Here is a 144,179-nt window from a genome sequence, read left to right as displayed (position 1 = left end):
ATGATTTACATAAATCATAATACATCACACGAAGCTAGTCATACCCGAGAACTGACAAGCAAAGTGCAAGTGCTCAAAATAACCGATCGGGTCACTACATGGAGGTATGGTTAAGATGAAGGAAATGAATCTGAATAAGTGAATTATACTCTTGTGCGTTGTTGTCGGATTCTTGGCAGCTTGAGGTGATGAAATGAGAAGGAATATTGATTTGTTGGTAGGAATAATTTAATAATTCTCAGTTTTCTTTATTGGCAGTATTTTAGATCATGTAATGTTCTACTAAAAGAAGGATATTAAATAGTCTATGTAGTAATATGATATTTGATGAAGTTGTTAGATGCAAATTTGAGTCTATTACGCAACAAAATAACTAGTTTAAAAATGGACCCAATATCTATTACCTAACCATGTAGCTAAATTATTACTATATACTTTATCTATTACGTAATTTGTAGCTTGTTGTAATATAAAAAGAAAGTACATAGAAATGAAAATTATAGAAACAATAGTTAACAGACAAACAAGTAGTTTCATTACATAAAGTTAGATCCAAATATCACAAATTACAACTAGTTCACCAAAATATTTTATATCATGATCAATTTGAACACAGAAATTGATGTCACATCCTGGTCACCTTCACTACTCCATTTGTTTCACTTTCCAACTCATTTTTACCATCTTCAACTTGTTCATCATCATCTTAGCAACTGATTTCTTCTTCATGTTACCTACATGCAAATATGCAGTATCATATTTAATAATTTAAAACTTCGATCGCAATAAGAAAAATAACCTCCAGTTCCAGCAAACAACTATGACTAGACGATAACCGATCACATATTTATTAACAAATATTAGGTCTCTAGACTGACAAAAATTTAAAAACAGAGTCCAAAAGTAGTCAAATAAGGAAATATAACCACCCACGCTATATAAGATATGGTTATACACAGCTAAATCGAATTTGCAAATATGCATGTACGAAATCCCTCTACAAACCCCACACTGCAATTGTAAGAAATGTAAAAAAATAAGAATGTAGGATTTGATCAAAATTTAAAAAGTTATGAGTAAATATACAGTGCTTGTTGTGTCTATATAGAAAGATTCAACCCAAAATCAAAGCTTGATTCTTGTCGGAGGCCACCGGAAACCATCATAGTCAAGTGGGTGAGTGAGCGAGAAGAAAGAGAAATTGGCGGAAAATATGAAGGAAATAAAGGTTTTCAATATTTAATAGTTGACCCATAAGTTTTGAAAATATTAAAAAGGCCCAACTACCTTAATCCACTCATTTAACCATTTTTCAAACCAAAAGAAATTGAGAAAGAAAATAGGAGGTCATATGGCGAATTCAAGTTCGGAGGAGGTCTTTATGACTATTTCTCTCGTCAAACTTGATATGAAGATAATATATTAAAAGCTGTATATATTATATTAAAAGGATGGTAGTCAAGCTTGATATGAATCCATTGGTGTATTGAGAAAAAGTAAAAAAAAAATATAGAATGATGAGACTTATTTAAATTTGAGATGAGAAAGTGATTTTTTAACTATGATGAAAAAAATACAATAAATAATACACCGTAATTAAAATCTTACTAAATCAAAATCAAATAATATTAAACAATGAAAGAATTTCACGTACTGAATAAATAAACTTACTCACAAGAAAAATAAAATTTTTATTATAAAATTATAGAGATAAAGTTTATTTGAATTTGAGATGAGAAAGTACATTCTGCATTATTAGGAGAAAATTCATACAAATAATAAAATTAAACTAAAACCATATAAGATAAAGTAAAAAATAAAACATATAGAACAAAGAATGAATTTCAAGTAAAAAAGTAATAAATTAATAATCAACTTTCTCAAGAGTAAGAAATCTATGTTATCACTATTATATCAAATGAGGTAATAAGCAAGGACATTAAATCTAAAGGCAAACTAATAATTTTTTCTAATTTCATAAGATTTTCTCATTGGACATGTTTCATTGGATAAAAAAAGACGTTAAAATTTAATTAAAGCAATATGATATAATTTAGATAAAGGAGAAGCAAAACTTAATTTCTAGGCATATAATGCAAAAATATCAATTATAAAAATAATTGGCAGATTAACTGATAAAGAAAAAATTAATTTATGTTTTGGACGAATTCAAATGAAGATGTAGAATGAAAAAAAAATCTTTCAAGAAAAAGTTAGAAGAGTAAGAAAAATATATATCTATATCTATATTATATTAAAAAGAAAAAATTAATAAAAATATTAAGTCAAGTAATAAGTTAATAAAACGTCATAATAGCAAATGAAATAATACAAATATAGTAGATTATGTAATAAAGAAAAGTTAGGAACGGAAAAATTATTCAATGACCATATGAATTTTTTCTAATTTCATAAGATTTTCTTATTGGACATGTTTCACTGGATTAAAAAAAATGAGAATTTAATTTAATTCAAGCAATATAATATAATGTGGTCACACACCATGATTTATATTGCATCATGAATTGTGTCCATCCTCTACTATATCTATCCTCATTGTCATGGCCCGAAATTCCTACCATCGGGATCGTGATGGCGCCTAATATTTCACTTGCTAGGCAAGCCAACGTTAGAACAATTTACTTCTTTTAACAGTTTAAGTGATAGCATTAATAACGAACTAAAATAACAGATATGTTCTAAGTATAAATGCGGACGTTAAACAACCAAACGTCTATTACAATTCCCTGAATCCGGTGTCCGTTACATCCCACAATATTACGTCGATATTACGTCCCGTAGTATTATATTACGATGATTTTACGGTTCACAGTATTAAATTACAATGATGTTGCACCTTATAGTATTGTATGTTGGATTTGTCGTAAAGTAATTGACATCAGTCCAAGGAAAAAGATTATTTGGAGATTATAAGGATTATGCTATTTTAAAAAAATGATGAGTAAATTCGTGAAGGTGAGAGGGGAAGCAAGTCAAAGAAAATAAATTTTCCGTCCAAGTTTGGCATACTGGGATAAAATACGGGCCGAGCGTTAATACCCGATATTTATGGACTAGTACCATACAAAATACCATACGACCATAATAGTATGATGTATAAGGGTGTATTAAAAATAAGTAGTATTTTAAGTAATTTGGGATATTTCTTAATTACGTGGGTAATTGGTTAATTATTGGTTAGTGAGAGGTTAATAAATTATTAATTAATTAAAAAAATGGATAAATTTGAGGATCCTTACCTTTAACATGGCAGCAAGTAGTGCTGGGAATAATTTGGTAAATACCGAATTACCATACCGAAATCGAAAATTTTGGTATTTGGTATATGACATTTTGGTATTTGGTATGGTATTTGGTTTAAGTTTTTAAAAAAATGGTATTAGGTATGGTATTTGGTATTTTAAGATGAAATACCGATACCGTACCGAAATATATATTATATTATACAAAACACATATTATCAATTATAACATAAATATAAAAAAAATATAAAATTTTACTTTCCTTTATTCTCAAAGTTCATCAATTAACTCTAAACAAGTAACAAGACATTTCTAATGATCAAATATTCTTTTATGTACAATTTTCTCTATTTGGGTCGATATTTGCTAGTTTTAGACTAAATTTTTATTAACAAACATTTTCAGTTTTGTATTTTTGAGTACTTTAATTAAGAATATTAGAGCGTATGGTTCTATGAACTAGTTAATATTCAAACCGAATAAACCGAAGTTACCGAACCGAATAAATCGAAACTGAAAAGAGAAAAACCGAACCATACCGAATTTAATTAGGTACGGTAGTGGTATAGGATTTTAAGAAACCGAATACCGAAAATACCGAACCGAAATATCTAAATACCGTACCGTACCGACCGACGAACACCCCTAGCAGCAAGCCAATTCCTAACCAAATGACTCTTAATCATTTTGGTTAGGTGGAAAAATGACTACAAAATAGTCAACCAAATGTTGACTTTTGTGTTAGGGGGCTTGAAGAGCAAGAATCGCAGAAGCGGTGAGGAGGACCATATCTGCGATGTCGCAAATGCGGGTATGGGATCGCAGATACGGATAATGGGAAGCTTAAGTGATTTCCGCAGAAGCGGATCAAGAACCGTAGAAGCGGTAAATAGGGCTGCAGATGCAAAAATGCCTGGGTAGAAGGTATAAATTGTGTCCTCACGATTGTTGAGCTATTTTCACCATTTCTAATTCGGCTTGGGAGCTTTTTGGATGATTTTGAAGAGGGATTTTAACGGAACTTCATTGAGGTAAGAATTTGGACCTAAAAACTCGTTGCTATGGTATTATTTCACGTATTAGGCTTGTAATTTATGGAACTTAAGGATCAAAGTTTGGGGAAACTAGGGCTTGAAAAGTTAGACCTTTGCTTGAGGATTTAAGGAAGCTTAAGTTGGAAAAGTCAACCGGATGTTGACTTATGTGTTAAGGGGCATGAAGAGCAGGAACCGCAGAAGCAGTGAGGAAGACCACATTTGTGATGTCGCAGATGCGGGTATGGGGCCGCAAATGCGGATAATGGGAAACTTAAGTGATTTCCGCAGAAGCGGATCAAGAACCGCAGAAGCGGTAAATAGGGTCGCAGATACGAAAATGCGTGGGCAGAAGGTATAAATTGTGTCCTTCGCAATTGTTGAGCTATTTTCACCATTTCTCATTCGGCTTGGGAGCTTTTTGGACGATTTTGAGGAGGGATTTCAAGGGAACTTCATTGAGGTAAGGAATTTGGACCTAAAAACTTGTTTCTATGGTATTATTTTACGGATTAGGCTTGTAATTTATGGAACTTAAGGATCAAAGTTTGGGGAAACTAGGGCTTGAAAACTTAGACCTTTGTTTGAGGATTTGAGGAAGCTTAAGTTGGAAAAGTCAACCGGATGTTGACTTATGTGTTAGGGGGCTTGAAGAGCAGGAACCACAGAAGCGGTGAGGAGGACCGCATCTGCGATGTCGCAAAAGCGGGTATGGGACCGTAGATGCGGATAATGGGAAGCTTAAGCGATTTCTGCAGAAGTGGATCAAGAACTGCAGAAACAGTAAATAGGGCCGCAGATGCAAAAATGCTTGGGCAGAAGGTATAAATTGTGTCCTTCGCGATTGTTGAGCTATTTTCACCATTTCTAATTTGGCTTGGGAGCTTTTTGGACGATTTTGAAGAGGGATTTCAAGGGAACTTCATTGAGGTAAGGAATTGGGACCTAAAAACTCATTTCTATGGTATTATTTCACGGGTTAGGCTTGTAATTTATGGAACTTAAGGATAAAAGTTCGGGGAAACTAGGGCTTGAAAACTTAGACCTTTGCTTGAAGATTTGAAGGACCATTTGAGGTTGGATTTGAGATCTTTTGATATGTATGAACTCGTGGGGAGATAAGGAATCTATTGATATAAAAATTATCGAATTCCAAGACGTGGGCCCGAGGGTCGGGTTTTGGTAATTTCGAGATTTTTGTCGTATATTGATTATTTTTGCTTGGGCTTCATTCCCTTAGCATATTTTGATGCCGTGATTCTGATTTTTGATAGATTCAATGCGAGTGGAGGCCGATTCTAGGGGCAAAGGCGTCGCGAGCTAGAGATTTGACCGGTTTAAGGTGAGTAATGATTGTAAATGATGTTCTGAGGGTATAAAACCCCAGATTTGCACATCGTTGTGCTATATTAAGGTGACGTAAACGCTTGATGGCGAGTGTGGGGTCGTGCACTGTTGGGGATTGTGACTTAGTCCGTCCCGAATGACTATTTTACCGCGTATTTGACTGAAATCTATTTGCTATCATCATTATTTGGGCTGAATGCCAACTATTTGAACCCTTCGGGGACTTTTATTGATATTTCCTCATTGTTTTGACTTTATACTTGAACTCAGTCCTGATATATTTCACTATTTTCGTGCTCAGCCATGTTTACTCTGTTTAACACTTAAATGATCTTTTAAATGATATTTTGGGCTAAGAATCATGTTTTACTATTGCCCGAGTGGCTTGTGAGGATTTTGACTGAGTAAGGCCGAGGGCCTATATTGTGAGGAAACATTTGATATTGATTATGAAGTCGAGGGCCTGAGATATGTACGCCATGAGGTGGCTTGATTGATATGAGGCCGAGAGCGTAGTGATGATGCCACGAGATGGCTTGATATTGTGCTTGGGCCGTAAGGGGCCCCTCCAGGAGTCTGCACACCCCCAGTGAGTGGGGGTACCCATTGTGATGTGAGATTGAGCCTGAGGGGCTGGTATTGTTCTAAGATGTTGCCCGAGGGGCGTATTGTTGATATTGTGCCCGAGGGGCGAATCTTTATGTGTTTATCTTCCTTAATTGCCCGTCAATTACCTGCTTAATGTTGAGAAAGGCTTTTCATGAAGTTTAATTTGAGTTAAAGGATTTTTACCTATCTTTCACTGATTTACTGTTTTTACTGGTTTTACTGCTTCATTATAGCATACAATGTGCCTTACATGATTTCCTGCTTTCAGTCTTTATTTATGATTATTACTCACTGAGTTGGAGTACTCACTTTACTCCCTGCACCCTGTGTGCAGATTCAAGCATATCTGGTCCCGCTCCCGAGTTCTGATCCTTCTAGCTTAGGCGGATCCGAGGAGTCTCTACGAGTTGTTGGTGTCCACAGCCCAGAGTTTCCTCCCTATCTTATTTTTTTCATGTTCTTAGCTTCTATATTAAACTCTGTAGTTTTCTCTAAGTATTCCGGATTGTTTAGATGCTCATGACTAGTGACACCCCAGTATCGGGCTGTGTTGGATTGTATTCCGCACATTATGCTATTATCTGCTTAAACTTTGGATTATTTTATCATGTGTTAGACTGTTTCTTACTGTTTAATTGTTAAATATTGAAATGGGAAGTGTCGGCTGGCCTTGTCTTCATGAGAGGCGTCATCACAACCCGGTCTGGGTTAAGGGTCGTGACAAATCAGAAGTGAATTCTTATAAGTTTTCAACAAAGATCGTTCTAAAAAACGCTACAATCTTAGCAATTTTCATAAGTTTCAACAAAAACTTCTTGCCACCAATTCCTAAAAAAATCCAACGAGAATTATTAGAATCCTAACAACGTAAAAATTTTGTTGTTCTAAAGGAGTACGGTACAACCTTTTCCAAGAATATCATACGGACTTTTCCTTACTCCAGGTATGTTAAGGCTACCCCTTCTTTCTTTTTGGCATGATCACAATAATACAAATAAAACGAGCAAAACACGCAACTTCCATAAATGACTCTATTCCTAGAAATACTAGGGGTGTTTATATTCTTGATTCCCCATGTGAATTATTATTATATCTTCTATTCATGGGTCTCAAAAAAATACGTATTTGATCAAGTTTATCCGAAAGGCATATTGATTTTTATGGCATTCTGAGAAAATCTTATTAACATATTTCTTATGCATTTCACGCATTTATACATGTACATTCACCTATGACCAGATGGCATTATATACGCGTATATATGTATATTGTATGGATATGGGATATGAGAAAAAGATTACGGCGTTATATACGCACCACCACCTGATCAGCTGGTATACGTTGATGATTTTGCTCACAGTGGCCGAGATGATATGATGGGATGCCATCATAGGCTTGATGATGTTATGAACACATGTACCTATGCCCGACATGACATTCATATGTATATGCATGACACTAAAAGTATTTCATGATTTACAGAGTTATCTACACTTACAGGTTGAGTCATTTACTCTATATTTCTTCCATGTCTTTTACGTACATACTTATGTGCCTTACATACTCGGTACAATATTCATACTGACGTCCCTTTTGCCTGGGGAAGCTACATTCATGCCTGAAGGTCTCGATATACAGGTCGAGAGTCCTCTAAGTAGGCAATCAGCTCAGCGGAAGATATTGGTGCACTCCATTTGCTCCGGAGTTGCTCGTTTGGTCAGTATGATTTAGATGTGTATTGTTTGGTAAGGGGCTCTGTCCCGACCTTTATGGCAATTATGTATCCTTAGAGGCTTGTAGATAGATGGCATATATGTAAAAGATTATATGGCCTTGTCGGCCTATGTTCAGTATACGCGTGGTTATTTTGGTCTTAGAGACCCATATGCCTTATGTATAAGTTGGTATTACATGTTGTATTCTACCAATTTCACGACAGCCTCTCCGGCTCAGTTATCTATGATAGAATGATACGAAAAGATACGTTATGATTGGTGCTCGGTTGAGTAAGGTACCGGGTACCCATCGCGGTTTATCGTTTGGGTCATGACAAAACTGGTATTAGAGTAGTTCTGTCCTAGGGAGTCTACAAGTCGTGTCTAGTAAAGTCTTATTTATGGGTGTGTTGTGCACCACACTTATAAATATGAGGCTACAGGGCATTTATGTCACGACCCGAATTTTTCACCCTCGGGAGTCGTGATGGCGCCTATTAGTGAAAGCTAGGCAAGCCAACCATTTGAGTTATTTACCTTTTTTCCATTTTAGTCCATTGACAATTAATAACCAACAATTGATAAACAGCGGAAATCTAATAAGCGAAAGACTGAAATGTAATAATTTAAGAAAGATGCCATTAGCAATCCATATAAAAACTACCCAAGACTGGTGTCACAATTCCACAGACTGTCTAGAAATACTACAAATAAAAGTTTGAAAGATTTATTACAACACTGTCTCGGAAATATGTAAAAGAAATAGACTAAAAGGATAGGAGAAGATGCCAAGTCCTGCAGATGCCTACAAGACTACTTCGGAATCTCCAACTGGACTGAACGCAGCCACCCAAGCTAAGGTCCGAATGGTGCTGCTCTAGGATCTACACACAGTGCAGAGTGTAGTCTCAGCACAACCGACCCCATGTGCTGGTAAGTGCCCAGCCTAACCTCGGCGAAGTAGTGACGAGGCTAGGACCAGACTACCAAATAAACCTGTGCAGTTAATTCATATACAACGAAAAATAGAAGCAAGAATGTATAGTGAAGGATGGGAGGGGGAAACATGCTGTGGGGAAACATCAATTAAAAGTAGAAAGACAGCAAGCAAATACGAGGAACACCATATCTCAATTATCATCAAGAATCAGAAATCAAACAAGTGCATGGCATCACCCTTAGTGCTTTTACTCTCTTTATCACCATAAAAATCAATATAAACTACACGGCATCACCCTTCGTGCTTTTACTCTCATCCTCACCATAAAATCAATATAATCGGCACAGAATTGTACATCGTGCGGCACGACATCACCCTTCGTGCTTTACACTCTTCCTCACAAAATCATACACGGCATCACTCTTCGTATTTCAACACTCTCTCACCAAAACAATACACGGCATCACCCTTCGTGCTTTAACACTCTTCCTCACCCAAACAACAATCACAAGCAATAAGGGCAAGGAAATAAATAAAATCATAATAAAATCCCGGCAAGGGAACAATAAATCAACAATCAAATTCCGGCAAGGGAACAATATCAAAAGCATCAACATCCCGACAAGGGAGATAACATTAAAAGCAACAACACCCCTGCAAAGGAGACAATATAATTCTCTTCTCTTTTTCACTTTTACTTCACGACTCACTTCACAACTTGAGCCAATGCTCTATAAGGTTCAATTGCCAATTATACCTCCACAATTCATTATACAACTTGAGCCAACGCTCCTTAATGTTCAAATATCACTATTAATTCCACAAGCTTTGCTCAACAATAGAAATCATCACATAAGGCATGAACAATACAAAAGGAGTCACATTGGTCAAAGAATAAGACTCACGGGCATGCTTGACACCAATGTATAGATACTCGTCACCATGCATATACATCGTACTCAACAAATAACACATAGCAAATAGGACACAACTCCTAATCCCTCAAGCTAAGGTTAGACCAAACACTTACCTCGATGCCACGAACACAATTCAAGTCTTAACTATCGCTTTACCTCTTGATTCCACCACCAATTCGCTCGTATCTAGCCACAAGTTGCTCAACTATATCAATAAATGCTAAATGAATCAATTCCAATGCATGAAAATAGGTTTTCTAAAGTTTTTCCCAAAAAGTCAAAAATTTTCCTCGAGCCCACTCGGTCAAAACCCAAGGTTCGAACCAAAACCTGATTACCCCCCCACAAACCCAAATATATAATTTGTTTTGAAATCGGACCTCAAATCGAGGTCCAAATCCCCAAAATTTGAAAAACCTAGGTTCTACCCAAAACACCCAATTTCCCCCAAGAAAACCTTTGATTTTGAGTTGAAATCATGAGAAAAGATGTTAAAAATTGATGAAACCAAGTTAGAAATGACTTACAATCGATTTGGAAGAGTACTTGTCTTTGAAAAATCGCCCAAGAGTGTTTTGGTTTTGAAAGGGTTTGAAAAATGAAAGATTTTCGGCTAAGTTATGAATTTGCAGGTCACAGATGTCGCAATAGCGACCTGGGTTCGCAATTGCGAACCCTTCAGAAGTCTGCTATTCTTGTATTTGCAACAAAAGTTCGCATTTTGCGAACTCACAATTGCGATGAAGGAGTCGCATTTGCGACAATGGGAATTGTTGGGACACTTCGCATTTGCGAAGGAAGGATCACATTTGCGATCAGCCCTGCCCAGGTCTTATCTCGCATTTGCGATGGGTTTGTCGCATTTGCAAGCCAGGCTTCGCATTGCAACATACCAGTTAAAAATCTGCAACATCCTAAGTTAAATTCCACCCCGTGGCCTACCCAAAACTCACCCGAGCCCTCGGGGCTCCAAACCAAACATGCACACCAACCTAAAAACATTATACGGATTTGTTCGTGCAATCAAATCATAAAAATAACATGCAAAACCATGAATTAAACCTCAAAACTCATCATTTTTATCAAGAACGCTTAAAGTTCATAACTCTTCAACCGGAAGTCCAAATCACGTCAAATAGACTCCATTTTTCACCAAATTTCACAGTTATCCTTTAAATACTATAACAAGTTTGTACCGGGCTCCGAAACCAAAATACGGGCCCGATACCAATGGTTTCAACCATTAATTCTTTTCTTTATTTCATAGATAATTCAGCAAAACAATTTCTTTCAAAAATTGATTTCTAAGGTTGGGACCTCGGAATTCATTTTCGGGCATACGCAAGTCCCATATTTTGCTGCGGACCTCCCGGGATTATCGGAACACGGATACGGGTCCATTTGCTCAAATTGTTGACCAAAGTCAACCATAATCAAATTTTTAACTCTAGAAATTTCTATTTCTCATATTTTCACATAAAAGGCTTTCCGGATATAGGTCCGGACCACGCATGCAAATCGAGGTGAGGTAAAAAGGAGGTTTTAAAGCCTCGGAACACACAATTTGTTTCTAAAACAAGTGATAACCTTTCGGGTCATCACATCTTCCACCTCTAAAACAACTGTTCGTCCTCGAACGGACATAAGAAGGAAGTACCTAAGTTGGGGAAAAGATAGGGATAACGGCTCCGCATATTAGACTCGAACTCCTAGGTCGATGCCTTAGTAGGCTGACCTCTCCACTGAACACGAACAGAAGGGAAACTCTTCGATCTCAACTGACGAACTTGCCAGTCTAGAATAGCTACCGACTCCTCCTCATAGGACAAGTCCTTGTCCAACTGGACAGTGCTGAAATCTAACACGTGGGATGGATCGTCGTGATACTTCCGAAGCATGGACACATGAAACACTGGATGCATAACTGATAAGCTCGGCGACAATGCAAGTCTGTAAGCCACCTCTCCAACTCGATCAAGAATCTCAAACGGGCCAATGAACCTAGGGCTAAGCTTGCCCTTCTTCCCAAATCTCATCATGCCCTTCATAGGCGATACCCGAAGCAATACCCGTTCACCGACCATGAAAGCCAAATCACGAACCTTATGGTCGGCATAACTCTTTTTCCTGGACTGAGCTGTACGAAGGCTATCCTGATTAATCTTGACCTTGTCCAAGACATCTTGCACTAGATCCGTACCCAACAACCAAGCCTCTCCCGGCTCGAACCATCCAACCGGCGACCGACACCGCCTACCATATAAAGCCTCATAAGGGGCCATCTGGATACTCGACTGGTAGCACTTGTTGTAGGCAAACTCTGCTAAAGACAAAAACTGATCCTATGAGCCTCCAAAGTCAATGACACAAGCTTAGAGCATATCCTACAAAATCTTAATAGTCCGCTCGGACTGCCTGTCCGTCTGAGGATAAAACATTGTGCTCAACTCAACCCATGTGCCCAACTCTCGCTGAACTGCTCTCCAGAAATGTGAGGTAAATTGTGTACCTAGGTCCGAAATAATAGACACAGGCACACCATGAAGACAAACAATCTCCCTGATATAGATCTCAGCTAACCTCTCAGAAGAATAGAAGACTTCCACATTAATGAAATGTGCTGACTTGGTCAGCCTATCAACAATAACCCACACCGCATCGAACTTCCTCTGAGTCCGTGGGAGTCCAACAACGAAGTCCATAGTGATACACTCCCACTTCCACTCAGGAATCTCAATTTTATTGAACAAACCACCAAGCTTCTGATGCTCGTACTTAACCTGCTGACAGTTCAAACACCAAGCCACATATACAACAATGTCCTTCTTCATTCTCCTCCACCAATAATGTTGTCGCAAATCCTGATACATCTTAGCAGCATCCGAATGAATAGAGTACCGGGAACTATGGGCCTCCTCTAAAATCAACTCTTAGAGCCCATCCGCATTAGGCACACAAACTCGACCCTACAGCCTCAAAACTCCATCATCTCCTAAGGTAACCTGCTTGGCACCTTCGTGCTGCACCGTGTCCCTAAGGATACACAAATGAGGATCATCATACTGACTATCTCGGGTACGCTCCAATAATGAAGAACGAGCGACTGTGCAAGCTAACACACGGCTGGGCTCAGAAACATCCAACCTCATGAATTGATTGGCCAAAGCCTGAACATCCAAAGCAAGCGGTCTCTCACCGATCAGAATATATGCTAGACTGCCCATACTGGCTGACTTCCTACTCAAAGCATCAGCCACCACATTGGCCTTTCCCAGATGATATAAAATGGTGATATCATAGTCCTTTAACAGCTCCAACCACCTTCTCTGCCTCAAATTTAGCTCCTTCTCCTTGAACAAATACAACAGACTCTTGTGATCCGTGAACACCTCATATGACAGGCCATATAGATAATGCCTCCAAATCTTCAACGCATAGACAATGGTTGCTAACTCCAAATCATGAACCGGATAGTTCTTCTCACGAATCTTCAACTGCCGCGAAGCATAGGCAATGACCTTGCCATCCTACATCAACACCGCACCAAGTCCAATACGAGACGCATCACAATAAACCATATAAGGCCCTAAACTTGTGGGCAAAACCAACACTGGCGCCATAGTCAAAGCTATCTTGAGCTTCTGAAAGCTCGCCTCATACTCGTCCGACCACCTGAACTGGGCACCCTTCTGGGTCAAACTGGTCATAGGGGATGCAATAGATGAAACCCCTCCATAAACTGACAATAATAGTTTGCCAATCCCAAGAAACTCCGGATCTCTGTAGTTGATGCTGGTCTAGGCCAGTTCTTGACTACCTCTATCTTTTTCAGATCTACCTGAATACCCTTTGCATACAACATGACCCAAGAATGCAATTGAACTCAACCAGAACTCACACTTCGAAAACTTCGCATACAACTGACTATCTCTCAAAGTCTGGAGGACCACTCTCAGATGCTGCTCATGCTTCTCCCGGCTGCGAAAATAGATCAAAATATCATCAATGAAGACTATCACGAACGAATCCAAGTAAGGCCTGAACACTCGGTTCATCAAATCCATAAAAGTTGTTGGGGCATTTGTCAACCCAAATGACATCACCAAGAACTCATAATGCCTGTACGGAGTGCAGAAAGTTGTCTTAGGGACATCGGATGCCCTAATCCTCAACTGATGGTAGCCAGACCTCAAGTCAATCTTCGAAAATACTTTGGCACCCTAAAGATGATCAAACAAATCATCAATCCTCGGCAATGGATACTTATTATTGATTGTAACCTTGTTCAATTGCCGATAATCTATACACATTCTCATCGATCTGTCCTTCTTCTTAACAAACAACACCGGCGCACCCCAAGGCGAGACACTAGGTCTAATGGAGCCTTTTTCAAGCAAGTCTTGCAACTGTTCCTTCAACTTTTTCAACTCAGGTGGGGCAATATAATACGGCAGAATAGAAATGGGCTGAGTGCCTAGAGCCAAATAAATGCAGAAGTCAATATCCATGTCGGGTGGCATACTCGGCAGGTCTGAAGGAAATACCTCAGGAAACTCACGAACAACAGGCACATAATCAATAGAAGGAACCTCGGCACTAGAATCACGAACATATGCCAAATAGGCCAAACACCCCTTCTCGACCAGACGTCGAGCCTTCATATATGAGATAACACTATGGGTAGAATGACTAGGAGTCCCTCTCCACTCTAAACAAGGTACACCTAGCAAGGCTAAGGTCATAGTCTTGGCATGACAATCCAAGATAGCATGGTAAGGTGATAACCAATCCATCCCCAATATGACATCGAAATAAACCATGTCCAGAAGTAACAAATCTACAAGAGTCTCAAGACCCCCAGTCACAACTATACATGAATGGTGGACACGATCTACCATAATAGAATCACCCACCGGTGTAGACACATATACAGGAGCACTTAAAGAATCACTAGGCATGACCAGATACGATGCAAAATAAGATGACACATAGGAGTACATAGATCCTGGATCAAATAGAATTGAAGCATCTTTACTACAAACCAGAACTGTACCTGTGATAACTGTATCGGAAGCCTCAGCCTCGGGCCTGGCTTGAAGAGCATAACATTGGGGTTGTGCCCCATCGTCCTGAACTACATCTTTGGGACGGCCTACTACTGGCTGGCCTCCATCTTTAGCACCCTGACCTCCACCTCTAATACCTCTACCTCCACCTTTAGCACCTCTACCTCCACCTCCAGCTGGCTGAGCGGGCTGTGGAACACTCGGTGCCTGAACCATGGCACGGGAACCCTGATGTTGAGAGCTGCTCGATGCTCGAGGGCAAAACCTAGCAATGTGACCCATATCATCACAAGTATAACAAGCCCTCGGCTGCTGACCTTGACGACCTGAATGACCACCCCGAAAACTCTAAAGCGCCGGTGCACTGATAGGAGCTGGTGGTGCACTGTAGGACTGCTAATTAGAATACTGCATTTGAGAATCACGGCCACCTGAAGCACCGTGAGAAACCTAAAGTGCTGACTGAAAAGTCCTAGGAGGATGGCCTCTACCATACGAATCCCTGCCTCCAGACGAGGCACCACTGAATCTGCCTGAATGACGAAGCCTCTTGTCAGACCCCTGACCACCCTCTACGATAGAACCATCTCAACTCTCCTGGCCACATTGGCCACCTCCTGAAAAGAAATCTTGCTCCCCGTCTCCTTAGCCATCTGAAGTCGAATAGGCTAAATGAGTCCCTCAATGAACCTCCTCACCCTCTCTCTCTCTCTCTCTCTCTCGGTGGGAAGTATGATAAGAGCATGATGGGCCAAGTTGATAAATCTGGTCTCGTACTGACTAACAGTCATAGAACCCTACTGGAGACGCTCAAACTACCTATGATAGATCTCTCTTTGAGTGAAGGGAGAAACTTCTCCAGAAATAGCTGAGTAAATTGCTCCCAAGTCAAAGCTGGTGATTCGGCTGGTCTAGCCAGACAATAATCTTTCCACCAAGTCTTGGCGGATCCAAACAAGCGAAAAGTAGCAAAGTCGACCCCATTGGTCTCCACTATCCCCATGTTCCTGAGAACCTCATGACAGCTGTCTAGATAATCCTGGGGATCCTCAGAAGATGCACCGCTGAAAGTAGTAGTAAAGAGCTTGGTGAACCTGTCCAATCTCCACAAAGCATCGGCAGACATAGATGCTCCATCACTAGTCTGAGATACCACACCCGGCTGAACTGCTCCAATTGGCTGAGCTGCTAGAGTCTGAAACTGGGGAGCCATCTGCTCCGAAGTACGAGTAGCAGGAGTTTGGGTTCCTCCTCCAGCCTGAGAGACGGTTGGGGCTACAGGAAGCAAGCCTGCCCGGGTGACACTCTCCACAAGGTCCACTAGACGGACCAGAGCATCCTGGAGAACTGGGGTAGCAATGAACCCCTATGGGACCTGAGCTAGGCCCACCAGAACTACCTAGGCCAGAACCTCATTATCAAACTCAACTTGAGGCTCCGCCGCTGGTGCTGCTACTCTAGGCTGCACTCTGCCCCTACCTCGGCCTCTAGCACGGCCTCGTCCTCGCCCTCTGCCCCTCGTGGGAGCTGCTACTGGGGGCTCGGGCTGTTGATCAGTAGATGAGGAAACACATGTTCTCGCCATCTGCGAAAGAATAGAGTAGAAATTCAATTAGCATTGAGAAACCAAACCGCACGATAGGAAAGAATAGATGTGAAGTTCTTCCTAACTCTGTAGCCTCTAAGGGATAAATACAGACGTCTTTGTACCGATCCCTCAGACTCTACTAAGGTTGTCTGTGAATTGTGAGACCTATGTAACCTAGAACTCTAATACCAACTTGTCACGACCCGGATTTCCCACCCTCGGGAATCGTGATGGCGCCTACTAGTGAAAGTTAGGCAAGCCAACCAGTTGAATTATTTACCTTTTTCCCATTTTAATCCCTTTACAATTAATAACCAACAATTGATAAACAACGGAAATCTAATAAGCGTAAGACTGAAATGTAATAATTTAAGAAAGATGTCAATACCAATCCATATAAAAACTATGCAAGACTGGTGTCACAATTCCACAGACTATCTAGGAATACTACAAATAAAAGTCTAAAAGATTTATTACAACACTGTCTCGGAAATATGTAAAAGAAACAGACTAAAAGGATAGGAGAAGATGCCAAGGCCTGCGGACACCTGCAGGACTACCTCGGAATCTCCGACTAGATTGAAGGCAGCTACCCAAGCTAAGGTCCGAATGTTGTTGCTCCGGGATCTGCACATAGTGCAGAGTGTAGTATCAGCACAACCGACCTCATGTGCTGGTAAGTGCCTAGCCTAACCTCGGCGAAGTAATGACGAAGCTAGGACCAGACTACCAAATAGACTTGTGCAATTCAACTAATATACTGCAGAAAATAGAAGCAGGAATGTACAGTGAAGGATGGGAGGGGGAAACATGCTGCGAGGAAACATCAATTAAAAGTAAAAAGACAACAAGCAAATATGAGGAACACCATATCTCAATTATCAACAAAAATCAGAAATCAAACAAGTGCACGGCATCACCCTTCGTGCTTTTGCTCTCGTCCTCACCATAAAAATCAATATAAATTACACGGCATCACCCTTCGTGCTTTTACTCTTATCCTCACCATAAGATCAATATAATCAGCACAAAATTGTACATCGTGCGGCATGACATCACCCTTCGTGATTTACACTCTTCCTCACAAAATCATACACGGCATCACCCTTCGTGTTTCAACACTCTCTCACCAAAACAATACACGGCATCACCCTTCGTGCTTTAACACTCTTCCTCACCCAAACAACAATCACAAGCAATAAGGGCAAGGAAATAAATAAAACCACAATAAAATCCCGGCAAGGGAACAATAGTTCGACAATCAAATACCGGCAAGGGAACAATATCAAAAGCATCAACATCCCGGCAAGAGAGATAGGATTAAAAGCAACAACATCATGGCAAGGGAGATAGCATTAAAAGCAACAACATCCCGGCAAGGGAGACAATATAATAATTCTCTTCTCTTTTCACGTTTACTTCACAACTCACTTCACAACTTGAGCCAATGCTCTATGAGGTTCAATTGACAATTATACCTCCACAATTCATTATACAACTTGAGCCAATGCTTCTCAATGTTCAAATATCACTATTTCTTCCGCATGCTTTGCTCAACAATAGAAATCATCACATAAGGCATGAACAATACAAAAGGAGTCGCATTGGTCATAGAATAAGACTTACGGGCATGCTTGACACCAACGTATAGATACTCGTCACCATGCCTATACGTCGTACTCAACAAATAACACATAGCAAATAGGACACAACTCCTAATCCCTCAAGCTAAGGTTAGACCAAACACTTACCTCAATGTCACGAACACAATTCAAGTCTCAACTATCGCTTTACCTCTTGATTCCACCACCAATCCACTCGTATCTAGCCACAAGTTACTCAACTATATCAATAAAATGCTAAATGAATCAATTCTAATGCATGAAAATAGGTTTTTCTAAAGTTTTTCACAAAAAGTCAAAAATCGCCCCGAGCCCACACAATCAAAACCCGAGGTTTGAACCAAAACCCGATTACCCATTCCCCCATGAACCTAAATATATAATTTGTTTTGAAATCGGATCTCAAATCGAGGTCCAAATTCCCCAAAATTTAAAAAACTATCCTATCCAAAACACCCAATTTCCCCCATGAAAACCTTTGATTTTGAGTTGAAATCATGAGAAAAGATGTTAAAGATTGATGAAACCACGTTAGAAATGACTTATAATCGATTTGGAAGAGTACTTGTCTTTGAAAAATCGTCCAAGAGTGTTTTGGTTTTGAAAGGGTTTGAAAAATGAAAGATTTTCGGCTAAGTTATGAATTTGCAGGTCGCAGATGTCGCAATTGCGACCAGGGTTCGCAATTGCAAACCCTTCAGAAGTCTGCTATTCTCGCATTTGCAACAAAAGTTCACATTTGCGACAAAAGTTCGCATTTGCGAACTCGCAATTGCGATGAAGGAGTCGCATTTGCAACAAAGGGAATTGCTGGGCCACTTCGCATTTGCGAAGAAAGGATCGCATTTGCGATCAGCCCTGCCCAGGACTTATCTCGCATTTGTGATGGGTTTGTCGCATTTGCAAGCTCGCATTTGCAAGCTAGGCTTCGCATTGCAACATACCAGTTAAAAATCTGCAACATCCTAAGTTAAATTCCACCCCGTGGCCTATCCAAAACTCACCCGAGCCCTTGGGGCTCCAAACCAAACATGCACACCAACCTAAAAATATCATACGGACTTGCTCGTGCAATCAAATCATGAAAATAACATGTAAAACCATGAATTAAACCTCAAAACTCATCATTTTTATCAAGAACACTTAAAGTTCATAACTCTTTAACTGGAAGTCCAAATCACGTCAAATAGACTCCATTTTTCACAAAATTTCATAGTTATCCTTTAAATACTATAACAAGTTTGTACTGGGCTCCAGAACTAAAATACGGGCCCGATACTAGTGGTTTCAATCATTAATTCTTTTCTTTATTTCATAGATAATTCAGCAAAATAATTTCTTTCAAAAAATGATTTCTAAGGCTTGGGACCTCGGAATTCATTTCCGGGCATACACCCAAGTCCCATATTTTACTGCGAACCTTTCGGGATCGTCGGAACACGGATTCGGGTCCGTTTGCTCAAAATATTGACAAAAGTCAACCATAATCAAAATTTTAACTCTAGAAATTTTTATTTCTCATATTTTCACATAACGGCTTTCCGGATATAGGTTCAGACCACGCACGCAATCGAGGTGAGGTAAAAAGGAGGTTTTAAGGCCTCAGAACACAGGATTTGTTTCTAAAACAAGTGGGTCATCACAATTTAGGATTGTCACTATTTCTTTCTACTTTAGATTATGTGGTAGAGCTCAGTTGTAAGAATTCAATTTCCTAAACTCTATCTTACTTATAGTACGATGATACCTACATCTAAAAAGATCGTTGGCAAGAGATACAGTTGTGGAAGAGTTGATTCAGAGGAACTCAATTTTTGCATCATGCTTATGATGGATAAATATGAGGTATTCAGCAAATCATGTGTATACTAAGATGTGTAAGCTTCTTCATTAGGATCCCTAAGGCAAGAATGTCTATCCACTCTTACGGTAAAAAGGAATAAGGAGGGAGACATAACTTTTAGTAAGTAAAAGAAGCAAAGTGAAGAAGGGCACGAGGCACCCAGTTAAGGAAGATTATCAGTATCACAGTTTCGACAGAAAAATATAAGCATTGTGAGTTACCCTCAACAGTAATATAGGTATGTATAATTGGCCACACCCATCTCAGTTATATCCTATTCGGGGCTAACAGGTGTAGATTAAAAAAAGGACAGGATATTAGGATCCGGCTAGGGTTAGAGTAATCCAAAATGGTGAATTGATTGTTTGCATTAGTTGACATTTCCGAAGGATATTGTAAATGTGCTAATAGATCTCCTTGTGAGACACCTAGATGGTGCATTCTAAAATAGTACAGCTAGATACGAGTACTATAAGGACAGACACCAGAAGCCTTGAAAGGATAAATATTACCTTAATGTGGCTCGCGTCCCTATTAGAGCGAGAACGGTAAGCAACTCGAAGAGCCACTAGATGGAGCAAAGGGGAGCTAAAAGCAAAAAATTTCTTGTTCGAGGTTTTAGAATAAAGTGATAGGCATAAATATTAGCGGGAAATAAGAAAATAATTAATAAAGCATTATGAGTAAGATATGATACATAGATAACAACGGTAGATCAAAAGACGACAATATTACAGAATTAATAGTCAAGTGAAGAAAGAAACGAGAGGTGACAAGCCTTAGGACAACAAAAGAGTAAAGGCCATACAATCATGTCCTCATTTCGAGAAATAAGTTTGCAACTCTAACGCGATTACCAAAAGGAAAAGTTAGACCCTAGAGTAGTAGAACCAGTATGAACTGGTGAACAGGATAAACTAAACATAATTAGGGGTTGAGTGATTGATAATAGTCGGCATTATGAGAATTTCAGATTTTGTTCCGGCGATAATAGAATGGACAACAGAAGAAGATTCATGATAAATTCAGAGAATGGTCATTCAGAAGGATGTTTCCCTAAAGCAAGAAATGTGAGCAAAGTTCAGCTTAAGGGACTATATGTGCCAGTCTTAGTCACCCTTGTGAGTAAAGAATTTTGTTATCCTTGGTACAGAAGGATTACCACAAGGTGAGTAAGGGTCATTGATGATGTGAAAGGACGCCAAAGATGAAGAGTTAAAACTTCTATAGGTAGGTTGTCATAACTCGAACTCTTAGTATTTCCCTAAAGGGGGGAATATGGAGTGATGTGGCAATAAGTCAGAATTAAGTGATTCTAGTAACTATGGAATAGTAAAGGGAGAATCTGATAAAACCAAGAAAGGGATGAGATTGCACTTATTCAAATACTATAGATATGCTATGATTCCAGAATGTTATGTAAGCACGACATCAAAAAAAGGAGGTAAGGGTTCTCGCCTAGATGTTATTAATAAATAAATGCGAATGAACACTTGATATATAAGGAGCCGGTGCAAGAGGCACGTTAAGACAAAGGAAATAACCCAAGAAATGTTACGCGGAATATCGATATGAGAATGAGCCAACGAGTAGTTAGTAGTTGATTCATGAAGAGCCTAGTTATGGCTAGACAAGAGGATACAGACAAATCAACAGATTGTGCAAGATAAACATAGTGAACCCCAACATATGAATTGAGTCTCGCAGATATAGCATCATGATTCTTGAGAAATATTCAGATAAGAGTTGGGATAGTAAAAGGTACCATATGAGTATTACAGAAATAATAGAGAATGGCATTGGGAAGACAGTCGAAATATTAGTTCAGAAGCGACCCTACAAGCACAAGGGTGTGGAGGTAAGTACCTACGGATAATTAGAGGTGAGGAAGAACGTCAAAAATTCCATCAGGTATACGATGTAATAAGCTCGCATCTTTACAAGAGTCAGAGTGATAGAAACCAAGCGTCCACGAGACTGTATAGAGAACCAGATTCTCTATCAGTTCCCACTGTAAGCAATATACTGTAAAACCAACCAGTATAGGGAATCAAGTTTTTTAATTCTTCCCACAGTAGCTCGACAGTAAATAAAGAACACAGAGGATTTTTACGTGGAAAATCCCACTCAATGGGACAAAAACCACGACCTACACTTGTAGGCTTTCAACTTCACTAACTTGTAATCTCACTATTACAAGCCACTTTGTAATGACTCTATTACAAAGACTTCAACTTAACTAACTTGTGATACTCTAACCACAAGCCACTTTGTCACTCTCTAGTTACAAAGACTTTAACTTAACTAACTTGTGATACTCTTACCACAAGCCACTTTGTTACATTCTAGTTACAAAGACTTTAACTTATGACTAACTCTAGTCACAACACAAACTTAGAGGGTTTGTGATTTTGGGTTTCCTAAAACACAGCTTGTAAGAAAGCAATATAAGAGTTACAAATGAAGAACAAATAACAAAGACTCAACAAACCTAAGGACTTAAGATATCTTCAATCTTGGATCCGGTCCTTGATCTTGAGTGATGTTGTGGCAAGCACTTGAAATAATATTTTCCTTTTGATTTTGCAAGTGTTGGGGAAACTGAAATCCTTTGCCTCATATTGATAATATGTGTGTGTGATGTCATCAAGGATGATGCAATAAAGTGCCCTTTAGTTTGACCTTAGTAAGCTACAGTTGTGTTGTTGTACTGCTACAGACGGTACAATGCAGTAGTCTGCCAGACGGTACAGTGCAACAGCTTTTATAACTATAGAGTTGACTGTACAACGACGAGGGAAACTGATCCCTATCTGGTCCCTCTGTTGTTTCCTTATTTGATTTCATTGAGAATTGAACCAGACATCTCACTGATTATTCTGAATGCAAGGAACTGAATTGTATCAGATTACTTATCTTGTTCGCTCATAAAGTAAGTTGTTTTACCTTCATTGATTGTATTTATACATGTGTGACATCACTTATAATGATGTAAGCAAGGTTGGTAAAAAGCATTCCACAAAAAGTTGACTGTTGCATTGTTCCTGTATAGTAGCGTATGCAGGCAACAACTTTCCAATTGGAGAGTTGACTTTATACAGTCTCCTCGAGAACTGGTAGGGACCTGTTCCCTCAGCTGTTCCTTCCACTCTGAAGAGTTTAGTTATATCTCACGCTAGATCCCAACCTAGAACTTTGTAATGTATAACAAGTTCCTTATCTGGTTCTGGATGGTAAGTTTGTTAGATCATCAAAACATAAAGTAAAGTACTTATGCCCAAAGTACTTGTAACCTATCAATTTCTCCTTTTTTGATGATGACAATCATAGAATTGATATTCCCCCTGAGAGCCGGATCTCCACATTATTCCCCCTATGAATCTGCCATATCCCCCCTAAGAACCAAACCTAAGGAACTGATCATAACTGGTTCCTCAAGACTGTTTGGCAAATCATCAAAACTCAAGATACCATAACTTATCATTTCCCACTTTTTGATGATGACAAACCCAAAAATAGTATTCCCCTTGAGAACCAGATTCCTTAATGTTTCCCTGCAGATCAGAACTATAATCAACATATTATCAGCAGCGTTCCCATTGCGCATTCCCCCTACGAAGCAAAGCTATCTTTAATGCACAAAATAACATATCAATTTGATTTTGTTCCTCCCTCGTGTTGACATTATATAACTTCCCCCTTTTGGCATCATTGAAAAGAATAACAGAAGAAGCACAACCAGAAAGAAGTTCAGCAACATTAACTCATGCCACTTGGGCAACACAACATAAACAATAACAAGAACAACAAGTGAATGTCATTGCACAAAATAGAGTGATTGCCCATAGTATAGTAACTTCAATAAAAGCACAGTAGTTTCAACAATACATAATACGACAATTTAAACAACCAAAGTACTAATGTCATCAAATATATGAATCAAAAGAAGATAAGAATTCAAGGGACTTTGGAAGGAGTGAAAGACATGGATCACTAGGCAGGAGGAAAAGTAATGGGATAAGGAATGGACAAGCTCATCTGCTCTCTCAATTCCTCCACTTGTTACCTCAAACTTTCATTCTCACCCTTCAACATAGCATTCCATTCTGCCAAGGGTCCACGAGGACCCGGTTCTTAACTTATCTGAGTAGGCTGAACCATCAATCAGAGCACTAAGAATCTCCCCAAGCTTCTTCTCATTAAGAACAAACTCAGTCCCATGCACATATAGCATCATAATATCACATAAAACATAGAAGTTTTTACTTCTTCTTCATAAATGTTGGGACTTGGAGGAACAAAGAGGTGATTCTATTTTTGGAACTCAACAATGTCAAGAAGTTCCTCCATTTTTCAGCAATATCAGAGTCAACACTCTGCCTAACAACACTTTTTCGAGACTTCAGAGTCTTCTACCTCTCCAAACCTGATAACTCAACCTTTTGCTTCTGTAAGGAACCAGGTTCCTCATTTACACCACCCTTTCTATCCCTGAGCAGTCATGTCTCCCTCTTTTTCTTCTCAATATGTTTACCCTTATCATCTGCTGTTCTTTCTTAGTCAACTTTCTTTTCCCATTTTTTTTAATTCATTCTTTCACAATCACATCAGCAAGTCACACCACTTCATCATCAATTAGCCTACTTTTCTGGATTGGAAGTTCGTTTAAACACAGAACTCAAAAAGAAAAAGATCATCATTAAAACTGACTTCCTGAGAAGGACTTGAGGGATTAGGTTCCTCATTCAGTTCTCACATTTACCAATTTCTCCATCCTTCAAGACTTCCACAAATCCAGCAACAATTTCAGCCTCACGCTCTAGAATATTAGATCTACCCTTTTCCTTTTCAGTTAAACTTCAATCAAAATCTACCAAAGACTTCTTGGGGTTTCGATTCAGATGGAGTTAGGATTTTGGAAAGTGACAGAGTTGAGTTCACTTCTGGCATATTTAGAGAGAATGATTCTTTTGAGACAAGGTTGATTTTGGTTTTGAAGAAAAGAATCGGTTTTGGTTGGGTGTAAGATAAAAGTGGTTTTTGGGGCAACGGGTCAGTTCAGAAGAGGTTTAACATTTTGGACTTCAAAAATTAGGAGCGAGGGAGGAGAAAGGCGGGAATAAATTAACGACATGACACTTTAGTAGCTTAAAAAGGCATATAAGTATTGAAGAGACCACTAACCTGAGTCGCAGGAACCAGGTTCCTTGATAGTTTTTTGAAAATTTAAGCAAAGACTTCTAGAAGTGCAATGTCACTCTTACTTGTTTTTATCCTGAAACTACCATATGTGTATACCTGTAACAGTATATATTTGAGTTAGATGTCGTCGAAAAACACTTTTTAGAATTGTACTTTCTTCTTAACATAGCCAATCATCGAGGGACCGGGTCCTTAGTTGAGCTTGATTAACCCCAACTCCAGACGATTTCTTTCAAAATGTTCCCTGGTCAGCCCCTTGGTGAAGATGTCTACTACCTGGTCCTCCATCTTCCAGTAATTCATACAAATTAGAACCTTTTATACATTATCCCTCAAAAAGTGAGGTCGCACATCAATGCGCTTTGTCCTCTTGTGTTTTACCGGGTTCAAGCTGTAAATGAACCAAAGTTTTCAAGATGTTGCTTGATCAGTAGTAGTTGAGCACAACAATAAGCAGCAACCACGTATTCAGCTTCAGTAGTAGAAAGAGCCACACAGTTTGTTTCTTTGTACCCCATGAGATCAAGTATGACCCTAGAAAATGTGCCATTCTAGAAGTGCTTTTTCTGTCCACCAGATATTTAACATAATCAGCATCAACATATCCAACCAAATCGAAAGAATCTCCTGAACAATAGACGAGGACCAGGTTTTGCGTTCCCTTAGGATACCTCAAACTTCCTTTGGCACCCTTCAAGTGAGAGTGTTTTGGGCCAGGTTCCAATCACTATTCTGTATAAATGCCTAGGGACCAAGGGCCACACTTGGTTCCTCTCAACTGATGGAGTTCTTCTTGCATAGCAGCTATCCAGTTAACATTTTTCAATGCTTCTTTGATATTCTTAGGCTCGATTTGAGACAAGAACGCTGAGAGAGGAAACATAAAATTCAACGAAATTTTCTATGGGGATCCACCACTACTAAACATAAAATTCATCTTGTTAACTGGGAACAAGTTACGCTACCTTGTGCCTATGGTGGATTGGGGATCCACAAATCCAGGGGTAAGAATTTAGCTCTTATTGCTGGATTAGCTTGGCGTTTTTACCGTCATCCCAAATCCCTGTGGGCCCGAGTCATAACTGCTAAATATAATCTCCTTTCTTCAAATTGCACATCTAATCTTCTACAGCGAAGAACCTCCTCCATTTTGCGAGCTCTTCTTCAAGGCAACTCTTTCCTTGCACAAGGCCTTAAATGGCACATCGGCAATGGCACAATCATTAACGTCTGGAATGACATTTGACTTCCAAATTCTCCTCTTCGCAATCTTATTTACGGTCCTTTACTCATACTAAGCAATCTCTTACACTATATCACCTTCTTCATAATGGAAATTGGAATATTTTTGTCCTCTCCTTAGAACTACCCGCAAATATCTCACTTCTCATCCATAATACTTGCTTTAATCCCACTTCATCACACACTGATGACTTTTGTTGGTTTCCAAACCATTCAGGTTTCTTTTCTGCTAAATCCGCATATCAATTATATCTTAACACCCGTTGCAATATGCCTGCTAATCCACCAAATATTCAATGGGTTTGGTCCCTCCATATCCCACCTAAAATTCAAACTTTTCTTTGGCTAGTACTTCTAAATAGACTACCGATTGTTCCATACCTTTCATTTATTAATATGCTTCCCCACCCTTTCTGTCATTCGTGTCCTACTAAAATCGAATCCCTCCAACACTTATTCTTTGAATGCATCAATTCTCATATTGTATAGAACTTTTTCCCTATTAACTTGCATGCAACATCTTTCTCTGAATGGCTTAAAGAGCAGTTTACACGCACCCACCTTCCATTTATCTACCATGGAATTGAAGTTCCGACAGCTCAACTTGTCCCTTTCATTCTATGGCACATCTGGACTACTGGCACATCTAGACTACTCGCAACCATAAGCTTTTCCACAATTTATACGATCCTGTCTCGGTAAAAATATTATGTTCCATGTGATAGAATTTCACTATCTAAGAACACCCACTGCCTTACCTCATATATCGGCTGCTCAATATATTAAATGGCACCCTCCCACCCACATTTACTTAAATTAAATATTGATGGTGCCTTTTACTCCAACACCAAAATTGCAGGTGCTGCGGGAATGTTTCGAGACCATCAATGTCAATGGATCTGAGGTTTTATTACTCATCGCATTTGCTCATCCGCACTTGAAGCAGAACTACATGCTTTGTTAGTAGGATTGCAAATTGTTTAGGACTTTCACTTCTATCCACTACAGATAGAAACAGATTCCCAGGTACTGCAAATAATGATTGACACAGGTTCTGATCTTTACTTACCTCTTATTTTAGATTGCATGTTATTGATGATACAATTGCGACAACCGAAACTTAAGCATATATATCGCGAAGCAAACAATGTAGCGGATCTTCTGGCAAAACATGGCATGACCTTAGCTCCTTGTACTTGCAAACACCGTTGTCATCCGCTACACTACGAAGAACCACCGTCTTATGCTTTACTTGCTTTCAATAAAGACTGTTCAAACACTTGTATAAGAAGAACTCTCCCCACATGTACAAACTATACTACCTGTTTTTCTTAGCTTTTAATAATATTTCCATTTTAGCAAAAAAAAAAAATATTGCATAAAACTCATAGCCGAGGTGTGATTCGTTTCTCATTTTCTATGTAAGGTGGGTATTCTTCATGTAAAATATATTTGCTTTTAAATTCAAAATTTCACAAAATTTTGTAATCATCTAATAAGTATTAATGAGGTGGGTGGGCTGGGGTGGGGTGAGAAGATGCCGACGGCCTTTTCAACACCAAAATGAGCTAAATCGTAAAAACCAGTAAAAAAGAGGAATTGGGAAATTTCTTGACACACCATTTTCTCTGAAACCCTAGAGAATCACTCTCTGTCATGGAAAAACCCTCAAATTAGGGTTTGGGTTTTCTTTTCAATTCTCAACGGCTTTATCTTCTTAACCAGCAAAGCTAGTACGGAAAGAATGTCAGTTTCAGGTTTGGAGTTTTTGTACGTTACAGAGGAGTGCATCAAAGAGTTGAAAAATGGCAACAGCAGCTTCAAGTTCTCTGAACCACTTCCCACTCTTCGCTTTCTCTATGAGCTCTGCTCCGTTATGGTATTCTTTTATTCATGTTTGCTTTTCTAGCCCCCCAAAAACTTCCTCATTATTATGTAATTGGGTAAAAATTTCATCTTTTTGTTTTGTTTTGAAATATTAGTTGCCTTTTTGCTAACAAACTGATATTTTACGAATGAAACAGCTGATTATTAGATAATTGATTCTTGAATTAATAGATGGTTATTTCCTACAAAGTAGTATTTTCTTTTTGTAAGTTTACTGATTTAGAAACATACTGATTAGATCACGTAAAAGAATTCAAACCAAACAGGCGCTTAAAGGATATTTTTGTTAACGTTGATGGACTTTGGTTTATTACTTTGAGGAGGTTTGTGGATTGATTGTTTTGGGCCGTTTTAGGTTTGTGGTGAATTGCCCATTCAGAAATGTAAAGTGGCATTGGAGTCTGTGGAGTTTGTGGATTATGCTTCCCAGGAGGAGCTAGGGTCGAGTTTGGCTGATATTGTTAGCCAAATGGCTCAGGATGTGAGTTTTCATATTCCACTTTCTTCTTTTTGTTCTGCTGTCTTAATCCTGAAATTACTGTCCTTAATGTTTACCTTTTCAAGTCAATTTGACCATATTTTGGACTTGTTTGACATTGATACGTCAGGTTAGGAAATGAAATGTTGCGATCTCGAAACTAAATGAGAAGTCCTATTAGTTCCAAGTACTCCAATCCATTTAAAATGATATGTTAGTACATTTTAAAAAAAGATATCTTAGTACATTTTAAAACCTTAATGAGCACTAACCCTACCGTAGATAAAAGTCTGGTATTTAAGCGGAGAAGGCGTAGAACCCTGGTCCCGTTATCCACCGAGTTTAGAACCATACCCCACCCAGCTCTTCGGGATTTCTCGGTTGTAAAAAAAGTAAAATCTTAATTATCACTTTCTGTGACTTAAGAAGCGAAAATGGATGAATAAAATGCGATGAAAGGGTTATCTTTATATGCATCACGTGCATTTTCTCTAACATTTATTGCCGCATATTTACTTAATGCTTTAGACATTAAATAAACACCACTTGATTTTGGCTTACAAACTTCAAACACGAAACATAAAATTTCTTATAAGAGTTCTATGAATTCTATTTCTTCGGACTAGCTTAGTTTGATGAATAGCATATTCAGTCGAATATCGGCTTTATAATGGCATTATATATTATTCTGAAGGTTCTGCGTTATCCCAACGAACTCCCCCCTCCCCCGCGGGTAATCTTAAGCTCCCTTGTGCTATATCTTCATCTCACTCGAGAAACTGCAGAAGGGACTGCGAGTCTCAATATCTATTCCTTGCAAAGGTATCTGATTCTGCTTCCATCCCCTCAATTTCGCTACTTTTACCATAGAATTTGGTTGCTACTTTGTCCAACATGAGGAGCAATATCTTGGGCTAGCAACTCTGTTTGGTTAAATGATTTTCTTATTATTATAACACAAATTTCCGGTATTCCTTATCCTAATTACAAGAATAAAATAAAGAATGCAAGTGTCAATGTCTATCTCTTGGACGGTTAACTTCTTCTTGTTCGAGATACTGAAATTTGGGAATTCTAGTCTCGATTTCTATTCCCCTCACAGTTAGCTGATTCTTCTTACACCCCCTCTATATAGTGCTACTTTTACCACAGAAATTGGTTGCTACTTTGTGCAACACAGGGAGCAATATCTTGGGCTAGCAAAGCTGTGCTTGTTGAACGATTTCCTTATTAAAGTAACACAAACTTCCTGTATTCTTCATCTTAATTATGAGAATTTTCCTTGATTTTTCATACTATAATAATTGCCACATTTTAGGTTGTGTAACTTGACTAGTTTTGATGATGTGAATGGACTAATTTTTCTGACATTTGAAATGCATAGACATTTTTTTGAAGGAAAATTATTCAAATTTCACTTGTCATAGTTTCTAATAAAGGATTTTAAACATATAATTTTTCTTGAAATACAGTTTTATTATATAGTCACTCTACTTTAAAAGGTAGAAGATTTTCTGAAAAATCTCTTTTCAATAATGTTGCTACAATACATAATTTCAATTGAAAATTATTCAAGGCAATCATGTAAAGGACTTCTCGGAAGAGCTAATGCTCTCCCATATCATTTCATTTCTGGTAACTCCCCCCCAACCAAAAAAAACCCTTCAATTGAAATAACTTCTATTTTTCTATTTCTAGCGTTGTTTCTACATAATAAACTTTCTTGCATACATCTTTCATCCACATGTTAGAAGGATATTGAAATTATGGACTGCATGTGAAATCAGTTAATTTTACTTTTTGTTAAAGAGCCCTTAATGAATTTAAGAGGAGGTGGCAGACCTACTTTCATAAACTTCTAAGTGAAGAAGGGGATCAGGATATTGTACTAGGGGAATTGAGGAATGCCGACAGTCCCATGAATTAAGTAATTGTAGGGACATTGAGATCGATGAGGTCATGGAGGCAATGCTTAAGATGAGAAGGGGCAGAGCTACCGGGCCAGACGAAATTCCAGTTGAACTTTGGAGGTGTGTGGGTAGAGCAGGCTTGGAATGGCTTACTGGGTTGTTTAATGTTATATTCAAGACTAATAGGATGCCTGAAGAGTGGAGGTGGAGTACAATGGTTCCGCTGTATAAGAACAAAGGTGATGTCCAGAGCTGTAACAACTATAGGGGTATCAAATTATTGAGTCATACCATGAAAGTTTGGGAGAGAGTGGTAGAAATGAGAGTGTGAAGGACAGTGTCTATTTCAGACAACCAGTTCGGGTTCATGCTGGGGTGACCTACCACAGAAGCTATCCACCTTATTAGGAGAATGGTGGAACAATACAGGGATAGGAAGAAGGATCTCCACATGGTGTTTATTGATCTGGAGAAAGCGTACGACAAGGTTCCTAGGAAGGTCTTATGGAGCTGCTTAGAGGATAAAGGGGTCCCGGTTGCGTACATTAGGGTGATTAAAGACATGTATGCTGGAGCTAAGACTCGGGTTAGGACAGTAGGAGGCGACTCCAAGCATTTTCCAATTGTTACGGGGTTGCACTAAGGGTCTGCGCTCAGCCCATTCCTATTTGCCCTGGTGATGGATGCACTAACTCATCATATTCAAGGGGAGGTGCCATGGTGTATGCTATTTGCTGATGACATTATTCTAATTGACGAGACACGAGGCGACGTCAACGAGAGGCTAGAGATTTGGAGACATGCTCTTGAGTCTAAAGGTTTCAAGTTGGGCAGGCCGAAGACGGAATACCTCGAGTGCAAATTTGGGGTTGAGCCGACGGAAGCGGGAGTGGAAGTGAGGCTTGACTTTCAAGTCATTCCCAAGAGGGGTAGTTTTAAGTACCTTGGATCGGTTATTCAGGGGATCGGGGAGATCGACGAGGATGTCACACACCGTATAGGGGTGGGGTGGATGAAGTGGAGGTTAGCGTCGGGAGTCCTGTGTGACAGGAAAGTGCCACCGTTACTAAAAGGTAAGTTTTATAGAGTAGTGGTTAGGCCTGCCATGTTGTATGAGACTGAGTGTTGGCCAGTTAAGAACTCACACATCCAGAAGATGAAAGTAGCAAAGATAAGGATGTTAAGGTGGATGTGCGGACATACAAGGATGGATAAGATTAGGAATGAAGTTATTCGAGAGAAGGTGGGCGTGGCTCCCATGGAGGACAAGATGCGGGAAGGACACATTCAAAGGAGGAGCACTGATGCACCGGTGAGGAGGTGTGAGCGGCTGGCTGTGGTGGGCACGAGAAGAGTTAGAGGGCGACCTAAGAAGTATTGGGGAGAGGTGATCAGACAAGACATGGCGTGACTTAGGATTACTGAGGACATGGCCCTTGACAGGGAATTGTGGAGGTCGAGCATTAAGATTGTAGGTTAGAGGAAAGTTGTGAATATTTCTACAGCACAATAGAGTGAGACTAGCCAGTTAGGAGTTAGTCTGAGGATGCTACTGGTCGTCTACTGATGCAGGGCGTTATCTGCTGGTTTTACTATACCATTTATCTATTTCGTATTTCGTATTCCGTATCTCGTATATTGCTGTTATTTTATTATGAGTCTATTAATGGTACTCATATATCGTCTCTTGTTGCTTTCTTGAGCCGAGGGTCTCCTGGAAACAACCTCTTTTCCCCTCGAAATAGGGGTAAGGTCTTCGTACATATTACCCTCCCCAGACCCCGCTTGTGGGATTATACTGGGCCGTTGTTGTTGTTCTTGTTAAAGAACCCTTAGCTCTTGCAAAAATGCAGGGTAAGACTGCGTACAATAGATCCTTGTGGTCCGGTCCTTCCCCAGACGAGCTTATTGCACCGTGCTGCTCCTTTTTTTTTTTTTTAGAGAAGGCTTCGTAGTGAAAGTACAAAATAAATTATAAATTCAAATGACAAAATGATAACTCTAGCCAATATTTGGTAAATCAAAAAAAGGAAAAAAAAGTAACATGCAGTACTTGTAAAAGTAAGACTAGCATGATATCGGATAGTTTTGTTACACATTTAGAAGGTACGAGATGGCCATGTACTTTGAATTCCACAGAGTTATCTGCAGAGGAGATTTAAGTAACTAGTCCCCATAAGTATAGTGCAGCATCTTGGTAACCATAATATCTACCATATATAAGATAGAAAAGCATTCAAAAAGTCCGCTATGTGATTTTGTGTTTTTTTTTCCTATTGTCTATTTGTACTCTAAAGCCTTGCAAATCTTTTATATAGAGAGTAGTGGAATCTGTGCTCCGGATAAAAGAATGAAGGAAGCATGATTAGTAGTAATTCAAGTGACACTTTTCTTTGAAATGTTCTCAAGATTTGTGACACGTATGTATGGGCGATATTCTGTACAACTCCCACAAATTACAAGAATCAGAATTCATTTAATGATACAGATGTAGACCGTGATGATTTTGGTATTAAACCAACTATCAACATGTCTTATTCTTTTATGGAAAATTTGGCTTTCGGATTCAGATGGCCTCTTCATCTAAGGATCCTTTTAATTATTAAAGGGACCATTTGGTTCAGAAACCAAAATTTGGTTTCTAAACAAACCTGCAGCTTGGCTAAAAACGAAGGAGTCGTCCATTATCCAAAGAAGGCCCCCTTTTCAATTGCAATGCTGCCTGTCTTTTTTGACAATTGCAAAATTGCAATACTATCCTGATTTTTTCTTAAGCTAAAACCTGTTCTTCTAAAACTATTTCCAAATGCTTAATTGTTTTCCAAGAAAATCAATCCTTCGAAATCAATCCAGATTCCAGAGCAAAGGTTCTACAGTTCAAGTTCCGACCCTAGTTTCGACATAATTTTCATAAAATTACTCTACACATGTTAATATGGCTTATATAATTCTTTTGGTTTCACATATCAAACAAGAGAAAAATTTGGATAAGCCTCTTTTTTTTTTTATTTGTATGGGAGATCATCATTACTTCATAGTCTAGTTGCCTCTTGTTCCTTGTCAATCCACTTGCTAATTTATGCAATGAAATTTTTAAAGTTCTTTTACGGCACTTATCATACTGATATGTTGGGAATATTTTGTTTGCAGCTTTTGATGCCGGGAGAAAATCGTCAGCGTCTTATCAAGCTGGTTAGCCAGAGATTTCTCCCTTTATTCTTTTGTGTGCCTTAATCGTGTCTTTTTTTTTTTGTTTTTGAGACGGTTTAGCATTTGAGGCTATAATTATTATTATTTCCTTTTTTTTGGATAAGGTAGGTGAAATGTCTTCAAAATGCATCAAGAAGATGCTTAAATTGCAAAAAAAGAAAAATGTCAGCTGTAATACAAAAAAGACTATCATAAGGCTAAGGAGCTGACAAATCCAGAAACATATCAGAGTAATTTACAGGAGAATGATTCACCCAACCAAAAAGGTTAACCAAACATCAAGCTTTCAGATAGCTTGTAGGAGTTGAAATACCATCAAGACATCTGTGGTTTCTTTCAATCCAAATGCACCAAAAGATATAGGCTGGCACCATGAGCCAGATGTGCTTGATGGCTTTGTCAGCTCGCCTGAGACCCCATGCTTCATAAAGCTCTCCGACTGAATTGGATATAGACCAGTTCAGTACAAAAATGGTTAAGAACTTCAAGATATCTGCAGCTAGGTGGCAGTGAATGAACAATTGTGGGATGGACTTTGAACGTGTGTGGCACATGTTGCATCATTGGCTAGTTGGAAACCTCTTTTAGTTAGGTTATGCTGGGTTAAGCATGCTCCATTTAATACTTCCCAGCAAAAACACATAACCTTAGTCCTCCCAATTAATTTCCAAGGCCATAGGTATGTTAGAACTTTGTTGTAGCTCATCTCTGCATCGACTGCCTTAACTGAGTATACTCCTCTAGTATTACCTCACTTCAATCTATATACTGCTCGGTTGTTCACTGGATGAGACTCCAAAGTTCCAAGAAGAGCCATTAAGTCATCAATTTCCCAATCCTGCAGATGCTTCTCAATGATGGGCTCCGAGTGTTGCCCTCCCTGTTTTGTGCTATGGAGGAGTCAGGGTTATTTACAATAAGAAACAGACTGGGGAAGGTTTCTTTTAGTGGTGTTTTTCCTATCTATTTGTCCTTCCATAATTTTATTTTGACCCCATTTCCCGCCCGGAAAGAGTTGTTGGATGAGAACTGATCCAGAAGGGCAATTATACTCTTCCATAGCCCAGTACCATGAAGTGTCCCGACAGGTTTGGTACACTAGTGGTTGGAGCATCCATACTTAGCTGTGGTTACATCTTTCCAAAGGCCAACCTCTTCTTGATTGTATCTCCAGTGCCATTTCATTAGCATGCTTCTACTGTGAACTGCCAAGTCCTTCATTCCAAGCCCTCCCAGTGATTTAGGAAGAATAACCTTGGGACATTGCACCGGCTGAAACTTGTGACCCTGGTTATTATCTTCCCATAAAAAGGATCTCCTGATTTTGTCTAGCTGCTTCTGCACCTTAGCTGGAAAAGGGAAGAGTGACATAAAATAGGTGAGGATGCTATCCAAGATATTGTTTATGAGAGTCAACCTGCCACCTAAAGATAGATACTTTCTCTGTCATGATGCCAACCTTTTTTCCATTTAACTTGTCAAAAACGTCTCAAGCTATCGAAGTGGGTCAAGTCTCCGGATGGAGGAAATAAAGAGTACTACATCGTTATTGTGTGCTATTTTGTTATGAAACCCATTCTTTAATTTAAAAAAGTTAGAGGTTTGCCATTGTTGACTTGGGAGAAGTATGGTGCTAGATAGGATTGAGACTTTAATGGTGGATGTGATTGTTTTATCTTTGTAAGTTTCAGCAACATAGTGGTTGCTGTTGGTACTCTTAGCTGGTACTTGTTTAATAACACAATTAACATCTATTATTTCAGAGACCTCCCTCATGGCTCTTGAAAATGAATCCTCATGGCTCTTGAAAATGAATCCTCATGGCCCTTGAATCAAATTTGTGTTGAGCTACTTTATGGAGGACATCATCTCTATCATTGAAACTGACTTTGCTTGTGTAATTGCTCATTTTGTTGAGGAACGTTGACAACACAAAAGGATGGGAAGATGCACGAATTGAGGAAATAATTAAAAGGAAATGCGGAAGCGGTAGGGGCAGGTACTACAAAGCAGCACCCAGATGAAAGTCAAAGTTCTCGGTTGGAACATTAGGGGACTTAATGAAAAGAATAAAAGGAGCACTCTCGGCTCATTAGTTCGAGAATGGAGAGCAGACATTGTGTGTCTTCAGGAAACTAAAATGGAAGACATTCCTGCAAGTATGTTTTATCAAATATGGGGGAATAGATGGGTTGAATGGGCAGAACTAAAGGCATCTGGAACCAGGGGTGGTATTGTAGTTATGTGGGACAGAAGGCTTTGGAAATGTAATGATTCGCACCAAGGCAGCTTCTCAATCACATGCTTTCTTGATAGTTTACAAGAAGATTTCAGATGGGCTTTCACAGGTGTGTATGGTCCACACACCAATGCAGAGAGGAAGGAATTGTGGCATGAACTAGGAGCTGTTAGAGGTATATGGACTGAACAATGGGTGATTGGAGGGGATTTTAACGTATGTAGATTCGAAAATGAAAGACTCAACTGCACTAGAAGATCCAGGGCTATGAGGAGTTTTTCAGACATTATTATGGACCTGCAGCTACTAGATTTACCTCTCCAAGGGGCACAATACACTTGGGCAAGGGGGGAGGATTGTTTACAGGCCTCTAGGATTGATAGGTTCCTTATATCCTCTGAGTGGAATGAAAGCTTCAAAGCAATCAATCAGTTGGCCCTCCCAAGAGCTCTATCTGATCACAAACCTCTTCTGCTGGAGAGTGGGGAATGGGACACAACACCTTCTTATTTCAAGTTCGAAAACATGTGGCTGCAACAAGAAGGGTTCATTGACATGGTGAAGGAGTGGTGGCAGAGTTACGTCATAAGTGGCAGCCCAGATTTTATACTAGTACAAAAATTGAGGAATTTAAAAAAGGACTTAAGCAACTGGAACAGAGATGTCTGTGGCAAAGTGGAAGCAAAAAGAACCAAGGCCTTGGAGGAGCTCTCAATTTTAGATCAGACAGCAGAAAACAGAGCTTTAACACAAGTTGAGAAGCAAATGGTAGTGAACCTGAAAGCGGAGCTAATGGAATTGGCTAAAGCTGAAGAAATCTCATGGATGCAAAAATCAAGATGTTTGTGGCTCAAAGAAGGAGACAGGAACACAAGATACTTCCAAACAATTGCAAACTCACACAGGAGGAACAACAATATTGACAAGCTCAAAGTGGATAATGAAATAACAGATGATAAGGAAGTGATCAAAGAAGAGATTTTGAACTATTACCAGAACCTGTACACTGAGAGTGAAACCTGGAGGCCCAGTGCTAATTTTGATGATGTAGCCAGATTATCGAGTGAAGACAGGGAGATGTTAGAAAAAGCTTTTGAGGAAGAAGAGGTGCATGCCGTTGTCCAGTCATGCGCTCCAGATAAAGCACCTGGTCCAGATGGATTTACTATGGCCTTTTTTCAAAAGACATGGGACTTTATCAAGCCAGAGGTGATGGGGGCGCTCAACCACTTTCACCAGCAGTGTTACATGGTGAGATCATGTAATGCATCTTTCATCGCTCTGATCCCCAAAAAGAAAGGAGCAATTGAACTCAGAGACTATAGGCCAATTAGTCTCATTGGAAGTGTTTACAAGATTACAACAAAGATACTAGCAGAAAGGCTGAAGAAGGTAATTGGGAAGCTAGTCTCCAACCATCAGAATGCCTTCATTAAACACAGACAAATAACTGATGCAACTCTCATTGCTAATGAGGTACTAGACTGGAGGATTAAAAGCGGTGAACCTGGGGTTATGTGCAAACTAGATATCGAGAAGGCCTTTGATCAACTTAATTGGTCTTACCTTATCTCTATTTTAAGGAAGATGGGATTTGGGGAAAAGTGGATCAAGTGGATCAGATTTAGTATTTCAACAGTGAAATACTCAATTATTGTTAACAGAGGACCTGTGGGTTTTTTCTCTCCGCAAAAAGGGATAAGGCAGGGAGATCCACTCTCACCTTTCCTTTTCATCCTAGCCATGGAGGGACTGAGCAAAATGTTGGAGAAGGCCAGACAAATGCAATGGATTCAGGGTTTCAGAGTTGGTTTAAATGTTGAGAACACTGTCAAAGTATCACATCTACTGTATGCCGATGATACTTTGATCTTCTGTGAGGCAGAAAGATCTCAAATTCTATACTTGAATCTGACTCTTCTGCTATTTGAGGCTTTATCAGGGCTACATGTCAACAAGTTGAAAAGCATCATCTATCCGGTAAACAATGTGCCAAACTTAGAGGAATTGTCTAGTATCATGGGCTGTGCTATTGGAGCACTTCCTACGACCTACCTAGGTCTCCCATTGGGGGCTAAATTCAAGAGTTGCGAGGTATGGAATGGAGTCATTGAGAAATTTGAGAAGAGATTAGCATCATGGCAGATGCAATACCTATCAATGGGTGGTAGGTTAACTCTCATAAATAGTGTGCTCGATAGTATCCCTACATATCACATGTCTTTGTTCCCCATTCCCAAAAAGGTGCTAAGTCAACTAGACAAGATCAAGAGGAATTTCTTATGGGAGGGGAACAACAACTCTCATAAGTTCCACTTGATAAAGTGGAACAAGGTCATGCAACCAAAATTCAAAGGAGGTCTGGGTATCAGAGACTTAACCATCCACAACAAAAGCTTGCTAATGAAATGGCTATGGAGATATGGCACAAGTGATTAAAGCCTCTGGAAGGAGGTAATCAATGCCAAGCATGGAAAGAGAGATAATTGGAGCACTAAAATTGCCATTGCACCTTATGGGGTTGGGCCATGGAAGTACATTAGCAAACTTGGACAGGACTTTGTCCAGAATGTTCACTACAAAGCAGGGAATGAAGCACATATCAAATTTTGGAAAGACAAATGAACGAGCAACACCCCACTCATGTTTGAATACCCCACAATTTACCAGATTGCCCTTGATAAGGATTCCTCCATTGCCCAGAACAGAACTGGCAATATTTGGGATGTGCACCTCAGAAGATCTATACAAGATTGGGAAATGGACAGCTTGATGGACATGTTAGCCAGAGTGGAGGTCTTCACCATCGATGAGAATCTACCCGACACTATGAAGTGGGGGAACAAGGGCATCTTTACAGTGAAAGAATGCTATAAGCACATTTGTACTCAGAACCAGGTATTTGACGCAGACCCTTGGCCATGGAGACTTATATGGAAGACCAAACTACCCACCAAGGTTATTTGTTTCAGCTGGATTGCTCTATATGAAGCCTGCTTAACACAGGATAATCTCAATAGAAGAGGCTTCCAACTGGTCAACAGATGCTACATGTGTAAGGAAAGCTCTGAGAATGTCAGTCACCTGCTCTTGCATTGCCCAGTTGCCACTGATGTGTGGAACATGTTTTTTTGTCTTTTCGGCTTGAACTGGGTCATACCATCGCATATTAGAGAGGCATACACAAGCTGGAGTCTTTGGGAAGTTGATAAGGCCATCAAGGAGATCTGGTTAATGATTCCTGCAGTTATTTGTGGGAGTTTGTGGAATGAAAGGAACCAAAGATGCTTTGATGGAATCTCAACTCCAAATAACACTCTTAAAGCTAATTGTTTACTTACCCTTTTTAGGTGGGTGAAGTTAACCCCTGTAATTAGCATTGATCACCTTTTGGACTTTGTTAGCTCCTTAGTTATAGTTTAGCACATCTTAAAGGGGCTTACAAACTCTTATTTTTCTGTAATTCTGATTTTGTAACTATTGCATCTACTTGATGCCTTTCTAATGAAATACCTTACTTCATCAAAAAGCAATGGGTTTTTGGCTAAAATCATCCTTGATCTATGCCCCAAACTTAAATTACATGCGTGTATTAACATATTGAGCAAAAAAAAATCCTTAAACTATCAAAAAACGAACAGCTTTCATCCAATGGTTAAGAAATGGTAAAAAACTAACGGTGCACAACCAAAAGCTCCTAAAAAGCCACCTTCTCTCGTGTTGCTTTCAGGATTTTTAGGAATTATCCATGGCTTGTCTTCTGGTAGTGAAGGCTAGAAAAAAACCACCCAGTTATTTGCCGAGAAAGCATAATGAGCATTAGACTTTTAGAATTCATCGCACTCTATACGAGCTGCACAGGAAAGAAGGTCGCGTTGAAATCTGTCAAAGCAACAATAAGAAGCTCTTCATCTTTCCAAAAAACGGCGTGTTCCAACAGAAGCAAAGGCAATAATAAAGGCTTTGTTCCCTCTCAAGGTAGTACTGGTGTAACCTCCTCATCCTCTAAATAATCTCCCCATATCTCTTCTTCTTCACAATGAAGAGCAGTGGCGGCAAATTTGTTTGTATCTAGATTAGTTAGTCTTAAACAGTGCTGCCTTCAAATATCCATCTTCCCCTTTTCAAAACATGACATTGGAGCATCGAATATGTTCGAAGTCCAGAAGGCTTCTCATATAGACGTAAAATACGCTGAATCATTTTCAACAGAGAAAAATACTCGCATCCTTTATTCTGTTTTTTGTAATAACAAGATTTGAATGGCTTTTTTTATGGGAGAAGTTTATTAGTTTCGCCGCGCTGCCACTGGTGAATTCCGTAATGGTCGAACCTTGATGTTCAGATATTTCAATTACATGCCAATATACAATCGACTAACAAACTCCATGACATAAAGCAATTCGACGTCGTCCCTTCAACTGTTATTTCTGTCAGCAGGGAATAAATCTAACACGATGGTCTAATGTCACTTTATCTAAAAGGAAAGACTGATTAAGATAGTTCTTGATACTGATCAATGTGTTCTATTGCCATATTCCTCAGAGATGGAGTAGAAGAAGGAAAGATTAATATAGTTTTTTATGCTGGATTTCTCGCTCTTTTTTTTTTCTTTTTTCTTTTTTCGCTTTCATGTTATCTCTGTCTCAAATCAAAGAAAGAAGAAAGAAAGAAAGAAAAATTGAAGGAGGAGAAAGGAAGGAAGAAAAGAAAGAGATTTGTCATAGTGATGATCCCCCAGAAGGAAATGAGAGAAGATGGGTTTACGAGTTAGGTTTTTGTTGTGTGCTGTTTTTAACATTTTCTAACGGTAGATGAAAGTTGCTAAATTCTTATATAGTTTAGGGATGTTTTTTGTTAATGTGATAGTACAAGGATGTACCTTAGATTTAGGGCATAGTTCAAGGATGTTTTTAGCCTAATACTCTGGAAGCAATGAAGTAATATAATTAAAACAAGAGGATGTGTGGAAATTCAAGCAAAAAGATCCAAAAATTCCAAGAAAATAGTTAATTTAGGGTTTGAGAAGATCCAAGTACGACGTATTGGTTATCAAAGGAATCAAACGCCTTTATTTGAGAGATGAGCCAAAACTTAGATTCCGACCTTGACAGCTTCGTGAGTAACATTAGAAAACAGTTAGTAATGGTGCTACTGCCTTCTAAGAATACCAAGAAGAAGGAATCAGAGATATCAAACACGAATTTATCTTAAGAACTCTAAATGTAATATCATTCACCGAAGTTAAGTTTTTACACTAAAAGAAAGCACTCCTCTTTATAGGAGAAAAAGAGGTGGTTGCCAACCCTATTAAAAAGACAACTAAAAAATACCTAGAAGGATAATATAGAACTAGGAAATAAAAAGGGCTTTTTCATTTTAGTCCCGTCAGCCGAAATTAAATACATGTACATTTTTGGCTATTATTTTGGATGGCACCCAATATGGTATTTATCCCAAATATTTGGGTGGCTCCAATTCCCTAGGTAGGTGGCTTCAAATCCATGGGTAGGGTGGCTCGAAATTCCTAGAGATCAATATGAGGGTGAAGATCAACTATTGAGTGTGAACTTCAGTTACAATGCTGATTCAATTATATTTGATTATCTTCTCTAACTATTAAATCACTAAATTGATATAAGAAGCGAACTATCACAAAGTTAATTCAAGTTGGGAAAATACCAGAGTTGTGTCTCAGCCACGAGTTCTAATGTCTAAACCAATATAACTAGTTGCTTAAATCACTTGATGCTTCATCAATGGTTATAATTCCTCGTTACCCACTCCCACTGTTGACTTTCCAATTAATAGTGAGTTTATCCCCAAATTAGCTTTCCCAACCTCAAATGAGGTGCTTTAAAACCAATGACCACAAGGAGAGATTAACACTATTCCTAGTCAGTTTCAACAGATTGGTTTTGCCTATTCCTAGATTTTCCCAATTCCCCGTCAATTGATCAATATCCAGGTCCAATATTACCTTCCCAAGTAATTATTAAGATAAACGGGGTGTAAATAATTGTGGCCCTCACTCATTCAACTATCAAGCATAGAATCAATTGATTGAAGATAGAATCAAGCATAAACAATCAATACGTTATCAATTTAAACATTAGCATTTGGTGTTGGGATTTCAACTCTAGCTAAAAGATTAACTACTCATACTGAAAATGAAAAGAAAACACAAACTAGTAATGAAAACCTATGTTGCACAGACTCTCCAAAATGTAGCCGCACCCGTGTCGGATCCTTCAAAATGCACTACTTTTGGAGGATCCGACACGTATCCGGTCACATTTTTGGAGAGTCCGAGCAACATAGATGAAAACATAATGGGTAAATTGAAAATGAATCAAACTAGTAAATGAAGATCAATTTGCTATGAAGCTTTATTAAAGATGAAGAATAAGTGCTCCTTTTAGCTTTCGAGCTGAAGAATCACCTACCAATTTATATATCTGCTATTTATACCCCTCCAAAAATCCTTGGTCGAGTTTCCTAATCTGTCCTTCTAAAATTCATTTGAACACAAGGTACGATCTCGTCATGCTCTGGCAATCACGATTTTAGTAACTTCAGCTCATTGGTTTGGCCAGTCTTTAGACACACAATCGCATATGTCTCTCTGGCAGTCGCAAATTTGAGAACTTCATTTGTTTTCCAATCTTTCAGGTACTATCGCATATGTCCATTCGTCGATCTCGAATTTTAGAATTGAAGCTTACTGTTTTCAACTATTAGCCCTCCGCTGATTGCGATATTGCTCTGACATTCGCTAATTTTTGAAACTTGACTCCATAACATCTGATTTCAGCTTGTTTTTACTTTAATCACTCCTTCCAACAATCAATCACTACAAATACCTGCATAAAACATTTAGTCATCAATTTATACTTCATAACGTTGCTCTTAACATTAAATCCCATAGATTTAGGCATTGATAAGGTGATATAAAATCAACTTATCAAGGGGTAATGGTAGTAGTAGCTGTTGCTGTATCTTTCTTCCTGTTTTTCTTCTTTTCTGTCAATTCTTGTTCTTCAGATCTTAGTTCGAAGTCGAAAGTCATCATGAATTATCATGCTTCTTTTTTGTCTTTACATAAATTTGGTTTGTCTTCTTTATAGGCAAAATGGCTCGTGGAATCTGCTTTGGTTCCTTTGAGATTTTTTCTGGAGCTATGTGAGGTACCTTTTTACTTGTTGCCAGCTTAAGTATGTGAGCCATTTTGCTCCTGTTAAATACTAGCTTGAAAAATAAAAGCTTATAAATGCTCTTTAATGTGTGAAGGAAGAGTTTTTGTGGGAATCTGAGATGATCAAGATAAAGGCTGCAGATTTGAAGTCGAAAGAGGTATAGTTTTCTTTTTATTTTTTCAAAATAAGTAAGAGGTGCATTATGATTAAAACAATTTTTAGGTCTAGCAGGTGGATTGTTTATTTCAGCATCTCTAGCCATAGCAAAGTTGCTTGCTCTGGGTCATCCCTGCTGGCTAGTTTTTAATACATCTCGTACTGCAGTGTCTTGTCAGTTGGTGATTTATTTTTTATGGTTGAAATGCATAAAAATGACTCGGAGTGTTGGCAAATTTCCCAGCCTAATATGAGCTAATATGTATGAGACCGACAAAATGAACCCTTCTGTCCTTTTCTCTCTTCGCTTGTGTTGGTGAATATTCAATAGACACCAGCAAATTGCTTTTGTGGCTGAAGATACTTTCCTTTAACTGTAATTTCATTTTGTAATGATTTTCAGGTTAGGGTAAACACTCGTCTTCTTTATCAGCAAACAAAGTTTAACCTTCTCCGGGAAGAGAGTGAAGGCTACGCCAAGCTGGTAACTGTTTCCTCTCCCTCTTATCTCTCTCTCTCTCTCTCTCTTTCTGTGTGTGTGTGTCTGTATGTCTTTCTAGTTTCTGTCCATCTCCCCTACTACCCAATCACTGTGTGGATGCTCTTTCTGTGCCTCCTTTCGGTGTTTTTATTGCCATTAAATCTAATTCTGCATATAGAGGAGGCAATAAGAAAAAAAGGAGCTTGGCTTTGAGCTGGTTATGGTAGCTTCAACTTTATCAACTTCAAATTCATAACATCCATATCTCTATGGGAGGGTAAGCAATAGCTAGCGCATATCTTAGCATGTATAAATGGCCATTCATGGCTGCCGTATGCTTAAATTGAAGGTCTCCAGTGGAGCATCTTTTTTCACTTCATTCTTTAGGTGACATTGAATTGTTCTTTCACATCCATGTGCAATTTTTGGGGTTTTACTAATAAAAGATGTCGTAAATGACTTGTTTTTTTTTTGACTCACTATTCTGTTTTCTGATTTATCTTAAAATGTCTTGATCCCTGACTTTCTATCCTGATTCACATTTTATTGTTGGTTTAATTTGTTCTAATGAAAGTGCCTCAATTTAAGGAGCCATATTTGTTTGTTAGTCACTGATTAATGAACAATTGTTCTAGTCCCGGTTAATACTTCCCTAATAATTATATAGTTGAGCAGGTTGTTCCTTTTGGGGAGCTGGTCTGATTGGTGTGTCGTTGGAAGTGAGAAGTGACTATTGTATTGTAGTATTCTTGATAAAATTCTTAGGACTCTTGTTTGCTGCTTGCAAGTCACTAATAGATATGCCTTTTTGACTTTTTCGATTAGTCAAGAACGACCCCCACCCGAAACCCAAAATAATTAAAAGGAATGACTTGCATTCTGACCTCCCTAAAGGCCATGTTCTAGTGTCAGAATTTTGGATAGCTTCAAGTTATGATTAAAGGTCAACACATGAGCAAGATCATCTTTCTTGCTACTTATTTTTAAAAAAGAATAGCACTATCTTCCTTTCTATCATTTAAAAATCTGAAAGGTGAATGTTCCGAGATGAGGAATTTCCAGTTTGAACTACATAATACAGAAATTGGAGCGCTCCTAAAAAGGAGAGGCTCCCAAGTTGGAAGGTGACTGGAGGACTTTCACCTATCCACTGAAAGCTGGTTGCCATTAAACACTGATGGTTGCAGATGCAGGGAGTGTCTGGTGCAAACTTTCCTCCTTTCCCCTACAGCTCCGTCTCATTTTCCCTTTGTTAGGTGTTCTTTGAGGGTGATGAAATTATCAAACACTCCTAGTATACGGATCAAAGCAAGGGAAGAAAGACCGAACTCACACTTCCCATTCGGTTTAAAAGGATTATCCCCACTAATTTTTACTTTGTACAGAGCAAAGTTTTCAGTGCGCTTGTTCTCCGAATAAGGAAACTTTAAGTAGTTCATGCTCGCTGTTGGCAATGTTGTCCTCTTGTCCTCCACTTCTTTGTGGCTCAGCTTTTGTTTTTTCCTTCACGTTGACCCTCCTTTTTCTGTAATTGTAGGTCACGCTCCTTTCTCAAATGCCAGAGGGGTCTACACAAAATGCTTCAACCGCTACAGTTGGCATAATCAAGGTTTAACTTCAACTCAGCTCTCTAGTAGTTGAATTATCATTTTTCTGTATTTCTAAATCGTGGACCACATGCAGTCATTGATTGGGCACTTCGATCTGGATCCAAACCGAGTCTTTGATATTGTATGTTCTTTATCCATAATGATATCGTACATATCCAATCCTTCTTATAAGTTTTTTGATGAATTCTATTCCTTTTATACTTTTGAAAGCTTAGTGCAGTTCTGTGTTTGGCTGGTGATTTATTTGACAGGTTTTGGAGTGTTTTGAACATCAGCCTGGTAATACTACATTTTTGGACTTGATTCCCATATTTCCCAAGGTACAATTGTGGTTGTCTTATTGTCATGTTTCATTGTTGAGCTCTTCCCAGTCTTTATTATGCATATCTTTTTTCATTCTCTCAATTATTTGCAGTCCCATGCCTCCCAGATTCTGGGGTTTAAGTTTCAATACTACCAACGACTGGAAGTAAATGATCCTGTTCCAAGTGGTCTTTATCAGCTAACAGCCTTGCTGGTGAAAAGAGACTTCATTGATGTTGACAGCATGTGAGTATATCTTGAATACCAGGTTACCTCACCCCACTTTTTTCCCCTTTCCCATACAACTTTTCTTAAGTACTCAAGTTTTTCCCCCAAAAAGGGTTACTTAAGTTGCCTATAAGCAATAGGCTTTGATCAAGGTCTGAATAGCTGGTGTGCTTGAAACACTGCACGGATATCCATCTTTCTCGCTAGAGAGTATTGTCTTTCTTCCTACTTGAGTACTGTCTCCTACAGCATCGTGAACCAAAATTTGGGAGTTGGCAATAATGGACTTTTTTGTTTATTTTGCTCTCATGGAAGTGGTTTTTGGCTATTTAATCTATTTCACTAACAATAGATGGTAACTAAATTGTGTTATCAGAAATCCTCTTTATGTATAAAAAGAATTGTTTTTTCCTCTCTAAAACAAAGTAAGAGTTTGACTACTGATTTTGTTTATTATCTTTTGCACATTGACGCAAGTAAAATCATGAGATAAAAACACCTTTTGATGCTGGTGACCAATGTAAAATATGACAGTGATAGAGAAAAGGTAGTCAAGGGCAGCTGGTTTTCGTTGGACCAAATAGTAAAAGTTTTCTTTAAGAAGTTCAGGAGCATCTCATGCAGGGGTAACATGGATGTGATCATCTAAAAAACGTTTAATATTTAAAAAAGAGGTTGTTGCCCCGAGATTGGTTATGAAAGTTTGGTATCAAAGTGTACTAGATAGGTAATGTTAAAACTTAAAATGCAGACTTGTAAGCTTCTCACAGATTTCTTCTTGAGAAAACAATACAGGGAAGTAAGTATGACTTATGTGTCCTCCCCTGTGGGAAAATAATAATCGATCTTTGTATCCTCTCTTCTTATTGATATAAGAAGATGCTTATTCTAAGCAAAAGCATATACTGCTTAATTTGAGTTGCCAAAAGCCCAAAGCAAAATTTGGCATTCTTCGTAGGTAACTGGACTGTCGGATTTAATTCAACTTATGGTTAATGGCGACCTCGTTTTTGTTTCAGTTATGCACATTTACTTCCCAAGGAGGAGGATGCTTTTGACCATTACAATGCATTTTCAGCGAAGAGACTTGATGAGGTTCCAACTTTTTTGTAGTGTGGATACTTCCGTTCAATGCTGGTATTTTAGCTTAGGAAGTTATTTTAGCTGTCCTCTTGCTCATGTAGGCTAACAGAATAGGGAGAATAAATCTTGCTGCTACTGGGAAGGATCTCATGGATGAAGAGAAACAAGGAGATGTGACAGTGGATCTGTATGCTGCATTGGACACGGAAACAGAGGCAGTTGCTGAGCGTTCCGCGGAGCTAGAAAATAGTCAACCCCTGGGCTTGCTTATGGGATTTCTTGAAGTGGATGACTGGTAAGTTTGATTTCAAAGTACCATGATTATCATCTAACCTTTGCATTTGCTGGTGTGCGTGTTCTGGCTATCGTTCACCTTTACTTAGCTCTGACTGGTATTATGTATGTAATTATTGTTCAACCATCTGTTCTCTTAGTTGGTTTTATATTTTTACTATAATTCTTTCAGTCTCTCGTCATCTTCTAGAAAGTAAATATCAGTTCTTTTGTCCAGTGAGACAGCAGCTTACTTTTGTCATGGTGTCAGCATTAGGCATATAATGTGCATTCTTTAATCTGTCTGTTAATCCTTATTCGTTATTGCAGATTTGATCTTCGGATGGGACATATGCTATTTCTTCTTGATTTATTACCTCTTACTTCTGTGTTTTAATTAATTTCAATCCTTTCAAATGTGATTGTATGGTCAGTATGCCTTTATTGTAGATGTGTGGGTAGAACTTACCTTCAGTGTTATATTTTTTCACTGTTTTCTTATCTGGTGAGAGTCTCCATTCTGGAAGCCTTCTTCAAATGAATACGAGGAGGCACTTTGTTATTCATTTATTTCCAGCAGCAGTTAGATAGGATGATGCGTTTCACTTGGCTTGTGACAGTTTATCGGCAAATGCTTTGTATATTTCTTTTGCTTTTCGAATTTATCGTTAGTAATCATAAAACTTCTATATCTTGAACATCAAGAATGACCATATGCTGGATTTTCATTGGTGAATTAAGATGTTAACCCAGTGTTGTGAAGAGTGTGAGGCGAGGAAAAGCGACAAGCCCCTTTTTGCTTAAAGCGAGAATCGAGAAGCGAAGTGCTCACTTTTTTGAAGCGAAGCGGAATTTAAAAAAATATATTAAAATAAATACTGCATAGACAACACATGTAACGGTAAAGCCTCCTTCTGCTTCTCAAAAGCCTCAGTAATGCTCTAGATCCATTTGAATCCTTCCTTTTTCAGTAATTCTGTGAGTGATTTACTAAAGATCCCATACCTTCCTGATTATGTATTCCATGTAATATAGACGCTCTCAGGCACACTCCCCGAGGAGCCTGAGAACCCGGAATTTTGAGTTTCTACAAGCATCATCGGAGGGCCCCCGGAATCGCGAGCCTACCCCTGAAAAGAGCTCCGACAATCAGCCACACACGCGCGGCCAAGCACCGGCGAGGCTACATCCACGCGCCGGCGCGTGACACATCTTCCGGGCCAGATTTCAACTTCGTTCTTTTGGACAGCCTGTTTGCGCAGATCTCCGACAACATCCATCCTTGAAGTTCAAGATTCCGACCACTATTATTTTTTCCGGCGACCGGAATCACTATTCCGGCCAGATTTCAACTTCGTTCTTTTGGACAAACTGTACGCCATATTTCTGACTGCATCAATCCTCGAAGTTCCAGATTCCGACCACTTTTCTTTTTTCCGGCTACTGGAATCACTATTCCGGCCAGTTTACACTCAATTCCGGCCAGTTTTCACTCATTATTCAGTCAGGACAAAAAAAACTCTCCTCTTCCTTCTTCTTAAGATTACAGATTCCCGAGGAACTTTTCAATGTTTGTTGTTACCCCCCTCTAATTTTCTTTACCATGGAAGCCAAGATATTTTTTATTTCAGGTGAGAAATCTTTTGAGATCATTGACTCCGGCGAGGGGTGGTTTACTATAGTTAAAAGGGGAAGAAGATTTTCGTGTCATATTAACATAGATGAGGAAAGTCTCAGGCGAGTTTGCACAGCACTCAGACAAGCAACTGAAAGAGAAAGAAATTATTACAGACGTTGGGGGTGGAGTTCACAGTCCTACTATTACAGAGCTTTTGTCAATTTCAACAGTTATGGTAGATTCATACGTATTGAAGCATGTTTGGGGAGCAGGACGAAAGCAGTGATTATTCCTGAGGTAGATTACAACTTGGGATGGGCAGATATAGCAAACAAAATTTTACACTTTCTGGGGAAACAAAGTACATGCAGATCTAGGCTGCCTCCTACACTTCAGTCTTATACAGAAACAACAAGAATTCATCGGTTGCCTGTCACAAAGCTCCCGGCAAGGATGGTTAACACTGTCAAAGCAGTTAACCAACGCACAGATGACGGGAATCACTATTTCCTCTCAAGGTGCTTAGTCGACACGTTCAACGATCCCTTCAACTATAACCCCAACCATGAGGTGATACAAAAATGGTTTCTGAATAGATGGAAGGTTTGCGAGGGTCTGAAAGTAACTCCAATGTCTCACAATCAATTTCTCTTTGAACTCCCATCAAGGAAAGAAGCAGTGAGAGTCCATGCTGGAGATTGGTTCTGGAACGGTCGACGTCTTTCATTGGAGTGGTGGTCGCCGGTGGCGGGCACTGAGTTAGCCTCGCAAAGATCTGGTCAAAAATGGATTAAGGCTTTCGGAATTCCCATTAATGCTTGGCACCTCGAGACATTTAGAATCATTGGCGACATGTGTGGTGGCTTCATAAACATTGACGAAGATACGAGGCACCAGAATCACTACCTCTGGGCAAGAATCTGTGTAAACAATGGTAATATTGAATGTCCAGATAAGATAGAGCTCGATGTGGAGTGCTGGTGTTTCGGAATTTCAATTCTGATGGAGGTAGCAAAGTCACCAAAACCTTTCCCGCCAGCAAATGCAAAAACAGCGGCCAAAACTAAGGCGGGGTGTTTGGAGGTAAATGATAGGGTTGCAGTCAATTCAGAGAACGTGGAGGGACAACAGTCAAAGGGTCACCTTTTGGGCCCTCTGCCATCTCTTCTCCACACACGGGCTAATAATAATATTATCCTATGCAGGCCCAATAAAGAAAGCACCTCAGGAGTCATCAAAGAGAAGATGGTCGGCCAAGCTTTTAATTACTACAAAGCCCCAAAAAAGAAGTTCCAACAAAAGATGAAGGCAACTAAACCCACAATCATTCAGGAATGGCGTGCTAAAGGGCCTCTACAGGATCAACGCCTTAATTCCAGCATTGCTAGTCCTTCTTCTTCTTCAACCTTTTGTCAGCAGTCTCAATCCTTAGTGCCATTCCATGAAGCAGTAACGCATGAAACACCTGTGACACACTCAGAAGCTGATGATGAATCGGAAAACTTTCTTTCTGATGTTAGTGGTCTTCCTCAACAATTGGGCTGGTCCGATGCTGCCTCTACTGCATTAATGTGCTCAGGAATAGATTCATACACAGAGTCACTTTATCTACCATGGAATGATGATGAACATCTGGAATTACACGGATTCCAACAAGGAATTCAACAGCCTACAGCAGTAGAAACCTCGAAATGGACCAAATTGGTGTTGGCTAAAGTATGCAAGGCGTTCGGGATCAACAGTGCTGGATTTGAGCATGAAATTTTTGACTTAATCATGAGAATGGATCAGAAAAGACAGGTTCAACTACAACAAAAGGGATCATCCTCCTCAACTAGTAAGAAGGGGAAAGGGAGAAAAAAAGGGAAACTGAGGTCCACAACTTAATATGTGGCATCAACTATGAGGGAAGGAATAAAAAGGTAAGGGGCAAGCAAGGCATGACTCTTTCCAGATGAAAGTTAAAATTCTTAGCTGGAACATTAGGGGCCTTAATGACAGGGATAAACGGAGCACTATCACATCACTAGTTAGGAAGTGGAAAGCTGATATTCTGTGTCTTCAAGAAACCAAAATGGAGAATATCACAAACAATATGATTTACCAGATTTGGGGAAATAGGTGGGTTGAATGGGCAGAGTTGAAGGCTACTGGCACTAGGGGTGGCATTCTTATTCTATGGGATAAGAGATCGTGGAGGTGTATTGACTCTCACCAGGGGTACTTCACTACATGCTTTCTTGAAAGCCTCCATGAGGACTTTAGATGGGGGTTTACGGGTGTTTATGGTCCTCACTACAATGCTGCAAGGGAAGAATTTTGGCAGGAATTGGGATCAGTCAGAGGTATTTGGGAGGAGCAATGGGTTGTTGGTGGGGATTTCAACGTATGTATGTATGAATCTGAAAGATTGAATTGTTATAAAAGGACCAAAGCTATGAGATGTTTCTCTGAAGCAATTGAGGACTTACAACTAATGGATTTACCATTGCATGGAGCACAATACACCTGGTCAAGAGGGGAGGATATTTTCCAAGCCTAAAAAATTGACAGGTTCTTGGTCTCCACAGAATGGAATGAAAGTTTCTGAGCCATCAAACAACTCACTTCCAAGAGTCATCTCAGATCACAAACCTTTATTGCTAGAAAGTGGAGAATGAGATTCAACAACATCTTACTTTAAATTTGAAAACATGTGGCTTCAAAGAGAAAGATTCATTGATATGGTGAAAGGGTGGCGGCAAAATTACACAATAAATGGCAACCCAGACTTTGTGCTAGTTCAGAAGTTGAGGAGCTTGAAGAAGGACCTCTCCAAGTGGAACAAAGAAGTTTATGGCATGTTAGACACTAAGAGAAGCAGGGCCCTTGATGAACTCTTAGCCTTAGAACAAGCAACCGAAAGCAGAACTCCAACTCAAACAGAAAAACAAAGATTTCTGTCTCTAAGACTGGAGTTAGAAGAGATTGCCAAAGCTGAAGAAATTTCCTGGAGGCAAAAATCTAGATGCTTATGGTTAAAAGAAGGGGACAGGAACACTAAATACTTTCAAACATTAGCCAACTCTCATAGGAGATGCAACTCAATAGACAAGCTCAAGATAAGCAATGAGATTACAGTAGATAAAGTATTGATCAAAAGGGAGATATTAAACTATTACCAATCTCTATACACAGAAAAGGAAGAGTGGAGACCATCTTCCAATTTTGAAGATGTTGCCAGACTATCAGAGGATGAAAGTGAAATGCTTGAAAAAGGTTTTGAGGAAGACGGAGTTTATGCTATGATTCAATCATGTGCCCCAGATAAAGCCCAGAAGTCTTGGGATTTCATCAAACCAGAGATTATGGCAGCTCTAAATAATTTTCACCAGCACTGTTACATGGAGAGATCATGCAATGCCTCTTTCATTGCCTTGATACCAAAGAAGAAAGGAGCTATTGAGCTTAAGGATTACAGACCAATAAGCCTTATTGGTAGTATTTATAAGATTGTGGCCAAGGTGTTGGCAGAAAGAATGAAAAAGGTTATTGGAAAGCTGGTTTCTTCTCATCAAAATGCTTTCATTAAACACAGACAGATTACCGATGCAACTCTCATTGCTAATGAAGTGTTGGATTGGAGGCTTAAAACTGACACACCTGGTGTTATGTGTAAACTGGATATAGAAAAGGTATTTGATCAATTAAACTGATCTTACTTGCTTTCTATTTTGAGGAAGATGGGGTTTGGAGACACATGGTTAAAGTGGATCAGATACAATATCTCGACGGTCAAGTACTCAGTCTTAATCAATAGAGGTCCTGTGGGTTTCTTTTCACCTCAGAAAGGAATTAGGCAAGTATCCCCTTTCCTATATATTCTAGCCATGTAGGGTTTAAGTAAAATGTTGGAAAAAGCCAGGCAAATGCAATGGATCCAAGGATTCAGTGTAGGCACAAACACTAGATACTCAGTCACTATCTCCCATTTATTATATGTTGATGACACACTGATCTTCTGTGAGGCAGATAGAGTCCAAATCCTGTACCTGAATCTTACACTCCAGCTATTCGAAGCATTGTCAGGACTTCACATCAACAAGCAAAAACGTATTATATACCCCGTCAATCGGGTGAGCAACATTGAGGAGCTGACAGGGATCATTGGTTGCAGTATAGGGTCGTTGCCTACCACCTATCTGGGTCTTCCACTGGGAGCCAAATTCAAAACAGTGATATTTGGAATGGTGTAGTGGAAAATTTTGAGAAAAGACTAGCTTCATGGCAACAACAATACCTCTCTATGGGAGGAAGACTCACCCTCATCAGTAGTGTGCTTGACAGTATACCCACTTATGTCATGTCACTGTTTCCCATCCCTAAAAAGGTACTTAACAGGCTGGACAAGATCAGAAGGAACTTTCTATGGGAAGGAAACAATAGTTCTCACAAGTATCATTTGATTAAATGGGATAAGGTATTGCTACCTAAATGCAAAGGTGGATTGGGGGTCAGAGATCTAGACAAGCACAACAAAGGTCTGCTAATGAAATGGCTCTGGAGATATGGCACATGTGAACCAAGTCTATGGAAAGAGGTGATTAATGCAAAACATGAGATTAAAGACAATTGGAGCACCAAAACTGTCACTGCATCCCATGGAGTAGGGCCCTGGAAGCATATTAGCAAAATGGGGAACGAATTCTTTCAGAATATTCATTTCAAATCAGGCAGTGGATGTCATATTAAGTTTTGGAAGGATAAATGGCTAAACAACAATGCTCTCATGGAGGACTATCCTAGCTTATTCAACATCGCCTTGGACAAGAATTCTTCTATTGCTCATAACAGAGCAAATGGTAATTGGGATGTGCAACTCAGAAGATCTGTTCAAGAATGGGAGATAGAAGATTTGATGGAAATGCTAGCAAGATTAGAGGCCTACAACATTGATGAGAATGCTCCAGATAGCATGAGATGGGGATCTAAAGGTCTCTACACTGTTAAAGAATGCTACATACAACTTAACAATCAGAATCATGTACTACATTCATGGCCTTGGAAACTGATATGGAAGACAAAGCTACCTGTGAAGGTGAAATGCTTCAGCTGGATTGCACTTCACGGAGCATGCTTAACGCAAGATAACCTATGCAGAAGGGGATTTCAGCTGGTCAATAGATGCTACCTGTGCAAGGGACACCTGGAAACAGTTAATCACCTACTTCTACACTGCCCAGTAGCAACAGACCTCTGGAACATGTTCTTTTGTATTTTTGGTCTAAGCTGGGTAATGCCACAGTCCCTGAGAGAGGCACATATGAGCTGGACTCTTTGGGAGGTTGATAAGATCATTAAGAAAATTTGGCTTATGATCCCTGCAACTATTTTTTGGTGTTTATGGAACGAGAGGAATAGAAGATGCTTTGATGACACCTCAATACCGAACCACTTACTGAAATCCAAATGCCTTCTCAGCCTTTTTTGCTGGACAAAGTTGTCACCAATAAATAGTACAGGACAACTTTTGGATTTTATTAGCTCACTTGTCCTAGTTTGAGACTTTGATTTGGGGCAAACAAGTTCTCCTGTAATTTTTTGTTTATGTAGCTCTTATGCTTCTTGTAACTTTGCATCTTCTTGATGCCTTCTTAATGAAACATATTACTTCATCAAAAAAACAGATCCCATACCTTTTTGTGAACCTCCTGCTGTAGCCAGCCAACCAAAGGAAACCCCTCAACTCTTTCACAATTTTGGACACAGGCCGTGATTGAACACACAACTATTTTTTTTAAGATCAGTGGAAACTCCTTATGAACCAATAAAATGTTCCAAATACTCCACCCTATTGGCCTCAAATGTGCATTTTGACTTCCGTACAAATAATTGATGTTTGACCAATAGATCAAAAGTCATCCTTAGGTGTTGCAAGTGCCCTTTAAGGCTGCAATTATAACCAAGACTGGAGTGGGGACATAGCTGCAATAACACCAGCAATAATAAGCAGCATATTGATGAAATAAGGTGTTCCATTAGCAAAAGGCATCAAGGAGATGCAAGTTACAAAAGTAATGAAATGCAGAAAAAAGAAAAAATAAGAATTGTAGCTCCCTTTACAGTGTCAATCTAAGACCAGGGAGCTAACAAAGTTCCAAAAATTGGTTAGCGCTAATTACAGAAGCTAATTTAGTCCAACAAAAAAGATTGAGTAGGCAATTAGCTTTGAGAGTGTGAATTGGAGTTGAGATTCCATCAAAACATCTTCTATTCCTTTCATTCCATAAACACCAAAAAATAGCACCAGGGATCATCAACCAGATTTTTTTGATGGTCTTGTCAACTCTCCATAAACTCCAGCTCAAGTGTGCCTCTTTCATATTCTGTGGCATGACCCAAATCAAGCCAAAAATGCAAAGGAGCATATTCCAAAGGTCAAAAGCCACAGGGCAATGCAAAAATAAGTGGTTGACAGTTTCTGCATCTCTCAGACATAGATAACACCTGTTGACCAACTGGAAACCTCTTCTGTTGAGGTTGTTTTGAGTTAAGCAGGCCTCATTGAGGGCAATCCAGTTGTGGCAAATGACTTTGATAGGCAGTTTGGTCTTCCATATTAACTTTCAGGGCCATGCATCTAACACCTGGTTCTGGGAATCAGTTTGCCTGTAGCATTCTTTTACTGTGAAGGTGGCCTTGCTTCCCCAGCATATGGTATCTGGTTGGCTCACATCAATATTGTACCCCTCCACTTTTGCTAGCAAATCAAATAGGCTATCAATTTCCCAGTCTTGCACTGCTCTTCTAAAGTGAACATCCCAGTTGCTACCATTTCCTTAAATATGCTTTGTACATATGGTTCATGAGTCCCTAGAAACATGACGGAGCATGGTAAGCCAAAATGGCATTACCAAGTACTCAAAGTGGCCTGAATGGTCTGGAAAGCTATCTTTTGGACATCTGCAACATGCATCCTTATCTAGTGGTAACCTGATCTAAGGTCAAGTTTAGAGTAGATCCCTGGACCCTTCTAGTTCATCCAACAATTCTTCAATTACTGGAATTGAGAACTTGTCTTTAATGGTAGCCTTATTGAGTGCTCTGAAATCAACATGGAGTCTTCAAGACCCATCCTTCTTTCCAATTAGCACCACTGGAGAGCCATATCAATTGGAACTGGGCTGTACTATTTCCTAGTCAAGCATGTTCTGCACCATGCCTTCAATGACATCTTTTTGCTTGGAGGAGTATCTGTAGGGTCTGACATTAATTGGATTCGTGCCAACTTGCAAAGGGATCTTATGATCAAACGAGCCCCTGGATGGTGGTAACTCCTTGGTTCTTCAAACAACTGATGATACTCTATTAAGGCCAAAATCTAAGAAAGAATCTCAATTAGACGAGGTTCTCTTCCATCTCAGTAGGCAGAACTCTGATCATGAACATTTATGCTCCTTCTCCCACCAACTTGTCTAACCTTTTTGCACCTACAATCTTTCACTTGTCAGTGGTTCCCTGCAGCACCACTTCTCTGTCCTGATAGATGAACCCAAGGGTTAATTCATTGAAGTTAAGCTCGAGATCCCCTAAAGGCCACAACCACCGTATACCTAAAATCATGTCTACTGACCCAAAAGGTAACAAGAACAGATTAGCTGTGAATGTCACTCCTTCCAACCACCATATGATCCCCTTATGCAACTAAGAAGTCTGCCTGTTGCTACCATCATCTACAATAACATTCCGAGGAGTAATTGCCATTATATTACCCCCTATTTAGATTTTACCTCTTTATTGATAAACTTGTGAGTACTGCCAGGGTCGATGACATTACTCTAGGGTTTCTTTTCATAGTATTCTGTCACCCTTATAGTATGGAACCTAGTGATTCCATTCAGGGCATGAACTAAGATCTCACAAGCTTCCTCATGCTCTTGTTCCACTTCTTCCACCTCTTCCACCTCTTGATCATCTGGAGCTTGTTCTACCACAGGTTCATTGTTTTCCTGAACTTCTGATAGATGCAACTGCTTAGAGGAATTGCATTTGTGACATGGAACAAATTTCTTATCATAGAAGAAGCACATCCCCTTATGTCTTTTCTCACTCATCTCAGCGGGAGTAAGCCTCCTGGTAATGTTCCTTCCTGTTTACATTGGCAATTGGTTCCTTCCTGAACTAGACACCCTCCTTTTTGTTCCCTACATCTCTAACCACTGGAATTAGGAAGCACCCTTGACTAAGAGTACCCACCACTATACAAGGAAGCCCTGCTTTGCTTTAGTTGTGCATTCACCTGTGCCGCAGTGTTTCTAGCCAGTTGGTATGCTTGAGGTAGTGAGTATGGTATGTGGTTTTTGAGTGAAACCAATCTCAGGTTTAAGCCCAATAATAAAAGTAGTAATGTCATATTCAGGGAGGGTAACCAGCTGGTTATGATTCTATCAAACTTCCTTTGTAGTCTTCCACTAATCCATACGACTTAATCAACTTAAGATCAACCATGGGGTTTGCATACTCATACCCAAACCTATCCATCAAGGCTTGCACATACTTTTCCTATGTAGGATAAGGTAAATGTGGTCTCTTCTTAAATAAGCAAGATGTCATTCTATAGCTATGTCATCAAAATATATGGAAGCTACCTGAATGTATTCTACTTCGTCAAGAGAGAAAAACTGTTCTACCTTATTCAGCCAAGCCCTCAGGTTAGTGCCATTGAAATATGAGAACATCATATTGGTCATGTTAGTGCCTCTAAGAGAGCTAGCAATATGCCCCCCTCCATTAGCACCGCCTCCTCCTTGGTTACTAGCTAACGTTTGCCCTTGAGCATGACCTGTAGGCATCTGCACTTGAGGAGAAGCAACACCAATAGGACTAGGAGCATGAGATTGAGCATAAAGCCTAGTCCTAAGTGGTAACCAGTTGGAGTTTGTTGTGGAGCTGAAAAACCTCCTTAGCTGTTAGGTACCTAAGCTACTGGGTTGCCTGAAGGAGTGTAGATCTCCCCTGGACCACCATCAGCTTCTCCACATTCTTTCTTCGGTTATATTTCTTCACAACATCTATTGATTCCTTCAGTTCAGCAAAGGCCGTCTCGTGCTACTTTTCAAGTTGAGCTTATCTGACTGCGAAATTTGTGATTTCAACTGTCATCCTTTCGGACATAGATTTAATCTCGTCCATATTTTCCATAGATTCTACCCACAAAGCTCAAGAATCTAAAGTGCTCTGATACCAAATGATACAAAACCAATGAAACTGTGTAGAAAAAGGGAGAAGACGACAACATGCGGCTAAGAATCTAAAGCTTACTATGCTAAGATAATACTAGGTTTGATTTCATTGATATGCTACTGAAATGCAAAAATTTACAACTTATACCTTAACTAAGCTACTACAGACAAAATAAAGGATAAGGTTCATACATTGTCCTCACAACTTTGACTAGGACTAGATGATGACATTTCGGAAAATTAAAGGGGCTAATCTGAAATAAAGAAAAATAAACTGAAAACTATTGAGAGACTTAATTATTTAGCTAATAAACGTTTTTTAGAAATAACTCCCAATAGTAAGGCACAACTCTGGAAGCAAAGAGTACCATTTCCATAACAAGTATCAACTCGATTTGTACCCCAAAGTATGAAAGTACTACTTTAACGACCTACCTATATGCTAGATAATTTTTTTGGCGTTTTCCCCTTTTTTGGAGGCACCATATTTTCAGCCTTTTTACTTTATCTTAGTTCTAGTTTTAGTAGATTATTTACAGCGTGGTCTAGCTAACAGCCTAAAGCTCTTCAGAGGATTTCACAAACTTATGAGGCTTAAATGTTTTTCTAATTTATCTTGGTAGATTTGCGAATTTTACTCTTGAGGTTTGCTTCGGGGGCTCACTTTTTGTTTGCGTTCAAAAAGTAAGAGTTAAGCAAATTCAGGCTACATTTAAGTTTTTAAATATTCACCGTTGCTAGAAGTCTTTTTAAAGTAGGGTTATATCCTTTGATTGTTGTTAGTGTTGCTTTCTTTCTCGGATGTTTTCCTAGATAATATCATCCTATGAATGTACATGATTGTTGAGTCCATTTGTAGTCTTATGATCTCTGGCCTTCTCTATTTTCTGTTTATAATTTAACAGATCTCGATACCTTTACATATAACATTTAAAATTGCCAGGTATCATGCTCATGTGTTGTTTGACCGTCTCTCACATCTTAATCCAGCAGAGCATATACAAACATGCAATGGATTATTCAGGTAAATTATTATTTCTTAGAAAAATTTTAGTCGTTGAAATTTTGGGAGCTAATGGGGATAAATGCATAAGACAATCTTCGTAGTCTATCATCTTTTTGTTAGGAATATTATATAATTTATATTGTGTATCAATTAAGATTAATTAGATTTGATTCTGTCCCGTAATTATGTAATATATTTATTTTCTTCTCTATTTTCGACTTTATTGCAATAAGAATAATCATCCCAAAAAATATCAGATATATAATCAAGATTTTGTTCCTTCTTCGATGCTATATGCAGAAAGGAGATCCTTGTTGCAATGCGGGAGATTATTCACACCTCATTATTTATGCCACGTAGATTGAGGGATTAAATTGAGTTTTCGCATCATTGTTCCATTCTTTTTCATTGTATGAGAGCCCTTGGGTTAAAATTCATGTTGCGCAATCACCGGAGCATAAGGGAGGAAAGAATGACCGTCAACGCGTATTTTTCATTGAAAGAAGTAGTTCGTTGAGTGGCCTTAAGTTTCTTGCAAAAATCAATAGTATCACAAGGCGCGCAACCCTTCGGTGGACAAAACCCAGTTAGACTCGCCAGACTCGCCGGAAAAGCGCACGTGCTGATAGAATATCTATCAACGACACTTCAATTCACGTGTCTGGGATCGTGAGACATTCCTCCATTTTCCAATGAGATATGTCTTTTTGTGTGTGGGTTTATCTCTTTAGTCTAACTAGACACATACATTTTCTGGTGCATTCTAGCCATCAGAACCGTAGTTCAAGAGGGCCAATCTATTTCTCGGTGTGATTTTTTTGGGACATTTCACTTTATTTTTGGCACTTGGGTTCAATACAAAACTTTGGTAACGTTTTTCTTTCATTGCTTTTGAGGATATTTAGGACCTACTTGGACGATACTTAAGTGAAGTTGAAAAATAGATTATTTGAAGTTGAAGGAAAAAAGGAGCATTTGAAAGTTGAAGTTGTGTTTGACATGAATTTCATTTGGAAAAATTGAAGTTTTTGAGTGAAAATAATATTTAACTTGAATACTCAAACAAGTTTCTCAGACTTAGTATGTAAAAATGGATACTAGAAAGAGAAACTCTTTTCTCCAGAAGCAGATAAATTCGAACTTTAGTCATACAAAAATACTTTGGACTGGCCAAAGCTTGACACAGAGGGAAGCTTCTGGAAGTTCGAAGTTGGAAAGGATCCCTAGTTTAGAATGTTGCATGAATACACATAGAGGAGAGATTTTATGATGACATGCCTGGTGGGTAAGTTTGCAAGATGGGTGGGCTCATTAGAGATGATTTTTGCTTGGGTTGCTGAGGCTTGAAGTGTGGACAAAGGTTGAAGCTGGTGCAACTTTGGGATATCACTTTCCCTTTTCATGTTAAATTTGAGATGGAATCTACGAGTGTTCAAAGAAGGGTCAAAGTTGGATGCACAATGATTTCTTGAGTTTGGAAAGGTGCTAGATAGGTCAGGTTGTGTAGAGGGAAGTGTTAGGGATGGGATTGTTGTGATTAATATCGCCGGCATCCTAATACATTTCTGGTGCATTGATTTGCTTAGAAAGGTTGTAGACATTTTTGGAGGATTTGTGGATTTGTGGTGTAGTATAAGTATCACTTCAACAATTAAGGTATATGTGAGGAAAGGTAAAAATATTCTTGTGTCCATGGTTTTAGAGGACGGAGATGTAAGTTTTAGAGTTTGGCATTATCCTGAATCTTGCCGGGAGGTGTTAGAGGCGTCGAGGGAGGATTGGGGAAGGGGTGAAATGAGGGGAAGAAGGGGTTGGGAGGGGGAAAGTAAGACTGAAGCAAGGAAGGCGAGAAAAGAGATGGTTTGGCCAGAAAGTACGACTCCATAGCCAATAACGAATAGTTGCAATGAAGAAGGGGAATTCAAATTTGAAAGGAATAGTCAATGAAATAATTTTATTAGGATGAAAAGACCAAAATACCTTTGAATAAATGAAATTGTATAGAGAAGAAATCTGAACTGGTTCAAAACGGGTGAACTTGCTTGCTAGACCAAATCAAATCATATGAGACCCTCTCGGACTTTAGATAGCGGGAGTGGCTGGACAAATCAATTTAGTGCCTAAGAAATTATTCTAGAGACGATGAAAACACCCCTTGGTGGCTCGTAATCCATTTCTAAGAGAAATACGATTAGATTTCTAATGAAATAAGAAATGAGAAAGGGTAAAAGGGGCTGAGAACTTGTTACAACATTTTCGACAACTTTGTAAGTCGAAAATATGGTGCTATTGACTGCGGAATGGATGGACAAAAATGGGTACTGGTTGAAATGGCCCGTTAGGCTTGGAATCGAGTACAAACATGATAAATATGAGGGCTTTGTCACCACAACATATCCGGCGAGCCTGCCAGCATCGTAAACAATGCTTCTCAGATTTGGCAGTCGGTTAATGGTTTAGAAAACTAAGAATCAAGTGGAGATCCCAACAAGGAGATATAGGGGGAGCCAATTTGCGAGAAATAATTGTTGAACCAAATGTTTCTTTGTCCGTCATAGCTGTGGGATCTGACATAAGCTCTGGTGAACTAAGCCATAAAAGAATGAAGGAGGGGCTAAAAAATGTTAGGATATGACGGGCAAGGTTTGTAATGGCTTGAGTAAGGTCAGATCTTCAATTATTGTAGATGTTGATGTCTTCGGTACTTCTTAGGTAATCTCGTTGGCGACAGAAATAGACAATCAATCATCCCAAGATGATTGTTTCAGTTCTTGATCAGTTCGATGAAGCGGGAGGGGAGCGGGGAATTTAGGGGTGGTTGTAACAAAGACGGGGAGGGCAAAATACTGGTGTACGAAAGAAGAGATAGGGAGATAGGAATGTGAAGTAATGTGGGCAAGGGAATCAATAATAGGCCCAAAGAAGTTATTGATGGATATTAAGATCATTGGTTGGAATATGAGGGGGATGAATGACCCAAACAGAAGGGTCACCATCAACACATGGATGAGAGAGTGGAGGGTCGACTTAATTTGTCTGTAGGAAACTAAAATGGAGTCAATTGCGGATAGTATTGTGGGAAAGTGGGTGAAATATGACAGTATATTGGCTTGGAAAAACACTAGAGGAATCCTATTACTTTGGGATGAAAGGAAGCAGTATTTTTATAGAGGTACAAGAAAGGGAGTTCATGTTAGCTGCATGATTTGAACACCGGGAATGAGATAGATCCAGTTTTGAGGGTGTTTATGGTCCTCTATGGGGGAAGGGTCTAAGGTGCCAGAAACGGCAGCGGTTTTGGGAGAGTGGAATATCCCATGGGTGTTAGGGAGAAATTTTTTACACCATTAGATTTCGGGGAAATGATGAATGACCCAAGCAAAAAGGGCCATCATCCCGACAAGGATAAGAGAGTGGAGGGTCGACCTAATTTGTAAAGAGTGGAGGGTTGATCTAATTTGTTTATAGGAAACTAATATAGAGTTAGTGGCAAGTAGTATTGTGAGAATCTAGTATTGTGAGAAATGTGTGGGAAGGTGGGTGTAATATGATTATATATTGGCTCGGGGCGAGAGGAATCCTACTACTTTGGGATGAAAGAAAGTTGGAGAGTATGGAGGAGATGGAGCTTATGTTAGTTGCATGATTTAGAAAACTCGAGAATGGGATAGAATGGAGTTTTGGGGGTGTTTATGGTTCTATAGGGGAGGGGTCAAAGGTGCCTTCTTGGAAGAGATGATGACGGTTTTGGGGAAATGGAATATCCCATGGGTGTTTGGGTGGTGGGGATTTTAATATACCATTAGATTCCAGAGGAGATGGTAGGCGGTAAGGTGATGTCTCGGGCAATGGATGAGTTCTCTGAGTTTATTAGTAATTTACTTATTAATCTCCCATTGACACGTGCTAATTTCACTTGGACCAGATCTGAGGACTCAACTTCAAGTTTGAGACTTTATTGATTTTTAATGTGCCACATGGGAGTAGTTGGCTTTTATTGTGTTACTGATTCCCCTCCCGAGGCTGACATCAGATGATTCACCTATTATGTTGGATGGAAGAAGAGGAAGAAGCACCAGATCTACTTTCAAATTTGAGAATAGGTGGTTGCGAGCGACAGACTTTGGTGAAAAGTGACTAGTTGGTGGAGTAGCTACAACATGTATAGAAGCATGTTTTACATACTTGCAAAGAAGTTGAAGCTGCTAAAAAAAGACATAAAGGTGTGGAACAAAGAAGTGCTTGGAAGGGTAAAAGTGGAAGATGAGTTGGGTTTGGGGACATAGAAAGGGCAGAAGAGGGGAGGGAGTTGGAGGAAAGTGAGAGAGAGGAAAGAGCGTTTGAAGAGTAACTAGCTTTTTTGGCATTAGCCCAAGAAACTAGTTGGAGACAAAAGTTGAGGGCATTGTGGTTAGAGGAAGGTGATACAGACACTAAATTCTTTCATAGGGTTGCCAATAGCAAATTCAAGGAGGACCTGCAGAGTCTGTAAAGGTTAATAGGGATGTATATATGAGGGGGGAAAAAGGAGTAATAAGGGCGATGATAGACTTTATGATGTTTAGCGGGTTGAAGACCTAATTATTTTTGGGGGGGGGAATGAACAAGGCGGTAGAGTGTTGTGCGTGGATAAAGCTACGACAAAAGACAAATTAGCTATGAAACGTGTATTTCTAGGTTGTGGGAAGGTGTAGAAGGGATATTTGTGCTGCTCGCTTAACCTTTGACAGTACCTTATGTCTCCCGATATTACTTTCTTTGAGATTCAACCTCGCACCCCTTTTTCCGAATGCCTAAACATTTATGCGATTTTATCATTTTCAGCTTTTGGGGATTCTACTATTATCTTTCCCTTGACTTCTTCCATAGTTTCACCTCCTATAGCTCCACCACTCTTGACGTAACATTAATGTCCGCGCTTATCGTTTAATCCAGATGATTCTCACTTGGAGCCAAGGTTCTTTGCCTGTTGTGGACTTGTTTCCCCAAAAGAGTTCTCGTGTTGCTATTCAGGAATGTATTTGCTCTACTTGTAACCCTATTCCTAATTATACTTGTCTGAGTTATTATTGCGTGTCACCATCTTATTATTCCTTTGTATTATCTCTATCATCTTGTTTTTCCAAAGCTTATAGATGAAGATCTTTGGCAACATACTATGATCGAGGAGACTTTTGCGTTACACACTATTTATATTTTGAGGCGTGTTTCTCTACCTTGAAAACAATATACTAATGATTGTTTAGTGGGTATACATTTTGGCTCAGATGGGCAAATTGATCGACTAAAGGCAAGCTTGATTGCTAAGGATTATATATAAATTTTTGGACTTGATACTGATGCATTTCTCTAGCGGCTAAGATTACTTTCGTCGGTTTTTCCTCTCTATGACTAATGTTCGTCATTTACATCTTCACTAGTTGGATAATAAAATATACTTTTTGAAGGGATTTAGAAGTTGAAGTATGTACAGAGTAAATGCGCGATTTGTTGCTCGGAGGGGTTAAAATATATGGTGTTGCTGGTTACTATGATCAATTAATGGCCTGAGATAGTCCCCACGAGCATGATTTTGTAAATTCAGCACATTTATTTAGGAATTTGGTATGACTTTGAGGGAAACTAATTATTCTATGTGCTATCATCATCCTATGTGGATATATATATAATGGTTTATGTTAAAGGTATAGTAATGATAAGGAGAGAATCATAAGCTTGAAGCATAATCTTTTTTAGCATTTGTAAAGCAAGAAGTTTGGTCTATTGAGGTACTTTTTAGGTATGGAGGTTGCTCAATCTAGATTCATATTGTCATTTCAAAAAGGAAGTATGTCCTCGATATTCCTAAGAAGACGTGAATGGCATGTTGCAGGCCTACTGATACACATGGGTTTGAGTGTTAGCCTTTTTTAGTTCATGGGAAGCCTTTCAGTTATCCTGGAAGATGTAAGAGATTAGTTGGGCTAGTTAAATTATTTTACTGTGCTCCGACCTGATATTGCTTTCTCAGTAAGTGTCATTAGTCAATTTCGGGATTCTCCTTGCGATAGTTATTGGATGTTGTGATTCCTATTCAATGTAGATATCTCCAAGGAAATGAAAACACTATGAGGATCGATGGCATGACAAGTGCACATTAGGCGGCAGAGCCTCTCTGTGATCCGACCTGATATTGCTTTCTCATTAAGTGTCATTAGTCAATTTCGGGATTCTCCTTGTGGTAGTTATTGGATGCGGAGATTCCTATTCGTTGTAGAAATCTCCAAGGAATTGAAAACATTATGAGGACCGATGGCATGACAACTGCACATTAGGCAGGGGAGCGTCTCTGTCATCTCGAAAGATTAAGCTTTAGTGGTAAGAGTTACATGATACTTGTATTGGTGGGAGGTAGCGTGTTCTCGGTGGCATAGTCAAGATACATGCAAGCTGGCTTGGACACCATTGCTGTACCAAAGAAGTAGTTGCAAGATCGAGTTGAAAAACAAAATGTCAGGACGTGATAGTGTCAATCTGATCATTTGGATTTTGGATCAAGCAGGTCTTGAAAGAGTTTTAATTTGGAGAGATTAGTCAAATGGAGCTCGTATGTGATAAGTAGGTTGGCTTCATTATTGAACTAGACCAGTGTTTCATGGGAGGACCAAACATATAGAAATTGATATCAGAAAAGATACTCCAAAAAGTTCATGAAGTGAAATATCAACTTGTAGATATATTCACCGATTACCTCGCTGGTCCCATAACAAATTTATATATTTAGCAAGTTTTGTACTTGCGACTTCTATGCACTAGCTTGAAAGGTGAGTGCTGGGAATATTGTAACATTGTGTATAAATTAGGAACAAATGGATATAATTCGTTGTGATTACGTAACCTATGATATCCTTCCTTTTCTAGACTTGTACACTCCACTCTCTAAATCCAGTTAGCTGAGAGAATAGTCAACCTGAGCTTTCTCCTCCTAGTTCCATTCTCTTACACTCTTCACTAGTTCACTTACCTAATTACTAACATATCTTTCTTTCGCAAAAAGTGCACAAATCAAAATTGTGTAAGAATCATTAATATATGGATTTGTATATTCCTATTGTTTCTTTATCTTTGCCTTGGCCATCGTACTCATCTGGCTGGCTGATACTTCCATTTTTCATTCATGTGATCAGGCTCATTGAAAGATCAATATCTGAACCGTATGACCTTGTTCATAAGATGCAACTTTTGGGTTTACTTCCTGGAGTCGTCACTGACTCTATGGAAGTGGCAACTTCATCCAGCAGTAGATCTTTTATCAATCTTCCAAAAGAGCTTTTTGAGATGCTTTCTTCTGTTGGACCTCATCTTTATCGAGATACATTGTTGCTACAGAAGGTTTGGCGCCCCTGAAATTTTGTGTATTTACCAGGACTCTAATACAAGTGTTTGATACATTTCCTAACGTTGGCTTTTCTTATTCGTGATAATCAGGTATGCAGAGTGTTAAGAGGTTATTACATTTGTGCACATCAGCTTGTCGCTAGCGGTGTGTCAGGTTTTATCTCCCAAACTGTTACAATTGGAGATCAAACTCCTCGTATACACCTGAAAGATGCTAGGTCAAGAATTGAAGAAGCATTAGGAGGATGCTTGCTTCCTTCCTTACAGTTGATACCAGCAAATCCTGCAGTTGGACTGGAGATCTGGGAACTAATGAGTCTCCTTCCATATGAGGTTGGTTTAAGTAACCTTCATATTACAGCCCTCACTGCTATTTGGTCTGATAGAAAAGTACTTGATCAGGCACGCTATCGTTTATATGGTGAATGGGAGAAAGATGATGAGCAATTTCCAATGCTTTTGGCGGCAAGGCAAACAGCAAAGGTGTTATTCTGCTGTCTAGAAATAAAGCTTTTTGTTTTTGTTGTCATGTCGATGTGTTAATTGTAATATCACTTTGTGTGACAGTTGGACACTAGGAGGATCCTGAAGCGCCTTGCAAAAGAAAATCTAAAGCAGCTCGGTCGAATGGTTGCCAAACTTGCTCATGCTAATCCAATGACAGTATTGCGAACAATCGTTCACCAGGTATCATTTAATTGGAGCCTATCAGCCTATATTTTTCAAGTCCTGCAAGATTTTTGGTTGTGACGTGTAAGATGTAACTTGCAATTCATCTGTACAGATTGAGGCTTACAGGGATATGATTACACCTGTTGTAGACGCTTTTAAGTATCTGACTCAGGTTAGTAGACACTTTTAAGTATCTGACTCGGGTCCGGGCATTGTTTCTTCTCACATTTCTGCTTCTACTTTTCTTTATGAATTTCTCTCATGTGTGCTTGGCGGCATGTCTTCGACCTGTTAGAAAATCTTAAATGTAATGCTAAGCAGTATGTAAATGGGTTGGTTTGTGTCAGCAGTTTTGAGATTCTTGTTAATCTTTCATATGGTTTAAAGGCATTGATTTTTGTGAATTCCTAGTTTGATGAGGAGTACTGGTATTGACAATGATGTTTATACTGATGCGTATCTAGTGGGCCTTGTTAGTAGTTGAAGATCGGCCAAGATAATTCCTCAATTCTTTTTCTTGTTCTTGGCCCAGCTTTTCCCCCAAATATCAGCTACTTTCTTGAAACCAAGCCTTATTTTCTGATTTGGATATGCACCACCACAAGGATATCATAACCCCAAAATAGCAAACAACAATAACAACAACTACGCCTCAGTCCCAATAAGTTGGGGTTGGCGATATGAATCTTCATTCCTTTCATTTAGGTCAACCCAGATCATGATAATTACTAAAATAAAAGTGCAAGTAAAAAAGATAAATATATATAAATAATAGTTATAATAATAAAAATAATAGAAGTTCTCTACCAAGTCTAAGACCTATTCCAACTAGTAGCTATCACCTATATGGGGTTTTCTCTTTCATTGGATCCTATTTTTAGTCAAGTCTGCAATGATTACAAGGGTTTGTAAGTCTTTTGAGACAACTTCCATCCATGTGGTTTTAGGTCTACCTCGTATTTTACACCTACCGACTGGTGCATCTGTAGGTGACGTAGGACATGACCAAACCATCTCGAGCGACCTTCTCTCATTTTATCCTCAATGTGTGCTACTTGCACCTTCCGACGAATTGGTCATTTTTAATCTTATCTAATCTAGTGTGACCGCACATCCATCTTAGTATTCGCACTCTTTAAAATAGCACAGATTAAGAATGTCCTATTTGGCGGTGTGTTGCTGAAGGCTGAAATAAAGATAGAAAAACTTAGTCGGAATCTGTTACTCCCGCCATTCCAATTTATATGATGGATTTTATTTTAATCTGTCCTAAAAAGAATGAGACATTTCTATATTTAGAAATAATTTCACTTCAAACTTTCCATTTTGCCCTTAACGAGATGATTTATAGCTACACAAAAGTTCTATTTTGCTGAAGCCTATGGTTTGTTTTTGACCACAAGTTTCAAAAGACTCTTCTTTTAACTCTTGGAGTAACAGACAAGCAACGCAACAGAAAACCTCCAGAATGAAAACCTGTAAAGGCACTTGTGAATTGACAGTCCTAGTCATGAAGTGAGACTTCTGGATACTTGCTGAACTCAGCCTACTTCAGCAAGATCATAATTTTAGGATAGTAATGTGTATCGCTGGTGGCCTTTGTTTTCCTTATCTTCCTTTTTTCTTTTTGTCTTTTGGATGAGTAATTTATTGATCCCTCCGTTTCAATTTAGATGACACACTTTCTTTATTAGCTCGTTCCAAAAAGAATGACACATTTCTATATTTAATAACATTTTAATTTTAACTTTTCATTTTACCCACTTTATCCTTAACGAGAAGTTTTTATAACTCTACAAATGTCATGGCCCCACAAAGCTTTTGTCCCTTAAGCTTTTAAGACCACATGTTTCAAAAATCTTCTTTTTCTTCTTAAACTTTGTGCCAAGTTAAATTACATCATCTAAATTGAAATGGAGGGAGTAAATGACCGTGTTAAAGAGGTAGTAAAAGCTTTCAGAAAGACTTGGCTCCTTTTATATGCTTAAGAAGTCTTAATTGTCTAACAAGCCACATTACATTCTCTGTTTCATTCATAATGTTCCTCTTACATGAAAGCATAAATATCTCGAGAGCCTGCTTGAAGTCTTCCTAGCATCAACCCCTGGAGACCAACTATATTTTAAAAATATACCAATATCTGCCATGAATGTTTGCAGTTCAACATCAAATTATTAATTGGTTCTATGGAATCATCACCTAAAAAAGGCTTGTACTACCAAGTATGTAACATCTTTATAAGTTGTCTCGAGTCAAGCATGTTCCATGCATAATCCACACAAAGTAACCTACTCTGGTGCTTCTTTGGTCTTCCAAATCAATTTCAATTGGGTGTCTTCACCTTTTTCCTGCTTCCGAAGAACCCGATAATAGGGTTTAACGGTGAATTTGCGATCTCTGCTGTCAGTTCAAATTATTTAATTAGATTTTCAAGCACTCGTTGACTCCTTTTCCTGAGGCAAAGAATTAACATTTCCTACATCCCAATCATTAAATTTCCTGTTGAACGGTAAGTGCCGTTGTCAGATCTGCTATCTGAATTCTTGAATTCTTTCTCAATAAATCTAAACTGCTTAGAAACAATTCTTTCGAATTAGCACTTTTAAGAAATAAACCTTGGGTTGAACTCAATTCTAAAAGCTAACCCATGAGGTAACGATTGCTCAAGATCATATAAAGAGGCGCATAATCCACTTGGTTTTCGATCAACCCTTACTTCAGTCTCTATCTATGCATGTCACCTTTCCTTAAGAGATGGGTTGATAATAAAATAGAATCTTGGGTCACGAACCGTGATTCGATTGAGGATGAAGAAAGAGAATTCTTCGTTCGAGTTCTCCACCTGACGGCATAAAATAGGAGCTCTGATTATGAAAGAAAGAACTTAGAACAAGGTATCGGTAACAAGTGGATTTATTACGGGGCAGCTCATGATGTTCTTATCGATTTATTGTGCGCTTATGAATCTAGCATTGGGTAGACCTCCTACCGTAATTGTCCTAGCTCTACTTGCGCGTTCTTTGTTTTTAATGTTGACATGTCAGCGATTCTTGTTTCCACAACACAATAGATTTCGACGGTTGCTTGCAAGGCCGAGAGGGGAAAGGTTATTGAGATGGGGACATGTGGTCAATTTTTTCTCCTTTCTAATTGATCCGTTCCGTGTCACGTCGCCCTATCCATAGAGGAAGAAGGAGTATGTTCAAGTCTATAATCTTTCCTACCAATTGTATAGTCAAGTTTGAGTGCCTCCCTTTTGATGATCTTGTCACCCATCAATGTGGGACTCAAGAAGTACCATTCAATTGTTTGTCCACCTCAGTCTTATCTTTCTTCCATTGCCAACCTCAACCTTAGTATGCCTAAGACCTCATCCCAAAGGTTTCTAGTTGAATTCCATACTGCTACTCCGTGTGGGGCGGTCATTGGTTAGTGCCATCGTGATTTTTCTTCCCATACTATATAGTTATGCCGTTTCTACACTGAGTTTCTCTTTCATAATATCTCCAATGCCCCTTCAATAAGAAGCAAGCTTTCATTGTGAAGCTTTAAGTTCTTCACCCATTCCTCCTTCCTTTTTATCTTTCACAACTGTGCTCCGTATTAGCAAGTGTATTTTCTTCTTCTTGGTGTTGCGTGCACTGAGAAAAACATTTATTAATTTATTGAGCTATTTCTCCATATTTGGTGGAATAGGGATTAAGGACATCAAATAGAAATAGGCAGGAGTACCATCGAGTACACTGTTCCCAGAGTTTAATCTACCCCTATATGACAAATATGGCTTCTTCCTTGGTCCCTGTTACCTTTCGCACTTCTCAATGATATTGTCATATTCCAGTGTCCTGTTTGGCACCCAAGGGTAAAGCCAGATATACTTTAGGGAACTTCTTGTGATTGCACCATAAAATCTCAGCCAAATCCTGTATAATATGGTCCGCGTTAACCGAGAACAAGCTACTTTTATTTGAAATTATGTATAAGCCATAAACTGTCTGAAATGGAAGTATTATCCCTTTTAAATGTAACATGTAATCTTGTCAGCTTCACAAGGATTGACCAACCTGTGAAACACATCACCGTGTGGGGGAGAATTTGTTTTCTGAATTTGTCTCCAAGGTCAAAAACTACCTTGAAACCAGCAAAATTCAAGAAGCATAGCAAGATTTCACTGTGAATGTCCACTACTGTAAGATTTCCAAATCAACCTGTCCTGGGGAACAAAGGTTCTATAGCTAGAAGAAAATCAGCAGATCGGCCTATCTCCCAATCATTTACGTGCACCACTTTAATATTTCTCTTCTGTCTTCAATTATGAAGTCTTTTAACCATATACATTATGTTACTTTTGCTATCATCAAACTAAAGGTCTCCATCACCAACAGGGATAAGAAAAGTGAAATTGGGTCTCTTGCCTCAATCTCCTTTATTGGGAGAAGAATCCCTATGGTGATCCATTGATTATTACGTATAATTTTATAGCAGCTCTCTTACCTCACTTCTTTATGGGGAGAAGACCCTATTGTGATCCATTGATTGGTATTGGGGTACATGTCTTGTTCCATTGAATCAGCCTTTCCCTTAATCCTAGTTCTTTCAATGATCTTCAGCAAGACGGCACATACACATGATCATAGGCTTTCTCCTCTTTCTCCTAATCGACCTTCCTCAAGATCAAACTGGAGATTAGCTTTTCAAGATCTTTGCCCTTTCAGATAGGACTTCATCTATGATCTTATGTATACTTCTCGAATGACTGATTGGTCGAAATTCTAATTTCCAATTTCTCTCTTCTTCGGAGGTAGGGGGATTAATGCTGCATTGAAACTTGATGTTGAAAATGAGTGTTGCATTCAAATTTTCTTGAAGGTACCCTTAGTGTAAAAATGCTCTTAATTATATCTCTTGCAAGATATGCGAACCCTATTGAAATAATGCTATGCTGACCCATCTGGTCCAGGAGCTTAGTCTCCTGGAAAATAACTTTAGCCACTATATCCAATCCCTCCTCTTTTAATGGTATTTGCAACCCTTCCGCTGTTAAAGTGGTAAAAATTTACTGGCAGAGCAGCTTGGTCTCCATTTTTCTTCCTCTTTGAACAGATTTTCATTAAAGCTTAAAGATGTGTCTCTTGATATCTTCAGTGCCTTAAATCAGATTCCCTCCAGCTATCAGCTTAGTTCTTATAGCTTCTATGTGCATTGGACATAACCTGAAACAACTTGGTTTTGGTTTCGCCTTGTTGTATTCAAAAAACATCTTGACTTTTGCCTCTATGATATTTTTCTGTTTTTGCAAAAGCAAAAACATTTTGTTGTATTCACAAACATCTTGTCTTATGCCTTGATGTAGAGATGTCAAAATGGCTTGGCTGAACCCAGCACTCTATTTGGGTCGGGTTGGCTGGCATTTTTCTAGCCTATTTGAAACTGTGGCATTTCATCCCAAATAGGAGAAAAATAGAGGCACCATGATATGGATGAGGGAACCTTGCTTGAAATAATTCAGAATAATGAGCAATTGCCATGGGTTTCACGGTCATACATGACATACACGACTGTATTTACTATTCAACTATAGATATGTCCTTTTAATCAGCCTTCAGGAGAATTCCATCGTTTAGGAGAGCAGACATCAACTTTTGATTGGTAACAATTGTGTCCTTGCGAGAGTAGCCTATTGGTTAGCCCATGGCCTGCGTAAGGCTGGGTTAAAGCCGCTTCAAATGATGGGTTGAGCTGATAAAATGTACAGCCACATGGCCCATTTTGTCGGCTCTACCTCCAGCAAATTTTTTGTTCCTTTGCGATTTCGTCCAGCTCTTTGTGCTATGTATCTCTGATTAATAACTCATTTGCAGTCTTGCAGAGTACTTCCTTCCGAGTCATGATGGTCCATTTCTTCAATATGTATCGTTATCACTGGTTTCCATTCTTCTTGCATAAAGTTTGCAGTTTCGTTTTTTGATATCATTTTCCATCATCTTCAATTACTTTGCTAGCGCTACAACTGGTCTGCATTGGACCCAATAGGATGTCCACCAATTCTTCAATGACTCCACAACGTTCTAGCCATGTATTTACAAATTTGAAGTAAGATTTGACATCAGTCAAGAAAAAGTCACCACATTCTAACACGATTGGCAGGTGGTTTGAAGAATTCTTGGTAACACTAGCTTTAACAGACCAACAGTCATTGCATTAGATTGAGACCATAAATCTGTTAATTCTTGTTTGCAGAGAAAATGCTGGTGCTTTCAGACTGCATCTTCTTCCATGTACTGGGTAATCTATCATTGGTAGCTCCTGAGCGACTTTTGAAAAATCTCTCCATTGATGTGGATGCTCTTACCACTTCTCCAATATATCCTACCATGTTAAATCTCCACCAATTACTCATGGTATTCCAAAGGCCTCTCATGGCAGCTAATTTATCCTGTAATTCTTTCATTTCCTTCCTCTACTAGAGGACCATAAATTTCTGTTAACATCCAGTTGAAATCAGTGTTTATTTCCACTAAAAGATTCTCTACTAGTCGCATCCCTTTTCATTTGTTAAGTACCAAATGGCAATCCCATTAATTTCTCCTTGCAGTTCTATTCTTCATTTGTCTCATAAAACAATGATTCCTCTACTTAGTTGTGCTCCCAATACTGTCCATTCTGCCACCTTTTACCGTATGCTTACAAAGTCATAAGTAAAAATTGAACCTTTCTTTCTTGCAGACAGATATCCATTTTCTACAACATCTTGGCGACTCTCTTCTATCTTCTCTGTTATATCTTTATAACCAAGTGGCTACTAATATGCTGTAACATTTTTGCCGGTAGTTGCTTTAGACTCTTAACTCTAATGTAAATTACCAAGAAACATCGGTAAGCTATAGTGGTGAAAAAAAAAAAGATTCTGTTATAAACTAGTGCTTTTCTTGATTTTATGCACTGGGGACATCTTCACCTCCAAATTTGTTCCTTTTTTGAAAGTAAATTTATTTATTTGGAGCTCCAAGAAAGTGGTAAGATGTACAACATCAGTGGACCCCTACTTTTCGGACGAAGTAAGTGAATTCATTAAAAAGCATGCAGAAGATGAAAGCAAATGATTACAAGAAAGATATTGTGCCTGCGCATATTCAAAAAACTAGTCCATCAGTATGGAGCTGACCCAATCCAAAAATTGAACATAGCTAGTTACATGGGCCTGATTAAGCCAGCTAAACAAGTTCAGTGCAAGCATTTTGCTTTGGGTGCATGTTGAGATCCCATAAAAACATCTATGATTCCGTTCATTCCAGATGCACCAAAAATAGCAGCAGGTGGCATTACCCAAATTCGTTTGATGGATTACCTACTCTCCGTGAACGCCGGCTTTCATATGCTTCCTTGATGCTATTAGGCTTGACGCAGGCTAGTCTAAAAATAGAGAAAAACTTGTTCCAAATATCATATGCTACTATACAATGCAAAAAGAAGTCTTAACGCTTTCAGAATTCAAATCACACATGTAGCACCTATTCACTGTTTGTATACTCCTTCTGCTGAGGTTGTCTTGAGTTAGGCATCAGCTAAAGCAAATCACTTTTGTAGGCAATTTTCTTCTCCAGATTAATTTTCATGGCCAGTGGTCTATCAATCATTCTTGGAGCAGAGATGTGCATATGCTTTCTTAGCAATAAATGCCCCGTCGTTAGAATCCCCTTATTTCGATTTATCTTTCAACTGAGGGTTGACAGTTATCCCTGCTAGGTTAGCTAACAACTCCATTAGGTATTCATCTACCAATCCTGAATATTTCTTCTGAATTGCGGATCTCAAGAGCCATTCTGCCAACACTGTCCTACAGAAGACTCTTGATTGCTTGCCAGTTGATACTAGTTAGGATATTCATCTTTTAGTGCCATTGTTCTTAGCCACTTATCTTTCCAAAACTTGATGAGTATTCCACTCCCTAACTTGAGCCTTGAGTTAAGTTGGAACTCTTCCCACAACCTAGATATATGCTTCCAGAGGCCTATAGCATGGGATGATCTGCTTTGTGCTGTGCACCAGTTGCTTCTCATGCCATATATCACTCCTCTCCACAATCTAAGATTCTCCATATTATATCTCCAATGCTATTTCATTAGTATACTCTTAGGGCATCTCCAACCTTTACCTCATTTTTTGTCCCCAAAATGGGGATTTCCCCATTTTGAGGACAACTTACTCCATCCCCATTTTGGGGACAACTTACTCCAACCATTCCCCCATTTTCCCTCCAAAATTTTTAATATTCTTCTCTCTCTTCTATATTATATTATTATCTTTCATTTTAATTTTTTTTTTAAATTTTCATTAAACAAATTCCATCTTTTATTTTCATTAATTTGTAATTTCCATTAAAACAATTCCATAAAATTTTAAATAATATAATTTGTAAGCAATTATTATAGATTAACTAATAATTCAAATAAAAGTGAAATCATTGCGATACAAGATTAATTAAATACATATTACATAACGATAAAATTCATTTGAAATACTACATAAATATTCAACCTCAACCTCTAGTATTCTCCCATAAATGATCAATTAATGCATTACGAAGTGTAAAATGAGCATCTTTGTCCTTAATTCTTCTATGTCGAGCTAAAAATTCTTGAAATCGTTGATTTTCATCTGCTGCCATTTCTACTGTTGGAGGTGGACCTTCCAAATCATCTTGAATTGGTGCATTAAGATCACACTTATTCTCGATTATGCGGCAAGAACAATAACGAATAATGTATAAAAGAAGTCAAGAATATCCACAGTCACAAGCTCAACAATCCTCAACCCCATTCACTCAATACTATAATGATTTTGGTGTATCTGTAAACGACATACCTCCCTACTAAGTTATTATGCTATTTACCGTAGTTTTAATTTTTATGTATTTTAATTTAATGTATATTCAATTGTCATGTATTTCCAAATTTAATGTATTTCCATTTAATGTATTTTCAATTTTCACTTTTCAATTTTAGCAACACCTAATATTGTATATTCGCACCTTTCAATTTTAGCAACATCTAATATTTTATATTTGCACCTTTCATTTTTTGAGATGATTATATATTTTTTGTACAATTATAACTTATAATAAAATTAACTTACAATTTTACATAAAAATAATAAATGCACGAAAATTAATTTATCAAAATGATACGCCAAAGTTAAGCTAAAATTAATATTATAAAGATATTACATAAACATATTTAGGTATATATAAAGAGATAAATTAAGATAAAATAATAATAAAATATACATGAATAGTAATGGGGGAGATGAATAGTGTACCCCCATATTTGAGGGAACACTATTCATCCCCCATTTTGAGGGCAAAAATGGGGGAGGGTTGGAGCTTCATTACCCCAAAAATTGCCCCCATTATGGGGAAATGGGGTAAGGTTGGAGATGGCCTTATTGTGTAATGCCAAATCTTTAACACCAGTCCTCCATGCTTTTTTCGTAAGATGAGTTTTGTCTATTTAACCAAGTGAAATACATGACTTTGATCTTCATCAAAAAAAAAAAAAATTAAATAAAAAATTTATGACTGATTGTTGCCTTCCCATAAGAAGGGTCTTCTAATTTGTTCTAGTCTCTTCTGCACTTTAACTGGTACTGCGAGTAAGGACATGAAGTATGTAGGAATATTATCTAGTACCAGTGTTATCAAAGGCGAAAAGCGCAAAAAAACTGTAAGGTCTATTAAGGCTTTAAGCACAAAGAACAAATAAAGTGTGGTCTTTAATGAATAAAACCGCAATAACAACAATTACAAACCTAGTATAATCCCATAAGTGAGGTCTGGGGAGGGTAGTGTGTATGCAAACCTTACCCCTAGCCTATAAAGGTAGAGATGCTGTTTTCGATAGACCCTCGGCTCAAGCAGACGAAAAAAATGAAGCAACAAAAAATAGCAGGAACAATGAAATAGCTTAACATAAGCGAATGACACATGTAATAAAGAACTAGGAATAAGAGAATACAAGAGTAGCTGAAGCCATTCCTATTCCTATTCGTTATTGCTACGGAGGGATTGGATGATATGTTGAAAAGAGCCTAGACAAACAATTGGATAATGGGCTTCAAGGTGAATCGCATGGCTGATAGCAACATGATGATTTCCCACCTTCAGTATGCCGATGGCACTATGGTGTTTTGTGAAGCTGATAGAGAACAATTGAAAGTATTAAGGGTGATTTTCATTCTTTTTGAAGCCACATCTGGACTATACATAAACTGGCACAAAAGTTTCATTTATCCGGTCAATGAGGTAATGGAATTACAAAATCTTGCTGATATTCTTTGTGGGAAAGTAGGTGAACTGCCTACTGTATATCTGGGGATGCCATTGGGAGCCAAGAGCATGTCAAAAGGAATTTGGAATGGTGTACTAGAGAAATGTAAAAAGAAGCTAGCAAATTGGAAGAATCAATGTCTATCTGTGGGAGGTAGACTAATTTTGATCAACTCTGTACTTGATGCCATGCCTACTTATATGATGTCCCTATTCCCAATTCCTGCGGATGTAGTGAAGAGAATTGATGCATTAAGAAGAAATTTTTTATGGGAAGGCAATAGTGAGAAGGAGAAGTTCTATTTGGTTAAATGGAGTTCTCTTACTACTAGCAAGAAGACAAGGGGATTGGGAATTAAAAACCTGAGAGTTCAGAATCATAGTCTGATGATGAAGTGGTTATGGAAATTTGCTGCGGATGAACAATCACTGTGGAGAGAGGTCGTTAGGGAGAAGTATGGTATAGAAGGAAAATGGACAACTAAACTTGTAAGACGTTCATATGGTGTTAGTTTGTGGAAGTCAATTAGGAATTTGTGGCCAAAACTTGTTAACAAGTCCAAATTCAAAGTAGAAAATGGTATGAAGATTTCCTTTTGGGATGAGAATTGGCTAGGCCAAGGAAATGGTATGAAGATTTCCTTCTCTGTAACAGTGCAGTACCTTGATATTGTGCTGCCTTTGAATTTGGACTTGTTAATGAGTGTTAATCTACCCCTTATGGAGGTATTGCATTTTCCATGAAACCAATTTCTTTTTTCAAACTTTCAATAACCCCACTTCAGATTTCTTGTGATTTATATGTAGCTCCTAGTGGGAGGCCTAGGTGTGTTGCGGGGAAGTTCCAACACTACAACACATTATATCAGATAGCTCCTCCAAATCAGGAACATCATTGACTAGATAGATCTTTTTGACAGGTTCATATATAATGTTGATATGGCTTCAGATTCATCAGTGTAAAATTCAGGTACATCAGTTGTGATATCTTAGCCCCATATAATGTGAGGGTGTCATTTGCATAAAGAAGATGCGAGACTGAGACTGAGTTTGTGCATCATTTTCCACCTTTAATCCCTCCATCTAGTGCAGTTGATTTGCTTTGTCAACCATTTTGCTGAGCTCCTCCATAGCCATAATAAAAAGAAAGGAAAAAGAAAACAATTGGCCCACCATTGATCAGAATAGAGTATTTAACTATGGTGATACTGAATTTGATCCACCTACTCAAGACTTCTCCAAATGTTATTTTCTTCAAAAAGAGTGTGTGTGGGGAGGGCGGGGGGGGGGGGGGGGGCTAAAAGTGAAAGAATGCCCCTGGGTTAGTGAACCGGTCTGGAAAAGAAGTTTGACCCGATTTAATAACCTTTATGGTCAACAAAGAAGTAGACCAGCTCATTCTTCTGTTTCGAACCTGTCTATGGGGATTTGACGTCAGTAGAGCCTCCAACAAACATCCCTCAGTGTCGGATTCAAGTCAAAAGATGACGGGGAACAAGGGTTTTCAGGCTACATGAGAATTTGAAAAAAGCCTCAATGCTTCCTCCATTGTTCTTATTCCGAAAAGAGATGGTGTTTCTAGCATCAAGGACTTTAGATCCATTAGTCTAATGGGAAGCATTTGCAAGGTTATATTTAAGATGTTTTCTGATAGACTAAAAAAAGATCTAGATGAGCCTGTCTACTTCAAAGAATGCTTTTGTGGAAGGTAGACAAATACTTGCTGCAGCTTTGGTAGCAAACAAAGTTAGTTGAGTCAAGAAGGAAACAAAGGGAACCCGGATTTTGGGTAAATTAGATCTTGAGAAAGCTTATGATCATGTCAATTGGGAGTTCCTTGATTTCATTATGTTGAGGATGTGGTTTGGTGCCAGATGGAGGAAATAGTATTAGGAGTGATGGATATTGGGCCTTTAGTCTGCCAGAATTGTTACTCTGTCCCCCTTCCTTTTCCTCTTTTTAATATCTTTTTGTTTTGGGTCTGTAAAATAATAGTTCTGACTATAGACTTTGTGCTTGATAGGCCGGCTAATTCCCTCTCTGCTTCCTTTTTATTTTGCTGGGTCAGGTTTCTCCTGGGCACTTTTTTATTTTGAATTTGCTTTGCTCCCCATGTGAGTAACCACGTGCCTATCAACTAAAGGGATAGCTGTAGGAGTGCTTAAGAAACACCATTGTGTCAGAAGTTTTAACACAGATTCTTTCCCATAGAATGAGATTTTTCCTTTGTATCTACGTCAATTCCACAAAGTCACCACCGAGGTTCCAATGGATCGAAAAGTATTTTACGACCATGTGTAGAGTGACACCAAAAGCTCTCACCCATGTATGTTCCTGCTTGTGACTTGTCATTTTTGTGCCGGTCATTGGCGAGCACTGTTCCAACAATAGTCTTCTTCCATTCCAAAACCACTCCCCGACTTTGACTCTCGTTGCTTCTTGTTGAGGTGGAAGGATAAATAAGAACTGATTATGAGCAGTCTAAGAAACTCTGATTTCGGCAGTGACTTTCCATCTATTGGTAAACTAAGTTTGAATCACCTCAGATTTCGGGTTAGGGCTAAAAGGGTCATTGAGGGTTCCAATCAAACATTTTGAAAGAAAATCTGGGTTGTTACTCTTGTCCAGTTTATTAACTTTGATCATATTCCCTATCACTTCTACTGCTGGCTCCTTTGACTACGTCCATCTAAGGACATTGGCTGCATCAATAGACGATTTCATCGGAGTGGTGAAATGTTGATTGACATGGGGCTTATCCAGGAATTGTAGAATTTTTCCTGCAATTTCTCTCCAACCGGAGTTGTACCCTGTTTTCGGGGTAATAATTAAAGACTCTCCGTCCTCATGAACCGCCCATAGCAATTGGAATTCTGATACACCATAAACATAAGTTTGGAGCTTCCTTCCCCATCTTCTACAAAGGCCACCAATCCCCAATGAGACTTGTTGGAGTTGTTCAGACCCTTATGAGATTCGCTTCCTCAATCTTCAGTCTGCTCGTCATCAGCTTTTCTCTAGGAAGATACCATGGATTGACCTTCTCGCTAATGTCTATGAGCTCAAAAGATTTCTCTTAGAGAAGTTTTCTGGCCATAGTTAAATAAAAAATCATCAGGAGATGGCCATCGAAAAGGGGTAAAGAGAGAAAAGGGTTTTTCTCGTTTCCAAAGAGAGCTTTTAAGAGAGAAATACGAATGCATCATTTATCAGTGAACCACTACATTTTAACACATCAAGGAGTCGATGAGCCATGAGAGAATTAACATTATTTATGTAGTTCATTTTGCACTAAGAGCCCAAAATTTGAGAGCTCTAAATTTACCATACAGATCCATGTATTCCTTCAAAGAGTCTGTGAATGTGTTGCGTGCGGAGATTGTCTTCCAAAGCGTTTCAAAGACTTCTTCAGTCTTTTCCTTAGCCAGCTTTTGCACCTACCTCACACTGTATTGGCATAGCCAACTGCATATCGGACAGCTTCAAAAACAAGTTAGAGATATGGCATCTGAACTTTGGAGTAAAAACAAATGCTATGCTCACACCAAATATTACACAAATAACAGCAGTTGTAGCCAAAAAAAAGCAAGACAGTTTTCAAGGAGCTTTAATTCTCCAAATTATTTCCTAAACTATTGCAGCCCCTTGCGCTTGCGTGGAGGAGGATATTGTAGCTTGATTCGACTGAAGACCTGCCAGTTTGCGAACTTTCCGTATAAAAGTGTTAGGTTTTATTCCATCTAAAAAAAAAAGTGTTAGGTTTTATTAGTTCTTCACTCCTTTGAGTTTTTTTGTTTTTTCTAAAGAATTGGATTATAATCCCTAACTCCTACTCATGGAAATTCCTTGTGACCCTTGCATTTTGCTTCTTGTTTTAGTTATTGCTGCCTCCTGGTTAATTACAATGCTATATAAATGTCGAAATGTATCTTCCTGGGGATTCATCTAGCCAACCTTCAAGAAAGAATCTTGTCTGTTTTAACATTTTCCTCCTTCAATTGCACTAAGTTTTGGTGCTCATTCCAGAGATACCTTACATTTACATATTGCCGAAAGTTGTGCAGAAGTTACAAAATTTGTGTACACCATTCAACATGCATCCCATATTTTGCCTCGACTAGCTCTTTGCTGGTGAAACTTCATGCCAAGTTTTACACTCTTACTATCACTTGTTTTTAGTTTTGCTCTCTATTCATGTTTTCTATTAAAATTGTCCATGAAAGATATACTTAGTTTGTCAGAGTGCATCATGAATTGATACACTAGATATTTATCTGATTTACTTGTACTTTATCTTATTGATGTTGTTTTTTAAGCAGCTGGAGTATGATATTTTGGAATATGTTGTTATTGAACGGTTGGCACAAAGTGGGAGAGAGAAGCTGAAAGATGACGGCCTTAATTTGTGCGATTGGCTTCAGTCTTTGGCATCATTTTGGGGTCACCTGTATGTATAGTTTCTTCTTGCTGGTTAGAATTATCTCCCTAGTTTGAACATATTCTGTTGCATATGATGTTACTGCTTACTGTTCTACTTCCTTAAAGAACCAAGAATATGTGACTTTTGGGGATTTTTGGCAAGCGCTTCCACCTTTCATCATGTGGTTCGTGGTTTTGCATAATATATACATATATAATGTAGTAAATATTTTTGTATGTAGACCTTTTTGTAAATTAATATTTGTCGTTTTTGCCTCCGGAATTGGTTGGGCGGGATGATCTTTCTTACTGACCAATGCTAGTCAATCATAGTTCTGATATTTTAATTATGGATGTTCCATTTACTGTAATCCTATTTCACATTCTGGTTTTACAGAAAATATAGTTCTTCCTGTGGCACGTTGCCCAGCTTCTGGTTGCAGATTAACTTCTGAAGAAGCTGGGGAGATCTTCTTTGGTGGCTTAGTTGACAAGTTCGTCACCTTCAGCCTAACATTCAGCTGTGAAAAGAATGGGAAATAAGAATATAAAAAAGGAGAGATAGTACAGAATTTTCATCTCACATTCTTCCCATTTCTTGTATACCTCAGGGTCTCTTGTTTTGAGAGGATTTGAATAGAATCAATTGGGCAGTCAAAAACACTATCTTCTCTTGAAGTTTGCAGCTATCTACAAAGAGAAGCCTGAGATCTTCTTTATGTGGAGATACAATTTGTCTAATACTTAAAGATTAGCTAAAGAAGAAGATTAGCTAATGGAATTGTTTGAACAGTACAGAAGTATTCTGAAATGTTGATGAGCAATTGGTTAGTTTTCCTGCCTGCCTAGTTTGCTATGTCGAAGTGCTGCGGTTCTTAGTCAGTCATTCCAGACTAAGGTTGGTTGTACAACAAAATCATGTGGTAGATCTGAGAACATGGCCTGTTGGAGGTGTAAGAGCAAGAGTTGGATCCCGTTCGATATATATGATAATCATAATGATGGCCATCATCCTTTGGACAATCTTTAGATTTATTGATGATGAATCTTTACTTGATAAGGAAGAGCTGTGTTGGCTAGTATGTTGTTTTCAGCATACCTCCTTTTCTGAAGATACTTCAAGAGTTACACCTGCTCTTCTCCTCATGGAAGGATAGTGAGACCTTAAAAGGAACACAATTTATCTGTTAACTTGGTCTCTTGAATACAGCAAGTGAGGGGTTTTGTGCTTGGATGGAAATAATTCAATTTGTTTGTGAGAGGGAGAATGACAGCATTATTTGGTGGTGATTGTTTACTTGATTCGTCTGACAATGTTTTCCCTTAGTATCGCTCATTAGATGCAATCCTGTGCTTGGTCTTCCACTGCTGCATTTTGTGGGAATGGCATGTCTTGGAAACTGCTGCTTCATCTACTCCTCAGCAGGAGCTGTATAGAGTAATTATTCACTCTTTCTCGGGGAATTATCTCTAGGTAGAATATTTTCTTTGTTGGATTCCCAGAGCTCATGATTTACCAATTCTGCAGAAAACATGAGCAAGAAGTTTCTCATTGGATAGACAATGAGTAGTAAGACTTCTGGTATTAAGAAAACAATAACATTACAGGCACATTGAGCAGGATGCGCTCAGGCACATCTAAAGAGGCTAGAAAAGATCACTTCTTTTCCGGTGTTATCTAAACAGTTCCGGCGTCCTTTTCAGAGTTTTACTGTTAATCATCCATCAGTGGTTAATCCTAAAAATTCTTTTATTTCATTATGGGGGAAAATAGGATTTATTTCGCAGCAGGATTTAAATCTTATGATATTACACGACTCAAGTTAAGGGAACAAACATGGTTAGTAGAGTGATGCCATATAAAAATACTAATTAAAAGTTCAGAAGAAATGAGTGTACGGCTAATGCTGAATTTAATTTTTGTTTGCAACGTGTGGGAGGGAAAAAAGCACGCAGAAGGTGGAAAACTAGCTATAGTATTGTGATACATTGTGATCTTGCTCTTAATAAAATTAGAGCAGCTAGCGTCAGCTTTAGATGACTGCTATTTGTTGTGCTATTTGTTTTCTGATCCTGGATTGTTACATCTCATTAGCTTACTGCCAATACTTTGTAATCTGGTTATGTGTCTTTGTGTGACAGAGCAGTTGGATTCTGCTTGATCTAAGAAAGTAGATAATCAGCATTCTGTTTTGTCTCACTTTCAGAGTTCTTGAACTCCTTTGTGTCCAAATGTTTACAGAATCTCATTAACTTTGTGAGATCTTATTTTGACTATTGGACCTAATTTGCTTATAATATGCCAGCACTTGCCTTCTTTAGTGTCTATCTAGCTCAACCTCGCTTGTGTTTCAAGTTGAGATAGATTCTTTGATCACATGTCCATGCTTGCCAGTTGAAATGAAGTTATACCATTTTTTCAGAGGTTGGGCATTTTTCTGTGTAGCACTTATTTAGTATGAGCATCTAATGTTTTTAAGAGTGAGTGATGTCAACCTACCATGATACATTCTGGCATAGTTTGAGTCTTAGTTGTAATCGTTGGTAAATTCTCCAGGTGTAAAAAGTACCCGTCAATGGAATTGAGGGGCCTTTTTCAGTATCTTGTTAATCAGTTGAAGAGAGGAAACGGTATTGAGCTTGTTTTCATGCAGGTACTTATTTTATTATTTTCATTTGTGGCACATGAATACTCTTTCGGCTGAAAACTCACCTTTTGTGGAGTTCCATTGATTATCTGCAGGAGCTCATTCAGCAAATGGCTAATGTACACTATACAGAGAACATGACAGAGGAACAATTGGATGCCATGGCTGGAAGCGATACTCTACGCTATCAGGCTACCTCATTCGGAATAACCCGGAATAATAAGGTGCTTAAGAAACTGTCATTTTAGTTGCAAGTTTCCAGAAATTTATTCTTTGGAAATTGTATATTTGAACCTGCAATGGCTCTGGAGCATGACACTTTCAGATAAATGTCTTCGACATGATTGCTCCGGAAAGGTTTTCATTTCCATGTTGATTTCCCTTTTGCATATGCAAGTACTAGTTGTAATAGAAATCTTTCTATGTTGGAGGGAACATCCGATAATATTATTGATTTTGATCATTCATTCTGCAGTTTACATATTTTGTAACATGGAATCTCCATCTTGGTATTTGTTTCCCTCCCTTTCTCTCTTTGTGATACAAGACTAGAAGGGAGATATTGGAGAATGAGAAAGAAGAATAGGGAGAGGAGAGATAAATAAAAAGAGAAAGAAAGTGGAATAGCAGAATAAAGGAAACGAAGAGATAATAAGAAAGAGGGACTTTCAATATGAAATCAATTCTTATTATTCAATAGAAAGAGAGATTTTGATATCAAATCATTTTTGTGAGAATGCACGGAAAAAAATCTGTTATTGATATTCTATTAAGTCTTTTACAATAGCCTATTTATAACTATACCCAATACATATTCTACTCCTATTCCATGTGGACTAGAGTTATTTACATAACTATCTAACACTCCCCCTCAAGCCGGTGAAAATATCTGCAAGCTGATCATTCGACTTCACAAACTTTGTAGCAATATCTCCTGAGAGTATCTTTTCTCTGACGAAGTGACAGTCAATCTCAATGTGTTTAGTTCTATCATAGAACACCGGATTTGATACAATATGAAGGGCAACTTGATTATTACACACAAGTTTCATCTTGCTGATCTCACCAAATTTCAACTCCTTGAGCAAGTGTTTGATCCAAACTAGCTCACATGTTGTCACAACTATTGCTCGATATTTTGCTTCTGCACTATACCGAGCAACAACATTTTGTTTCTTGCTCTTCAAGACACCAAATTACCTCCTATAAAAATACAATATCTAGACGTAGAATGTCTATCAGAAGGTAATTTTGCCCGGTCAGCATCTGAGGATCCAACAGTTTGCTCATGGCCTCGATCTTCAAATAATAATCCTTTGCATGGAGCTAATTTTATATATCGAATAATGCGGATAACTGCATCCCAATGACTATTAGAAGGAGAATCCATAAACTAACTCACCACACTCACAGGAAAGGAAATGTTAGGTCTAGTCACTGTGAGGTAATTTGATTTACCAACTATCCGCCTATATCTTGCAGGATCGGTAAGCGGCTCCCCCCCTCCGATCCTGGCTGAAGTTTAGAATTCAGATCCTTAAGAGTATCAACAGGTTTACAACCTGTCATTCTTGTCTCCTAAAAAATGTCAAAGGCATACTTCCGTTGCGAGATCACAATACCTGAGCTAGATCGAGCGACCTCAATACCCAGAAAATACTTTAATTTGCCCAGATCCTTTGTCTCAAAGAGATGTTGCTTCAACTTAGTAATACCGTCCGGATCATTGCCAGTAATAACAATATCATCAACATAAACACAGAGATATGAAGCAGAATGCCGATAGAATACTGAGTGATCAGCTTCACTACGAGTCATGCCAAACTGCTGAATAATTATGCTGAACTTACCAAACCAGGCTCGACGAGATTGCTTTAGACCTATGTTGCTCGTCTCCGAAAATGTTGATGGGTGCGTGTCGGATCCTCCATAAGTAGTGCATTTTTGGAGGATTCGACATGGGTGCGGCAACTGCTTTGGAGAGTCCACACAACATAGCTTAAACCATAGAGGGACCGATGCAACAATGACACTAGACTTCCCCTGAGCAACAAAACCAGGTGGTTGCTCCATATAAACCTCATCCTCAAGATCACCGTGAAGAAAAGTATTCTTAATGTTCAACTAGAGAGGCTAATGGCGAACAATAGCCATGGGTAGAAAAGGCGGATTGATACTATTTTAGTCGCGGGAAAGAAAGTATCACTGTAATCGAGTCCAAATACATGAGTATACCCTTTGGCAACAAGACGAGCCTTAGGTCGATCAACCTGGCCATCTGACTAACTTTGATTGCATACGCCCAATGACAACCTACAATATATTTCCCTGAAAGAAGAGGACGAGGAACAAGCTCCCAAAGTACCACTCGTATCTAATGCAGACGTCTCGTCAATCATAGCCGGTCGCCATCCTGGATGAGACAATGCTTCACCTGTAGACTTAGGGATCGAGACAGAGGACAAAGATGATACAAACACGTAATGGGATGCTGACAGGCGATGCTAACTTAAACCGACATAATGCGGATTAGAATTAAGTGTGGACTGTATACCTATCGGTTGACTACAGGGTCAGGTGCAGGAAATGAATCAATTGGGCTTGATGTTGGGCGCGAACGACGATGATAAGTCTGGAGTGGTGAAGTTGTGGAAGATTGAAGGAACTCGAGCTATAGGTGGTGAAGCTGGAGCTGTAGAGGAAGATAAATGAGAGATAGTGACTGAATCTCCAAAAGATGGAACTGGTAGCATCTAAAAAATATCTAAGTGATTACTTGGACTTGTGAAGTATGATTGGGTTTCGAAGAAGGTAATATCAACAGACATAAGGTACTGCTAGAGGTTAGGTGAATAACATTTTTATCCCTTTTGCGTTGTCGAGAAACCTAGAAATACGCACCTAAAAGCACGAGAAGCTAACTTATCTTTTCTTGGAGTAAGGTTATGAATAAAACACGTGCTCCCAAAGACACGGGGTGGAAGAGAGAACAAAGGTGAGTAGGGAAACAAGACAGAGAATGGAACTTGATTCCAAATAGCTGAGAATGGCATATGATTAATAATATAACAAGATATAAGAACTGCATCCCCCAAAAAACGCAACAGAACATGGATTGTATGAGTAGGGTACGAGCAGTTTCAATAAGATATCTATTCTTTCTTTTAGCTACCCCATTTTGTTGAGATGATATGGACAAGATGTTTGATGAATAATCCCATGAGAGTTCATAAACTTCTGAAATGGGGAAGACAAATACGCTAAGGCATTATCACTGCGAAATGTGCGGATAGAAACCCCAAATTGATTTTGAATTTCAGCGTGGAAGGTTCGAAAACTAGAAAATAACTTAGATCGATTTTTCATCAAAAATATCCAAGTGCTCCTGGAATAATCATCAATGAAACTGACAAAGTAGCGGAATTCCAAGGTAGAACTGAACCGACTAGGACCCCAAACATCTGAATTTACTAAAGTGAAAGGTGACTACTCGATTATCATGACGCCGAGAGAAATGGGAGCGGGTGTGCTTACTGAGCTGACATGACTCACACTCTAGAGTGGACAAGTGAGATAAACCAGGTACCGTTTTTTGAAGTTTTGACAAACTGGGATGTCCCAACCGTTTATGTAATAAATCTGGTGAATCAGTAACAAGACGAGTTGTTGAAGGACGGTAAGATGCGAGTCCATGTGATTTTGCAAGGTTAAGGTAATAAAGTCCATTTAATTCACGCCCGGTACGAATGATTCGCCCCGTATTGCACTATATAAAAACAAGGTCATCAAGAAGTAAAATAGAGCATTTAAGTGATTTAGCTAAGCAACTAACGACTATGAGATTAAAAGGACTACCGGGAACATAAAGAACTGAATCTGAAAGTAAGGAAAAAAGCTGGCTTGCTTGACCTATCCCAATTACCATGGTTTGAGATCCGTTGGCCATTGTGATTGTTGGATGAGATTGAGAACATGAGTTAGTAGTGAAAAGAGATTTGTTACCAGAAATGTTATCACATGCACCTGAATCAATGACCCAAGACTCGAGGTTGAAGATTGAGAGAATCAAGTCACGCTACTACCTGTTTGAACATGGAAGCTATCCTTGAAGATGTCTGTTTACATGGTTTGTACTGAAGGAACTCAATATAATCCGGTAAAGAAACCATCTCGATTGGATTCAATGGATTGGATCCAACGGATTGTGAGAAAGGCTTCTGATACGAATGACATTATAATGTTCACGCCGGAAAAATCAGAAGCTTTTATGGAAATTACTGTTCACACCGGAAAAATATAAAAGTGGTCAGAATTTGGTTTAAATTGGATGTGTAGGTTCGGAATTGCAAGGGGGACAAGCTGTCCCGAAAAGTCGTCGCCAAAAAATGGCCGAAAGTAGCCCCATGCGCCAATGCGTGACGTCCAAACTTCACCGGAAAATTCTCTTTCGGCAGCGCGTGGACGATGTTCTGCCGAAGAATTTTTTATGGGTTGGTCGCCGGAGGCTAATCTGCTTCTTGGTGGTGTTGGGTTTTGCACAACACTGGCGAATATTGGTTATTTCTTGTGGCAGACCTGTGTTTGCCGGAAAAAGACTTCCGAATGACTGATTTCTCTTCCTGGAGTCGCTGGAATTTATGCACATCGATAAATCTCTCACAAATGCTCTGATACCATGTGAGAATGCATGAGAGAATAATTTATTATTGATATTCTGTTAAGTCTTTTACAACAGTTCTATTTATAGCTATACACAATACATATTCTTCTCCTATTTCACATGAGACTAGAGTTATTTACATAACTATCTAACAATTTTATATCATTTAAGTTTGCTCCAAACAAAATACTTTCGTGCAATCTGAACTCCTAAAACAAAACAAACTATATGCATAACTTGAATGAACAGACTACCTCAAACTAGTATATAAAATATTATCGCTACTAAAGCATAAGAGTAGATAAAGTTTATATCTAATACTCTCTCTGTCTTTGTTTTATGTGACACACTTCCCGTTTTAGTCTGTCCCCGAAAAGTAAACACCCTTCCCTATTTGGAAACTATTTAAAAGCGAAAAAGTGTGAATTATAAAAGTTCCATCAATTAGTTGATTAAATATTAAATTAAAATATAAAGTATAGGCTCCGGTGTATAACTCGTCTTTATTGAAAAATCGAAGTAAGAGCCCTTTCATTAGAAGTAAGAAAAAACTTCCTAATAAACCGGGGTAGGACTGGTCAAATAAGCAGTAATTCATCTTTGTGTAGATGAAGAATGGGCTACTTTCTCACAAATTGAAGACTTTAATACCAAGAAAGATCCTTCTGAAACATATTATTAGAATCCCAATTTTACCCTTAATGACATTTCTTGTTTGGACCCACTTACTATAGAAATTCATTCTTTTAAGGAGAGAAAATGAAAAGACTCATGGAACTTTCATCAACACAACAATAACAATTCCAGTGTAATCCCACAAGTGGGGTCTGGGGAGGGTAGTGTGTACGCAGAGCTTACCCCTACCTTATGAAGATAGAAACTCATTCTTTTAAGGAGAGAAAATGAAAAGATTCGTGAAACTATCACAAACACAACAATAACAATTCCAGTGTAATCCCACAAGTGGGGTTTGGAAAGGCTATTTCCGGTAGACCCTCAGCTCATAGAATAGTGAAACTAAAGCAGACAATTGCAACAAGGTAACATGGTAATGAAAGTGAATAACACAACATGTACTAATAACGAACTATGAATAAGAAAATATAACAATAGAACTAGTATTACTAGCATGCAAACTCTCACCAACACATATTTAATTTTTTGGTAGTTAAGGCAATTTTGGTACTTTGGTAGTTAAGTCAAAGAAGTCTCATGTCTAGAAAATGAAAGTAGCGGAAATAAGGATATTGAGATCGATGTGCGGGTATACCAGGAGAGATAAGATTAGGAATGAAGTTATTAGAGACAAGGTGGGTGTGGTTCCTGTGGAAGACAAGTTGCGGGAATCGAGGTTGAGATGGTTCGGGCATATGAAGAGGAGAGACACTGATGCCCCGGTTAAGAGGTGTGAAAGGTTGACCATGGCGGGTCAGAGGAGGAGTGGAGGGATTCCTAAGAAGGACTTGGGAGAGGCGATTAGGCGGGACATGACACTACTTTAGCTTATTGAGGCCCTTGATAGGAAGGTATGGATGTCGAGTATTAGAGTTGTGGGTTGACAGGTAATCAAGAGTTTTCACTAGTCTCACCAACAGTATTAGTACTGGTTTTAGTTTACTATTCCTAGTTCCTTGTTGTACACAGTGTGTCATTTTACCGGTAGTATTAGCACTATTCTTGTATTTTCCTATTCCTGGATCTTTGTTATTACATGGCCATTTGCTTTCGTTGTCAATTACATTGTTATTTCTATTGTTTGTTCGTTGCTCCCTTTTCTGTTCCCGAGTCGAGGGTCTACCAGAAACAACCTCTCTATCCTCATAAGGTAGGGGTAATGTCTGCGTACACACTATCCTCCTTAGACCTCACTTGTGGAATTTCACTGGTTTTTTTTGTTGTTGTTGTCGCATATATTTAGCATTCCTTTATTTCTTGAACTTAGTACCCAGTCAAACACCCTCACATAAAATGGGACGGAGGGAGTATAAAATTAGTTTTATTTTTTTGGTTGCTATTAGATAAACATAAATAATGTTCTGATCACAAGAAAAAGATAAACGTAAGTACTGTATTTACATCATTTTGTAGTTTTTCCCTACTTCAAACATTTACATAAGCATCACTTTTACCACTTAATGGGTACAATGTCATTAAACAGCCTTGGGTACATGCATATCTATCAAACTGAACTCTGTGAGTAATTTGGCAATTAACTTTTTCGAATTAGAATATTTCAAGCCTGAACTACCCGGGGGAAGAATTATTTTAGCTTAAAGTGTGTTTCTGACATTGTATTTTGTCTGTTTTTTTTTTGAATGGTAAGCTCAGTTTTATACAGAATCTTTGACATAAAGTATTGCAATCCATTTGGGATTCCTCTCGGACACTGGAATTGTGCCAGCTGTGGATCTCTAATCTTGCGTTTAGAATCCTAATTTGACTTTGAGGACCTAACATGTGGCTCTCCTTGCAGGCATTGATTAAATCGACTAACAGGCTGAGGGATTCTTTGCTCGCAAAAGATGAACCAATGTTGGCAATTCCACTGTTGCTACTCATTGCTCAACATCGTTCTGTGTAAGCATATAACATTGTTGAATGTCTTAGAAAAATTCCACACAATAATGTAAAACTTGTATGCATGAAGAATATGGATATTTTCCTATGAAAATCAAGTCCAACTTCTCTCCCTGATTCCTAGTGTAAGGATGCTGGATATTCTGCATCTGCAAGGGTGGTGTTGTCGCCTTCAAATCAAGGGTGTTGATGTTATTTGTTTTGGGCCCATCCAATTTTATTAGATATTCTATTGATCAAAATCCATTCAAGAGCCTGGAACTACTTCTTGAACTTGAACTCAGATTCCTCTTTATTACTTGTTTAAGAAACTGTATCAATTGATTTCTCTTAATCATTTTGCCTTTTGCTATGCAGGGTAGTTATTAATGCCGAAGCTCCATACATTAAAATGGTCAGTGAACAGTTTGATAGGTGTCATGGAGCCCTTCTTCAGTATGTTGAATTTTTGTCTAGTGCGGTGACTCCAACAGCTGCCTATGCTCTTCTCGTTCCAGCTCTGGATGAGCTTGTACATGTGTATCATCTTGATCCCGAGGTTATCCCAAATTCTTTGGATGTCTTCAACTTTTCTTGTGTTTCATGTGATTCTTCATTGAATAAATCTGTTGAAGTCTGGGGTCCGTCACATGAATCATTTTGATTTAAGAGGGAATTTCAAATTTGTATAAATGTCAAAGGACATGACTATCACTTGAAAAGCCAAATAAAAGCCCCTGCGCTTTAGTTCAGTGTAAGAGCTCAACACATGATGTGTGGGTCAAGCACGTCAGGTATTCACCTTGCTGCGGACTAAAGCTGGGTATATAAGTGGAGAATGGTGGAGGGGAGGGCCCATTATCCACCGAGTTCGAACTGTGCTCTGGCTAGCTCTCGGGGATTTCTTGGTTTTAACAAAAAGCCAAAATAAGTCTTGAAATATTGTTATCTAGTTTGTATTACAAATCCAGAACTACTTTTATGTATATCCAAACAGACGCAAAGAGGTTGATGACCTCCATTGCACTTTCAAGAGGCGCCTGCCCAAAGTCTGCCCACGTGGCAGAGTCTACATCATAATTTGTGGCAACAGGGAGCCTTAAAAAAATTTGGCACCAAATCTTTTCATCCAAATGGTCTGTATAGGTTTTCCTTAGGTCTTCCCTATTCTAGTCTTTTCACAGCATCATAAGTAATACGCTTCAGTACTTCCTGTAACATTTGTGATGTTTTACCTCAGGTAGCATTTTTGATTTATCGGCCTGTTATGAGGCTCTTCAAGTGTCAGAGAAATTCAGATGTCTTTTGGCCTTCAGATAGTGATGAAGCAGTGGGGCCAGCAACTGCTGAAAAGGAGTCTGAAAGCTCAGATTTATCTGCCTACTTACTCCTTGATCTTGGTTCTTCTCGGAAACCTATTTTGTAATACTTTCTGACCTCTTCTGCTCGAGTAGTTAGAGAATGTCATTATATAAATATGACGCATCTACCTGTGTTCGTAGCAGTATATAAATATGTCTTTTCAGTATTATTTTATTCTGTTTGGCTGCTTATTCTAATCAGCCTTTCTTATCTGCATGTAGATGGACAGATCTTCTTGATACCATCAAAACAATGTTGCCTTCAAAGGCCTGGAATAGCTTATCCCCGGACTTGTATGCCACATTCTGGGGTCTTACACTCTATGATCTTCATGTTCCTAGATCCCGTTACGAGTCTGAAATTGCTAAGCAGCATGCTGCTCTTAAAGCTCTGGAAGAACTTTCTGATAATTCGAGTTCTGCAATCACAAAAAGGAAAAAAGATAAAGAAAGAATTCAAGAGTCACTAGATCGGTTAAGTATGGAGCTCCAGAGGCATGAAGAACATGTTACATCTGTTCGTAGACGACTGACTCGTGAAAAGGATACATGGCTGAGTTCGTGTCCTGATACTTTAAAGATCAACATGGAGTTCCTTCAGCGGTGTATATTTCCACGCTGTACGTTCAGTATGCCAGACGCTGTGTATTGCGCCGTGTTTGTTAATACTCTTCATTCCCTTGGAACACCCTTCTTTAACACTGTGAACCACATAGACGTTTTGATATGTAAGACAATACAACCCATGATTTGTTGTTGCACCGAGTATGAAGTGGGTCGACTAGGAAGATTTTTGTATGAGACATTGAAGACTGCTTACTATTGGAAGGTACTCTTCAGTATATCTCTTGTGCAAGATGCCTTCAGTGGATTGAAGTAGTAGTTTCACTAGCAGTTTCTAATAATTTGCAGTTTTACTAGTACCGTTTTTAATTTCTTTTTTCATTTTTAAATTGAAGAGTGACGAATCAATTTATGAACGTGAATGTGGAAATATGCCTGGATTTGCCGTCTATTACAGATATCCAAACAGCCAGCGTGTTACATATGGCCAATTTATTAAGGTTAGTCTGTGACATTTCATAAACGTACAATGGGGGAGGCAGGAGTGCAGTTTGATCTTTTGGGAAATAAACTAACCTCAATTCCTTGCTTCCCCCTTAGTGTGATAATTTGGAGAATTACTTCACTTGCAACGATTTTCTCCTTAGGAGCATGTCTCAGCAACAAAAACTCGTTATAGGACTTGACCAAACAGTTTGGATTATCTACCTAGTGTACATGTAAATTTGTGGTTGAATTTTACCTCACATCACTAATTTTCTCAAACAAATCTAGTCAATGTTTTCTCTTTTGCATGAGGTGGTCCTCCTTTTCTTCCTGGTCTCTACTTCGCTTATTTATTTATTTATAAATTTTTATCTGGTTTATTTTATCTATTAGATTTTTGTTGCTTTCACCTTTGCCTCCTACTGTGTGATACAAAAAGTTATGATTTGGTTTCTTTAATCCCACAAGTCATTCATTTGTTTTTTAGTGGTAGATACTCTGTGTTTACCTTATAGTTGCAATTTTAGGTGCACTGGAAGTGGAGCCAAAGGATCACGAGGTTGCTCATACAGTGTCTGGAATCAACTGAGTACATGGAGATCAGAAATGCTCTTATTTTATTGACAAAGATCTCGAATGTCTTTCCAGTTACTCGGAAGAGTGGAATAAACCTTGAGAAGAGGGTATACCTGATTGAATGCAGGATTGTATCTTTAGAACTCTAAACCATCAAGCTTATATTTTTTTTTTACTTCTTTGGTCTTGTTCTAGGTTGCCAAAATTAAATCTGATGAAAGAGAGGATCTCAAAGTATTGGCTACAGGGGTTGCTGCAGCTCTGGCTTCTAGAAAGGTAAAACTAGGAATGAAGCCTAATCGTAGTTTTGAAGTGATTCTGAAATAGTGCCTGTCTGACTACAACAATCAAAAACCATATGATATGGCTTATTAAGAGTTTCTACTTCTGCAAGCTTGGGTTTTCTTTCCCTTTTGTTTCACTTGATGTTGTGGTTATTTTATTCTTTGTTATCATTTTTTTTCCCTCTTCCTGCGGAGGGCAGGATGGCATTGGCTGGCGGAAGCCTGAGCTATAGTATTACTCACTTCATGCCAGTTTGTACCAAAACATTAGCACCTTTTATATATTTAGAAACTATCCATTTCTTGCAGTCCTATTTACTCTTAGTGACATGCTCTTGTTAGGGGTTGATGTGACTTCATAATGATAAGGGTATGTGTAGTATCCTTCTTTTCTTTCTTAAAGTCCGCGTTCAGTGAAACATCAACAAACAAATTGGGACGGAGGGATTATTTCTGTTTGAGGTTGAAATTAGCCCTGCAGTTTAAAATGTTAATTCATGGACTTAATTGATTATTTTCTGCAATTTGTTTGCCTTCTTTTTTCCCAGCCATCATGGGTGACAGATGAAGAGTTTGGTATGGGTTACCTAGAACTAAAACCTGCGGCAACACCTGGTTCTAAATCTTCAACTGTTAATTCAGTAGCCATACCAAACGGGAGTGGCCCTAGTATTTCTCAAGTTGAGCCTTCTGTTGGAAGAAGTGTGGCAGCAGGAAGAGTAGTTGATGGCAAGTTGGATAGGCTGGAGAGCTCTATGCCAAAACCTGACTTAGGTCAGGTAAAACTGAAATGTAGTCAATCAGTTAATGGGCTGGATTTGCAATCTATGCCATCTGCTGCCCTGCACTCTGGTACTCCAAGTCAGAGACATGTCAATGAGTTTATGAGTAGACCATTGGAAGAGAATACCATAAAAGCTGCTTCTAAGATGTCTGGCGAGCAGGAGGTATGTTCACTACTGTATTTATCTGTCTAACACAATCTCATTAATGTTGATTTAGCAAATATCACATCTGTTGTGGACGTGTTTGGCGTTGTTATTCGAATATAATTTGAATTGTTGTCAAATTGTGTTTAATCGATCATTGTCCTTGTAAATAGAAATACTTTGCAGTAGATTACATCTGAATGCAGTTGTATTTCACTTTGCTGAATATTTTTGTATTATCGAACAGAAGCCAGCACTTATTATGTCACAATATCTTAATTAGAGAGCACCTTACAGAACCACTTCTGCTGATTAGCTATTGAACCTTGAGACTGAAAGCATTATAAACCTTTCCTAGCTTAGTACCCTAAGCTTTGTTCGTTTCTGAATCTTTGTTCTTTAAAAAGCTTGTATTCTGTTGGAGCTTGTATGTTTCTTTGTTGTTGGATGTGTTCTTTCACTTCTTAACTAACTCTGTGTCTCTTAGCTTGCCAGTTATTTCTGCACGATTTTTCAGTCTTGTAGCTAAACTAAAATTTTAATGCAGTTGTTTTTGTTTGACTACTTAGCATTTATTGTCTTGTAATTAACAACTTGCTAGCACTCCTTTTACTAGATATTATCCCAAAACTTTTGACTTGGGAAGGCTAATATCATGGAATAAAATTTTGGTCATTGAAGGGGAGCCTTGGCGTAACTGGTAAAGTTGCTGCCATGTGACAGGTCACGGGTTCGAGCCGTGGAAACAGCCTCTTGCAGAAATGCAGGTAAGGCTGCGTACAATAGCCCCTTGTGGTTCGGCCCTTCCCGGCACCCCGCTCATGGCGGGAGCTTAGTGCACCGGGCTGCCCCTTTAAAATTTTGGTGATTGTGGTTCCATAGCATAAAAGTTGTTTTTAATATCATGCCAAGGTTTAGGCCTACTTGATATTTTATCTTCCAAGGTTAGAACATTATCTTCACTGAATATTGTTAGTGTAAGATATGGATGATGAAGTAACCACTTTGCCTTCCTTTTCGATGAATTCTTATGCAGATGGAGCAAAATGGATCCTTTATTATTCAACTGAGCATTTCTCTTTTGTCAATTGTCTGAACTTAATACACAACACCCTTTTTTGTAGGGAAGAGCTACAGGTAGGCGAGCTGCTCCTGCTGGATCTCTTTCAAAGCAACAAAAGCATGATATTGAAAAGGACGACAAGTCTGGGAAAGCTGTTGGAAGAGCAACTGGAGCTACTTATGTTGATGTTGGTCATCCTTCTGAAAGCAGACCAAGTGGGAATGTCAATGTTTCTGCTACAGTTTCAGGAAATGGTAGCTTGTTGTCTGCTGTACCTAAAAGTGCAGCTTCATTAATGAGATCGCTAGATCTTTCAAGTGAATTGAAAGCAGAACTTGCAGCTACCAAATCAGCTGAGCTGATGTTTTCTGCTGGAAAAGATGATGGCAATGAAAGCTCTGATCTGCATAAGCAGTCCTCATCGCGTCTGGTCCATTCGCCTCGGCAGGATGCTTCTAGAGTTAATGAAAAAGTACAGAAGAGATCTAGCCCCACGGAAGAGCTTGATAGACTGAATAAACGCCGGAAAGGTGAACTTGACAGTAGAGATATTGATGGTGGTGATGTTCGTTCATCTGAGAGAGAGCGGTTAATAGATGCACGAGCTGCTGATAAACTTCATGCAGCAGATTATGATAAACATGGATCTGATGATCAAATATTGAACCGGGCCTCGGAGAAGCCTCTTGATAGATCCAAAGATAAGGGTAGTGAAAGACATGAGAAAGACCACAAAGAAAGAGGGGACCGTCCTGACAAGTCTCGTGGGGATGATACGTTGTCTGAAAAATCAAGAGATAGGTCGACAGAGCGGCATGGAAGAGAACGTTCTGTTGAAAGAGTACAGGAGAGAGGTGCTGATAGGAACTTCGATAGGTTAAGTAAGGATGAAAGAATCAAAGATGATAGGAGCAAGCCGCGACATAGTGAAGCGTCTGTAGAGAAATCTCATACGGATGATCGGTTTCACAATCAAAATTTGCCTCCACCTCCACCACTTCCGCCTCACATGGTCCCCCAATCCATTAATGCAGGCAGAAGAGATGAAGAATCTGATAGACGTTTTGGAACAGCCAGGCATAGTCAAAAACTTTCTCCAAGGCATGATGAGAGAGAGAGACGACGATCAGAAGAGAATAATGCATTATTGCAGGAAGATTTGAAGCGAAGGAGAGAAGAAGATTTTCGAGATAGAAAGCGGGAAGAAAGAGAACTTCCAATGAAGGTAAGTTTGATTTACATTTCATGCACAGTCATTCAAGATACAGCGGACAGTATTGATGTTACTGGCATTTGTTATCTTCTTAATTACAAAAACAGATTTAGCTGCTATTAGTATGCTTACGATTAGTATTGATCAACTTCGGACAGGTCGTTGAAACTGAATATGCTTTAAGGAAAGTTTAGATTTTATACTCCTTGATACTAATTGCTTTTCCTGTGCATTTCCTGTTTGTATAGAAAATAAACATTCTTCTGATTCATTGCATGCTATTTTGAATTCTACGTTCTAAATTTGGCAAATGCCATGTGGAAGTTTTTCCTAATTGCTCTTACTTTTTACTTTTCAACTCAATTAAAAGACTTATTTTGGCTATCTGTCTATATAATATTTATGTTTCATGCTTCATTGTCAGGCTACTTTCTCCCATTGTGGGAGTCATTTATATTTGGTATCCAACGCATCTATTTGACACGTGTTCTTAAATTGGAGAAGCTTTTGATCTCCGAGAGCCCAGATTTTTCCAGATTAATTGCATCATCTCTTTCAAAATTTGTTTGACCTTAGTTGCCAATGTAACTAATATTTTCCCTAGGTTTGAAATCGTTTGAAGGTGCTTAATAAACTTTGAAACTTTTTTATTTTAATTTCTATTGTGATAGCATATCCAGACATTCATATTTTGACCTTATCAACAGGCAACTAGGTTAATTAAGTATGGAGGGAGTAGTTTCCCTTTTTAAGGTTGTATTTTTTGTTCCCTGTAACTCGGGTCTGAGTAATGGCCATCCATTTTACAGTGTTGAAAACATTCACTGGTATCTCTTTTTTTAGTCATTTAACCTTGCAACACTTCTGAGTTCTCGACTCTTTCCCCGTAAGAGCTTTGCTAGATTCTGTATCCACCAATGACATGTTGCATTATTGAGATGTAGCAGCTTGAATATTCATTCCATACACCCTTGCATCCTCTTTCTGATTGAGTAGAAACTCAAATTTCGTGGTTACTTTATGTGTTGGCTTAACATTAATACTCAACCTTTTCCTATGCTATCCTGGCTTAAAGTCACTTTCTGTCTTCATATTGGCCAGATGAACTTGGTTATGAATAGGTTATATGGTCTCTTGGATATTATTTTACTTGTACTTTTATTTTTATTTTTTATTGTACTTTTATTTTGTACAATATTGGCCTGACCATCCAAGATGAGCTTAAATGGAGTGACATTGTCAGTGAGGTACATATATAGGCAACTCGAACTTGATTGGGATCAAGGCTTATTAGTTGTTTTAACTAAGTTTTGTAGTTCACCATCTTGCTTCAAGGATCAGAATTCTTTCTAGTAAAACCTTGATTTTGGAGTAGAGCTTTCTTGTTGTCTGTTAGTAGTTACTTACGTTTCAGTTGTGTATTGCAGGGAGAGGAGAGGGAAAGAGAGAGGGAGAAAGCAAGCCTCGTGAAGGAGGATTTGGATCCAAATGCCTCAAAGAGGCGCAAACTTAAGAGAGAGCATATGGCTTCAGAACCTGGCGAGTATTCACCCGCTACTCATCCTCCTGTCCTTTCTATTAATATGTCACAGCCCTATGATGGAAGAGATAGGGGAGAGCGGAAGGGTGTCATTGTTCAGCAGCGTCCAGGTTACTTGGACGAGCCTGGTCTTAGGCTTCACGGAAAAGAAAGTGCCAGCAAAGCACCTCGTCGTGATGTTGACCCGTATCCTTATTGATACTCATGCATACAATATCCTCGAGTTTTCTTTTTAACATCTTCTGCATAAACCAACAAATGTCATGCATTTTGTGACTGGAAGATTTATGTTTCTCTTATCAGCATGCATTTTGTGAATGGAAGATTTATGTTTCTCTTATCAGCATACATTGTCTTCTAAAATACAAGTCTCTGGCTAGAATTGCCCAATGCCACCAATCTAGTTTTGGTGCGTTTTTACTATATTTCAATAGTGTACCCAATATTTGCCCCTATTTTACTTTCAGGGATTTTTGTTCGAAGTCAATTTTGGTATTAATGTTCAAAAGCTTTTATGATGCTATATTACATGAAAGTACAATGTTGTGTTAATAATCCTTTTAGTACTGCATAATTTATTTTCAGTTTTGAGAACTCAAGATGGGAGTGTGCCCTTTGAAGTCTGCGTATATTTGATTCCTTAACTGTGCTACGCAGTATATATGATAGAGAATGGGATGAGGACAAGAGGCAAAGAGCTGAGCCCAAGAGGCGGCATCGCAAGTAATTTTTAAATGAAGGGAGGTTCTCACTCTAATTGAAACTGGTGGGGGTTTGCCTGCCTTTGTCATAGATCAATTTTGTTTAGTCAACATTTTTTTTTGTTTGCCTGCCTGGTAGGGTCTGAATTACAAGAAAGACTATCTGTGTAGGTAGAAAGGATGTGTTTCTTTGTGCAAAAACTTGGGAACTCTAAATTTTCATTGTTACGATGAATCATATGCTTACAGTTTAAGAGAGATTCTTCATTTTCTAAATTAACGTAGATATCACGCTGACATTCACCCCTCCCTTTTTATCATACTAGTTAGTGCATTTCACGTGTATGCTGGGTGATGTAGCACGTTTGTGTATAATAATATCGATATTATTGAAATCAAAATTTTTGTAAATAATTATACATGAAAGAACAAATACAAGTTTCTATGAATAATCAAGAGCTATAACATTTTTTTTAACAAATACAACTTCAAAAATCAAATTAGTTCATAGTTTATTTCACTACAAAGAAAGACCATTAAACTTTTTCAACTTTAATATATTTATTTGTAATTGAGCATTGGTCTTCGTTGTATCTTTCTCTCCCTCCCTTTGAATCTTTGCTGCTTTGTCTTCCTCATCTGCGATTGTATCAGACATGTTTAAGTTCATGTATCTCTTGAACACTTATACTCCTTCCTGATTTTTTATTCTTCTTATTAATCTTGACAAGAAAAGTAACTACTCAACACCAACTTGCGATAGTACTTAGATTCCTCTTCTATAGCATTTAGAAACAGGCCATATCTTAAAAATTAATTTATGTCAAAAAGAAACTTATTCTTTTGATTAAAAGACTTTCAAATTCTTGATATACTAAGAGGGTTGGATTGGCTTTTAAGCTAGTAAAACCAGTTTAAAAGCACTTCTAGCCTGTTTGAGTGTATAATAACTCAAAAAATAGTTTGTTTTTATAGAGAAAATGGCACTTAGAGCCCCTTTTAAAGACTTAATCACCAAGATGCTCCCCTCTTTGAATAAAGACAAAATATGCCTCTCTTGAAGATTTTATGACAAGACTACCCTCCTTTTTATGCCTAGGCAACACCAAGGTCCTTCTCCTTTTTTTTTTTAAAACATTTTTTGTCTTTTTCATTCTTTTATTTTTTTCGTGTTTTGCTGTATTTTTTTCACTTTGTCTTTTTTCATTTTAATAATGTGCACTCTTGTTTTATTTTCTTTATTTTTGTAGTTATTTTATCTTTTTATTTTTATTTTTTTTTTTGTTCTTTCTAATAGTAACCCCTTACTCTTTTTTATTTTACTTTTTTTTATCTTAATGTTTTTATTTTTTGGTGTTCCTTGTTATTTTTCTTAATTTTTTACTTTCCACTAAAATCTCTCCATCCAATAGTTTGTCAGTTTTTTCCTTTTTTATTATTATTTTTCATCTTAATTTTTCTATCATTTTTCAGTAAAATTCTGCCGCCAAATTTTTTTATCACATTCTTTCACTTTTATTTGTATTTTTTCTAAATAAATAATCGAGTCTAAAATTTTGTATTGAGAAACTTTCTACACAATCGCTAAATGATTATGATTACCGAGTGTTATCATGTTACTCTTTATGATTCTTTTAATTTTTTATTTAATATTTGTAGATAATTTTTATTTTTTTGCATTTTTCTAAGAAATTTTAGATTTTTAAAAATAAAATTTATCACTCTTTTCATCTTTTTTGCTCTTTCTAATTAAATCGGTAATCCTAAAATTTGGTATGCTATGCTAATCATGATATACCATTATAAAATTTGGAAGTATATGTTGTATACCAAGAGTATTGAGAAATACCATCATTCAACAGTGATCACAGTATAACAAGTGTCACACCTCCTTTTACCTACACCCCCGGAAGGGAATATATAAGGGAATTTTTTCAATTAAAGGACAATCGAAACGGGATTTATTGTTAAAAGATTTAGAGTCGCCACTTGGGAGATTTATGGTGTCCCAGGTCACCGGTTGAATCCCGAATCGAGAAAAAGCTTGACTCTGTTTAACAGTTCGCGAACCAAAAATCCGAGTAAGGAATTCTGTTAACCCGAGAGAAGGTGTTAGGCATTCCCGAGTTCCGTGGTTCTAGCAGGGTCGCTTAACGACTTCATTATCTGATTTTAAAACAATTTTCAAACCTGTGTGCATTTTTAACTTTTAAACCGCTTTTATTTAATTAAATAAAAGAAGATTATAACGCCATTTAAAATATGTTTCAAACCATGTCACATAAATGCACCCGCAGTCCGCAACACATTTTATCTAACATTGAGATTTTGATTTAGGTCACATAAATGCGCACCCGAGTTTAAGGAGATAAATTATTAAAATAACGCGCCTAAAGCAACTACGCGTTTTTAACTTTGCGAGGACCATGGAAGATTTGCTAAACGGCATGCCTCGAGTTCCGAAGATTAAATCAAAATTAATTAAACGAGGGCCATGCAATTGTCATTTTTGTTTGGCATGGCGCGCCTCAATTCTAATTTAAAGGGTAATTCAAACTAAATTCGGAGGGCCATACACTATTTGTGTTGTCTAATATGGCACACCTCCATTTATCTAAGACTAAATTCTAACTATGCTCGGGAGGGCCAGGACTACAATAATGAGATCATAATGAAAATTAACGGAATCTGAAATTGCGACCAAATGAGGTCTAGGATGTATCAGGCCCAGAATTTAGCTGGGCTTAGAGGAAGGCCCAACGGTTCAATGAGATCATCGTGCACAAGGTGCCGGGCTCCGAATTTCATTTAAGCCCAATCGGCTAGCTTAGCTCCCATTAAACACGCTCAAGTCAAGTGTCACATGGGTCACGAATCGAACCCATGTAACAGCAAAAACCGATAGGGTTCAGAATGTGGTCCACAAGATAAGATTGCCAGTTAACCGAATACAACGATGAGGAAAGTATTAAGCAATGAAGCAGACAAAACTGAGATGGGCATAAAAATGAGAGTGCAAACAAAGAAAAAGGGGATTTCACATTCATGCAAGTCATAAACTATTGGGAGTACTCAGTACAATAAATTAAGGCAATCATTTGATTGAACATTTTCAGAAATTATCACATGGTTACTTACTCACAGATTAGGCTGGTTCGACCAAAACTGAACAGACACGCATTAGCAAATGTTTCTTTTCAACTCATTCTTCATACTTTGAATTTTTATTCCAAATGAACATTAATTGAAAACTAACTTAAGCAACTAGAGAATATCATGTTCCTGCCCACATTCCACATACAGGACTTAGCTAAAAGTCATTTGACAAACTTAGCCTAACTTATTGCACTAATATAGGCTGGACTCAAAGAAGAAACAGATGAACACACAGAGGGAACTCCAGCACTAGTTACGGAAATACTAGAAAAGAACTAACATGGTCTAATTCTCAATTACAAACCATTCTTTGACGAATACACTAATCAGAACATTCAAAGCTACATGGTGATTATAAACTGAAAGAACAAGAGGTAAGTCCATTAACAACATCATATCCATCTCATTCTCAACTCATACTTCAAATTACACATCAAATGACACCCATAAGGATCAAAATGTACCTGGGAAGAGAGAAGAAACAAAGAAGAAGTGAGTGTCAGTAGCTCAGCAACAATAGTAGCAGAAAAATAGCCTCAGATTCACATGACCCAGTGTTGAAATTAACCCAGAAACCCAATGGAAGAATAACCCCCAACCAGCTTGAATCAAAACTTCCGACAACCAAACATCAATCCATTTTGAATATCAGAATAGGAATTTTTCAGAAATTAAGAAATCATTGAAGTTCAATGGAATAGTAAAATTTTTGGTCTTTTGTATTTTTCTGGATTTCTGATCTCTGAATCTCTCTTCCGCCTCTTAGCTATTTTTTCTGCCTTGAAAGGCAAGAAATGATGCCTTTATAGGCAAGAAAGTAGGGCAGCCTCAGCTTGCACTTTGCCCCTTTTCTAATTTTTGTTTTAGCTTAGGTGCCCTTAGTTAAATTTTCAGAATTCAAGATAGCCCCCCACCCCAGCTTCCTAGAAGCTTCCCTATTCAGTTACAACAATATTCCCTACCATAGAATTTCCTATTTTACCCCTTAAACACCATGTTATTACCCCAGAAATTAGACAGATTTGGGTCATGGGTTGAATTGACCCAGTAGTTAAGCCCAATGTGGGCTCAATGCTGACCCAATGGCCTAAATCAAATCCCTTGGAGGAGGTTCTGATTTTGGCTTCAAATCCCAAACAAAATGATCCAAATCAAATTAGTCAACAAATGAGGGCAGTCACTTAAATGATTTTGAAGCCAAACTTGCACTAATTGAACACAAGTAAGCAGGAAGTTGACTAAATTATCAAAATGAACCTAATTAAATTAACTAAACGACTAAACAAGAGACGAAATCAGAACTTTTATTCATGCTGTTACCGAGAAAAACTGAACCTACCAAGAAAAACCAGGGGATAGAATTTTTGAAAAACAAAGTTAAAAGGGAATAAAAAGAACACTATATATTCTCGCCCAGAAAATTTTGGTCGAATTTCAATTGACTTGACCAAAGAAGAAAAAGGATAGATGAAGAGGAACGAGACTGAAACAATGCCAGAAATGAATAAGGAAGGAAAACTCACCGACCAAAACTCAAACTCGTGACCGATATTTCGATTTAAATCCCCGACGAACGTCAACTGCTCGTTCTTTGTCGAATAGCGTTGTTTTGTGGTAAAACTGGCCCTGAACACTCGTGAAGACTGGGGAAACACCTTTGCATGAACGAACCCGGACATGACTTCCATGGCTTGAACCCTAGATTTGAAATTCGAGAAGCATCAGACAGATTCGAGGGAGACCAATGGTGGATTAGGAACAAGGGGTCATGGTGGTTAGGTGGTGTAAATTTGGTGAGGATTGGAGGCGTTAGGGTTTTGGTTGTTCTCTTCGATTCAAGATCCGAAGAGTTCTAGTAAAATTCGAGGGAGGGGGTTTGGAGATTTGGAATGGGGAGGTGGAGAGGAATCAGGGGTGTAAATTTGATAGTGTTTGGACGCCGGCCGCCGACGTGGGCGATTTCCGGTGGGCGGCAGGCGGTGGTTTAGGGCGGGGCAAAAGGGGAAGGTCTCTGAGATGGTGGGAGACGAAGATAGGGGGGGTAGGCAGATACAGACACACACACACACACACACACACACATATATATATATATATATATATATATATATAGATATATATTATTAGCCCGCAGTTCCGGACTGTTGGATTAAGGAGATCCAACGGCCGTGATCAAAGGGTAATCAAACGGCACCGTTTTGGTTACTGGGGGGTGGACCGGTTGGACCCGGGTTCTAGGGAGGATTCTGGGCTTGGACGGGGCGAGTTCAATAATGGGCTGACTGATTTTCAAATGGGTTGAGGTAAATTACCCAATTTCGGCCCACAATTCAGCTCCTTTCTCTTTTGTTTCAATTTTCTTTTAATCTCTCTTATTTCTTTTTAATTCTTTTTCTTCCCCTTTTTCAAAACTAATCTAAAAATCAAAGTTAAAACCTAAATCCAAATTAATCCTAAAAAAAACTAATTAGACCTAAAATAAAATTATCACATTTAATTAAACAAACTAAAAGAAGAACTACTCAAAATCAAAGTTAAAATAAAAAAGGTGCAAATTAAACTATTTTGTGATTTTTCCATTTTTATAAAACAACTAATTTGTTAATAAATCCTAAAATGTAGAGTTAAATCCTAAATGCAAATGAAATATATTTTGTATTTTTTATTAATTAAATAAAATAAATATGCATAAACAAATGCAAACACTTAACATAAAATGCCACAAAATCCGCAAAAATTGCAAATAATGGAAAGAAATTATTTTGTTTTGAAATTATGGGAGTAATTCATATAGGACAAAAATCACGTGCTCACAGCTTCCCCTCTTTGCCCGGAAACACGAAGAGTTTTCGTGTAAAGATAAAGTGAGCGGATGTGAGCAATATTTGCCCGTTTGAATACTCCGTGGGAAGCATTTTGAAAGAGTTGACCGCACCCTGCTTTTGAGGTTGCCTACATATCCTTGGCTGAAAAGGAATCAGGTCAGTGTAGTTCGAGAAGTTTTGGTCATGAAACTGTGGTTTTACTGTTGCTGCTACTGCTTACTGCATCCCCTTATTACACCATGATAAAATAAAAAGAAGCTAAACTATACTATGGTCTATGCACTACAAAATCCTATCTATAGCTTCAAACTTGCTCTTGTGGTTCTTGTTGCCTTGTTGACTTGTATTCTCCTGGTGGAATCCCTTTGTTTCCGCCTTGAATTGTAATCTGAGATGTTTTCCTTTTCTCCAGGTGGATGCCTGACTGCCAACTACACTTTTGAGATGTTTTTCTTTTCTCCAGGTGGATGCTTGACTGCTAAATTTGAAATGTAATCCCTGCTCTCCAGGCGGGCTCCTGACTGCTGAACTTGAAATGTATTCCCTGCTCTCCAGGCGGGCTCCTGATTGCTGGACTTGAAATGTATTCCCTGCTCTTCAGGTGAGCTCCTGATTGTTGAACTTGAATGTATTCCCTGCTCTCCAGGCGGGCTCCTGATTGCTGGACTTGAAATGTATTCCCTGCTCTCCAGGTGGGCTCCTGACTTCTGGACTTGAAATGTATTACCTGCTCTCCAGGCGGGCTCCTGACTTCTAACTTGAAAGTATTCCCTGCTCTCCAGGCGGGCTCCTGACTTCTAACTTGAAATGTATTCACTGCTCTCCAGGCGGGCTCATGACTTCAACAAAACAGACAAAAACAAAGATAATTTCCTGCCCCAGTTTGGTGGCTGGGCACAGATGTGAGTGTAAAAGTGAATCATATTACTAAGTATTACTAAGAATATGAAATCTAGGTCCCATTATTCAGGGGGGAGGGGGGTCCTAACAACTCTTAACTAAATGACAATTTTAAATCTAAGTTATATCTTCTACAAGTGTGAGTTTTGCTAAATCTTGCTATCTAAGAGGATTTTTAAACTACATCCCCATTATCCAGGAGGGTCCTGAAAATCAAAAGTCAAATTTTATCTTAAGAGCGACGCTTTTATGGCTGAATTATACTACCCTAAAACAGATTTTACGCTAAATGTTGTTATCTAATCGAAATCTTAAAGCTAAGTCCCATTATTTAGGAGGGTCCTGAGAACTCCTAATTGAATCCTATCTCGAACATGCAAACTTCTAAACCTGCTTATATTCCTTTGGGATACATTTATGCTAGATTACGCTATTTTTAAACTTTACGCTAGGTCCCATTTTCCAGGAGGGTCCTGAAAATCAAAAATCAAACCTGTTTGGTGACTGCCTTTCTCCACTGAGGGTTTCTTCGAAACAACCAAAATTTTTTGCCCCTGTTTTAATCAAAGAAAAATCTTGTCAGTTTAAAATGTGGTGGTTGGTTGATGGTATTCTTTGCTGAAGGTCTCTCCGCTGCATTGTTTTGTTTTGACTGGCTTCCCCGAACTGGCCCTGAACCGCTTGACTTTCCAACTGACTTTCAAAACCCTATGACCCTGAATGACCCGAGTGTTCTATACCTGAACCGTTATTTCACATCTATGACCCCTTTAACGGAACCTCTGCATCTCCCATGAAATTACCAAATCATTTTGCCGATGGAACTCTTACTGGAACTTTACCCCACTTTACATCATGCTATCTTCAGTATGCTCTAGCCGCACTGTGCTTTGTAGTCTTGAAGCTGGTAGTGAGCTTTGAAATTCCTTCTTATTTGCTTAAACAGAACTGACATTGGGAACATCTTAGAGAAATAAGCCCAAAAGAAATGAAATGCAATGACTTTCAGAATTAAGGATAAAGAAATCCAAAACTGGAAGTCTATCTGAAGAGGAAAAAGAAAAAGGACTTATCTGAGTGGAACAGCCGGCACCAATGATCATGACACGCATTTTGGATTAATCGGCCTAATCTGTCCAACCTATCAACTTTCAGTTTCCATACTTTGTTGCCTCGGAATTTCCATAATCTGATTTCTTCACCCAAATTCTGACCTTGTTCAACCTGCGGTGCCTTGAAAGGTTTTCACCAGCAGACCTCTCTCACTCGTCCATCCGTCAACTCGCTTTCACCTTAAGGTGCCCATAAGAGTTTTCACCAATAAGACTCTCTCATTTTTATTTCTTTTTCCTATTTGGACCAGAGTGTTGCCCCTGATATGAATCACCTCTACATGCTTGACTTGACATTTCTCGAAGACTAATCGGAAGGTCTTTCTTTGGACCATAATGTGGCTTTTGGATGGGGTTAGAAAGAAAGGGTATTAAAAGCTCAAAACAATTCGAATGGGTTCAAAATTACAACTTTCGGAATCAGATTTCTGATAACAACCACAACTTCTGCCCCAGTTTCTTGTTTGAGGAATTTCTAGATTTTTACTTTGATGAGACCGAACCGTGAGGCTGCCTACGTATCCTTAGAAGGAATCAGGTCGAACGTAGTTCATGTCATAGAAATTACTTTGTTGTTGTGATTTTTCTTTTCTCTTTCTCTTTTATTTTCTTTTCTTTCTTCCTTTTTCTCTTTTTGTTGTTTTGTTGTTTTTTCTTTCTTCTTTTTCCTCTTTTTTTTTTCATTTTTCTTTTCATTTTTTTTCATTTTTCTTCTCTCCCTTTTCGTTCTTTTCTCTTCTCCTTTCCTTTACTTATCTTTCATGCTTGTGTTTCTGATCTTTGCTACTGATTCCGAAGAGGGGTATGAAAGAAAACAAATAAGGCTCAGAAGGGGTGACAAGGGATAAAGTGTTTAGATAGCAGAACAAAATGCCTTCGTCATTTCAATATTCGAGACATGCCAAATACAAACAAGTACAATCAAAGAAAGAAATCATACATAGTATCTCTTGACTGCATCAGAATTGATAGCCATTTCTACACATTTGCCTTCTACATCTATCAAATACAATTCACTATTGGACAACACTCTAGTTACAACGAACGACCCCTGTCAGTTTGGGGCGAACTTTCCTTTTGCTTCAACCTGATGAGGCAAGATACATTTCAATACTAACTGACCCACTTCAAACTTCCATGGATTCACCTTCTTATTATATGCTTTTGCCATTCTCAGTTGATACAGTTGGCCATGACACACTACTGCCAATCACTTCTCATCGATCAAACTTAATTGCTCCAGACGGGTTTTGACCCACTCATCATCATTGATCTTATCCTCTGCAACAATTCGAAGGGATGAAATTTCCACTTCTACGGGTATCACTGCTTCGGTGCCATACACCAACAAATAAGGAGTCGCCCCTACTGAAGTACGAACAATAGTGCGATAACCCAACAATGCAAACAGCAGCTTCTCATGCCATTGCCTAGAACCTTCCACCATTTTCCGAAGTATCTTCTTTATGTTCTTGTTGGCCGCCTCAACTGCTCCATTTGCCTTAGGGCGGTACGGGGTAGAATTACGATGTGTAATCTTGAACTGCTGACATACCTCTTTCATCAGATGACTATTGAGATTAGCCTCATTGTCTGTAATGATCACTCTTGGTATCCCAAACTGGCAAATAATATTTGAGTGCACAAAATCAACCACCGCCTTCTTGGTTACAGACTTGAATGTTTTAGCCTCTACCTACTTGGTGAAATAATCAATGGCCACCAGAATAAATCTGTGCTCGATGGACGCTGCTGGCTCAATTGGTCCAATGACATCCATCCCCCAAGCAACAAAGGGCCATGGTGTAGACATCGTGTGTAATTCAGATGGTGGAGAATGAATCAAATCTCCATGCACTTGGCACTGATGACATTTGCGCACGGAACTGATACAATCTCGCTCCATGGTTAGCTAATAATAACCTGCTCGGAAAATCTTCTTTGCCAACACGTACCCACTCATGTGCGGTCCACAGACTCCAGAATGTACTTCGGTCATAATAGTTGTAGCCTGCCTAGCATCTATGCACCTCAGCACCCCCAGATCTGGAGTCCTTTTATATAGAACCCCTCCACTGAAGAAAAAACCACTTGCCAATCGCCTAATTGTTCTCTTTTGATCACCTATGGCTTGTACTGGATACACCCCTATCCTAATGTATTCCTTGATATCATGGAACCATGGTTCGCCATCGAGTTCTTCTTCCACCACGTTATAATAAGCATGCTGATCGCGGACCTAAATATGCAACGGGTCAATATAAGCCTTATCTGGATGATGTAACATTAACGCCAGAGTAACCAAAGCATCAACAACCTCATTATGAATCCTCGAAATATGCCTAAACTCTATTGATTAGAACCGCTGACAAAGATCATGTAAACATTGTCGATACGGTATGAGTTTTAGATCCTGAGTTTCCCGCTCTCCTTGAATTTGGTGCACCAGAAGGTCCGAGTCACCCAAGACCAAGACTTCCTGGACACCTATGTCTATGGCTAACCTTAAACCCAAAATGCATGCCTCATACTCAGCCATGTTGTTAGTACAGTAGAACTGAAGCTGAACCGTAACAGGGTAGTGATGCCCTATTTTAGAAATAAGTACTGCTCCTATCCCAACGCCTTTCATGTTTGTAGCCCCATCAAAGAAAAGTTTCCATCCTGGATTTTCAATTTGTTCCAATTCATCAATGTGCATTACCTCTTCATCAGAGAAGTAAGTCTTCAAAGGCTCATATTCTTCATCTACAGGATTCTCAGCCAAATGGTCGACCAATGCTTGTGCTTTCATTGCAGTCCTAGTCACATTGATGATGTCAAATTCTGTGAGCAAGATTTGCCACTTTGCGAGCCTCCCTGTGGGCATAGGCTTCTGAAAGATATACTTTAACGGATCCAAACGAGAGATGAGGTAAGTAGTGTAAGATGACAGATAATGCTTCAACTTCTGTGCCACCCAAGTAAGGGCACAACACGTCCTCTCAAGATGAGTGTACTTAACCTCGTAAGTTGTGAAATTCTTGCTGAGATAATAAATGGCCTGCTCCTTCCTGCCGGTAATATCATGTTGGCCCAACACACAACCAAATAAATTGTCCAGGACTGTCAAATACAGAATCAAAGGTCTCACTGGTTCTGGCGGGACCAACACAGGTGGGTTTGACAAGTACCCCTTTATCTTATCAAATGCTTCCTGACATTCATCTGTCCACTTGACTGCAGCATCTTTCTTTAACAATTTGAAGATAGGCTCACAAGTTGTCGTGAGCTGAGCAATAAACCGGTTGATGTAATTCAATCTTCCAATAGACTCATCACCTTAGTCTTGTTCTTTGGAGGTGGCAATTACTGGATGGCTTTGATTTTTGACGGGTCTAATTAAATACCTCATCGGCTGACTATGAATCCCAACAACTTTCCAGACGGAACACCGAACGCGCATTTTGCAGGATTGAGCCTGAGATTGTACCTGCGAAGCCTTTGGAAGAACTTTCTCAGATCTCTGACATGGTCAGACTGCTTTCTAGAATTTACAATCACATCATCCACATAAACCTCGATCTCCCTGTGTATCATGTCGTGGAATATGGTCGTCATTGCCCTCATGTAGGTTGCCCCAACATTTTTCAAACCAAATTGCATGACCTGATAGCAGTACGTTCCCCACAGCATGATGAATGCTGTCTTTTCTGCATCCTTCTCATCCATTAAGATCTGGTGGTAACCCGCATAATAATCCACAAAAGAATCAATTTCATGTTTGGCACAATTATCGATCAATATATGGATGTTCGACAATGGGAAGTTATCTTTGGGACTCACCTTGTTGAGGTCTCGATAATCAACACACACCCTGGTCTTTCCATCCTTCTTCGGCACATGCACTACATTGGCTAACCAAGTGGGATATCGAGTGACCCGAATGACCTTGGCCTCAAACTGTTTGGTGACCTCTTCCTTAATTTCACACTCATATCAGTTTTAAATTTCCTCAGCTTCTGCTTGACAGGGGGAATGCCGGATCAGTGGGCAATTTGTGAACCACCAAGCTAGTGATTAGACCTGGCATGTCGTCATAGGACCATGCAAAAACATCTTTATATTCGAATAGTGTTTTAATTATCTCCTCTCTGAGTTGTGGTTCAAGATGGACTCTTATTTTAGTTTCTCGGACATTATCTTGGTCCCCCAAATTGATTGCTTCTGTATTACTTAGGTTAGGCTTGGGTTTTTCTTCAAAATGGCTTAATTCTTTACTAATCTCTTCAAAGGCTTCATCCTCGTCATATTCCGATTCAACATCACACTCTATTTCTTGAATTTCTATTTCAGAATTAGATTGGCTTTTAAGACTTGGCCGGAGATTCCGCATGCATGTCATATCATTGAAGCCAGCATAAAAAGAACTGTACAAGGAAGAAAAGAAAAACAAAAATAAAACTATCAGGAAGGGAGCAAAAGGGAAATTGCATTTCATTGAAATTATAGATAATAGGGCTTATACATCCAAACAGACGAAACATAGAATCTGAACTACAACCCTCGGATAATCCAGATAAACTGAAAGAAAATCAAAGCAAACTACCAAAACTCCTTCCTGGCGGGGAGATGAGTAGCTTCCCAATTGTTAATCTTTGCACTGGGCCCAACAAATTGCACATCCGCCTTGCTAGAACCCTCTCCAACTTCCACCGTGTTCACTTCGTCAAATATCCTCTCGAACGTTTCCATCAAATCTCCATCCATATCAACCACCGAACTGGGAACCGTTGTCACTGGGCGCTTTCTGGTACCAGGTCTAACAAATGATCTTGAAAGACGCGGGACTGGCTTTGGAAGGGCCCATGCTCTCTATTTCATTTTTTTGGCTTTTCTCACGTCCGCGACTGTGGGCTTGAACCCTAGACCAAATGTATCCAAGTTTTTAGGAAGAGAAACCGGCTGTACGATACCTTACAGAGATGCACCCAAACCCTTGCCCGGTACAAAACCATTTTCAACATTTCAACGGCTACCATGACTGATGCAGAAGCTACCCTTGGAGTCGGCACGCATTTTCCTTCAGGAATTTTCTCTACCGATACCGTGTCAAAAACCTAATAAACCCATGGCCCCTTGTCATCTTCAAACTCTATGAACGGAACAATGGCATCACTGGGAACACACAAATTATCTTCGCCATACACACCAATTTCTTGTCTATCCCATTCAAACTTAACCATTTGATGCAGAGTGGACGGGACCTCTTTGGCAGCATGAATCCAAGGTCGACCTAACAACAGATTGTAAGAAACAGCCACATCAAGCACCTGGAATTCCATAGTAAATTCAATTGGCCCTATTGTAAGCTCGAGCACTATATCCCCGACTGAATCTTTCCCTCCACCGTCGAATCCCCGAACGCAGATACTGTTCTTGTGAATTCTTTCATCATCTACCTTCAACTTGTTCAAAGTGGAAAAAGGGCAAATATTTGCACTGGAACCATTGTCAACCAGTACCCGAGTAACCACGAAATCTTCATATTTCGCCGTCAGATAGAGGGCTCTATTTTGCTCAGTTCCCTCCACGGGCAACTTATCATCAGAAAAAGTGACTCTGTTTACCTCAAATATCTTATTAGCTATCTTTTCCAAGTGGTTTACTGAGATTTTGTCAGGAACGTAGTCTTCGTTCAAGATCTTCATCAAAGCCCGACGGTGCTCGTCTGAATGGATCAGTAATGATAAGAGCGAGATCTGAGCCGGTGTCTTCCTTAACTGCTCCACAATGGAATAGTCCTGTACTTTCATCTTTCTCAGAAATTCTTCTGCTTCTTCCTCGGTCACAGATTTCTTCACCAACACCGGGTTATCTTTTGAGGTCTTAGCTTTTCTCAACTCTTCGGGGGCAAAGTATCTCCCCGATCGAGTCAAACCATGGGTCCACACACTTCTTCTTTAACCTCTTTCCCCTTGTAAGTCACTGTCACTCATAATTCCATGGGACTGCCTTGATGTTGACTATGGGTAATTGAGTTACCGGTTTGATAATGATAGGATCTGTGTGGGCGCCCTTCACAATTACCACAGGCTTGTTCATCACTCCTGGCACAACCACTTTTGCTCTTTCATGTTTTCCTGCAACATCACTTGAGGACCCCTTCTTGACCTCCACAAATGGTTCATTATTTTCCCCGTTCAACTTGATCACAGACTTCCCACTTGTTGACTTTTCAAACGGCTTGGCTTCACTAGCCCGAATCATTATGACAGTTTGCGAAGGCTTCTTAGGCTCCCCTCCCTTATGCACTATATCAATCATATTTGTCTCATGATGGACCGACAACAGGTTCTGGTTGATATTGGGTACCTCTGGGGCTTGGACCTCAATCCAATTAGTATCAATGAGCTCCTGAATAGCTGTTTTCAATTTCCAGCATTTCTCTGTGTCATGACCCGGGGTCCCTGAACAATACTCATAACTCACCGAGCGATCAAGATTTCTGGGAGGGGGATTTGACAGTTTAGCCTCGATCGGGTTCAACATACCCAACTGTCTCAATCTGTGGAATAGACTAGTATATGATTCTCCCAATGGAGTAAAAGTCTTCTGCTTCTGCAACCTCTCATTCTTAAAGGCTTGATTTGGCCGAAAACCTGTTCCAGGGGGATTTTGTAGGCCCTTGGGGGTGGATGGGCATTTTGTAGAGCTAGGTATGGACTTTGTGGAGCTGGCGCCCGCCATTGTACATGAGCGGGAGGTTGGGTATAGGTTTATACGTGATGGACGGAAAAATGGGAATCGAGCGGTGGGTAATAGTGTAGTGGTGGGCTATATGGAGCATGGGGGTAAGTTTGGTGGTAGGGTCGAGGCGGGTTGTAGTAACGTGGAAGGTTCGGATCCAACCCAAGCTCCTGACTCAATTGTAGCAATATCCTCTTTCTTCTTCTTCCCGAGTACGCCCCAGTACCGTTTTGAATAGCCTGGGTGGTCGCTTTGATTGCTGAAAAACTCATGATTTTGTTGGACTTGAGTCCCTCCTCAACCATGCCTCCCATTTTTACAACCTCATTGAAGGACTTGCCCACTGCTGACACCAAGTGACCAAAATAAGTGGGCTCCAAAGCCTGCAAGAAATAATCAACAATCTCACTTTCTTTCATCGGAGGGTCAACCCTCGCTGCCTGCTCTCTCCAACGGAACCCATATTCTCTGAAACTCTCACCGGTCTTCTTCTCAATTTTTGTCAATGACAGACGGTCTAGGATAATTTTAAGATTGTACTGAAAATGGCAGGCGAAGGCTTGGGCCAAATTGTCCCATGTGTACCACCTGCTGTGATCTTGTCTGGTATACCATTCTAATGCCGATCCACTCAAACTTTGGCTGAAATATGCCATCAGCAATTCATCTCTTCCGCCTTCTCCTCTCATCTTGCTACAGAATCCTCTTAAGTGTGCTACTAGGTCACCATGCCCATCGTACAAATTAAACTTGGGCATTTTTAACCCTGCGGGTAACTGAACATCTGGGAACAGACATAAATCCTTGTAGGCCATACTTACTTGACCTCCTAACCCCCTCATATCTCTGAACGATTGTTCTAAGCTTTTGACCTTTCTGATCATCTCCCCGTGTTCGGGATTCTTGGGTGGCTTCTCGGTTTCTATCGTGAGACAAGATGAGGGGTGTAAGAATATGGTTCTAGAACTTTGAAGGTGGGTTCAGGGGGATAATACTGGTTGTCGTGAGTTTGGAACAAAGGTTTACTGGAAGATCGGTGTAATGTAGCAGGTGGAGGTGCCACAAAAACAGGTGTGATTGGTGGGGGAGGGGTGCGAGACTTGTTTGGGTGGGGGAGCTTGTGATGTATGGGAAGTGGTGCCATGGCATTGTTGGTAGAGGGGAAAGGCCGGAGATGAGTTCACAGTGGGAGGTTCTTGAGGTTGAGCCAATGGTGGGATATAAGTAGGGTTGGCGGAATAAACCGGTGGTGGATGCACCTTTGCCCAGGCTTGGTACATTTCAGCCATTTTTTGCTTTAACTTATACATCTCTTCCCTCATCGCATTACCATCCAATTCTTCCGCTTCTTTTGACGGGTCGACAATACTTGTCTCCGGTTCTTGGTTGGCCATATTCAGTCTGTCTTTTGATTGGGTGTTGTATGGGTGAGTTGCCAGAATGCCAATCAACTAACCACCTGCCTGAGCTCAATACATCAACAACAACCTTGTTAGTGGTTAGGGCTTTAACAAATTGGTAACCACACATTTGGGGAATGAATGCACCTAAGCAGTTAACCGTTTCTATCATGCATTCGATCGGCTGCTTGTGTCATCCCGGCTTTTCCATTTACAACTTCCCTTATTTTTCTCTTTCTTTTCATTTTGGCCTTTGCTCTTTTTTGTTTTTATCCTCTCATTTCCCTCTTGTTTTGCCATTGTTTCTTTCTCTTGATTTTTTTATTCTTCTTCTTTTTCCTTTGTTTTCCTCTCTTGTTTTTCCTCTCTCTTTTCGTTTTTCTTCTTTTTCTCTTTTTTTTGGTTATGGTCGAATCCTATGGAGATTGCCTACGTATCATGATCCCGCATGAATCAGATCGAGCGTAGTTTTGGGAGATAAGTGTGAAAGTAAACATTTTCTGGGATTTTCATTTTTCATTAAAGCAAATGCTTTGATTACAAAGACTCCAACCTAACACACTCCAAGAGAAACTAACAGACGCGGATGAAGAGACGGAATACAGACTCCAAAAATAAACTATCATACTCCAACAAAAGAAAATACAGACTCGAACACAATTAACAGACTCCAACGGAAAAGGAAATACAGACTCAAATGAGAAATCATGAATACATTAATGCTCCTGGTGCCCGCGGGACATCATTCGGTCTTGCCGCGGGCCTATAAGAAAGATCCCTTTGAAGTCGATCCAAGTCACTCATTATTTTCTTAACAAACGTCATCACTGCCGCGAAGAAGGTGGTGCGAGTCATATCCTCACAGGCTTGGCACTTCACAACAATGTAATCGACGATGGTTCTAATTCTTTCTCTTATGACACCTTTTTCTTGCAATAAACGCCCGATCTGCTGGGTCCTAGCTCCCAAAGTTTGCTCAGCCGCATGATTCTGCTCCTGAAGTTGTTGCAAATCTATTTCTAATTGTGCCAATGGTGTATAACAATGTTCCCTTTCAACCTTGAAGTCTTTCGCCTGTTTTATCATTTTGTTTTCCGTGGCGATGACCCTTTTCTTTAATCCCGCGACCTCATTGTCATACTTCTCTTTCAACTACTTAACCAGACATGCTCGTTCATTTGCATTTTTAGCCAATTGCTTTCGAACCCTGGCTAATTCACTTTCTGCCTTGTTCAAATCAAAACTATAGTCACTTACTTTCTGTCTCAGGTTATTTATGAGTTTTTCATCTTTGGCACTTCGGGCGGGGTTTTCTGCTGCTATTTTCATTTTCTGAATTTGGGTTCGAAGGGCCTCATTTTCTTTGGCTAGGCTTTTCTTTTCACCTTCGTCCGCCGCTGCTTGCAAGCTATTCTCGAATTGAAGTTCTTTGACTTGTTTTTCCAACCTTCCTATTGTGACCCTGTACTCATTCTCCTTAGTAAACCAAGCCCATTGTTCCTGTGACGCCTCAACGAATTCCTGAAGATGAGGTCTTTTAGCCGGCCTCCCAAACTCAATTTCTCACCTATACCAAGCAAGGTACCCTGGTGAAACCTCACCTTTGTATCGATCACGTACACATGTATTGGCTATTAAGTATTGACATTCACTCCAAATTTGGCGGACTGCTGCTTCATAAAACTGACCGTTAGGTCCGATCTCGACTACCTGGTCACTAAGATCTTTATCTCTCGGAACTATCTGGCATCTCCCCAGCTACCTCAAAACCCGATATGGAGCATAAGGCTGGATACGCCTGAGTCCCATCAAGAGGAAATGAGGCCCGGTAGCTGGCATGTATATGACCTCATCCACAGACAGCCATCCAAATGTCCACTTTATTTGGTTTGCAATGATGGAACGGAGGCACGCTACCCACTCTGTGACCCCCTCCGGCAGGCTGATCCCGTTAAGCCTTGTGTAAAATTCTTCTACGCATGTTTTCTCTGTCGACCCATAACTCATAAATGAGGACGATGGCATAAGTTTTCGATCATCCACATCTGCAACAACACATTGCACCCCTCAAAAAAGTCTCCTCCGGCTTTGTAGGCTGTGAGAACGCGGAAGATTTCAGCTACTATCATGGGTGCGAGGGTGCTCTTGGCCTAAGTAAGCAAAGTGCTGACGACTCCGGTTACTCGTATGTCAATATTCCCATCTTTTCTAGGAAACACCAAAAGTCCCAAAAAGACCACCATAAATGCGAAACACATGTGTTCTTCCCACTTAAGAAGGTTTCCTTTGCTGTAGATTTTATTTTCCATCTTGTTGAACCCTCCTACATGACCATATCTGTTGTATATAAACTGCAAAGTACAAAAACCAGCTACCAAGTCTGGGTTGTGGATCCCCTGCTTATTTTCAAAAAGTCTAAGAACCTGTGTACGGCTACGGCCTTTGGAGCAATCAGGTACTGGTGTGTCAGGGGAACTTTGGGATTCCCAATATATCCGGCTATTTCTTCCAATGTTGGGGTAAGTTCAAAATCTGAGAATTGAAATACGTTGTGGGCCAGGTCCCAAAATGTAACCAACGCCTTTATGATGTCTCCCCTTGGATTAATTTTCAGCAACCCAGTGAGACCTCCCAAGTATAGATTGACCGTGTCTTGTCCCGACTTACCCAGATCATCCCACCACATATGCAACTCCAAAGGGATCTTGTTCACGATTGTTATTGGCAAGTTCTAACTTGTGCTCATTCTGCACATTTATTAGGGTGGTTAAGCAAAAATCACGATTCAATTGACTCAAAAACAAATTGACACTTTTTTTTTCAAATTAAATAAAATCCGGTTTTACAAATACGGTCTTTCAGCACCTCGGAGACGAGGATTTTAAGGCTGTGTTGGCTAACCAGTGAAAACCTTGAAAAATGGCCACAGGCGGCTGTTCTTGCAAAAGCAGCCTTCCGGCGCCCTTTTAGGGGCATTCGGCTATTTTTGACAAGAATGGCATCACCCTAATTATTTTCAAATAAAAGTAAAATTTTTTGTTTCTTTTGGTCTATTTTTGCAAAAGGAAGTTGAACCCGATGAGGGTTGCTTACGTATCTCACAACTTATGAGAATCAAACTGGCGTAGTTCGGGCAAATTTGTCAAAATAAAACCAACTATTTTTCTTTTCTAAAACACAAAGATTTTCCCTCTTTTTCTCTTTTCTTTTAAAACTACAAAATTCTTTTTTTTTTCTTCAAAATTTTGGCAGAGTTTCGGTATGTTTGGGACATTGGTTTTTCAAAAAAGGCGCTTATCCCTCTCAACCATCTAAGTTTTCCTTGTAAGTCGGTCAACATGCAAATCCGAAGCAAATGAATGCGCAAGTAGCAAGTAAGATGCCTCATAATGGTCTTTACATTTCGGGTACACCTGTCCTAGACAGACCCAACCCCTGTCTAGACTTGTGTACCCTGTCCTAAGCTAAAAACCTGGGTATATTATTCTAGACTTGTGTACCCGAGTGGACAACTCGAGCCGAGGAGGGGGCTACGTACCGGGAACCAAAAGGCCATCCGGCTTAGTAACTTATCCGAGCCTCTTTCTTATTTCAAGGTATGACACTAAGAAAATAGGGAGTCTCGACCAGCGAGAACATCCCCGAAGATAAGAAGAGAAGGGTTTCATAGCAGTTTATATATAATTCAGTTAATATCAAAGCGATAGAAGCAACACTTAGCACATCAAACCCAAACATGTAACAAATCAGATAATAAATAGAGCCAACTATAACAATTCATCTAAGCTCGAATTCTGGTCTGCAAAACCAGAGATTCTGGGTTCGATCCCCAGTAGAGTCGCCAGAGCTGTCACACCTCCTTTCACCTACACCCCCGGAAGGGAGTATATAAGGGAGTTTTCTAATTAAATGACAATCAAAACAAGATTTATTGTTAAAAGATTCAAAGTCTCCACTTGGGAGATTTATGGTGTCCCAAGTCACCGGTTGAATCCCGAATCGAGGAAAAGCTTGACTCTGTTTAACAGTCAGCGAACCAGAAACCCGAGTAAGGAATTCTGTTAATCGGGGAAAAGGTGTTAGGCATTCCCGAGTTTCGTGGTTCTAGCACGGTTGCTTAACTGTTATATTCGGCTTCATTATCTGATTTTAAAACAAGTTTCAAACCTATGTGCATTTTTAACTTTAAAACCGCTTTTATTTAATTAATTAAAGGAAGATTATAACGTCATTTAAAATATGTTTCAAACCACATCACATAAATGCACCCACAGTCCGCAACACATTTTATCTAACGTTGAGATTTGGATTTGGGTCACATAAATGCGCACCCGAGTTTAGGGAGATAAATTATTAAAATAACACGCCTAAAGCAACTACGCGTTTTTAACTTTGCACGGACCATGGAAGATTTGCTAAACGGCATGCCTCGAGTTCCGAAGATTAAATCAAAATTAATTAAACAAGGGCCATGCAATTGTCATTTTTGTTTGGCATGGCGCGCCTCAATTCTAATTTAAAGGGTTATTCAAACTAAATTCGGAGGGCCATACACTATTTGTGTTGTCTAATATGGCACACCTCCATTTATCTAAGACTAAATTCTAACTATGATAGGGAGGGCCAAGACTACAACAATGAGATCGTAATAGAAATTAACGAAATCTGAAATTACGACCAAATGAGGTCTAGGATATATCAGGACCAGAATTTAGCTGGGCTTAGAGGAAGGCCCAACGGTTCAATGAGATAACCGTGCACAACGTGCCGGGCTCCGAATTTCTTTTAAGCCCAATCGGCTAGCCTAGCTCCCATGAAACACGCTCAAGTCAAGTGTCACATGGGTCACGAATCGAACCCATGTAACAACAAAAACCGACAGGGTTCAGAAAGTAGTCCACAAGATAAGATTGCCAGTTAACCGAATACAACGAGGAGGAAAGTATTAACCAACGAAGCAGACAAAACTGAGATGGGCATAGAAATGAGAGTGCAAACAAAGAAAAAGGAGATTTCGCAATTCTTGCAAGTCAGAAACTACTGGGAGTACTCAATACAATAAATTAAGGCAATCATTTGATTGAACATTTTCAGAAATTATCACACGGTTACTTACTCACAGATTAGGCTGGTTCGACCAAAACTCAACAGACAGGCATTGGCAAATGTTTCTTTTCAACTCATTCTTCATACTTTGAATTTTTATTCCAAATGAACCTAAATTGAAAACTAACTTATAAAGCAACTAGAGAATATCATGTTCCTGCCCACATTCCACATACACGACTCAGCTAAAAGTCATTTGACAATCTTAGCCTAACTTATTGCACTAATACAGGCTGGACTCAAAGAAGAAATAGATGAACACACAGAGGGAACTCCAACACTAGTTACGAAAATACTAGAAAAGAACTAACATGGTCTAATTCTCAATTACAAACCATTCTTTGACGAATATACTATTCAAAACATTCAAAGCTACATGGTGATTATAAAACTGAAAAAATAAGAGGTAAAGTCTAGGGGTGTTCATAAAAATTCGAAAACCCGAACCAAGCCGAAAACCAAACCGAACCGACCAAAAAAACCGATACATGGTTTGATTTCTTTTTAGGGAAAAACCGATCCAAACCAAACCATGAACACCCCTAGTAAAGTCCATCAACAACATCATATCCATCTCATTCTCAACTTATACTTCAAATTACACATCAAATGACACCCATAAGGATCAAAATATACCTGGGAAGAGATAAGAAACAAAGAATAAGTGAGTGTTAGTAGCTCAGCAACAACAGTAGCAGAAAAATAGCCTCAGATTCACATGATCCAGTGTTGAAATTAACCCAGAAACCCAATGGAAGAATAACCCCAACCAGCTTGAATCAAAACTTTCGACAACCAAACATCAATCCATTTTGAATATCAGAATAGGAATTCTTCAGAAATTAAGAAATCATTGAAGTTCAAAGGAATAGTAGAATTTTTACCCTTTTGTATTTTTCTGGATTTCTGATCTTTGAATCTCTCTTCCGCCTCTTAGCTCTTTTTTCTGCCTTGAAAGGCAAGAAATGATGCCTTTATAGGCAAGAAAGTAGGGCAGCCTTAGCTTGCACTTTGCCCCTTTTCTAATTTTTGTTTTAGCTTAGGTGCCCTTAGTTAAATATTCAGAATTCAAGATAGCCCCCACCCCAGCTTCCTAGAAGCTTCCCTATTCAGTTACAACAATATTCCCTACCATAGAATTCCTATTTTACCCCTTAAACACCATGTTATTACCCCTGAAATTAGACAGATTTGGGTCATGGGTTGAATTGACCCAGTAGTTAAGCCCAATGTGGGCTCAATTCTGACCCAATGGCCTAAATCAAACCCCTTGGAGGAGGTTCTGATTTTGGTTTCAAAGCCCAAACAAAATGATCCAAATCAAATTAGTCAACAAATTGAGGGCAGTCACTTAAATGATTTTGAAGCCAAACTTGCACTAATTGAACACAAGTAAGCAGGAAGTTGACTAAATTATCAAAATGAACCTAATTAAATTAACTAAATGACTAAACAAGAGAAGAAATCAGAACTTCTATTCATGCTGTTACCAAGAAAAACTGAACCTACCAAGAAAAACCAGGGGATAGGATCTTTGAAAAACAAAGTTAAAAGGGAATAAAAAGAACACTATATATTCTCGCTCAGAAAATTTTGGTCGAATTTCAATTGAATTGACCAAAGAAGAAAAAGGATAGATGAAGAGGAACGAGACTGAAACAATGCCAGAAATGAATAAGGAAGGAAAATTCACCGACCAAAACTTGAACTCGTGACTGATATTTCGATTTAAATCCCCGACGAACGTCAACTGCTCGTTCTTTGTCGAATAATATAGTTTTTTGGTAAAACCGGCCCGGAACACTCGTGAAAACTGGGGAAACACCTTTGCATGAACGAACTCGGCCATGACTTCCATGGCTTGAACCCTAGATTTGAAATTCGAGAAGCATCGGACAGATTCGAGGGAGACCAACGGTGGATTAGGAACAAGGGGGTCATGGTGGTTAGGTGGTGTAAATTTGGTGAGGATTGGAGGCGTTAGGGTTTTGGTTGTTCTCTTCGATTCAAGATTCAAAGAGTTCTCGTAAGATTAGAGGGAGGGGGTTTGGAGATTTGGAATGGGGAGGTGGAGAGGAATCAGGGGTATAAATTTGGTAGTGTTTGGACACCGGCCTACGCCGTGGGCGATTTCCGGCGGGCTGCAGGCGGTGGTTTAGGGCGGGGCAAAAGGGGAAGGTCTCTGAGATGGTGAGAGACGAAGATAGAGGGGGGGAGGGGTAGGCGGATTCGGACATATATATATTATTGGCTCCCCAGTTCCGGACCATTGGATTAAGGAGATCCAACGGCCGTGATCAAAGGTTAATCAAACAGCGCCGTTTTGGTTATAGGGGGGGTGGACTGGTTGGATCCGAGTTCTGGGGCGGATTCTAGGCTTGGACGGGGCGAGTTCAACACTGGGCTGAGTGAATTTCAAATGGGCTGAGGTAAATTACCCAATTTCGGCCCACAATTCAGCTCCCTTCTCTTTTGTTTCAATTTCCTTTTAATTTCTCTTATTTCTTTTTAATTCTTTTTCTTCCCCTTTTTCAAAACTAATCTAAAAATCAAAGTTAAAACCTAAATCCAAATTAATCCTAAAAAAACTAATTAGACCTAAAATAAAATTATCACATTTAATTAAACAAACTTAAAGAAGAACTACTCAAAATCAAAGTTAAAATCAAAAAGGTGCAAATTAAACTATTTTGTGATTTTTCCATTTTTATAAAACAACTAATTTGTTAATAAATCCTAAAATGTGGAGTTAAATCCTAAATGAAAATGAAATATATTTTGTATTTTTCATTAATTAAATAAAATAAATATGCACAGAAAAATGCAAACACTTAACATAAAATGCCACAAAATCCGCAAAAATTGCAAATAATGGAAAGAAATTATTTTGTTTTGAAATTATGGGAGTAATTCATATAGGGAAAAAATCACGTGCTCACAGCTTCCCCTCTTTGCCCGGAAACACGAAGAGTTTTCGTGCAAAGATAAAGTGAGCGGATGCGAGCGATTTTTGCCCGTTTGAATACTCTGTAGGAAGCATTTTGAAAGAGTTGACCGCACCCTACTTCTGAGGTTGCCTACATATCCTTGGCTGAAAAGAAATCAGGTCAGTGTAGTTCGGGAAATTTTGGTAGCTGGGACTACCATGAAACTGTGGTTTTACTGTTGCTGCTACTGCTTACTGCATCCCCTTATTACACCATGATAAAATAAAAAGAAGCTAGACTATACTATGGTCTATGCACTACAAAATCCTATCTATATCTTCAAACTTGCTCTTGTGGTTCTTGTTGCCTTGTTGACTTGTATTCTCCTGGTGGAATCCCTTTGTTGCCGCCTTGAATTGTAATCTGAGATGTTTTCCTTTTCTCCAGGTGGATGCCTGACTGCCAACTACACTTTTGAGATGTTTTTCTTTTCTCCAGGTGGACGCTGACTGCTAAATTTGAAATGTACTCCCTGCTCTCCAGGCGGGCTCCTGACTGCTGAACTTGAAATGTATTCCCTGCTCTCCAGGCGGGCTCCTGATTGCTGGACTTGAAATGTATTCCCTGCTCTCCAGGCGGGCTCCTGATTGCTGGACTTGAAATGTATTCCCTGCTCTCCAGGTGGGCTCCTGACTTCTGGACTTGAAATGTATTCCCTGCTCTCCAGGCGGGCTCCTGACTTCTAACTTGAAAGTATTCCCTGCTCTCCAGGCGGGCTCCTGACTTCTAACTTGAAATGTATTCACTGCTCTCTAGGCGGGCTCCTGACTTCAACAAAACAGACAAAAACAAAGAAAATTTCCTGCCCCAGTTTGGTGGCTGGGCACAGATGTGAGTGTAAAAGTGAATCATATTACCAAGTATTACTAAGAATTTGAAAGCTAGGTCCCATTATTCAGGGGGGGGGGTCTTGACAACTCTTAACTAAATGACAATTTTAAATCTAAGTTATATCTTCTACAAGTGTGACTTCTGCTAAATCTTACTATCTAAGAGGATCTTTAAACTACATCCCCATTATCCAGGAGGGTCCTGAAAATCAAAAGTCAAATTTTATCTTAAGAGCAACGCTTTTATGGCTGAATTATACTACCCTACAATAGATTTTATGCTAAATGTTGTTATCTAATCGAAATCTTAAAGCTAAGTCCCATTATTCAGGAGGGTCCTGAGAACTCCTAATTGAATCCTATCTCGAACATGCAAACTTCTAAACCTGCTTATATTCCTTTGGGATACATTTATGCTAGATTACGCTATTTCTAAACTTTACGCTAGGTCCCATTTTCCAGGAGGGTCCTGAAAATCAAAAATCAAACCTGTTTGGTGACTGCCTTTCTCCACGGAGGGTTTCTTCGAAACAACCCAAATTTTTTGCCCCTGTTTTAATCAAAGAAAAATTTTGTCAGTTTAAAATGTGGTGGTTGGTTGATGGCATTCTTTGCTGAAGGTCTCTCCGCTGCATTGTTTTGTTTTGACTGGCTTCCCCGAACTGGCCCTGAACCGCTTGACTTTCCGACTGACTTTCAAAACAATGACCCTGGATGACCCGAGTGTTCTATACCTGAACCGTTATTTCACATCTCTGACCCCTTTAACGGAACCTCTGCATCTCCCATGAAATTACCAAATCATTTTGCCGATGGAACTCTTGCTGGCACTTTACCCCACTTTACATCACGATATCTTCAGTATGCTCTAGCCGCACTGTGCTTTGCAGTCTTGTAGCTGGTAGTGTTTGGATGCCGACCGCTGCCGTGGGTGATTTCCGACGGGCGGCAGGCAGTGGTTTAGGGCGGGGCAAAAGGGGAAGGTCTCTGAGATGGTGAGAGATGAAGATAGAGGGGGGGGGGTATGCGGATTCGGACATATATATATTATTGGCTCCCCAGTTTCGGACCGTTGGATTAAGGAGATCCAAAGACCGTGATCAAAGGGTAATCAAACGGCGCCGTTTTGGTTATTGGGGGGTGGACCGGTTGTATCCGGGTTCTGGGGCGGATTCTAGGCTTGGACGGGGCGAGTTCAACACTGGGCTGAGTGAATTTCAAATGGGATGAGGTAAATTACCCAATTTCGGCCCACAATTCAGCTCCCTTCTCTTTTGTTTCAATTTCCTTTTAATTTCTCTTATTTCTTTTTAATTCTTTTTCTTCCCCTTTTTCAAAACTAATCTAAAAATCAAAGTTAAAACCTAAATCCAAATTAATCCTAAAAAAAAACTAATTAGACCTAAAATAAAATTATCACATTTAATTAAACAAACTAAAAGAAGAACTACTCAAAATCAAAGTTAAAATCAAAAAGGTGCAAATTAAACTATTTTTGTGATTTTTTCATTTTTATAAAACAACTAATTTGTTAATTAATCCTAAATGCAAATGCAACATATTTTGTATTTTTCATTAATTAAATAAAATAAATATGCACAGACAAATGCAAACACTTAACATAAAATGCCACAAAATCCGCAAAATTGCAAATAATGAAAAGAAATTATTTTGTTTTGAAATTATGGGAGTAACTCATATAGGGCAAAAATCACGTGCTCACACCAAGAATATCAAGAATATTAAGAATACCATTTAACAAATACAATATACCAAGAATTTTAAGAATACAATTTAATAATACCCAAAAGGAATACCATGATTCAAGAATAATCATGATATATTACATATTATACCAAGAATTGGGAATATCATTTAATATAATAATATAAATATATTTTGATTCAACAGTAATCATGATATGCCACGTAGGAAGTATATTATTTGTTCAAATATAAACCTAAATAAAAAATATGGTATACTAAATATTTTGATGTTATTATATAAAAATACAATACCAAATGAATTGATGTTGTTATATCAAGTAATATATTGTAGAATTTTTGAGGTCGGATTCTAAAACAAATTACATAACATGGCTCGGGAGTGAATGGGTAATCGGATTTTGGTCCGAATTTCGGGTTTGGAACAAGCGGGCCCGGGTGTTGACTTTTATTGACTTTTTCAATAATGACCTAAATTGAATTCCTTACAATCGAGGGTAGTTCCTAAGGCTAAATTTGAATCGGTTGGTTGGTAAATTGCTAGATTCTATTGGTTCGGAGGGTTTGAAAGGCAAAGTGATGGTTGAGCTTTGAGTTCGATCGTTGGAGCGAGTTAAGTGTCGTGGTTAGCCTTGACTTGAGGGATTAGGACTTATTTGTCTATTTACTATATGTTTAGATATTGGGTGCAACGTATAGGTGAGGTGACGAGTACCTATGTGTTGTATTCGGGGTAAAGCATGCGGGTAAGACTTGGTTTCTTGTAATTATTGCCCTCATTTGATTATGTTATCCATGTTTAGACTAGTATAATCTAGTTGAATCGTTCTTATCATATTTATGGATATTTTGGTGATAATTGAGTATTGATTTCAAAGTTGAGGCTGGTATTGTGGAACCAAATATTGAAGTAAGACTTATTCTTACTATTTCTATCTCCCTGTTGTCTTTTGTTCATTGTTTTATAGTAAGGGAGAGTGTTAATGCATGAAGGGTGATGTCGTTCCATATTATGAGAGAGTAAAATCACGATGGGTGATGTCGTGCCATATTATGAGTGTTAATGCACGAAGGGTGATGCCGTGCCATGTTATGAGAGTTAATGCACGAAGGGTGATGCCATGCATTCTTATTGGTTCAAAGAATATTGGTTGATCAAGTTCTTATTATTGCTGTAATTCTTTATCTTGTGACCCCTTCAGCATGTCCTCTTTCCAATATTACTTGTCTAGTTTTTACTTGCTATTATTTTGTACATATGCTGTTAAACTGCACAGATTTATTATGTGGGTGTCTTGTCATAGCCTCGTCACTACTTCGTCGAGGTTAGGCTCGACACCTACCAATACATGGGGTCGGTTGTACTGATACTACACACTGCACTTCTGTTCAGATTTTGGTATTGGCCCAAGCTGATCGCGAGGTTAGCCGCTGGATTAATCGACCGGAGACCCAAGGTAGATCTGTTGGCGTCCATAGACCATGGAGTCTCTCCCTAGTCTTAGTGTTTTACCGTTTCTTTTCCTTTAGAAAGTGTATTGCCTTTCAGACTCTGTTTGTAGTTAATCGTAGTAGCTCGTGAGTTGTGACTCCATATCCTAATTATATCAAATGTTATGGGTTTTTATAATATTCCGCATACTCTATTTAGGTTCTGTTTAGCTTAATTAATTCTGTAATAAAAGTGTACTGAAGTTGATTTCAAAATTCTCTAATGTTTGCTTGTCTAACAAGTAAAATGTTAGGCGCCATCACTGTCCCGAAGGTGGGAATTTCGGGTCGTAAAAATAAGAGACCATCCGTAAGGCTCGCTCATAAACATGAATAACAGTGGCTCGTACGCGTAAAATAGTAGACCGTCCGTACAACTCATAATACTGAGGTCTAGCTATGCCTGCAACCGAGACCGTCTATAACCAACCTTCATTACGCACCTATGCATTTATAGACCGTCCATCGGGCTTCACTGTACACCTACGCGTTCATAGACCATCCGTAGGGATCACCTCTTATATATATTCATTTCATATCACTCATGCAGATATCATTCAATCTTCAATAGATAAACTCGTATTCATAACATATAATTTTGTGAGAAACTTCTTACAATAACCAATCCTTATTCATTATCCACTTGCTACGTCATCCTTTGTATTCTATATTATTTAGTCATTAAGAACGTTGTAACTATTTTGAAATAACACTATTATGCTTATTCACATTACGACTCATTTATGGGGATTACATGATTCTTAAAACTTATGGCTATGTAATATTCTTAGCTTGTGAGGCTACTCGTTATACATATATGCCATTCATCAATACATAGCAAGAGTTGCGGGATTTACGCTCTATCAACTTATATTATTATTGCTAAACTTATCATATTTTATAATTTCTGACTCCATAGGTAACGTATATCGTCTCTTAACATCACCCTCATATATAATCAACCTTATTTAACTTGAGAGCAACACAACTATCTTTGTGGGTCTTTATCAGTTTCGTGAACACAAACGTGTAAGTATTGAAAATTGTGCTATTCTTTAGGTCGAGACATTTTTATCATGCTGCAACTATACATTATGCTACCTTATTGAACTAGTTATATATAACTATCCCTCATTATACACATACTATATTGCTTTTAATTCGTCTGACTATTCATACGTAATGTTTAATTAACATCTAGATGTCTTGTTACATATAAAAGACAAGGACCTTTCGAAAGGCTCTATTTACTCCTTAAGAATACATGAAATTGCGACCATCACAATCCATTTCAACATCCATATGATATGGACATTAATCGTCGGTATAGTACGTATACAAAGTTTCGTCCCCTATTCCTTATAAGGGTAGCATAACTTACAAAATCATGCCAAAGAAAAGAAAGGAAAACCTTATATACCTCAAAATATCCCATCCAATCCTCAAGCTAACTTAACCTACATCTCTTGTGTCAACAAGCAATGAACTATACTTTCATCACAATATAAACGCTATAGCTTATCGCATTTGAACGACACACTTTATTCTATGATAAAACGGACAACACTTTCCCTGTTTATATGAGTTCCCACCACTTACAACAATCAACAACAACCCAAACAACATCAACAATACTTATAATAAGCCTTTCAAAACAGTTTAACAATCCCGACGAGCGCCAAGCTTGATTTGTGACTAAACAACTATAGTTTTAAACTAATTCTTCCTTCCAGAATTTATCAATAATATTAACCGCCACATATTCAATTATTCCTACTAATTTTCAGCCACAATACAACTTTAAAATGACCCCATAATAGTCCCACAAGTTTAGCAACTCAAATTTTATTGTTCAGATTACTAAAACACATTTTTGACTTGCCTTTAAAATCGAGACACAACCAACAATATATAATTAATCCTCTTCTCATATAAAAGATCTATGAATTCAACTTAAAATTAAGTTCACAACCAGCAACAATGACGCCACAACAAACATCTTTCATAGACGCTTAGATAAAGGAAAGAGAAGCATAAACTTATCTTGGACTGAGTAGAACCCATGAAACCTAGTCCATCTTCATCCAAAACCAGTCCTCCAGCGCAGCTACAAGAAGGAAAAAGGGAAATTAGGAAGCTATCTGGGTTTTTTGGCACTAAAATCACTTCGTATCACCCGAAGTCAGTTAGGGTTTGTGTGGGATGTTTGAGGGAGGAGTTGTTGGGTTTCAATCTGATGTTCTTAGTATGAAATATGTGTGGATGTAATGATTTAATTCATCCATTAAAAGGCCCCTTGGCCGCCCCTTTTTTGGGGATTTATTTGGTCCCTTCATTTAAACAAGTGATACACCTACTTATTACCTACCAGTCTGTACAATATTGCGAAAATGTTAATATATCTCTACTACCATATCGTATTGACAAACGGTTTAATGTGTTAGAAACTAGACTCGTAGATATTTAATTTGGTAGGTTGATCATCCCGTAATTCCAAGTATATTAGGAGAAAATCTCAACTACATTTGACCTAATGTTCAGTACATTTATGAATGTAACTTGTGATAACCTTGGTCAACTTTTGTTCAACACCCCGCTTGACTTCAAAACATAACACACGACTATCATACGACTAAAATATCTCATATATAACCTCCTTATTATGTTAATAACCTTAGTCTCACCCCAAAAGTACATGTTATAACATTCCCAACTTGTCTACTTTCAGCGAAACCTATTTTCTTCAATTCGTTTAGCTTCTAAGCCTTCCAGCCATCTTGGTACTTGTTATTCATGATGCTAAATATTTGTAATCTCCACGGTAACATGATTAACTTACTTTATGTATTTTCAAAGATAATCTCATTTCTAAGCTTACATCAATTGACTTGTGGCGTATTCTTATGTACGAAAATATGGGGTTTAACATCTAATCATGATTAAGATTCATCACAATATCATAGAATCAACAAAACCATAGGACAATTAATTCATATAGTACAAATAAGGAATATCATAGGCCTAACTATATCTGTCTAAGGTCATAACCTAGTTGCACATATATGCTCGCCACCTCGCATATACGTAACACCTAAATCAAACAACAAATACAAAATAGATCACATATGGGGAGAATTCCATCTTACAAGATAGACAAGAGATTTACCGTCACCCATCAAGTTTCAACCAACAATAACCGTCTTTCCGTTCAAATCCAACTCTAAACGATTAGAATCTAGCCAAATTTACTCAAACAGATCAAATAATGCTATAGAAATCAATCCTAAACAATAAAGATTCAAACTTTAATCATTTCTCAATATGTCAACAAAAGTCAACCGAGCTCACATGATCAAAACCTGATTCTTCGGGTAGATCTCGCCTAACAATAATCGTACGAGTCTAAATATGTGATTAGATTCCAAATTTAAGTCCAAATCGACCCTCAAATCCCCAAAATATACCATCTTAAGTTGTAGATAAAATTTCCAATTTTTCTCTTTACAATATTATGTTTTAGGTGTATAAACCCATGAAAAAATAAGATATATAATCAAATCCAAATAAAACATACGTACCCTAAAAATAGTAGTAAAAATCTCATTCAAAATTGCCTCTTCCTGAGATCCAAATCTAAAATAATGGTGAAAAATGAGTCAAACTCGCAGTATAAGGTCTACCAGGCATTTCACACCTGCGCATACTAAGCCGCAGGTGCAGACCGTGCTTTAGCAACCAAAGTCCCATATTTGCAAACTCACCGCTCAGGATCCATCAATACATTGCGACAACACATGCGCATCTCGGCTATCACATCGCATCATAAGGTCCACAATTGCGATAAACGCTGGCGCACTCAGGCTCTACTTCTGCGTACTCCAACTCTAGGCCTTGCCTTCTTAGGCGCGCGATCAACTTTGCAGATGCGACCTTTGCACCCGTGCACCTCCAACCACAGATGGGACCAATCACCAGTACCAGCCCCTTCACTGATGCAACTATCCATAGCAGGTGTGCCCATCGCACCTATGCACCTACCTTTGCAGGTGAGACGCACCAGAACCAGAAATGCCAAACAACTCCAAAAAGGTCTGACAGCATCCTAAAACTCACCTGAGCCTCCCGAGCTCCTGTCCAATCAGGCCAACAAGTCTGAATACCTTATCCAAACTATTCCAAGGTTCAACACATCGCAAATAACAACAAAAACCAAGAATCAAAGATCAAATACATTCCTTAAACTTCCAAACTTTCCAACTTCTCCCATTACGTATAAATCATACTTAGACATTCTAGATCACAACCAAACTTTACACATAAGTTCCTAACCACCATTAGGACCTATCTAAGGTCTTAAAATCACCATAAGAGTTTGATAACACTAAGGTCAACTACCGGTCAAACCTATTGTCATGACCCAAAAATTTCACTAAATCATGATGACACCTAACCCAAATTGCTAGGTAAGCCTGACAATATAAGTTACAACTAAATTGTGAAATAAATAATAGATATTATAGAAACTATAATTGATTTAAGTACAACTATCCCAAGTACTAGTAGTACAAGTCATGAGCCACTATGAATTAGATTTACAAATTTGATGTGAAGAATAAATACAATATCTATTTGAAGTTTACATAAACAGAGCTTAAAACCAAAACTACCATAAATAAGAGGTAGCTTGAATCTGAAACACGGGTACGTCTTCAATGTAAGGTTTCGTTCTCCATAGCACGCAGCTCCAAGATCTGCACGCAAAGTGTTGAAGTGTAGTATGAGTACAACTGACCCCATGTACTCATTAAGTATTTTGGCTAACCTCGGTGAAGTATTAATAAGGTATTATATTAAATATACTCACTTACTATGTACCTATGCAGATAATAAGTAGGAGAAATAAGGTAAGAGATATGTCGAATAATGGTAAGAGCGTCAACTAGAGAGCTATGGAGTAGTTAACAAACATGGCAACAAGTCATAACCTCACACCCATTTCTACGAATGAAACAATAATCATGAGGTGTGCGCAAGGATCATAACCAAATATCATAAACAAATATTGTTGCAGCATGTAACTCGATTCCAATCTCAATTAACACTGTTACGGCGTGCAACCCAATCCCAATATCAATTAAACTCTACTACGACGTGCAACCCAATCCTAATACCAATAAACACTATTGTGGCGTACAACCCAATCTCAATATATAGTAATATCATATAAAACCACAACAACAACCAAACATGGGCTAAGTTCACAACGCAACACTAAGAAAACGAACATCCAATATTCAACTAGGTAATACAACTCAAAAGGAGTAAGATAAGCAGTCCAATATCAAAATCTAGTCTACTGTGTATAATGACAAGGTTTCCACAAAGCATACACACAACTAATCTAAAAAATCACCCAATTCGGTTAAGAAAAGAAGAGTAGGACATGAAACGAGTAAAGATGCTTGTCAAGTAATAACAAGGAACAAATGAAGGCATTCAATATATGAAATCATGTAGCAAGTAGAAACGTGAAGCAAGTAAAGGCATTTAATAAGTGAAGACATATGATAAGTAAAGGCATATAATAAGTGGAGACGAGTAGTAAGTGAAAGTATGTAGTAAGTGAAGACATGTAGCAGGTTAAAACATCTAACAAGTAAATCACGTGATAGTTAGAGGCATGTAACATGTATGGTCTAACAACAAGTAAAAGCATGAATTTGAAGAGGACATGTAGCAGAAATAAATCAAGTAAAACCGTAAGTGTAACAGTAATAGACAAGGTAAGGACATAGCTATAATAGTAACATGCCAAAGGGAAACCATAGAGGTAACTACATAAGAAGCTCAAATGGAAGGTATCATACAAAACAAATAAGCATTAATAGAAACCAAAGTAGAGGGCATGTAAGTGCTTAACAAATGAGTAATTATAATAGAAATCCAACTACCTTTATTTTTGCACGGTAATAACCAACAAACCAATCTTATTTCAAACCGTACTGAAATACTCATCGTGCCAACATCATATCAACCACACATAATTACCCATCATGCCAAACATAGCCCTACGACCCTAATCATTATCTCTTATTATGAATAAAGAATCTCAAGTAACATGACACAGGGGAATGCCGCTCAAATATACAAAACGACCGGCCAGGTCATTACACCTGCGTATCATGACACCGCATTAATCATACCATTACATAGTTTAGGGAAACATAATATACAAAAGAGAATTTTTTTGGGTTTACATAATTTTTTTTGATGTTTCCATTATATGACTCAATACAAAAATACATAAAGGAAAATACAATAAAGACATACACTAAAAATCAACTCCTCTTACATTACACAACAAATGACTCAAATTCAAAGTGGAACACAAAAGTAAAAGACTCTAAAACCCTGATCTCGCAAGCAACCCTTCGACTATCTCTTCATTCACTACCCCGACCTATTTCCTACCTCACCATGGAGAACCTACAAATCTATCTTGATTTGGCATATAATTCTCATCACTAAGATGACAAACATATCTTTACTCATTTTTTTTACAACCAGTACACCTTTAAGGGGTATACTCAGCTATCTCCAGGATTCTCCTCTTAGTGTGCCCTTGGTCCTGAAACATTCTTCAGATTTGCTGCTCACGGGCTTGGACCAACTCTGAAGCCCTTTCTTTTTTATTCTTCACATCTACCAAATCATTTTCCAATCAGTTGAGTAGGTCATAAAAATGGTTCTTCTTGGCTTCAAACTCTGTGAATTAGCGGCTCATGACTTCTTCAATGGCACTTAACTCTTTTCTCAAACTTGGGATTTCATCATCATGACTCTTCTTGGACGGCGAGCCAATCTTACCCGACTTTCCGCGTCTTCCCCCCAATTGTATTATCTTTTCTATAGAATTTTTTAACTATTTCTGTTTGTTTTGCAAAATATAATTGTATTCCTTCAATTTTTCCCTAAGGTTTACAATATTAGAGCTAGCCTTGGAAGGCTTTGTTCTCATGGATCAACCTATTCCTTTCTCCCTTAGACTCTTGAGCTTGTAAATATTTTTCAAAACTGAGTACTCTAAGCTTTTCTGCAGTGATCCGATGGTAGTCCGATACTCTTGTTTTTTTTCTCCCCAGGCCTATTTTTCTTGCATTTTATCAATGAGTCCCTAGACATCTAGACTTTTATTAGTTCTCACAAGATCATCATTCACATAAGGTATATTATCGTATAATTCAATATATCACTGATCCACTTCACCCTTTGTTGGAATTAGTATTTGTTTATCAGACTCCAAGAACTGACATCACTCCAAGTTTGCGGAAGTGAATCTTTGGGAAATGAGGCTTCTGGGTGTAGCTCAATTGCATGAATGCTAAGATACTTAGATATATTAATTTAGTTGATTTGAACTTGTGAGCAATGTTTGGTTGTGATCCAGAATTTCTAATTGTGATTCGACGTGTTTCGCAAAGTTGGAGAGTTTAGAAGTTAACAGATAAACTTTGATCTTTGATTCTTGGTTTTGATATTATTTATGATTTTTTGAGAATTTGGATAAGTTTGATTAAGGTATTAGGACTTGTTGGTATTGTTGGATGAGGGCCCAGGGGGCTCGAGTGTGCTTCGGGATGGTTTCAGACCATTTTGGGATGATTTGGTATTGCTAGTGCTGGTGTGGCGCACCTGTGTTACCTGTTGCGCAAGTGAAAGGTCACAGATGCGATGCCTCAAGAGCGCCTATGAGGTGTACATTTACGGAGATCAAGGTGCATTTGCAAGGTTTGGCTGGTAGGCAGGATTGCACCTACAAAAGTGATTGTCATACCTGCGGTACCCACATCTATGGAAGACGGGCTGCAAATGGAAGGTTGGTTTGTGGCCGAAATTGTGTAGAAGCGAGTGGTGGCTCGCATATTTGAGCATATAGGGCATTGATGTGAGAATTCCTAACACACTTTATATTCCGAGGGTTAGCAGAGTTTTTCACTATTTTGAGTTTTGGAGCATGGGGAGAGGCGATTTTGGAAGGAATTTTCACTACATTGTGGATAAGTAATTCCCACTTGGATTTGATATATATATATATAGATACATACACACACACACACTTAGAACAAGATATATCTATATCTTGATTCCCCGTGAATTTATACACTTAGAACATAGATTTTTAAAGAAAAACTTAGGTTTTTGTCTACAACTTAAGAGAGTGTATTATGGAGATTTGAGAGTCGATTTGGACTCAATTTTAGAATCTAATCACATATTTGGACATGTGGGATTATGAGTAGTTGGGATCTACCCCTTGACTTGGGTTTTGATTATGTAAGCCCAAGTTAACTTTTGCTGACATTTGGGTATTTGATTAAAAATTGAAGCTTTATTTTTTAAGAGTGATTCATATAGATTTTTTTGACGTTATTGAGTTGTATTTAACTAGATTCGAGTTGTTTAGAGTTTGACTTGAGAGGAAAATCTATTTTGGAAGGTTGAAGTTATTATCGGATAGAGGTAAGTCTCTTGTCTATACTTGTAATAGGGAATTCTTCACATACGTGATCAATTTGCTACTTGCTACTTGAACTAGGATCCACGTATATACAAGGTGACAAACATATATTTATAGCTAGGTTATGACCATATCCGGTAGAGTTTAGCTTATGATTATCACTTGTTTGGACTATGTGAATTAATATCTATGTTTCATTGATTCTATGTCTACACGATGACTCAAATTATGATTTTGAAGCATGTTTAAGGTTATGACTTATTGAATTGGGCATGAAGGATTACTTTGCCATGTTAAGATTTATAATAAATCTGTAGTCATACACTTATCTTATTTTCTCCATGATTTGATGGTTATATGACTTAGTTTATTAATGTTAAATAATATGGTTAGACTTATGCATGTTGAATTATGTTATTGAGTCGTTGTGATAAATTTAATTACATGATTAGCTATAGCCATCTTTTAGCCGTATAAGCAGCATTAGAGGATTGTGCTTTAGATTCTGAGGGAGAAGGTATTGTATGAGATGGTCTCTAAGTGCGATTTTTGGTTTAACCTGGAAACATTCTTGGACCACGTGATTTTTAGTGATGGAATCAAGGTGGATACAAAGAAGGTTTAGGCGGTTCAGAGTTGGCCTAAACGTTCTATAGCTACAAAGATCGGGAGGTTCTTCGGTTTGGCTTTCTACTATTGTCGCTTCGTGGAAGGACTCTCATCTATTTCAGCTCCGATGACAAACTTCACTCAGAAGGTCGCTCCATTTAGATGACCTGATGAGTGTGAAGAGAGCTTTCAGAAGCTCAAGACTAGTTTGATTACAATTTCAGTTTTCGTATTACCCTCAGGATCGGGGATGTATAATGTCTATTGTGATGCTTTGAGAGTTGGCATTGGTTGTGTGTTAATGGAGGACAATAATGTGATTGTCTATGTGTCACGATAGTTGAAGCTCCATGAAAAGAATGATCTAGTTAATGATTGGAGTTAGAAACTATTGTACAAGATTTAGAAGCATTACTTGTATAGTGTGTCATGTGAGGTTTACATTTATCATCGGAGACTTCAACAATTGTTCGAGCAAAAGGATTTGAATTTGAAACAGCGTATGTGGTTGGAATTGTTGAAGGATTATGATATCACTATCTTGTATAATCCAGGGAAAGTGAATGTGGTAGCGGATGCTTTAAGTAGAAAGGTGGAAAGTGTGGGGAGTTTGGCATTTATTACAACTGTGGAGAGGCCTTTGGCTAGGGACGTTCATGTCTTGTCCAATAGATTTGTGAGGTTTTATATTTTTGAGTCTAGTAGAGTTCTTGATTGTGTTGTTGCGCAGTCATCCATGTTTGAGCGTATTAAGGGTCGCTAGTATGATGATTCTCATTTGCTAGTTCGTAAGGACACAGTGCTATGAGATGGTTCTAAGGATGTGGTCATTGGTGATGATGGTGTACTATGACTTTAGGGTCGGATTTGTGTTCCTAATGTGGATGGATTGAGGGACTTTATTCTTGAGAATACTCACCATTCGATGTATTCTATCCATCCAGGTGCGAGGAAGATGTATCATGATTTGAAGCAGCATTATTGGTGGTGGAGGATGAAGAAGAGAATTGTTGGGCATGTTTTGCAGTGTTTGAGTTGTCAGCAGGTCAAATATGAGCATAAAAAATTGGGTGGTTTGATTCAGAGATTAGTGATATTAGAGTGGCAGTGGGAGCACATTACTATGACTTTGTAGTAGGATTTCCATGGACCTTGAGAAAGTTTGATGCTATTGAGGTCATTATGGATAGGTTGACCAATTCTGCATATTTCATTCCTGTGATGACTACTTACACTTCAGATATATTGGCTCAGATCTACATCTAGGAGATAGTTTGTTTGCATGGTGTGCCTGTTTCTATCATTTCAAATTGGGTACTCAGTTCACATTACACTTTTGGAGAGCTTTTTAAAGAGAGTTTGGCGTGTGGGTGGAGATTAGATATGCATTTCACCCATAGACGGATGGACAGTCCGAATAGACGATATGTTGAGAGCCTCAGTTATTGATTTTTGGGGATTGTGGGATAAATTTCTATCATTTGCAAAGTTTTCTTACAACAATAGCTACCAATCCAATATCCAAATGGCTCCATATGAGGCCTTATATGGGAGGCAGTGTCATTCTCTGGTTAGTTAGTTTGAGCATGGTAAGGCTAGGTTGTTGTGTACATATTTGGTTTGTGATGCTTTAAAAAAGGTGAAGTTTATTTAGGAGCGTATTCATACAACGCAGTCTATGCAGAAGAATTATGCTGTTAGGAAGATTCGTAATGCGGATTTCATGGAGGGTGAAAAGGTTCTTCTTAGAGTTTTGCCTATGAAGGGAATGACAAGATTTGGAAAGAAGGTCAAGTTGAGCCCTCGGTATATTAGTCCATTTGAGGTTTTAGAGAGAGTTGGAGAGGTGTCTTACATGCTTGCTTTGCCACCCAGCTTGTCGGGAGTTCATCTGGTATTCCATGTTTCCATGCTTCAGAAGTATTATAAAGACAAGGCAGATGTGTTAGATTTTAGTTCAATGCAATTGAGTGGTAATCTAGCTTATGAAGAAGAGCCCGCAGAAATTTTGGATAGGCAGGTTCCGAAGTAGAGATCGAAAGAGATTGCATCCATGAAGGTTTAGTGGAGCAGCTCCGATCTCTCGCGGCTATAGCAAGGGGCGCAAGTGTCTGATCATCGGATCCAATGGTGCATGTCCTTGTCACACCTGCTTTTTTACCACACCCGCGAGAAGGGTGTATAGGGGAGTTTTTTCAATTAAAGGACAATCGAAACGGGATTATTTTATTTAAAGATTCAGAGTCGTCACTTGGGAGATTTGTGGTATCCCAAGTCACTGATTCAAATCCCGAATCGAGGAAAGATTGACTTTGTATTACAATCCGCGAACACAGAAATCCGGGTAAGGAATTCTGTTTACCTGGGAGAAGGTGTTAGGCATTCCCGAGTTCCGTGGTTCTAGCACGGTCGCTCAACTGTTACAATTGGCCTATTATTTGATTTTAAAATACTTTTGACCCTATGTGCATTTTAACTTTAAACCACTTTTAATTACTTTAAGGAAGTTTCAATGCCATCTAAAACACGTCTTGAACCATGCCAAATGAAATGCACCCGCGGTCCACGACATATTTTATTTAGCGTTGTTGAGATTTGGATTTGGGTCACATGAAATGCACACCCGAGTTTTGGAAATTAGGCATCATAACTATGTCACGGGAACCATACCCATAGTCACGATGATTTATTAATCACGCTTAAAGCATTCTACGATGTTCATACCTTGGAAACCAAATTTCCTTTTTCATTTTTCATAACGTCCCTGCGATAATTCGATTAACACATGAAGACAAACTTTTTAATACTCCTCTAAATGTGTGAATATATATTCGGACAACAGTGAGAAGAATTAACCTCACTCTGCCCAAAAAAATTCAAACTAGAGGAAGACTAAATGCATGTTTAACAAAATTTAAGAGCAGTACAACAATCCGAGATACAAAAAGAGCTACTACTATAAAATAAATGGATTAACATGTTCAATAAATATTAGAGATATGATCAACAGTGAAATATGCAAAAGTTGTATCATGCACAATAGCAAACTCCATCCCATACCTCCCCACCTAATAAATTGCACTGCTTATAAATAAGACGAAAAAAGAATAAGTTATATCTGAAGCAACAAGCTGAAAAAGATAAAGATGAACCAAGTAAACAACAAAACCTACTAATTGGAATAACCATAACTTGAGAAATACTTTACTATTCCATTACACAAAATTCGGTACTCAGTCAAAACCAAAAAGAAGTGACTTTATTTAATGGTGATGAAGTAATTACAATGAGTGACCTTTGCAAACTTACGTAATTTGACTGTGGACATTATTATTAATACGCAAAAAGAGTAGAAGGGAAACAGATAAAATCATAGGATCTGCATTTTATTTGGAAGTCGACGTGTATGTAACTGGTGATAAAATTTTAATATTCAACAATCAACCATAGATTTCTTATATTTTCTCTTTTGAACAAGTTTTTATTCGTTTTTCAGCTACAACCAACAACATTTGCCAGAAAAGTGGAAAACAATCCATAAAGCAACGCAGAGAAAAACATCAAGGATTTGAATATGTCAAAACAAAATTCTATTAAGATATTTAAATATAAGAACCTGCGTGGTCTTCATTTTTAGCTAACATGAAAGAAGCAGCAGCCGAAAGTCAACAACAATCAACAATGAATAATAATCTAGTTTTTCTGAAATTTTTCTTTTGAATTTTTGAAGACAAGACCTTGGATAGAACCTCTCGCTGGCGGTCAGATCTGGAGGAACCAAACGGCGTTCATGAAGGTTGCCGGAATTCTTAGGGGGCTTTTTTTAATTTGGTTAGAGGGAGGGAGTAGCGCTGATCTCTTCGTTGCTCCTGATGGGATATTTTGATCTTCTTTTTTATAGAAGAGGCAAAGTCTTTTTTGAAGAGATGGTCTCCTTCTCTGTTGAAAATGAGAGATGGTGAGAAAGAGAGTAGTCTCCTTTCTTAGGAGGTAACGAGGGATAGGTGTATTTTAGCTGGGATCTTTTTTAGGTCTCCAAAATCTGATCTCTTTTGTGCCTTAGCTCTCCTTTTATGTGAGGGATTAGGGTATAAAAAATAAAAAAGGGGTAATGGGTCAAATGGGTATTGGTATTGGAATTGGGTTGGGGTTTAGAATTGATTTGAGCCTTTAGGAATTGACCCAATTTTAGAAGAAACAAGACCAAAAATACATTCTTCCTAATTTCCTTTTATCCTTTTTCTTTTCTTTAATTAATTAATTAAAAATCCTAGATTATCTAAAAATGTGAAATTAAACTAATTAATTAACTATAAAAATTATAAAAGCATGCTTAATCCTAAATTAAAAGAGAAAAAATCAATAAAAGGAAAAAGTGTAAAAATGAAGTATTTTTGTGATTTTTAATTTTTATAAAATAAGTAACTACCGATTAATCCTAAAAATATAAAAATAAAGCCTAAATGCCATGCGTGATATTTTTGGTATTTTTCATAATTTAAATAAGACCTAAACATGCAAAAAAATGCAAACAATTAATAAAATTTCTATGAAAAATCTACGAACATTGCATATAGTGGGAAAACACTATTTTCTTGAATTTATGGGAGTAAACTCACATAGGGCAAAAATCACGTGCTCACAGCTGCCCCTATTTGCCCAGAAACACGAATAGTTTTCGTAGAAAGATAAAGTGAGCGGATACAAGCGATTTTGCCCGATTGAATACTCCGTGGGAAGCATTTTTGAAAATTTGACTGCACCCTGCTTCCGAGGTTGCCTACATATCCTTGGCTATAAAGGAATCAAGTAAGTGTAGTTCGAGAAGTTTTGGTAGCTGGGACTACCATGAAGCTGTGATTTCATTGTTGCTGCTACTGCTGCTACTGCTTACTGAACCCCCTTATTACACCATGATAAAATGAAAAGAAGCTAGACTAGACTATGATCTATGCATTACAAAATCCTATCTATATCTTCAAACTTGCTCTTATAGTTCTTGTTGCCTTGTTGACTGGTACTCTCCTAGTGGAATCCCCTTATTGCCGCCTTGAATTGTAATCTGAGATGTTTCCTTTTCTCCAGGTGGACGCCTGATTGCTAAAACTTAAATGTATTCCCTTGTTCTCCAGGCGGACGCCTGATTGTTAAACTTGAAATGTATTCCCTTATTCTCCAGGTGGGCGCCTGATTGGTGAACTTGAAATGTATTCCCTTGTTCTCCAGGTGAGCGCCTGATTTCCACAAAATAAACAAAACAAAGAAAACGTCTGCCCCGGTTTGGCATGTTACCAAACATCAGTAAGAACTTTGAAAGCTGAAACTTGAACTATACTCCCTTGTTCTCTAGGTGGGTGCCTGATTGCTGAACTTGAAAATGTATTCCCTTATTCTCCAGGTGGGCGCCTGATTATCAAAACTTGAAATGTATTCCCTTGTTCTCCAGGTGGGCGCCTGATTGCTGAACTTGAAATGTATTCCCTTGTTTTCCAGGTGGGCGCCTGATTACCAAAACTTGAAATGTATTCCCTTGTTCTCCAGGTGGGCTTCTGATTACTGAACTTGAAATGTATTCCCTTGTTCTCCAGGTGAGCGCCTGATTTCCACAAAATAAACAAAACAAAGAAAACGTCTGCCCCGGTTTGGCATGTTACCAAACATTAGTGAGAACTTTGAAAGCTGAAACTTGAACTATACTCCCTTGTTCTCTAGGTAGGTGCCTGATTGCTGAACTTGAAAATGTATTCCCTTATTCTCCAGGTGGGCGCCTGATTATCAAAACTTGAAATGTATTCCCTTGTTCTCCAGGTGGGCGCCTGATTGCTGAACTTGAAATGTATTCCCTTGTTTTCCAGGTAGGCGCCTGATTACCAAAACTTGAAATGTATTCCCTTGTTCTCCAGGTGGGCTCCTGATTACTGAACTTGAAATGTATTCCCTTGTTCTCCAGGTGGGCGCCTGATTACCGAAACTTGAAATGTATTCCCTTGTTCTCCAGGTGGGTGCCTGATTGCTGAACTTGAAATGTATTCCCTTGTTCTTCAGGTGGGCGCCTGATTACTGAACTTGAAATGTATTCCCTTGTTCTCTAGGTGGGCGCCTAATTACCGAAACTTGAAATGTATTCCCTTG

At 38.7% G+C, this 144,179-nt stretch overlaps 1 protein-coding gene across 1 annotated transcript; it reads left to right on the top strand.

Moving 5' to 3' along the window:
- The first annotated feature begins 27,878 nt into the window (after window positions 1-27,878).
- Window positions 27,879-100,936, top strand: LOC107822176 (THO complex subunit 2). The gene is made up of 32 exons (XM_075241112.1): window positions 27,879-28,267; window positions 28,631-28,756; window positions 33,814-33,855; window positions 43,240-43,299; window positions 43,403-43,465; window positions 43,868-43,948; window positions 45,483-45,554; window positions 45,629-45,676; window positions 45,807-45,875; window positions 45,971-46,104; window positions 47,106-47,181; window positions 47,271-47,464; window positions 59,225-59,305; window positions 66,454-66,658; window positions 66,755-66,997; window positions 67,067-67,147; window positions 67,232-67,351; window positions 67,449-67,508; window positions 81,980-82,107; window positions 84,637-84,733; window positions 84,823-84,951; window positions 91,861-91,964; window positions 92,322-92,502; window positions 93,184-93,365; window positions 93,527-94,133; window positions 94,264-94,368; window positions 94,882-95,037; window positions 95,126-95,206; window positions 95,763-96,161; window positions 97,268-98,431; window positions 99,847-100,145; window positions 100,617-100,936. The coding sequence occupies exons 1-32, from the start codon at window positions 28,133-28,135 to the stop codon at window positions 100,684-100,686; spliced, it is 5,592 nt and encodes a 1,863-aa protein (XP_075097213.1). The 5' UTR covers window positions 27,879-28,132; the 3' UTR covers window positions 100,687-100,936.
- The last annotated feature ends 43,243 nt before the right edge of the window (window positions 100,937-144,179 follow it).

The sequence above is a fragment of the Nicotiana tabacum genome, chromosome 20 (genome assembly GCF_000715075.1).
Source record: "Nicotiana tabacum cultivar K326 chromosome 20, ASM71507v2, whole genome shotgun sequence".
Classification (NCBI taxonomy): domain Eukaryota; kingdom Viridiplantae; phylum Streptophyta; class Magnoliopsida; order Solanales; family Solanaceae; genus Nicotiana; species Nicotiana tabacum.
This window is presented reverse-complemented; position numbering and strand designations above follow the sequence as displayed.

Bases quoted from the DNA above. Each gene is read 5' to 3' on its own strand.
- LOC107822176 (XM_075241112.1), top strand. From the start codon at position 28,133: ATGTCAGTTTCAGGTTTGGAGTTTTTGTACGTTACAGAGGAGTGCATC. The intron at 43,949-45,482 runs GTAACTGTTTCC...CTGTAATTGTAG, and splicing joins GTGAAGGCTACGCCAAGCTG to GTCACGCTCCTTTCTCAAAT. The intron at 45,555-45,628 runs GTTTAACTTCAA...GACCACATGCAG, and splicing joins CTACAGTTGGCATAATCAAG to TCATTGATTGGGCACTTCGA.